This window comes from Arachis hypogaea, chromosome 19, assembly GCF_003086295.3.
Source record: "Arachis hypogaea cultivar Tifrunner chromosome 19, arahy.Tifrunner.gnm2.J5K5, whole genome shotgun sequence".
Classification (NCBI taxonomy): domain Eukaryota; kingdom Viridiplantae; phylum Streptophyta; class Magnoliopsida; order Fabales; family Fabaceae; genus Arachis; species Arachis hypogaea.
In genome coordinates, this window is record NC_092054.1 from 149,371,531 (window position 1) to 149,515,709 (window position 144,179).

A 144,179-nucleotide genomic window follows, 5' to 3' on the forward strand; every position below is an offset into this window, starting at 1 on the left:
TATTTACCAAACTAAATCACTTTTTAAATTATTTGTTATTTCTTGAGTTTCTTCTTATGTTATTATTTATTGGTGTTTGCTATGTTATTCACAGTACAGACATGATGACAAATAGTAGAGGTAGGTCGAGTGGGACACGTGATCGTGATAGAAAACGGACTTCCACTGAATCTCCCAGGGCTGCCCAGTCATCGCCCTCTACCCCGTCGACCCCTGTGATGTCACAGGCAGGTCCATCCGACCAGCAATTTATCATGGTCTTAAACCCGAACTGGGTGCCTCCTTCTGCTACACCCCTTTGCAGATGCAGCGACGACATGTAGTTGTGAGTTTAATTTTTTAAGATTAAGTTTGTTTATCTTAAGATTGTTTATGTTAAATTTGTTTATCTTATGTGTTTGTTAATGTGCGGTTTGTTCTCTGACAGGTTTGCACCGAATCTCAATCCTTGCACACGAGAGATATCCGAGATTATTAAGTCCATGTACGACCATCTGTAGCCGACCTACACGTAGATCCCGATTGAGACCAGAAAGCGCTGGTTTCAGAAGTGGGCGGTAAGAACCAAATTTAGTTAGAATTTATTTACTGTATTTAAACTATATTTGAACTATATTTTATTCCAACTAACTAATGTTGGTGAATCACTTTGTAGATCTAAAATTCATATTGTATTCGGAGCATAATCTCATGATCCGAAAAATCTACGACCACTGGGCAGCCAAACGTTTTTAGCAGATGATGAGCGATGTTCGTCAAGGGAAAGACCACCTGACATCATGGATCCGTCCAAACATCAAAAGTGAACTGGAGGCTCATTTTAGAGATAACGAGGGGTTCAAGTGTCACCGTCTAACGAATATCACCAACAGGACTTCGCCCAGGTCGTCACGGTATACGAGTGGGTCGGCAACCTTCATGAAGACGAAGACGAGACTGGTAAGAATTTTGGCTTTGTTTTATGTTACAGTAGTTACTTGAATTAGTTTTTTAATTTGTTCAATTATTTTATAAGTTACTTGTTCTGTTGATATATACTTATATAGTCTTGTATGAACTGAACTAAGTGAAGCTGATATAGAACTGCTTCATCGGTTTAATTTTTTTATTATCAAGTTACTTAAGTAGTTAGTAGAGTTTAGTTAGTTTAATTTTCAGTTTAGGTAAATTTAGGTGGTTAGGATAGATTAGAATAGGTTAGATTAGGTTCTGAGATTATTAAAAAAATGTTGGATTATTGAACTATTTGCTGATTCCTGCTGTTAAAATTGTTTAAAAAATACATGACTGTGAAAATAATGATGGATATTTTGTCTGGATGGAACCCTTCAAGGGTGGATAAATCTAAATTTCAGGGGAGACTCTTCAAAATTTTTATAAGATTTTTTGTGAAATAAAAAAATTAAAATTATGTTTTGAAATTAGAATTAAGATTTCTTGCTTCATATATATTTGTCTATCATTGTTTAATTTGTTCGTTTATTTTGTTGTTTGGTTAATATATTAATTTGTAGTCTAAGTCGTTGGATCGTGAGGCGGCACTGGCGGAGACCTTCAAGTATACCCACACTTTGAAGACAAATAAGAAGAAATTTATTAACAAGCGGTGGGGGACCATTATGTAAGTTTAAATTATTCCTAAATTTCAACTTTATTTAGTTTAAATTCAATTATTTAACTATTATCCTAATCACAACTAACGTGTATGACGCATGAGGAGTATCAGCAGAGATTGGAGGTTGCAACCCAACAATCTCAGCCGCCTAGTGGAGCCGATGAAGCCGACTCTGAGACCTTAGTCGTGGATCCCGATAGAATTTGGTGCGAGACTGCTTCTGAATCGCCACTTCGGGTTGGGCTCGTTCTTCGCCAGTGGCCTCCGCTCCTCCGCGTTGGCGGCTTCCTCTGCCACCAGCTGATCCCCAGGAAGTTTTTGACATGAGGGAGGAGGTGTAGAAGCTAACACAGGAGCTTCACAAGTAGCAGGAGCAGTCTGAGCAGAGGTATCGATAGATTCTTGCACACGTTGTCGTCAGCTCGGACTTGATGGAGAAGCTAGAGCAGCTCGATTGGTTGCAACAGTAGATAGAAGAGTACAGCCAGCAGATACACGCTGGAGGCAGCGGCGCTACTAGTTCTAGCGGCGACGTTGTTGGTGGGGCACCGACGACAGCATCTACTCTGCTGCCTCAGTAGGGGGATCACGACGCCGACGACGACAACGACGATTATCAGTATCTATAGGGGGTTAGGGTTTTATGCATTTTTGTTTGTTTAGGATACAGTACTCTACTTTTTATGGTATTTTATTGTATTCATACCATTTATTTTTAATAAAATAATTTGTTAATTTCTGTTAATTTAAGATTTCTGGTAACAATTTTGTTAATAAGAGTTTTAATTTGATTTGCCTGTTAGTCGTGACTAAATTGTGCCAAAAAAATAAAATATAAAACGCCTATCGGTGGATGTACCATCGGATTAATCATCAACTTAGACTCGACAATCCATTGAAAACACCAACGGAAAATTTGGTGGTAATTAGTGTCGGACGAATAAAATCCGCTAGTAAAGGATTTCCGACGCGGTTTATATTGTCAACTACAAGACGACGGTAATCAATTTAGTGGGGGACTTATTTGATTAATCCGACGGTAAATCCGATGGTAATCATCATTTTTCTTGTAGTGAGATGGGTATACAAGATGAAGATTCGCTCTGATGATTCTATTGACCGTTATAAAGCACGATTGGTCTCTCAAGGATGTACGTAAAGAGTATGGTATTGATTATAAAGAGACTTTTTCTCCTGTTGCTCGTCTCACATCTGTTCGCAGTCAGAAAATGGTCTCTCAGTTAGATGGATGTGAAAAATGCATTAAGAAATGGTGATTTGAAAAAGAAGGTCTATATGAAACCACCGGTCCTTCTAGCAAAGTCGGTCTCCTTCTTAAGGCACTTTATGGTCTTAAGCAAGCTCCTCGTGAATGGTTTGAAAAGTTAAGCACCACTATATACAATCTCGGGTTCACTTGCAGCCCTCATGAGAATTTTCTCTTTATTCGTAAAAGTGAACATGAAGTTGTTCTTCTACTTTTATATGTTGATGATATGATCATTATTGGAGATGATGTTGATGGTATCTCTGCTCTTAAAGCATCCCTTCACTACACTTTTGAGCTGAAAGATCTTGGTTCTCTTAGCTATTTTTCTGGCCTTGAAGTCATATCCTTAGATGATGGCATCTATCTCTCTCAAGCTAAGTATGCTTCTGATCTTCTTGTTCGAGTCGGAATTACAGATAGTCGTACTGAGTCTACCCTTCTTAAGCCTAATGTTTAATTTACTCCTATGGATGACACTGTTTTAAATAACCCTACTCTTTATCGACAGTTAGTTGGAGGTCTTGTCTACTTGACTGTCACATGACCAGACATTGCCTATCCAGTTCATGTTCTTAGCCAGTTCTTATCAGCTCCTCGTACTACTCATTATGTTGTAGTTCTTTGCATTTTTCGCTACATCAAAGGCAGTGTGTTTCATGGTCTTCATTTTTTTCCCATTCATCCTTAACCCTTTAGGCGTACACAGATGCTGATTGGACTGGTGATCCCACTAATCTTCATTTTACTACTGGTTATTGTTTGTTTCTTAGTGACTCTCTCATTTCCTGACGAGCCAAAAAATAAATGTTCACTACACGATCAAGTACCGAAGCTGAATACTGTGCTCTCGTTGACACCACTAATGAGGTTTTCTCGATTCGTTGGCTTCTCGAAGACTTGGGTGTCCCTCAGTCGTTCCCAACTGATGTTTATTATGACAACCGCAGTGCTATTCAAATTGCTCATACTGATATTTTTCATGAACGCACCAAACACATTGAGATTGATTATCATTTTGTCCAACAACGCCTTCTTATTGATGTTGTTCGTCTCGTAACTGTTGGGACTCTAGATCAAATTGCTGATATCTTTACGAAGGCTCATCATTCTACTCTTTTTCGGACTCTAGTGTCAAAACTCAAGATGGTATCTTTAGCTCCCACTTGAGTTTAAAGAGGAATGCTAGAGTATAATTAGGATCAATTAGATCAATTAGCATTATTTAACATACTTATATATTTATTATAGGATATTACACTTTTATTATTTTGATTATTCTAACACCTATATATACCCTTATACATTATATTATTTAAATGCACTCAATAATACACTATATTTTTTTTTTCAATTTAATCTCATATTTCTAACAATATTATTATTGAACAAATCACTCCTCTACTTATTTTGTAACCATACATTCCGTTTCTCGGGTCCATAGTAAGTTAATAACCATGCATTTTAATTCATATATTTAATCATCAAATATTTAGCAAGCACGCACTTTACAATTATATTATTCTTAGAAAATTCCTTTGGTAAATAATAAGATTAAATTAGACAAAAAATAAATATTATAATTAAATTTTTGAGAAAAACATTATTATACATAATGTCTTTTTTTTTTTTCATTATAAAAAATAACCTTGACTTTTTTTATTAAAAAACATTCTTATTCGTCCGCCACCAATTAATTTTTGGTTTTCCGGGTGGGACCGTGGGAGTACCGTGGAGAAAAAAAAAAAAAAACAGAGTAGTGCTAAATGGGTCTTGAACAAGCTATGGTTATGTGCAGCCACGCATCAAACTTTCGTTTTATTAATGCATATCATTTGATAGATATGGTTGATACAGCAAAATCGGTAATTGCTTGTAGCATCTGGTTGGATAACCTAAATGATCTTAATTAAGCAAACAGCTTTAGGTAAATTAAAAGAGCATTCTGTTTTTTGCCAATTATATACATGAGATAGATAACTAAAATGTTGCATCGATTAATTAATTAATGAAAGCCTCCTCCGGTGATTGCAGCCTTGACGTCCGGCGGCGGAGAGGGCAGTAAGATTATGGACAGTATGCCACTGATTGCAGCCGCTACGGAACCAACCACGAAAGATGGCAGGTTACTGCCACCAAACAATTTGTCCCATGGTCCACTAACAGCAGACATCAACATCTGTATACATATAAGTATACATGTGCATGTGATTAATTAATCAATTATTCACACACATGAAATGAATCATTAATTAGAAAGGAAGAGAAAAAACATATGAATTGAAATTTGATCCTGACCTGTGGTATGACAACTGCAAGATTGAGAACTGCCAGGGATAGACCTGAATATTTAATACAAAAATAAACAAAAAAGTTATGCATTTTAGGATGAGACCATGATCGTTATTAATAGTAGAGGAATGCTAGAGGGCCAGCAACTTTTGGGATTTATAGTCATCAAATAGTCATCAATGAGGCTTTTAATGGTGTGAGATTAATGTGAGATTTCATCCAATGACTCACTCTTCTTTGATAGTTACATGCTGGCCAGAATTTGATAAAACTGCTGCCCCTAGACTTTTCCTTAGTAAATCCCAAATCCCAAATCAATAGTAATTAAAAATTTTCAAATTCAATGATTTAAGTGGTTATGATTATCAAACCTTGTCCTGCTCCTGCGTTGGTGGAGAATATAGATGCCAGAGCAAAGGGTATGCAGTAAGTGATCTGAACACGACCATATAATGAGAGTTAGGTTATTACTACCAAATCTTGCACATGAATCAAGTTCTCAAGAATAGATATTTAACTTGCTAGCATTTCAGTGGTAAACTTAGTCCTTGTACTTTAACCCTTTTTTTAGTTGGAAATAACATAAATTGGTAAATAATGAAGGAATTATAGGAAATAAGATGTAGGAATTAAAAAATTAAAGGAGGACGTAAAAAAAAAAAAGTTATTTCAACAACTTACGAAATGGTTAATCAATAATACTATGTTAAAATATTATAAAAATATGGTCAAACATAAACAACTTTCTAAATTTGTCAATAGTCTATACCTATATTTATGATACTAGAAAAATTTTGGTGCACAATTTTTTTAAAAAAAAAATATTCATTATATATTTATATAAAAAATATATTTTGCAATATTTAACACTTAAAACTCATTATTTTTTAGTTTGAACATATCGGCAATGTTAGGAAAACAGAAAAAAATTCAGAACTAATCTTATTTAACATTCATTAATTGTTGTAATAATGAATAAATAATAAATAAAATAAATTCAGACTATTTTTAACTAATTTTATTTACCAAATATTTAAGAATGAATAGTCATTCGGGCCAATAATTTTTTTTGAAGGACTACGAGGCTACTGATTTATAAAAAATACCCTTTTCGACTTTTGATATTTAACTTTTTGAGACTGGTTAGTCTCTTTGTCAATAATCTCTCTTCAGAATATGCTTATGTGATAGTTAATCATTAATATAACTTTCATTTAATTTTTATAAGCAAAAATAATTTTAAAATGACTAATATTTCTTAGTTTTACACAATAAATTTAGCTAATATATTTTAAAAAAATAATTAAAAAAATTAAACGGTCTTGACAATTATTCTTAAAAGATAGTGAGATTTCTAACAAAAAAATTTGTCAATTTTAGTTAGTTTTTAATAGATAAATTAACAGTTTAACATGTCATGTAGGTTTATTCGAAAAAATATTCACAAAAAGACTACTCAATCTCATAAAAATAAAAATTAAGGACTAAAAAAATATTTTTTTTTGTTAAGGACTTTATATATTATCTTTTGAGGTAATGATCAGAGATCATTTAGAGTTTTTTTTCAATATTTAAATACTCACTTTTTTTAATAACTAACATCATATTTACTACTATATTTATTGCACATATTTAATTAATCAATTATATTAACAACTACCAATATAAAATATATTTTAAAATATAAAATATATATTAATAATAAATTAAATTATATATTTTTTTAATATTTATTTAATATTTTTATTAATCAATACAGTCTATTATATTACAATGAATATTTTTTAATCTTAAGGAGATATTCTTATAATAATATTTTTATATAAAAATAATATTATAAATTATTAAATTATTAAATAATATAATTGGCTAACCAATTTAAAAATTCACAATATGGTGTTTATGAAAATGCCATCATAACCTTATTCCATAAATTTTCTCTCAATTCACATGTTAATATTGTTTCCTTTAAAATGGTTGTTGAAATAGGGCTAATTTTTTTTTATATGGAAGTAGAAGTGATGATATTGTTTAATATTGTAATTTTAAGTGTTTTTTAAAATTGTAAAAAGTGCACAAATCAAACGGTCTGATTTGTGTATTTCTAGAAATCGAACGGTCCAATTATCTCCGATTTCTACTTCTCTAATTAAACGATTTTTTATTTGAGTATAACACCTAACAATCCACATTTTAAAAACACCACTACCACTCCAATATTAAAAATAAAAAGTTCTTGAAATAGCATTTCACGCAAAAAAACAAAATGAAATTAAAAAAATTAGAACGATGGGAAATTTAAGTTTACGTGCCTTCTTTTCATGCATGGCTGGCGCGTGGCGTGCATGACCATGGAAGATGGGAATTGTTACTAATTAAAATTGCAATAACCACTTACAGCAAGAGGAATTCCAAGGACGGCGTAGAGAGTTAAGGCAGCAGCCTTGACGCCACGAGACGGCGGAAGAGGCTCCAGAGATCCGCCAGCACCCACCGCATACCGCCGCAAATGTTTGGCCATCTTGGAGATAGGCACCGTCATGGCCAAACAAACGGCTAGCAAGAAGTTAACAACACCCCATAGCCTCTTCTCGCCACCAAGCCCACGCGCCAACACACCAATCCCCAAGGACGCGCCACCAGACACAATAGAATTCACCATCATCCCGGTGGCACCCTCGCGGACCCCAGTATCATACACACTCTGCTCCTTATCCTTCCCTCCGTACACCTCAACCCCCATCCAGTCAGTGTTGTACTCAAAAAACGGAAACCACGCAATCCAATTGAAACACGTCACCAATAAAAGGATCCGCATCGGCCTCTTAAGCCCCTGCAATGCACCCAATAATTCTCTCATCCCGCCTTTTTCACTTTTCCCAATGGAAACCGTTAACGGTTTTTCCTTCACGTACATCAAGTTGACGGTTACAATAACAACCAATAGCAACACGGAGATCATAAAACACGTTTTCACGTCCGCGCACTCGTCGTGGCATGCTTTCGTCGTTGTGAAAGGCAGGATTCTGTAAAGTCCGCCGGAGGACCCGGCGGCGGAGCCCAGAACGTTTCCGACCGCCATGAAGAGCGTGTAGAGTGCGTACGCGGTTTTCGTTTTGCTTTGATTCCCCGCAGCGAGGTCGGCCAGGAGAGCGCGGCACGGTCCTTGGAGCATGTTGTTGGCGAAGTCAATGATCCAGAAGCCGAGGATGACGAGGCCGATGGTGCGCGGACGGATTTTGTGCTCCTCTCCGGTGGCGACTAGTTCGTCGCCGAGGAGGTGGCCGATGTCGGCAGAGAATGCGATTAAGAAGCCTGCGAAGGCGACGGCTAGGGTTCCGGCGGCGATAAACGGGCGGCGGGGGCCGAAGCGGGAGGTGCAGCGGTCGCTGTGGTAGCCGACGAGGGGCTGGACGAGGATGCCGGAGACAGGGCCGCAGAACCAGATGAAGGAGACCCACATGTGTGGAGTTCCGAGTATTTGGACGTAGGGTGAGAGTAGTGTGAGTTGTAGGGCCCAGCCGAACTGTATGCCGGTGGCGATGGTGGCCACCGCCATGATCTTGCGCAGTGGGGCAGGTTGCATGGTGGCGGTTGCCTCCGCTGCCTGCACTTCAGGAGGAGGCTTGGTGGCTGAAGTGGAAGCAGAGACGACAGGCTCCATTTCTTGCAATCTATGTTAAAGAGAGGGAGCAGTGAAGAGTGTGAATGTGTATTTAATGTGTGGTGGTTGGTGGGTTTTATAGTAGTTTGGGGAGTGGTGGTTTTGTGAATGAAAAGTGAAAAACTGCTGCTCTTGCATTGCATTATGGCTAGTTTAATAATTGGCTGTAAGACCCACTTACAGCAATATTCTCGTCAAGTCGATATTCAAAATTCTTTAAATAATTTGATATTTTACTTTTTAATTGTTAATTTTTTATAAAAATAATTACTACGTTATTTTCCACCTTAATAATTAGACATGAGATAAATACACAGATGAAACAAATTATTTATTTTTATTTTATCTTAGGTTCAGAAAATTAAAGTATGAAAAAGTTAGTTCTCTCTTTGTTTATACTTCTTTGGTGATGAAAGGTCGTGGTCCGTAAGCATGATGATGTTGAGGAAGGGAGGTCATTATTCGTTTGGAAATAAATTAAATAGCTGTAGTGTCATTTTCTGCTATATCAATTATTTGTTTGTTTGTTTGTTTTTTCCTTTTCATACTCTAAAGCTTGTTTGTGATGAAATTTGAATACTACAACATTATATCTACCATGCATGTTAATTGGTTCTTAGCCAGGTACATGCATATATACTTCCAACATATGGGTTAAAATACTCCCCCGGAAGACTTTGAAGTAATTTGCATAATCTCTTCATTTTCACTTAAAATTTTTGAATTTGAATTTCACTCCAACTTTAAAAAAAAAAAAACCGAAGTAATTTAAATTGAAAAAGTATAACGGACCAGCAACTTTTTTAAATTCTGGCCAACATGTAACCAGCAAAGAAAGGTGAGTCATTGGATAAAATCTCAGATCAATCTCACACCATTAAAATCATCATTAATAATTATTTAATGGCTACAACTCACAAAAATTGCTGCCCCTAACACTCCTCATTTAAACTAGGATAAAATATTTTCATCTCTACACTAAAATTATTTCGATATTATCCCTTTTTGAAGTTAGAGGTGTTGCGAAATGAAACAGATATTAAGGTTTTTAAACAAAACTGATAATTGAATTAATAAAATTAGAGAATTAATGATTCAATAGAAATTGAATTGAATATAATAAAAAACTATATTTATATATAAAAATATATATTTTTAAAAAAGATTAATTATTTTATAATTTATTATTTTAAATTAATTAACTGCTAAAAATTTTCATTAATTTACATGATTAATTAATTTGTTTACTAATTTTTTAAATTTTTTATTGGTTCGCTATCAAATAATTTTTATCTTAAATTAAATTGATCTGGTGATATATTTTCAATTAACCTAATTAAACCAGTCAATTCGGACCGGTACTCATCAGGATTCAGGACCATGTTAGATCGATATAGTTTTACGGGACATGTAACATCAGAAAATTCCATTTGAATGTTATTAACGTATGAAACTGTCCTAGTATCTCGGTTGAATGATATGTATTCTGCGTTTGATGTTTACAATGCAATGAATAAAGCAGAAGCATATATATATATATACAGATCCACTGAATACTGATAGATATTCTTGGAGAAAAATTATCATAATCTATCTATCTATCTAATTTTGTTATATAAAAATTAATCTATTTTTATTATATAAAAATTAATATTAATTTTTTATACATTAAATTTAAGTTATATTTTTTTAATAATATCTCATCATCAATTTTAATTATTTAATAAAATTTAAAAATTAATCAATCAATTTTTAGTAAAATATTTTTAAAAAAATAAAGTTAAAATCATAACTCTCATAATAAATTAATTTATTACATATTATTATTTAATAAAAATATAAAATATTAATTACATAGAATAAATATCTGCATTAAAAGTATCATAATAACATTATCATAACAAATTTTAAGTTATAAACTATTCAAATTTCATACTATTTAAAATATATTTACTTTTTTCATTATTTTCTAATACTTTGCATATAATTTTATTTTAAAATTCTTATAATTATACTTATTTCAATATGCTATTTAAATCAAAGAATCAAATTTAATTATTTTTAACATTATTTTAAATTTATATCACTTGAGGTATTGTCTGGCAGAGTGAACTAAAAAATATTAACATATATATATATAGATCCACACAAAAAAAATTCTAAAAATTTACATTCTTATTATTATAGATATCATTGAAAAATAATACACTAGAAGAAAAAGAATAAGTAATTGTAAAAAAAAATCATAAAAAATAGAAAAAATGAAGATTTTGTGCTACAACATAAAAAATCATTAATATGTTATAGATATTTAATATGTTATAGATATTTCACATAATAAATATTCTAAAAAATTTTATTTTTACTATAATAAATGTCTTTAAAAAATGTATGTACTATGAGAAGAAGAATAAGTAGATGTCAAAGAAAAACCACAAAAAATACAAAAAATAAAGTTTTTGTGCTACAATATAAAAAATTATTATAGATTCAAATTATGAAAAATTCTATCAAATTATATCTATCATAAAAAATTCTACCAAATTATAAATTACTAATTCAATAATTATTCTAGATTAAAAATTAAATTAAAGATTTTAGATCAAAGTGCTACAATAATTTTTGTGCTATTTGATAGAGAAGCAAAAAAAATTATTGAACATTATCTCAAAACTAATTACACTCCAAGACAGCAATGATACTAAAGTGCCATTCTAATTGAAAAATTTATACAACCTCATATTTATATTTAAGTCAAAATAAATAATTTTAACTAAAACAGTACACTATTACTAAGACATTTATTCTAACAAAAAATAATGAAACTCAATCCCTATTGTAACAAATAAAATAGGTAATACAACAAAAATTTTATTTATTCAAAACATCATTTTTATTGCTCATTTATATTGTTCATTGATTGATTATAGGAACTAATTTCACCAATACTAATATCATCAGACATAGATGACATACAAATTAAGAAATTAAGAAGAAAAAAATTAAACGAATCTAAGATATATCTTTAGATAAAAGAACATATATACATAGAAGGAATAAAAAAGAACAATAGATAAAAAAATATATACAAATCAACAATTTAAAAACATCATGTCTCTACGAGAATATATGATAGGAAGAAAAAAAAAATAATTCCAACAACAACTAAAAAAAAAAGAAAATAAACACCATATAAAAAGATTAAGTCCGTCAATTATAACAAATAAAAATATAGGTTTGTACAATTTCAATATAAAAAAATTTTTGTATTATAAAATATTTTAAATAAAAAACACATTAAATTTAATATTAGTTTGTATACATTTTAATTAATTTTCAAATAATATAATATTTATTAAAATATACTATATACTATTATTAATTTATCATTTGGTTTATTGTGTAGATCTCACTCTAGTTACTTATAAAAAATGAAGTAAAAAACGAGAAATAATGAAGAGGGATAGAAACAACAATAGTATATATTGATGCATGAAGAAACAAATTGGAATAACGTGTTTGCAAAGAGGCTAGCATGCCTTATACATTTCAGGAAAATAGAGTAATTAAATAAAATTGTTGGAAGGATCTAAGATCTCCATCAAGTTAACGAACGAATCAACGGAAGAATTGACATTTGGTATCCAGTTCTCAGCTGTGGGCGCAGCACATTGTTCTTGTTAAGAGCTAGTAACTAGTAATGTACAAATACCTTGCAAATGAAGAAATTTGAATATAGCAAATACACTAAGTGAGTGATTGACTGATGAGCTATCCCTTGCTGTGATTCTTCCTTAAATTGTCGTCAAGTGATCAAGTGAACATGCATGACACTTTCTCCAATGAAATTTAGACACACAGTGGTTGGAATTTGTATGTAAGAAGAGTATATCCCCTCAATTTTTTTCCTTTATTTGTTGGGTACATCATACAGGATAATGGAGAGATTGAACATGATGTAAATTATAGGATCCAAACAGGGTGGTCAAAATGGCAGATTGCATCTGGTTTTATATGCGATAAAAAAGTGCCTTTAAAACTTAAAGGTAAATTCTATCGCACACTATAAAACCGGCTATGCTTTATGGTACGGAGTGTTGGGCGGCTAAAGGGGAGCACGAACATAAGCTGAGTGTGGCAGAGATGAAAATGTTGAGATGGATGAGTGGTCATACGTGATTGAATAAAATAAAGAATGAAGATATAAGGGAAAGAGTTGGAGTAGCACCCATTGTGGAAAAGATGGTTGAATCGCGTCTTAGGTGGTTTGGACATGTGAGAAGAAGACCGATAGAACATCCAGTCAGGAGGGTGGATGAGATGGAAGATGGACAAGGGGCGAAAGGTAGAGGAAGACCTAAGAAGACCATCCATGAGGTGGTCAAACGAGATCTACATGTAAATGGTCTCTCTGTAGACATGACAGAACACAATGGCGTCGACCCCATTTAGTGGGACAAAGCTTTGTTGTTGTTGTTGTTGGATAAGGTATGATCTTTTAATATTTAATATATTCTGTCACATTTTTTTTTGTCCTACTTAAAGAGAATAAGGTAAGAAATTATATTTTATCAAATAATTAAGAAAAAAAAATTGAAAAGATTCGTTCCTGTATGTAGGTAGGTTTTAGTCTATTTTACAAGGCATAATAGTTTCATATATTGTGACAATAGGTTCTTTTGTCAATTTCCCCCACAAAATACTACTGATAATTCATTCTAGAGACGATGTATATATTATGGTAAAAAAAAAAGAAGAGTTCTCTTTGATAAATAATTAAAGACATATCTAGTAAAATGTATTAATTTTTTTATTAATTTTTTAAGATAGATTATACATTCTTTATTCTTTTCACCCAAAAACCTCTTCATTATAAATTCTGACAAACCTTGCTTCTTAAGAAAGGAAGGAACAAATCAGCATAGCATACACATTCTGTTCCATCAGATATAAATCAAGGAATATTGTTATCCGTTACACATTTGTAGTTTGCAAGTACAAAGTCTAGAAGAATTTATTTGAACTAAATAGCAAACCTTCAACTAATTAAGGGGGGTGTGTGGGAATGAAGGAAATAATAACCCTTTCCTTCTCTTCCTTTTCCTTCAAAATTAACTCACAAAGATACCCTTATGCCGTGTGGTTTATAAGTGCAAGATGAATATGAAGAGAAAACATTGATTTATAATTATTATATGATCATGAAATCTGTACATATACATTTGATTAAGAAAAAAACTTTGACCCCCTCCCCCCTTGTTCCGATCCCATAATCATACACAGCAATCTCAAGAAAGAACATGCCTTGCATCACAATCCCACTCTTGAAATCAACAGAGGCAGCCCCCAACTTTGAACAAGCAATTATAATATTGAAGATCTTAAATTCATTCCAACATTCCCACTACCTCACTTTCTAGGATCAAAGATTTTGCCATGCAACTATGAACTCCTAATTGTATCCAACCTATCAATGACATCCAAGGCCTTCATTCTATCAATGTCAAAGTCAATAAAAGGAATTGAAGGTAGCCTCCTTGTTGAAGTAGAAGAGAATATGTCATTCTTACTACTACTTTCACTTATTGGAGAATGACTACTACTCTTGCTCAGCCTATGGTGCTTGCTCAACCTAGTCTTGGCTATGCCGAATTCCTGACTCTTGCTGATTCCTGGTGTCAGTTTTCTCTTGCCGACGTCTCTAAGCATTTGCTGATCTTCTACTGTTAATATGGGAGAATTGGAGCAGGCTTTCTGTGTAAATAATTGTCCTGTGTTTTGCGTTGGAGAACGAATCGGAGACTTGACTGGAGACCTAACTCCGTTACCAGCTCTGACTTGGCTGACAAGATGATGGAGCCAGACAACAAGTTCAAGAATGTAAGCTTCTGCTTTGTCCTTATCGGCATGGTGTAGTGTCTCGATTCTTAATAAGTCCGTCTGACCCGCAGGTTTACGGTTGACCTCAGACCTAGACAAATTTGATAAGTAAAGAGTTCAGAAACATAATCATGGAGAAAATAAGTCAAAGATTTCTATGCTCACCCTGTATTTGCCCATTCTCCAACCCATCCAAAGCCATGATGAGCTCTGTATAAATCCAATTGAAAGGGGCAATTAGAAACACTAGAAGAGAGTGTAAAAAAGATAATGGTAAATATGGTTAAAGCAAATCTAATATCAAATTGTTAACAATCAAAGAAAACTGAATAGTTCATTTTGAGTAGAATAACATCATAAAGCTAAGCAACTGTATTGTGTTTGCATATTTAAGAATTGTGTTTGCATATTTAAGAATTACTGAGTAAGGCTGGCAAATTTACTTTGTTGTATTGGTAGCAATAGGCACAAGCCACTGCAAAGTTTTCTCCATTTCAGCTTTGATTTGTGGGACTGTAAGCTGCAAGAATGTTTCCTTCATGTCAAATATGGACTTAAAAGTTAAAAATTTGGTCATAATAGACAGGAAATAGAGAACACAATAGGACAAGCACCTCTTCCTTGAGTTGAAATGACTGTAGTCTTGATCGCAATGCCGATTTTACATTAGGTGGTAGCCCTTGATATAAGGCATCCCTTGTATTGGGAGGCACGGAACTCGAACGAGACACCTGAGAAAATTGAAATGTCAGCACAGGTCACAAACATCTTGCAATTATCTTAAGAGACAGCTGTGCTGCTATTGTGAACATGGGTGGCTCTAACAACTGCGAGTAGAATTATTCTTTGAAAATAAACATAGAATTATATTAATCACTGTTACTATTTTACTATTATAAAGATGTTTTCACCTTTCCTAATTGAAACCATTATGCAATAACGAATTTGCTATTCAATAAAATAGATATAAATGCTTCCATTTCCCTGCTTCTCTTTCCCCTTCTCAAGTTTTTGTTACTAAAACAAAGTAAGAAAACACAAGAAACAATAATGGTAAGACCATGTTTCTTAATGTGGGCTAGGATAATTTGAACTTCCAAGACAACTAGAAGTATTATAGACTGCATGATCAAGTAAGACTATGGAACTCACAAGAGTATCAATTTGGGTGATAATATTTGCATAATGCAAAGCAAGACCAGCAGACCCCAACTTCATCGAGTTGCCCGGAGACTCTTCTACTGGCTGATCATTGTCTGCAAGGTCCAAAAGGGCAACAAATATAAAGACATTTATTCAATCTGGCATCTTAACAAAGCAAAAGGTTGATCTTACAGCTTGTCATGAAAGACTAAAGTTGGGACAAGGACAAGAAAAAGTTAAAAATTCTCCCACACCCCATCATCCTTAACCAGGGTACAAAAAATAAATGCATAATTATAAATAAGCTAATCGTAATCAATTATTTGCAGTTCTTGAAAGCATACCAGCACTGCCAAATGCTTCGTGTATCTCCAAATGTAGAAAATGCACAATGTCTACAAGCTTTTCCATTACCTGAAGATACCACAATAAGATTTTATATTTCTACAAAAATAAAACATACTCAATATAAAGTGGTTGAAAAGACTATGGATGATTTTTTTTTAATAGAACATGACAATTATCATAATAGAAATAAGTAAACCACACAACGGGAAGCACCAAGACAAATGAAACTACCAAACAAAATAATACGAAAAGAAGACAGCATAATTCAAAGAATGCAGGACAGTGCAAAACAAATAAATCGTCAATCTCTATTTTAGACTTTAAGCTTCCATCACAATTGAACATAAGAAGCAGGAAATACTAGTTTTCTTACCTCTTCCAAAATCCTGGACCACAGTGATTTTTTCTTCAAATTTCTCACATGCTTCTTTTGACTCTTCAATTCTGCTCTTAAAATTGCAAGGCTGTCTCCTACACATGTGATAAATATTGATAACCTAAAAATAAGAATACTCTCGTAATAGTAACAAATACAACATAGTTATAACATGATTTCTTAAACTGAGAATACTTACTTCATCAGATATTCGGACATCTAGACACATTTATTTAAAGCAGTACAAATTTTCTGTTCACTACAACAAAATGGTTTATGGGGAATAGAAGGAAAACATTTCCTGCTAATTAACACTAGATTTTCTATCCCTATTTTAATGAAAGATCTTTCAGGCTCTTAATGAACAACATTGGTTTGGTAATTGAAGAGAGCAAGGAGTAGAAAACTTAAAACTGGTGTGAGGTTGTGGTGGAGGTTCTCTAGCAAAATCAATAAGTGCAAACTGCTCACATTCTGCAGAATTCATTTTATCATCACTACATTTCTGGAAGAAATGGATTTTGTGACTGAATTTTCAGAGTTCCTCTTTTTCATCAAAGGAATCTGCAGTTATTTTTGTGAGATCAACACATTGTTTTGTGAAGGAAAATTTGAGCACTTACTTACATTTTATTATAGACAAATATTTGGAAGTTTCATATGTGCTTGTAAACAAGAGCTCCAATAGTTCAAAGCAGGATTTTATGTGGGGGTGCTATAGAATTTTTGTAATAGTATTTTGTTTAAAAATAATTTGGTACAGGAAATTCACCTATAGGATGTGTTTCCTTTCCATTCAAAACATGCCATAAATAACAAGGTTCTATACAGAATAACTATTTTTAATACATGATACAAGAACATAGGACCTAATGACTAATGCTTGCATTTACCTCTTTGTGTGGTATTTGAATTGTCCTCTTCTTGAAGCTTGCGCCGGTAATCTTGATCAAATCTGTCCAAGGCATTTGATTCATGATATAACTCCTGCATCCAAAATAACGATATTGGTTTAGCCTTAGAAAGTAGAAACAATCATTTTGCGCAAAGAACTCCCAGCAGATTTTCCAAATGAAGACACATTTTTCTAACAAACATGATGGTTCTATGGAGGGAAAAAAAAACTTCCTCGATACACTTGCCTACAGCTGCTACGGAGTATTAACTCAAACATTAAAGTTGAGAAAGCACGTAAGTGAAAAACAAACTAATGATAAAGCACAAACGAAGGCAAAGCTGGCAAGCCTGTCTACTTCTAGAAATGTTCAAACACAAACAAACAAAAGATATGTCAGTGTTCCAATGTGTTTTCTAAGTTAAAGGTCGAAGATGTGGAATCAACCACTAATGCACTTATCAGGTTAGGTTGCCTACATTACACCCTTTGGGTGCAGCTCTTCTCCGGACCTTGTGTAACATGGGATGCTTGTGCACAGGCTGACCTTTTATCCACAAGGCATCATGATAGAGACTAAAGTAAAAACACCTAAACCTTAAGTGGGTAAACATTTTAGATAAAGAAACACCATTAGACAAACCATAATAATGGGTGTACTCACAGCTGTACATTGAACAAGTGTCATTAGTTGCTGCATCACTATTTCTGCCTCCTCTTTCAATTGCCTTTGTGGTGTAAGCTCTGAACCTAACCTAAACGTCAGAAATTGAAAGCAAACTATAACTAAAACAATGGTAAACATTGCAAAAGTTAAGGTAAGACTAAATAATTTCAGTAAGGATTACATCTCAAAGTAACGATCAAGGTTGTGCCACTGAGGATCTTTGCAACGGTTTCCAAAACGTACAACTTCACCAGAAAAGATTTTCAATTCTTCTCTGCCAAAACATTACAATATAATAGTCACATTTAAGTGTAGATAGCAGCTGAAGAAAGTGAGCTCCAAATCAAAGTTGGAGAGCATCTAAGAGAAGAAACAAACTATTCTTGATAATCTACCTTTTGTCTGTTGCAGCAATTCTTAGGAGTTCATCCATATCTTTGGATATCAAATTTTGCACTCCTTCAGATGGCAGAACAACTTCTTTCAAATGTCTAATGTTCTCTTTTGAAAGAGATTGCATCAGGTTGGCACCCTTAACAATTGTATTTGCGACTTCAAAGGCCAAAATTGAAATTTTATTTCCTTTTGTTGTCATGCCTGATGTAAAACCACTACTGAGATTCAAACTTGTCATACTACTACCTAACGTATCCAAAACTTCTACCGCCTTGCCAAGCCCAGCTGTACCAGCTCTGCCCAAAAGTGAACTCACTTCCGAAACCTGTAACGTAGAAAGAGATAAGGCAAAAGCACAATCTAAAGGGAAGGGCACATATATAATCCATGACATAAAGCAAAACTGATGTAAACACTTCTCTACAAATCAGTTATCTTTAGGCAGAAACTCTATCCTATCGTATTGAATGGTTGTCTCTAATATCATAAACAGAGACTGCTTAATATCTAGAGAACTAACCATATTACATAAATTCAATATTTAAGATCCAAACATGAAAAGCAAAAAGAGGGCAAAGAAAACAAACAAGGAAGATAGAATGTTCCAAAGGCAACAATAATGTTTGGGTATAAGAACCAGGGATTGCAGCCTCCATATCTAATGCAAATCATTTGAGTTAATTCCCATCAAGTATCATAGTTCAAATGCATACAGGTGCCTTAGCATACACTCCATAAACAATTACTAAAATCATGTTCTAATCGACTCCCTTCTGAACCTTGGTTTCTTTCCTTGCTTGATTCCACAGCAAGGCACCCATTTCCATTGGTGTCTATGGAATCATTCAAGCGTCCATGTCATGCCTAGGGGGTTTGTACATTAACAACACCACTTAATAAGATCAATTCAACTAAAGTTGAATCCAGAAATAATAGACATTCTCCTTCTTCAGGGACAGCATTAAAGTTTGCACGTTTTGGTTTTGCTTGATGTTTATACAACATAACCTTTTAGCCAAACACTTGTTCTGGCACTGTGATTATAGTTTGTAAGCTATGAAATACAATATAAACCAATCCAAACACAGAAGAAATAGAGATCAAATATGAGGGCGGTAAGTCAGTGACCTACCTTTGCAGCAGCCTGCTTGGACTTGGCTGATCTGGACTTATGTGATAAAGCTCTAGATAGAGCAGGAATTCCGTCATTGATATCATATGCACCGGACCCATATGATACCTTTTCCATCCCAGAAAAGGAAAATGATTCCCTTTCATGCTTTTCCAACTCATCATCATCAACAAGTGGGGGAACATTTGAATTGCTGCTATCTATACTATTTGCAGGAAGTCCAATAGACTGATAAGTCATTGCAGGCTCATTATTAACATGGCCATTAGCATGTCTCGACGACGAGCCTTCGCTAATAAGAGCATTATTTACAGCTACACCATCCACAGTGGCTTTCCATGACTTTGAGCAAATACCACCCATATGATTTTCAGTTGGTAGAGACTATAGCTTTTACTCTTCTGTACACAATGTCTATACAATAATGCTCTATAACTTAGAACAAGAAAAACCTCACTTCAAAATCTTTCTGAGGAGTTCATATCACAAAGCTGAACTGGACTATATAAGAAGCAACAACTCAAGAAACACGCAGAGCCTTCAATTGACAGGGATGTTATAATCAAGGCGCAAATGTTGATCATACCAATTCTGATCACCTTTACAGGTCCAGTCCATCAACTCTGCTAAGATCACCAAATCTGGATTTTTTTTTTGTCAGACAAAAAAAAAGGAGGTTAAAATTTCACAAATGTTATGCATTTTCATTTGCTTATTATGTTACTTATTTATTTTCTTTTTGAAAAAAAAATGAAAATTTCCGAACAAACCAAAACCCCAATTCAGGATAAACAAAACCAGCAACATCAAGAAGAAAATTAGAGACAACCAATATTTTTTCCCCTTAAAAAAAGGGGGAAAACCCCACATGAACAGAAGTTAGGCTAAACAACACATTAGAGGTTTGGATCGAATATATGGATTTGATGGGGGTAGGGAAGTACCAGCAGCAGAGATCTGGGAGAAGGTGCATGTGTTAATGGCTATGGTGGGTCAAATGGATCGAGAAAGAAGTAAAGTGAAGCACATAAATAGAACAAAGAGAAGAAAAAGGAGGGCACAGTTGAGCTGAGAGAGTGTTATTTATCTCTGTTTTCTCTCAGAGACACGGTGATGCGGTGCCCAGGAACCGCTGCTACACGCAAAAAGCTCAGAACTTCAGAAGATGAAAAATCTCTCTCTCTCTCTCTCTCTCTCTCTTTCGTTTTTTCTAGCTCTTCTTGCTCTTTGTAATTTTTTTCATTTCTTTTTGACTAAAGTAACAAATAAGTCCATGAGAATGTGTATTTTGGATAGAATAGATTTTTAAGATGCATTTGTTTGAGGTAAAAATAGAAAAAAAAAATGAAAGAACTTAGTGTATTTATAATTTGGTTATGGAGTAAAGGGTGGTGTTTTGGATAACAATGGAAGAACTTAGTGTATTTATATTTGGACAGACGTGTCAGATGACTGGTCCAACACGCAGGGGCATGTTAAAGGCACCACGTGGGGGGACGTAGAGGACAAGTGGCGCAGAGTGGTTGGATGAACTACGCAGCACGTGGGGGGTGTGGTGGATCAGCACACAAGGGGCATGCTGCCACGTGGTGACGCGTGATTGGGTGAAGCTTCAAACACGTGGTGGGCGTGGTGAGCACGCGAGGGGGCGTGCTGACACGTGGCAAAGCGTGGTTGGCTGAGGCACATAGCACGTGGGGGCGTGTTGAATGCTCTCTCTATATAAGGTCGAGTTCGATACCACTTTCATTCTGAATGAGATTGTGCTTTGAACATCCTCTGAGTGTGTTGGTAGTATAATGGAGGGTATCGCAAACTTGGCGGTATATCGCAATGGTGAAATAATACGGAATACTCATGAGGGAGTGAGGTTTGTGTACCAGAATCTGTTTTCGTTTGTGAATCCATGCACCATGACGTTTATGGAGTTTCAAAACGGTCTCTGTCAAAGCATGGAGAACAGTATGTTAATGAGAGTGAGAATAATTCTGTAACGGAATCCGGTTGTAGTTTTTGGTGGACTAATACAGTTTGATACCATGCCAATCACTAACGAATCGACTATGTAGAATATGTTTCAAAATCACTGGCAGACTCAGATGCGACAGCCACAGATTGAGCAGTATGTTGAGTTTGAAACCGTAAAGGCAGAAGGGATACAAAATGAATTAGATATAGAGGTTGATAGACATGTAGTGTAGGAAGGAATGAATAGTGACAACGAAGAGAACTTCGAAGCCTCTTATGAAGCTGGCGACGAAGACGAGGATGGTGATGTGGGGGTTGAGATAGCAGCGGAGAATATAGTGGTTCATCCCTCAAACAGTCAACCGATGAATGTGCCGCCTTTTATGCATGAGTTGGATCTCGACGTCATGCATGCACCGAAATTTTCGGAATATGCAAACATAGGTACGTGATGACTGAATAATACGTTTTTGTTAATTTAAACTTTGGATTGATTAATGAACGATGATTTCTGCTTTCGGTAGGCGTTGCTAATCCTGAGGACGGAGAGTTCCGAATTGAAATGAAATACAGTTCTAGAAAGTCGTCGCAGCTATTAGAAGTTACACTATCTTTAGAAGAGTTGACTACAATGTGTATGAGTTTAAGCCACAGACATTCTATGCAAAATGCAAGATGCATGGGCGTGGGTGCGACTGGCTTATCCGAGTCAGTTTGGGGTGTGTTTGAGAAACCCATTGGAAGGGAAGAAGCACGTTTAAATTCTTGAAAGTTTCAACTTTTGGTTTGGCAAATTTTTTTTCTCTTGAACGCAAAAGTGATTTTGCTGCAAAAACCACGTTTACAAGAAGCAACTATTTTTAACTTCTGCGTTTTCTTGACGGCTTTTGGCCATAGATACTAACCATTTATTTACCTTTTTACCAACTTTATCCTTTATATATGTTATTGTATTATTTATAAAATTCTTGTTATTTCTATTTATATGAGCTCTATTTTTTTTATTATTTATTATTTTTATTTTTTTTCAACTGTTTGTTTGACATTATACACTTTTATAATTGTGATTTTTGTGTATTATATTTGTTATCATCTTTTTATAATATGATTTATTGAATCTATTAGATAAAGTAAATTAAATAAAAAATTAACTGTAAATAATAATAATAATAGTAAACAATTATAACATACTAAAAGAGAGTACTAAAAATACTAAAAATATATTATATAAAAAGATCATCAAGAACTTTTAGATTTGTTTCAATCACTATAGAGTAAATATTTATTTATTTTTATTATTTTCAATACTCTCTTTTATAATTGTAATTTTCGTATACTATGTTTTAGTGTAATTTTTATAATATAGATTATGATTCAATTAAAAAAGATAAATTAAATAAAAATCAATCATAGATAATAATAAAATTATAAACGTTGGATTCCAAATTAATATTAAGAATAAGATTATTAAGAATACTAGAATAAGAGTACCATGTAAAAAAATACTAAAGTAACATTTAATATTTAAAAAATGTAACATATTTGATTAAATATTTTTTTATCTAAAATTTATATTTTTTATTTTTATTTAAAAATATATTTTATTTATTTTTATATATTATTTTTATTTTAGTAAGTAAATATTAATTTTATTATAAAATTAACTAATAAGATCTATTTAAATATCTAAATTAAAATAATAGGATAATATAAAAAAAATTTTAAGTTGACGTTTATTTTAGTAATTTTTTATCTAAGAGTGATTTTGAATGGTATAAGCCAAACAACATTTATTTTACTATAATCCATTTTGATACAAAAATTACCAAACATAAATCACTTTAACACAAACTTACTTTTGATCAAAATTAAGTTTGCAAAATCAATTTTATGCAAACTTTTATTTGCAAACTGTAATCCAAACACACACTTGATATGAAAAAAAAGTTGTTGAAAAATACGTATTCAACATTTATAATCCTTGAATTAAAAATTTTTTTTTTAAAGATCTATTTTGATCTAAGTACAAATCTTCATAGACTTAAATTTAATTATCATTTTTTTTGTCTTTTAGCAATGGTCAAAACACTCTACTCATTTAAAGTTTTGACTTTTGACTGTGGTGATGAAAATTACTATATTTCAAAATATATAAGAAAAAATGTATATATAACAATTAATTTAATAACTAATTTCCAATATACATCATTTATAATTTAATGGAAGAATACTAGTTAAATTTTTCAATGATAATAAAAGAGAGTTTCAACTTTCAACGCATTTAAAATGATAGAAGCTTAACAAAATATATTCTTTCTATATTAACCAGCTAAATCTCGATTATTGGTTGTAAATATTCAATTATTTTGTATAAAATGAAAAGCTGTGTCTAATAACATAACCTAAAGAAAATTTACAGAGACAGTCACTTGTGATTAGTTGCAATTATTTAATGCAGACGATACATTAAAGTTCAAAGGTACATTACATGATCAAGATCAACCGAGGAAGATGGTCATAACCGAGACAAAGAGCTGCTACGGTCAACACCTCCACTGGATCTTGTGAAGGTGGTCCACATCGGCGGCGATAACAATTCGATAAAAACAGCCAACTTAACTGGCACACACTCCCTCTTCCTCAAGTTACACTCAACTCTTGTTGTTTTCTACATTTTCAGTTTTTTTTTTTTTTTACAAAATTTTGAAAAAAAAAACTACAATAATTAATAGAATTTAATTTTAATGCGTCTGTATAAAGTAATTTTACAAATGTATTTAATTATGTAACGATATATCAGTAAAAATAATTATATTTTACATTGTCTGTATGAATCCAAGAAAACAAATGTGATTACACAACAATATAAATACATCAAAATTAAACTCTAATTAATAGTTTCTTAAAACATAAAACCAATTCTCTATTTTTAATGAAAATTCATGGCACGCAGATTTGAAAATATGGTCGAGGCACCAAGCAAGTTTTATCGTAAGCTAACACGCTATGCTTTCTTATGCTCAAGTCTGAACACTTTAATTGCTATTGCAAACAAAGTACAGGAAAACTTTGATCCAGTGTTTTCACTCATAACTTAACAAGAGTGAAACTTCATGGAAATTTCTTTTGTATAGGTTAAAAAACAAGACCAAGATACAGGGAGAAAACTATATCTCTGATTCTCTTCAATTATTTGCCTTGAGTATGGTGTGTATCTACCTGATATGATGATAACTATTCCTCCCATGTGAAGTTGCTCTTGTCAGGTTGTTAGTCACAGGGAGCTTCTGATTTTTAAAAATGGGGGAAATGGTTTAGACCCATGTTATGTATGCCATACATTTCCTTGTGTACATGTTTTTTGTCCATATTAAGCCATTTACAACCAACATATCTGCAAGCATCAATTAGATAATCCTTCTTACTTACAAGTAGATATACTTGGCATTCCGGAGAGTTTACTTGGGTCTATAGATTAATGAAATTCTTATGTTCTCCTAGAAATCATTTAATGTGTTATTAAAGAACACAACCACTCATTTTCGTTTATAATATAGGAAAAATTGACTATAAATGTTCTTGAAACGTGCATTAAAATTGCTCAAGAGCATGATTAGATCTTAAAGAATGGTTGTTATTCTTAAGTTGCTATAGACCTATAAGAAGCTTACTAGACGACAAGTCCCATCAGCTAGGAATCTAGGACCTAAAAAGTCAACGGATATATTTAAAGTAGTTGGTCAGTACTAAATGATAACCTACACTTGTAACTATTTAATCAACACTAATGTAAATTGATAGCCAGTTCTGATATATAAACTAACATAGAGAATTTCACCAAAAAAAAGGTCAAGCTAATATAGCAGAGCATGCTATAAGCAGTTGAAATAGTACAGGAAGGTGGAATTCAAACTATTTTAGACATTATGTCCTTGTGTTCCCCATAAATAAATCATGTAGCAAAAAGGATGCCAATGTTAGTTAGATTTTCCCTGCCTGCTATTATACATGAAATCTTGAGAATAACATGAGTTCATTGGAAAGTCATAAATTAGAATGCCAATAGTTTATATTCATCAGCTGCCCGGGAACCCATGCATCGCTGGACTCAAATAGAAAACGGAAGAATTGGAACCTGGCTTCAAAATGATACAAGAGTTTAGCATAGCCCTTGATTCAGCACTGGATTTCCACAACACAAGACAGAAATTCGTCATGGTACCAAAATCATTTTCAAATGAGGATATAATAACTAAAGGGTACAAAAAACTGACATAAAAAGTGTACAAAAGACCAACACATAAAGTATGTACCTCTTCAACTCTCACTGCTGTAGAGAAACAAGGTCTTCTAGTTCATCTATGATAGCTTCATAGCAGAAAACAAACTGATCCTGATATATTGAAGAGAGAATTACCAAAAAGTTCAAAGAAAAAGCATATACAAAGGGGGAGGCCACAGTGCAAAAGTAGTAATGATAATAGTAATATTATTATAGGGGTATGTGGAGGAGGAAAGGGGATTGCATGCCACAACAGAAACTCTTAGGATCCTTAATGTGATGGATTCCAATTTCCAACTGGTTGGTAAATTGAGGCCTCCTGAACTGAAGGACAGAAAAGAAGACTAGAATGTAACCTTCCTAATTTTTTACTTTCCTCTAGTTTACAAAGTTACAAGAAATTCCAGTCTTTGACATTTCATTTGTGACGAGGGTGTATGCATTTAGAAAAGAATAAATTATTCCCAATTTAGCACAATAAAATTCCTCCAAACTTTCAACTTATTACAGCACCATTCCCTAACTTTTTATCCTATTTACTTGCAAGTTGCAGCCAGGGGCAGATGGAGGTGGTCCAAAAGCTAAAGATTTGTATCATCACATGTCACATCATACGTATGCTAAGCTAGAATATGACAAATTTTTATTTTACTTAAAAAAAATGTTGAAAAATACCCTATCAATGTAAAAGTTTTATTCTGTCAAAAAAAATGTAAAAAGTTTTATTGAAAAGACATATATATATATATAGCATTCATTATATAAAAGACTATAAAACATTCTAACATTCTTAAATTTAAGAATACTAATATCCCCAGTTTGGTTGTTTTCTTATCATAAAAAGCTATCCGTTTCTCCTTTCTTATTATAAAAATATATAAATAATATATAAATATAATAATTATGTTATACACATTTAAAATATATATATATACTTGTGGCTAAAATAATTAGAATGCATTCAATTTAACAAATTTATTACAGTAAATATATGACCATTTAATAAGTTATTGTTTAAAATATATGTTATGGTTTTAGGGAAAACAAAACGAAAACGGAGAAGGAACAAAAAAAAAAACATTGAATTATGTGTTAGCGCTAACAGAAGTATATGATAACAAGTAGGCTGAACAAGTGAAGAAATGTTAAATGGTAGAGGGTAACCACATGCTAGGGATTGACACTACTGTCTAGTTTGTGTTACCGTGTTGATTTTTATACATTCAAAAAATTTTTAAATGAATGCAAAGGGAATTCGAAATAATAAGTGACTCTTCCTCTTCTTCTAACAAGCCAACATGTGATCCAACCAAATACATGCCATCTCATGCAATATTAGTTCATTCAATAATGGTAATTAAAAAATTAAAGCAGCAAAGCAAGGTACCTGGGTCTGAACCATTCCAATTCGTTGGGACCTGAACATAGCTATTGTACTTGAGATATCTAAAGCGGACATATCACCAGCAAGTATTCTCTGAATTGTGTTGTGAATTGTGCAGTATGTTCCAGTTCTACCAATGCCTGCACTGGACGATTGAGTTTGTCTCAGACATATATGCATATGATTTATTGCCATTGTCGTCAAAATTACAAATAATTAAAGAAGCAAAGAATGGGATGAACCTGCAGTGCACCACTATTGGGCCAAGGTTTGCCGGTAAATGGTGCAATCTTCTAAAAATCTCACGAACAGCAGATGTATCTCTTGGAACTCCATGGTCTGGCCATTCAGGATACTGAATGTGCAAAACCGATAACGGTGTATCTTCGGCCTGCAACAATATCATCTAAAGTTTAATATGAACCACAATGCTATGCAACTTCATGGTGCAGAGACACCGAGAGACTTCCAAAATTGAGACATTAACTTATGATTTTCTTCTTGAAAATATATTAAGTACAAATATATTATAAGGAAAAAATAGTCTATGTTCCATAAACAAGATTTCATATATCGAGCTCGAGTTGAACGGTATAAGCTGATATTTGTTGATGCAATATGCTTTGCCAGCCTAAAACAAACCAGCCTTTGGTGTTTAGATTCCTTCAAAGACAGTATATAATCAAAACAATTTACAAAAGTAACAACTAGTTTGAATAGAAAGTAAACATTTGGTCACTATTTTGTTTATGTTCTTTTAAAAGGGCATTCCCTCTCAAACATGTTAAGAGATTCGAAATTTACAATTCATTGATGGCTTTTTTCTTGAATCATTCTTCACAGAAGAAGAAGAAGATCAACTCACCTCTTTATGATTTACTTCCAAATGGCGCAACACCAGTGAAGTTTCAGTAGATTTTATCCATTTACTGATAATAGAGATATTACCACATTCTCTAGGTCCATCCTCAGCTTGAAAGTAATCTCCACACTTTATCGTCTATAATAAGAAAATTATACACATCAATTTTCTTTTTTTTTTTTTAAAACAAATGTATATAGACAATAGCAAAAAAGTGATCATGACCATTACGGAATCAAGAACCTTGTAATTGTCGACCAACTTAGTAAGCATCACAATTGCAGGGCAATGATATTGGATTACCATTTCCCAGAAATCCTCATATGTGTGAGGCAACGGCCCTTGTGTGGCTATAAATTGCGACACATTTCCGGGCAAAGAGGCCTGCATTTAAGATGAAAACGAAATGCAATTGTCAGCATCATGAATTTCATCTCCAAAGCTCCTTCCACAGCTTTAATTTTCAGACCATATAATCACAATAAAAGAAATTCAAAATAATAATAATAAGGAAATGCCTACAGATATGCAGCTTGCATTGATATATCCCTGTGCTTCAGGCCTATAATCCGTGCTAGACTTGAGAACAACCCTGTTATTGTCAACTGAACCAAACACAAAAAATTAAACAAATAAATTGCAAAACTCCACAAGATCAAGGTTGTAATTTTAAATAGCAAGTTGCAACTTCAATTTTACTCAAATGATGAACTTCAAGCACAAGATTTAATCTAAGTATGCCATGGAAAGAGAAGATTAATATTTTACATGGCAACACATCAGTATATCGATTTTTGCTCAAATTGACAGCATCCAGAGCCACAGTGCATCTTCTCCTCATCTCACTTGGCGTTATCCTATTTGCCTGAGAAAGATTCAACATCACAGAATACAAGAATAGCGCCAAAAGAGGAAAAAAAAAAAAACAACGTATGAACAATAATCATAAATTAGGAAAAAAAAAGTGAAAACAAAAATTGAAAAGAAAAAGTTGTAACCTAACCTGCAAGCGAGCGAACTCTTGAGCTATCCTCTGAGGAGTGTGGAGCTTCTCCTTGAAGAACGAGAGCGCTTCCGTACAGTGTTTCAGCTGATCGGAGGATAGTGCGATTCGCGCGGGATAATCCGCCGAGAAATTCAATTTCTCGCGAGATAATGCTGCGGATGAGGAAAGGGAGGAGGTCGGCGGATTTCCGGCGGAAGAGGCTGCCATGGCGGACGTCCGACGGGGACGAGAGCGGGCGGAGGCGCGGTTCCCCAGTTGAGTAGAGAGAGCAGCGTGGATTCGATGTTATTGGGAGTCGAATCTTGCGTGCACTCACTATCGCAACGGAGTAATAATACAACATGATCTGTTTCCGGAATTTATTTTTATTTTTTATTTTTATTTTTAATCCTTATTGGGCGGGCTTGACCTTTCAAATTTAGTTAGTACTTAGCACTTACTAATCACTGGTTTATTATGGAAATGAATATTTATGTAATCATTATGCTACTTCTTCATCTTGACTCCACAATAGTAATTGACATTCATTATGGTTTTTGATTCCATGTTACTCTTTTACTACTGCTCCCTACTACAATATATTATTGTGTTTGCTGTAACGAGTTTGGTTGAATGTGCATATCTTTTCTTTAAAAATCATTGGAGCACTACTAAATACTTTTTCATTTTTATCATATTGAATGGTAGTGAAGAATAATTGCAGCCTAACAAGTTGTGTAGTTCAGAATCAGATGAAAAGTGGAATAAAGTATTGTCTTAATAAAAATTCTCTTCAACAACTCCAAAAAGTATCTTAATAAATTAACCTAGAAGTATTACAAAAGATGCTACAATTTTTACAAACTTTATTATTAAGACAAAAAAAGAATTATTCTCAGCAATATTAATGGGTATATTAGGGTAAAGAATACATGATAATTGGTATAAGGATATTACTACTCCAACAGCAAACAATTACACATATAATATTACAAAGTGGTAGAAGAAATCTCATATCATATCACCAAAATCCAGAAAAGAAAGGAATGTTCTTTTCTGAGTTACAAAGAAGAAGACTGGGGGTCATGTTGAAGCTGATGAATCTGCAACATTGGTGTTAATTGCACTAGAAAATCCCATTGTAATGGATTTTGGTGGTGGTGGATTTTCAATATCTGTCACACCTTCTAGCATTTGAACAACCTTGCTCATTGTTGGCCTCATTGATGGCTGCTCCTGAATGCACCAAAAACATGCCATAATCAATCTCTCTACTTCCTCCAACTTCACTTCTTCACAAATCAATCTTTTGTCAATCACACCTCTTATGTTACCTTTCTCAAACTCCTCATAGGCCCATATAGAACATTTCTTTCTGTTTGTTTCTTCTGAAACTTCAAAGTTCCTTCTACCACTCACTATCTCCAACACAACCATACCATAACTATACACATCTGATTTCGAAGTAATTGGAAGGTTTGCCAGCCATTCCGGCGCTAGGTACCCTCTTGTTCCTCTCACACTAGTCAATGTTCTGTGCCGGTGATTCGTGGCACTCGAGAGCTTTGCAAGGCCAAAATCCGAGACTTTTGCGTTGTAGTTCTCGTCTAAGAGAATGTTTTCAGGCTTGATGTCACAATGAACAATGCAGTTTCTACACTCCTCATGAAGGTATGTCATGCCTCTCGCGGCGCCAAGGGCGATGTTGAATCTTTGATCCCAATCCAATAATTTCCCTGATTGTAGTTCATCATCAACAAAGAGGAAATTATCAAGTGATCCATTTTTCATGAACTCGTATACCAAAAGCCGGTGACTCCCTTCCGAACAGAAACCAATCAACCTCACTAGATTCAAATGATGGGTGCTACTTATGGTAGAAACCTCCATCCTAAACTGTTTGTCACCTTGCTCAATTCCCTCAAGTTGCTTCACAGCAACAACAGTTTTATTAGCAAGAGTTCCTTTATAAACAGCACCGAATCCACCATCACCTAGCTTCTCCTTGAAGCCCTTGGTTGACCTTTGAAGTTCCTTGTAAGAGAAATGGATTGGTGCGCCGGATGCATACTCAAGCAGAGCATAATGAGCAGAGAATCCACCGAATCTCGGGATATTCCTAAAACACCACAACCATAAACCACCCTCAAATGCAAGGAAACCTAAAATGCTACTCAAAACTAAAGCTACTACCCAACCATGAAACCTCCAATGCTTCTTAACAACATTCTCCGAAGAGGGAGTTGAGTTTGGAGCTACAGGTGGACAAACCTTAATGAAGGAAGTGCTAGGCAGCGCAGGATTCTGGTATCCACTGATGAAATTCGACGTCTTAATGTAACACCATCCGGTTCCATCCGCCAAGGAAGTGGAAGCAAAACAAGAACTAGCAGCAAGACAATTTCCACTACAAGCTGAAATACCAATGAAAAATATCTCAGGATTAACAACAAAAACAGGAGGGTATGTCAAGAATTTTGCATGATCCAATTGCAACATAGCAACCTTCCCAACACAGTCCTCAAGCTTCACCTTCCTCTGGCACCCTTTCCTACCATCATTAGGATCAACCATCTCAAAATTCTGAGATGGACAGCCACAAAGAGGTTCTGATTTTGAATCATAACTACACACACCATAGTTCCCACAGTAACCAAAAACCTCACATTGATCCTCAACAGCAACCCAATTCACATTCACAACTTCACTACCCTTCAAATAACTATAAACCCTCAAATTCCCATCATCACCAAGCTTTAAAACCCTCAACACATTGTTCCCTCCTTCATTATAGTCACTACTATAGGCAACAACCACAGGAGAAGTCAAATTAGGATCACTTATCTCCAAAATCCCCACAGACTTCAATCCTAATACAGGTGAACTCAAATTCACACCACTCATTGAAAAGTTCAAGCCTTGATCCCAATAAGTAACACTATTATTCCAACTAAGGGTAAGATTCCCAGATTTCTGAAGAAAGAATGAGTACACCCCAGATCTCAGAACCATACCAAGATTGAAACTTTGAGAAGGGACAATTGTATCAGTGGGGTTCTCAAAGCTTGACCAAACAGTGGAAGTTCCATTGGAGAGAACAAAGTTTCCACTTTCAAGAACCGTTGCTGAGGTGACGCCTATGTTGCTGGTGTTGGAGTCCCACAAGGTAGCGCCGGAGCCATTAACCAAGCGAAGGTTTCCAGCTGGAAGGAGGCGGAGGTAGCCGCCGAAGTCCACGGCCGCAGAATTTCCGGCAGACCAGATAATGGGGGCGCCGCCGGAGTGTACGACGGCGGCGATGAAGGAAGATGGGGTGGTTTGGAGAGGGTGGAAGCGTAGGGAAAAGGTGTTGTTGGGAGAAGGCCACGATTGGTTGGTGTTTGAAGCATAGAGAGTTGTTCCCGGTGAGATGATGGTGGTGGCAGTGGTGAAGATAGTGATAGATATGAAGGTGACAAGGGACAGTGACAAAGGTGGTTGTTTTCGGAGTTTCATGTTTCTCTGCAGTAGCACCATGTCTTTTTTTTTTTTTTTTTATGTTTTTAATCTTCTTTCTTATTATTAAAGAAACCGGTTTAGAAGATCATATAGGATGGTATGTACGGGGAGAAAAAGAACAGAAAAGAATTTGACTTTGGACTTTGGACTTTGGACTTTGAAGTGTTGGTGGGGTAGCCATGTGTGTAGTTCTGGACTTCTGGTAGAAAGGGTATGAATGTGTTTTCTTGTTTTCAAACTTAAATGTGACTTATTTTTCAAATAGTGTGGTTTTTCTTTTTCCAATTTTCAATTCCATGGTTTGATTTTGCGAGTATCTTTGCTTTTTAGTCAGTTCCAAGTTTGGATTTGATATTACGGCTAGTCAAGAATGCAAATTTTATTGTGATAAGGTCAAATTAGATGCCATCAATATGGGCGGTTGAATTTTATTTTTAATGCTGAATGAAGTTGAAAAATAAATTTCATACGTCTATAAATAGAGGAGTAATCTCAAGAATATTACACATATATACAAAAGCAATAAAAATTTTCTTTCTATTTATATTATCTATATACAAAATTCTTCCTCTCTTTTTTTCATACGTTAATACATATATAAGTATCATCTCTTTTATATTGAGATAGTATTTGTGTTTAATATTGTTATCTAATTATATTTCTATTTGTTACCTCTTCCTTATTTATTTATTTAGTTATTTTATAACACGTTATCAGCACGAAACTCTAACAAAATTTTAGGAAGACTCCAGGTAACAAATTTTTATTATGTCAAAACTCTATCATCTTGAATATAATGCTCTTGATATATTTGAAAACAATTATTTATCATGGATACTAGATGCTAAAATCCATCTTGATTCAATGGATCTTGGAGATATCATTGAAGCTGTAAATAATACATCCCAAAAGGATAAAGCCAAAGATATGATTTTCCTTCGTCGTCATTTTGACGTATGATTGAAAAATGAATATTCCACATTAAAAGATCCTGTAGATCTGTGGAAAGACCTTGAAAAAAGGTACAATCATCAAAAGACGGTGATACTTCCTCAAGCCCGATATGTTAGAGAAAACTTTCTTGACCTTCCATGCCTCGAATGTGCTCCTGCAGCAGCAGTATCGAGAAAAAGGATTTAAAATTTTTTTGGAGCTAATTTCTTGCTTTCTTGTTGTTGAACGCAACAATGAGTTGCTCTTAAGAAATCATGAAGCGCGCACAGCTGGCGCCGCCCCATTTCCTGAAGCAAATGCGGCAAATTATAACACCAGAAGAGGTAAATGGCAAGATTTTGATAACAAGAAAAATTATGGAAGGAAAAGAAATTATATTCATAAGAAAGGATCTCACTAAAAGTGGGATAAAGAAAGAAACAATGGGTAAAGTAAATCAATTAAGGATAAATGCTTCCGTTGTGGTGGAAAGGGCCATTGGTCACGTACCTGTCGTACCCCAAGGCACCTAAGTGATTTTTATAAAGCATCCTTGAAAAAGGATGACAAAGGAAGGAAACAAATTTTGTTTCAAATGATAAAAATTTCACCATTCATTATGATGTATCTAATTTCTTTGAGGATTCTGAAGGAAATATTGGCTATTTGATCAATGATGGAATAGTTTGATATATGTATGTATTTGTTAAGTATTCATGTGAATAATTTTGACTGTGCATGTACTTCTACTCATTTTATAATTATCATTTATTTTTGAAGAAAAATGGCAAGGACATATTCTGAAGATATTTGCCTTGCGGATAGTGCAAGTTCGCACATTATTCTTAAAAGTGATATATATTTTACCCATCTTGTGCCAAAAGAAGAGTATGTTAATACTATTATTGACTCGGGCAATGTGATAGAAGACTCCGGAAGATCTATAATTTTGTTTTCTGGAGGAACAAAATTTGTAATAAATAATGCACTATTATCTACCAAGGCTCTGAGGAACTTGTTGAGTTTCAAAGATATTCGCCGAAATGGATATCATATTGAGACTATGAATGAGGAAAATCATGAGTACTTATGTATCACAACTCATGATTCAAATAAGAAAGTTATATTAGAAAAATTACCCTCACTTTCATCTGGGTTATATTATACCAAGATTAGTGCAATTGAATCACATGCCATTGTAAACCAGAAGTTTACTATCCCAAATGAATTCATAACTTGGCATGATAGATTGGGTCATCCGGAAACAACCATGATGAGGAGAATTATTGAAAACTCTCATGGACATTCACTAAAGAACCAAAAGATTCTTAAATCTAGTGAATTTTGTTGTGCTGCATGTTCTCAAGGGAAGTTAATTTTAAGGCCATCACCAGTAAAGATTGGATTTGAGTCCCCTGAATTCCTAATAAGGATACAAGGTGATATATGTGGACCTATTCATCTACCATGTGGATCTTTTAGATATTTTATGGTCCTGATAGACGCATCTTCGAGATGGTCACATGTGTGCTTATTATCTTCTCGCAACCTGGCGTTTGCGAGATTACTGGCTCAAATTATTCAATTAAAAGCACAATTTTCAGAAAATCCAATCAAAGCAATTCGTCTTGATAATGCTGGTGAATTTACTTTCCAAGCTTTTGATGCATATTGTATGGCTAATGGAATAAGTGTTGAACATCCAGTAGCTTATGTTCACACACAAAATGGGTTAGTAGAATCACTTATTAAGCGCCTCCAATTAATTGCTAGACCCTTACTTATGAGAACAAATATCCCAACCTCAGTTTGGGGCATGCTATTTTACATACTGCAGCACTTATTCGTTTGAGGCCAACGAGTTACCATCAGTTCTCTCCTATGTAATTAGCTTTTTGGCTGGCAGCCAAATGTTTCCCATTTAAGAATATTTGGGTGTGCGATATATGTTCTCATTGCACCACCTAATCACATCAAAATGGGACCCCAAAGAAAATTTGGAATATATGTTGGATATGATTCTCCCTCTATAGTGAGGTATCTTGAGATACAAACTGGAGATGTATTTAAAGCCCGGTTTGCGGATTGTCATTTTGATGAATCAAAATTTCCAACATTAGGAGGAGAGAATAAGCTTCTTGAAAATGAACTTAATTGGAATGCATCATTGTTGATGCATTTAGATCCTCGATCAGGGCAATGTGAATTAGAAGTTCAAAAGATTATACATTTGCAAAGAATAGAAAATGAATTGCCTGATGCATTTTCTGATACAAAGAGGATAACCAAATCTTATATACCAGAGAAAAATGCTCCAATTCGAATTGATGTCCCAGTAGGACAAGTAGTCACTGAAGCAAATTCATGCCAGAAGTGTGGCAGGGCAGAAAATGCCCCAATTCGAATTGGTGTCCCAGTAGGACAAATAGCCACTAAAACAAATACACGCCAGAAGCGTGGCAGGCCTGTCGGTTCCAAAGATAAAAATTCTCGAAAGAGAAAAGAGGTAAATATTATTCCTGTTGAAAAAGACATAGTAAAGACACCTGTAGTTGTCCAAAATTTTAATATAGTTTTAACGCCAAAAGACGTTCAGGTACCTGAAAATTGTGAAAATGATGAGATCTCGATAAATTATGTCTTTACAGGAGAGAAATGGGACCGAAATAAGACAATTGTCAATGAAATATTTGCATATAATGTGGCATTAAATATCATGCATGAAAGTAAGGATCTTGAGCCAAGATCAGTCGAAGAATGTCGACAAAGGAATGATTGGCCAAAATGAAAAGAAGTCATGAAGGCTGAATTAGACTCACTTGCAAAACGTGAAGTCTTCGGACCTGTAGTCCGTACACCAGAAGATGTAAAACCTGTTGCATACAGGTGGGTATTTGTGAGAAAACGAAATGAGAAAAATGAAGTTGTGCGCTTCAAAGCCCGACTTGTGGCACAAAGTTTTTCACAAAGGCCCGGTATAGATTATGAAGAAACGTATTCCCCTGTAGTGGATGCGATAACATTGCGTTATTTGGTCAGTTTATCTGCATATCATAAATTGCATATGCATTTAATGGATGTGGTAACAGCCTACTTATACGGCTCATTAGATCGTGATATCTATATGAAAGTCCCTGAAGGATTAAAGATATCTAAACCATCCAATGAATATTCACAGGGGTTATACTCAGTCAAATTACAAAGATCTTTATATAGTCTAAAGCAATCTGGACGAATGTGGTATAATCGTCTTACTGAGTATCTGCCCAAAAATGGATTTAAGAATGATGATATTTGCCCATGTGTTTTCATAAAGAAATTTGCATCTGGATTCATTATAATTGCTGTGTACGTTGATGATTTAAATATCATTGGGACTTCTGAAAAGATTCCAACAATTATAAAAACTCTAAAAGAAGAGTTTGAGATGAAAGATCTTGGAAGAACTAAATTTTGTCTCGGCCTGCAGATCGAGCATATAAAAAAAGGGATCTTTATTCATCAAACAACATACACAGAAAAGATCTTGAAGAGATTTTATATGGATAAGTCACATCCATTAAGTACTCCAATGATCGTAAGATCTTTGGATGTGAAAAATGATCAATTCTGTCCTAAAGAAGAAAATGAAGATATCCTTGGTCCAGAAGTACCATATCTTAGTGCCATTGGAGCGCTAATGTATCTTGCTAATAATACACGACCCGATATATCATTTGTTGTGAACCTACTAGCAAGATATAGTTCCTCTTCAACCAGAAGATATTGGAGTGGAATCAAACAAATATTTTGATATCTTCATGGAACGGTTGATATGGGATTGTTTTATCTCTATGGATCCAAGTCACAATTAGTTGGCTATGCAGATGCTGGATACTTGTCTGATCCACATAAAGGGAGATCTTGAACAGGATACATGTTCACATATGGTGGTACAGCTATATCATGGAGGTCCACGAAACAAACGATTGCTGCAACATCCTCTAATCATGCCGAAATACTTGCGATTCATGAAGCTAGTCGCGAGTGCTTTTAGCTGAGGAGTCTGATTCAATATATTCTGTCATCATGTGGACTGATTGATCATAAGATAGCTCCAACTGTCCTGTTTGAAGATAATACAGCATGCATTGCTCAACTTAAAGGCGGATACATTAAAAGTGATAGAACAAAGCATATTTCTCCCAAATTCTTCTTCAATCATGATCTTCAAAATCAAGGGACAATTGATGTCCAACAGATCTGCTCAAGTGACATTTGGTAGATTTATTTACGAAGTCACTCCCAAAATCCTCCTTTGAAAGATTGGTACATGAGATTGGGATGCGCCGATTTCGAGACATCAACTGATGTCGACAAGAGGGGGAGACTGTACTCTGTTTTCCTTGGTCAGGTTTTTTTCCATTGGATTTTTCTTGACAAGGTTTTTAATGAGGCAGTCTCTATCACTAAAGGATATTATACTCTTTTTCCTTCACTAAGGTTTTTTTCCCACTGGGTTTTTCTTTAGTAAGGTTTTGACGAGGCAATAATCCTAAATGGGCATCTAAGGGGGAGTATTGTGATAAGATCAAATTAGATGCCCATTAATATGGGCGGTTGAATTTTATTTCCAATGCTAAATGAAGTTGAAAAGCAAACTTCATACGTTTATAAATAGAGGAGCAATCTCAAGAATATTACACACATATACAGAAGCAATAAAAATTCTCTCTCTATTTATATTATCTATATACAAAACTCTTCCTCTCTTTCTTTCATATGTTAATACATATATAAGTATCATCTCTTTTATATTGAGATAGTAATTGTGTTTAATATTGTTATCTAATTATATTTCTGTTTGTTACCTCTTCCTTATTTATTTATTTAGTTATTTTATAACAAATTTGAATAATGACAAGGAATTGTCGGCCTTTTATTATCATTAATTATTACAATAATAAAATTTTATATCCAAATTATTTAACTAACTAAATTCAATTAAATTGCTATAATTTTTGGTTTTTTTTTTTGTCACGATCTCTCTTAATCTAGTAGGTTAAAAACTAATCTGTCACATTTAAGAGTTTATTGTTGGCCAATAGGTTATTATATCCATAAGGTAAGATTCTAACCTCTGGCGTTTGCTTAAATAGACTAGTGAACTAACTACTAGACTAACCAAACTTAGTTAATTGTTATAACCTAATTTATTTTCATGCGCCACTACCTCTAACAACTATTTGAATTAACGCGCGACTATATATAACTGCCATTTCTATGCGGATTTCGTTTTTTTTTTTTAATTTTCTCAATGTTTTCTACGTTCACTTCCTTCTTTGTGTTCTCTTTGTTCTCTATATTCTCTTCGTTCACAATCAATGCTCTTTGATCTTATTTGAACAGGTATTTCATTTTCGAAGACAATGAATGATGTAAATGCACACTGTCATTTTATTCTCTTTCATTTTCGTTTTCTACTGTCATTTTCTTTTCTTATTCATTTTTTTCTTTTTGTTTTACCTTCTTATTTACTCTCTTAACAAGAAGGAGAAGAAAAAGAAGAAGAAGAACGCACGAACCGTTTCACGCAGTTGGAGCCTGTATGTACGCTCAACTAATGAAACTGATTTTTATTGAACTTGGATCAACTTGGTTGGACTTAGTTATCAAAAAGACTTGAATGTATAATATAAGTGTAATTACAATATTATCCACAACAATAGTCATTTGACTCATTTCCAATCTATTAGTAATATATTAAAACAGAGCTTAAAATAATTTTTAGATGCATTATTAGTCTTTTAGCTTTTTAATATTATGTCACGTCAGTTTAAGTGACTAATTCACATAACGTAAACATAATTTTCTATTTTTGTATTATGTCATAAGATTCTCATTGTATTTTTATTTTCTCATAATAATCTATTTTTATATAATGTTATATGATTCTTTTTTAACCTTAACTTTTCATATTCTCTTATCCTTTATTTTTATATAGATTATACTATTACTTTCAATGCTAATATTAATTATTTTTAATAGGTATAAATTTAATTAAAAATTCATTCTTTCTCTTCTCCTTTTATACTCATTACTTATTTTTATATTTATTATATAAATCAACATTTATTTTACATATTTTCTTTACCTCCTCTCACATAATCTCATACATTTTTCTCCTTCTCCCTCTCAGTTCTTGCTATTCTTTTTTGCACAATTAGAATTTGATTGATGACCATAGTTTTTATTTTTATTTTTTTTAATTTGCTAAACATATGTATTAGGTCATTGTGTGATTGTATTTATTAATTTTTCTATTTCTTTGTAATTGTATTCATGAGTTATATATTGTCTGTCACTTATATATCACTTCTTTTTCTTTTCAACAATTTATATTTTTTAATATCAATTAGTTGTAATAATATCATTAAAAATACATGTTATCCTGATTCATGAAAAGTAAAATTAGAAAAATTAAATATTATTTTTAATTATCAAAATATTAATAATATTCTTACTTGTATTTTATCTAATAATTTTATCATTGTACTATAGTATTTAAATATAACCTTAAAAAGATAAAAAATAAATAAATAAATAAAACTAACTATTTAAAAGTAAAAAAAAATTATATGAAATTAGGTGAATAAAATTTAATTAAATTTTTTTATTACTTATTATAATATATTAAAAGAGAGCACAAGATAATTTTACAATCATTTTTAGACATTTGATTTCACTCTATGTTGTCACATAAAATTTTTTTAGGTGGCATAATCTTCTATCTTTGCATTATACCATGAGATTTTTATGGTACTTTTATCTCTTCATAATAACATATCTTTCTATAATATTATAAAATTATTTTTAAATCTTAATTTTTTATATTTTTTATCCTTTATTTTTATGTAGATTACACTATCGTTGTCAATGTTAATGTTAATTCTTTGCTAAACGTATGTGTTACGGATCCGGCCCACGACTTCCACACCCGGAACCGTCTCCAAACCCGGTTACCCGGATCCAAACTACTTCACCCTTCTGGAAGGCCTGAAACCGGCCCATGGAAGCTCCTAACCAACTTTCAAATCCAAACGTCTCCCTTATCTTAGCCAGATAAGATAAGATAAGATAACTACCATTGCCTATAAATAGAGGACCCAGGTCCCTCCAAGTATTCATTCATTCCACACACCCTCTACCTCTTAGATCCATTCTGACTTGAGCATTGGAGTGTCTTTGCAGGTACCACCCCCCGTTGCTCCAGTCAAATAATCCGGCATCCGCCTCGACCTGCAAGTTCCCGATCCATCTCTCAACCCGTACCGGAGGCATCCAGTACATTGGCGCCGTCTGTGGGAAACTTGCACCGATTAAGTCGGAATGGCGGACGAACTCGAAGAGCATTCCGTTAGCCACCAAGATAACTCCCGAACAAGGAACCCTACTCCTGAACACCAAGAAGTTGTACCCCACAGAAGGATAGCAAGCGCCATCCGCCAAACTACTCCAGTGCATAACAAAGAGAACGGCCCCGTTATCATCGAAGCACGACATCCCGAAGACCTAGGAGACAAAGCAGCCCAAATAATCAAAGACCTCTGCCTCCGAGTACAGGAACTCGAGGGCCGAGTTGCTACTAAGGAAAAACACAAACGCCGAAAACGGAAGTCACGCAACCTCCAGATCAAGATCTCGCCACGGCAGATCGCCAGAACGACGACATACCAAGAAGCACAATCGAAGCATCTCGCGTGACCCGAGACACGGCAAATCGCCAGAACGGCGACACAGCAAAAGGTATGACTGCAGTGTCTCCCGCGATCCAGTTCACACAAACGTCACCGACGGCACCGAGAGACCAAACGCACGAGAAACGACCACGTGATAATGGGAGCCACTCCCTTCACCGAGAGAATCTTCAAAGCAAAACTCCCTAAAGGCTTTGATAAACCCACGAACATGAAGTACGACGGAACCAAAGATCCCCAGGAGCACTTAACGGCCTTCGAGGCCAGGATGAACCTAGAAGGCGCTGCCGACGTCGTCCGATGCAGAGCCTTCCCAGTAACCCTAGCTGGGCCAGCGATCAACTGGTTCAATGCCCTTCCCAACGGATCCATAACCAGATTTCACGACATCTCATGGAAGTTCATGGCCCAATTCACCACCAGAATCACCAAAGCCAAACACCCCATCAGCCTATTGAGAGTCATGCAGAAACAAGACGAGTCCACAAGGAAGTACCTCAACCGATTCAACGACGAGTGCCTGACAGTCGACGGACTCACAGACTCGGTCGCAAGCCTTTGCCTTACAAACGGACTCATGAACGAGGACTTCCAAAAACACCTTACTACCAAACCAGTATGGACTATGCACGAAATAAAAAGCATCGCAAAGGAGTACATAAACGACGAAGAAGTAAGCCAAGTCGTAGCCGCCAACAAACGGCAGCATGGCAGCACACAACACGGCTTATCGGCACCGCGGCATAACCCCTCCCCCAGAGAGAATCAGAAAGAACACCACAAGCCAATGAACACAAACCGACCCCCCAGAGTCAGAAAATTCTCCAACTACACACCACTGACAGCACCGATCACCGAAATATACCACCAAATAGCAGACCGCGGCATCCTCTCGAAGGCCCGACAGCTAAAAGAGAGAACAGGCGGCAACAAGACCTTCTACTGCGACTACCACCGAGGATACGGACATAGGACACAGGACTGCTTTGATCTAAAAGACGCCCTTGAACAAGCTATACGAGATGGCAAACTCCCCGAGTTTGCCAAAATTATCAGGGAACCAAGACGCGCGGAAAAGGAACGATCACTAGAAAGAGAAGGACATAACCCGAGAGCACAAAGACAAGGCCCCAGAGAAAGGCCGGAAGCCGACCCAACCATTATGGTGAATGTCATCACAGGCAAAGATGTCCCGGGGAAATCAAAATCGGCACTAAAAAAGGACCTCAAAGTAATTTCAGTCAGACAACAAAATTCAACCACCACCGATAAAGCAATAACGTTCTCCCCCGAGGATTGTCAGCACGGTACCTCGGCAGAAGATGCCCCCTTCGTCATCTCGGCAAAGATCGGAACTGGACTAGTCAGAAGAATACTAGTCGACACGGGAGCAGACTCCAACATCCTTTTCAGAGGGGCTTTCGACAAACTCGGACTCCGCAACGACAACCTCCAAACACACCTCAATGGAGTAACCGGGCTGGGGGATAACTTCCTCAAACTGGATGGCTCCATTATCCTCCCCCTTACCATAAGGGAGACCACAGGAAGACAATTCTGTCCGAATTCGTAGCCCTCAAAGACTCCACCGCCTATAATGTCATCCTTGGAAGGAAAACAATAAATGACCTCTCCGCCGTCATCTTCACCAAATACCTCCAATGAAGTTCACAACAGAAGATGGCTCCGTCAGGACTATCCACGGAGACTGGGAAACGGCGGTAGAATGCGACAACACTAGCTTAGCCCTAGGAAAGAGATCTCGGGACGCGGCCGGCATATTCTTAGCCGACCTGGACACCCGACAAGACGGGCAACCTCGACCAGAACCAGAGAGGGACATGGAGAAGCTACAAATAGGCCAAACCAAAGAAGAACACACTTTCATCAATCGGAACCTCCCCTACAACCTCAAGGAGGACCTCTCACGCCTCTTAAAACAGAATAGAGATATGTTCGCAATCACACCCGCCGACATGCCGGGCATAGACCCCGACCTAATATCCCACCGGCTAGCCGTAGATCCAATGGCTAAGCCCGTCACACAAAGGAGACGAAAAATATCCCCCGACCGAGCTGCCGAAGTCAAAAAACAAGTCAAAGCCCTCCTCGAAGCAGGCTTTATCAGGGAACTACCCTATGCGACCTGGCTGGCTAACGTCGTACTAGTAAAAAAGGCTAACGGAAAATGGCGGATGTGCGTCGATTACACGGACTTAAACAAAGTCTATCCAAAAGACGCCTTCCCCCTACCAAACATTGATGGACTAGTAGACGCCGCATCCAGCCACCAATACCTCAGCTTCATGGACGCATACTCTGGGTACAACCAGATACCCATGCACCCGTCCGACGCGGAAAAAATGGCCTTCATCACCCCCGACGGCACATACTGTTACAAAGTCATGCCCTTCGGTCTAAAAAACGCCGGAGCCACCTACCAAAGACTCGTTAACAAAATATTCCAAGACCTGTCCGGGACCAAGCTAGAAGTCTATATAGACGACATGCTTGTGAAGACCAAATCTAGCGAACAACTCATCAGCGACCTCGAGCTCATAATGAATACCTTAAGGAAACATCGAATGCGCCTCAACCCAACCAAATGTGCATTTGGGATGGAAGCAGGAAAGTTCCTCGGTTTCATGATCACACAACACGGGGTAGAGGCAAGCCCCGAAAAATACAGAGCCATCCTTGAAATGGCAAGCCCAAAAAACCTCAAAGACATCCAGAAACTCACTGGCCGGCTAACCGCATTATCCCGTTTTCTCGGCGCGTCGGCTCAAAAGGCGATCTCTTTCTTCAAACTCATGAAAAAGGGAACCCCCTTCAAATGGGAAGCAAAATGTGAAAAGGCGTTCCAACATTTCAAGAAAGTCCTAGTGGAACCCCCGGTTCTCGCTAAACCCCAAACAGGAGAGATCCTTTACCTGTACTTATCTATAACAGAAGAAGCCCTCACAGCAGCACTCATCTGAGAAGACGAGAATAAAGCCCAACGGCCCATTTACTTCATAAGCAAAGTCTTACAAGACACAGAATCACGCTACTCACGCCTCGAGAAACTCGCCTTCGCGCTCCTCACGGCATCCCGTCGTCTCTGACAATACTTCCAAGCCCATCCCATTACGGTCCGAACCGACCTAGCGGGGAGGATGCTAGCATGGTCCATCGAACTATCCCAATTCCAAATAAAATTCGAACCTTGGAATGCAATCAAAGCGCAGGCCATGGAAGACTTCATCGCCGAGATGACACCAGGAAATCCCATCCCCAAAACTTGGAAATTACACGTAGACGGCTCATCTAATACCACCTCCGGCGGAGCCGGAGTCATACTCGAAAGTCAAAACGGGATCGCAATCGAACAATCCGTTCGATACGAGTTCCCGGTATCCAATAACCAAGCAGAATAAGAAGCTCTCTTAGCCGGCTTAACTCTATCCAAAGAAGTCGGGGCAAAAATTTTGGAGGTATGCATCGACTCGCAGGTAGTCAGCTCCCAAGTTAACAGAAACTACCAAACAAGAGACCCCCTGCTCCAACAATACCTCACCAAAGTAAACAAGCTAAAGGAAGAATTCGATCATGTAACCATACAGCACGTCCCCAGAGAACAAAATGCCAGGGCAGACCTCCTATCGAAACTGGCCAGCACCAAGCCAAGACAAGGTAACCGGTCGCTAATCCAGGAAGTTGCCAGGACGCCATCCGTATCGGCGACGCCCGGCACCGTCCTACCAGTTTCCAACCAGGAATCATGGACCTTTCATATCCTACAATACCTCCTTGATGGAATACTACCCGAGGACCCTAAAGAAGCAAATCGGATAAAAAGAGAACCCGCCAATTACACTGTCATAACAGGACAACTATACAAACGAGGATTTTCGCAACCCCTACTCAAATGCATCGAGCCCGGGGACACAGAGTACATACTTCGCGAAGTCCACAAAGGATGCTGCGGCCACCACATCAGAGACAAAACTTTGGCCCAAAAGATCGTCCGAGCTGGATACTTCTGGCCCACAATCATTAAAGACTCCATACAAACAGTCAAAAACTGCGACAAATGCCAAAGGCATTCAGACTACCACAAAGCCGCCCCACACCGACTCAACATTATAACGGTGGATCGGCCATTCGGAACGTGGGGCGTCGACCTCGTTGGCCCCTTTCCAACGGCCCCAGGACAACTCCGGTATATCATAGTCGCAGTAGACTATTATACCAAATGGGTCAAAGCCGAACCCCTAGCCTCTATCACGGCAGCCCAATGTCGCAAGTTCCTCTGGAGAAATATTATAACCCGTTTTGGCATCCCGGAAGTCATAATCTCGGACAACAGAACCCAGTTCACCGACAAAAAGTTCAGGGAGTTCCTGGAAGGACTACATATATCCCAACACTTCAGCTCGGTAGAACACCCCCAGACAAACGGACAAGTCAAATCTGCAAACAAAATAATAGTAAAAGGACTCAAAAAATGACTTGACGAAGCCAAAGGACTCTGAGCCGACGAGCTCGGATCGGTACTCTGGTCATATCGGACCACCCCCCAAAGCTCCACCGGGGAGACCCCCTTCTGCCTCACATACGGGATAGAGGCCATCATCCCCGTCGAGGTCAGGGACCCTAGTCCGCGAAGAACCATCGGGGGCAGTGACGAGGACACCGAGCGAGACTTCACAGAAGAAATCAGGTCCATAGCTCACATGCGAGAACTAGCCTTAAAACAAAAAATCAAGACAAGGTACAATCACGGCGTAATACGGAGAGACTTCTCACCCGATGACTTGGTCTTACGATGAAACGACATCGGAGCCCCCACGCTAGGAGAAGGAAAGCTCACCCCCAATTAGGAAGGCCCATACCGAGTCAAAGGAGTAATCGGAAAGGGGGCCTACAAGCTTGAAAAGCTCAACGGAACTGAGATCCCGAGAACCTGGAACACCGCCAGCTTACGGCGATATTACACGTAGGCATACATCAAACCCTCAAAATTTGTGTTTTACTTATTTTTATTTTATGATTCATTATCAATTGTTCCCGGGTACTCTTTCCCCACGAGGGTTTTAACGAGGCTCAACTTAATAAAATTCCATCTATATTCACATAATTGCCTCGCATCTCTCCCCCAAACCCCACATTAAAATGGCATAAAACACGCGGCCACCACTAGGAAACTGATCATCCCCAAGGCCTAATAAACGGATATCCACGAAATAACGATTACACGACCCCGCGACGGTCGGCCCCTCCCAACTAAACCGGGAACGCAAGAAGAGTCACAATACACGGCTCAAAAACACTTAAAACAAACATGCCAAATTTACGGCCTAAACATGCCTAAAAAGTTCAGAGTCATAACTTACGGCCACACGGCCAAAATATCGACAAAGTTACAAAGTTCTAAACATAATCAAAAGAAAAAAGAAGTCTACTCAAGGTCAACGATCTGGCCATCACGGACAGTCTTGAACGCCCCCATCACGGACACATCCATATCCGGCACAAGGACTAAAGCCTGGGCCCTCATCGTCTCCTCAGTAGCAGCAATAGCCTCCTTCACATCCGCAAGCAACACGACCTTTTCCTCCTTCAGACTCTCAACCTCAGCCTTTAAGCTCGCCACGTCAGTCTTCAGGCCGCCCATCTCGGAGAGAAGCACGGCAGCTCGGGACTCGGCGTCTGAGGCCTTCCTCCGCTCTTCCCCAAGCTGAGATAAGAGCGAAGTCTCAACCTCGGACAGACGAAGGATCTCGGCACCGGACTCCTTGGACGCCTTCACCGCCCTCTCCCTCGCCAATTCGGCAACCGCAAGCTGCTCCTTCAACTTTGTAACTTCGGCCTGAGACTGGCGCAGTTTCTTATCCAGAAGACCCACCTGGGCCATCACAGGCTCAGCCTTTCGCACAATTACGGCAGAACGGAGGAGAGAACGATAAAGTGACTTTGCTTGAAAAGCCACATCACACTCACGAAAAAACTCCTCCGTGCCAGGCAAGAGGTGCTCATCTATAAAAGCAGGGGCATCAAAATGGCGATCCATCACCGACGGGACCACGGTATCCCCCTCCACCAAGTTCTCACTATCAGCATCCTCCAACCGCCTCCGCTTCCGGGAAGCACTCTTCGGCGAGACGACAACAACCTTGTCGTCAACATCCACTCCCAAACCATGACCCGACCCCTGGGCACCACCCTCAGTCAAGATGAGTTCCTCAGAAGCAGCCCTCGTGTCATCGGCGGGACGGGAGGTAGGAGTGGATGGAGAACCGCCAGAAGGAGTCCCCTGGGACAGCTGAGCCTTCAGCCTAGCAAGAGTCGTCAGACCACCAGCCATTTCAACTTAAAAAGAAGGCAAAGGAAAAAAGCATAAGTATCCAACTCAAAAAAAAAGAGAGAGAGAGACAGTACACACCGACATAAGCCTGGCAAGCCACCGAATCACCCATCACATCCCTAGGGTTAAAAGGACGTTCACAAACAACTGCCAAAGGACAAGGGCCACGTCCCGATCCTCCGAAGACAAAAACTCCTAAGTTACCCGCGTCAAAATAGAAGGCCCCGCACCGAAATTCCAATACGTAGGAAATCGGTGCTCCCCCTCCAGCGTTAGCCAGAAAGGGTGACGCCCCCTAGCAGGGCGAACCTTGAAGTATCCACTCTTAAAACCATGGAAGGAGTCCTCGTATAAACCGAAGACACGACGGTGAGGCTGAGCCCTAAAAGACATATACCCCTTCTTGTGCTTCCCCTCTTTGGTCGGTAAAGTGCACAAGAAAAGGAAAAGAAAGACATTCACCGAAGCCGGGAGTTCAAGAAACTCACAAACAAGCTCAAAAGACCGTATAGCCACCCAGCTATTTGGATGCAGCTGGGACGGCACAACGGAGCACCGGCTCAAGAGTTGCTGCACGAATGGAGAAAATGGATGCCACACACTAAGCCGGGTGAACATCGCCTCGTATACCCACATCCAATCGGGGACGGTCGACGAGTCAAGGTTAGTGTAACAAACCCTCTCGTCCACCCCCAGTAGGGCTAGCTCATACTCACGCTCGGCATCACCCCCTCCGCAAACAGCCCCTTGTTCACGGAGCCGCTGAAGGTCCGCCTCCGTAACCCGAGACGGCGTTCCCCACACATTACTGGTTACCCAGGAATAAAGGGAAGGAACGCCACCGGCGGGAGCCACCGGAACTCGCGTACCCTCAGTCCTCCACCGAGCCATACCTAAAATAAAGGCGAGCACCACCGTCAGTCCAAAAACCGTACGCCATAAACTAGGGAGAAAGTCAAAACACACACCACTACCTACCGCCAACAACACAGTGGTGCTCACCCCCCTTAAAAACTCACTACCCCAGAAAAACAAAGAACTATCATACCAAAGCCAAATACAGCCCTAACCCACACTAAACCAAAAAACACAAAACAGAGGCGTACGAAGTAAAGTAGGAGCACAATCATCAGGCAATGCAGATTAGGAGGATAAAAAAGAGAAGAACACCAACCTGAAAGTGCGAATGTAAACTTGGAGTAGCAGGAAAGCAAAAACGCAACAAAGAAGCAGGAACTATCACCAAAAATACGAAAGGAGAGAAAGAGGCATCCACAAAAGAAGAAGAATAACCAGGAAATGAAACGAACGAAGGAAGAAAATGCAAAAACCAAAACGGTTTTTGAAAAAGATAAAAGGACGTAAATAACCCCAACTACAACTTAACACAGTAAGGGCGAAAATGGAATTACAATCCAAACGTCCCCTCGTAATAAATGCTCCCTTGGGAACATAAAACGGTAAGCGCGCCTCAGAAGATGAAACGGACGCGGCGGATCAGAGAAGCCGTGCCAATCGAACGGTCTTCAGACTCCAGGGAAGACGAACCCCCACTGAACCGCGAAGTCCGAAGCCCAACGCGCCGACCTACCACCAGAAAAGGGCCACCAAACAGCCAAAAACCATATCCTCCAGCGGTAAAGGCCGACCTCGCTCACCCTCCCGCTGCGGGGGCAACTGTTACGGATCCGGCTCGCGACTTCCACACCCGGAACCGTCTCCAAACCCGGTTACCCGGATCCAAACTACTTCACCCTTCTAGAAGGCCCGAAACCGGCACATGGAAGCTCCTAACCAACTTTCAAATCCAAACGTCTCCTTATCTTAGCCAAATAAGATAAGATAAGATAACTACCATTGCCTATAAATAGAGGACCCAGGTCCCTCCAGGTATTCATTCATTCCACACACCCTCTACCTCTTAGATCCATTCTGCGTCGGAGTGTCTTTGCAGGTACCACCCCCCGTTGCTCCAGTCAAATAATCCAGCATCCGCCTCGACCTGCAAGTTCTCGATCCATCTCTCAACCCGTACCGGAGGCATCCAGTATAGTATGTATTAGATGATTGTGTGATTGTATTCATTAATTTTTTATATTTCTTTGTGTAATTAACTAATTATATTCATAAGTTGTATAGTGTCTTTGTCACATATATTATATCACTTCTTTTTTCTTTTAACAATTTATATTTTTTATTATTATTTAATTATAACAATATTGTTAAAAATACATGCTGTCATGATTCATAAAAATAAAATTAGAAAATTGATGAATGTCATTTTTAATTATCAAAAAATCAATAATATTTATACTTATATTTTATCTTATAGTTTTATCACTATATCATAGTATTTAAATATAACCTAAAAAAAATAAAAAAATAAAAAAAGTGACTATTTAAAAAAAATTATATGAAATCAGATGAATAAACTTTAATTAAATATTTTTATTACTTATAATTTAATTTATGTATAATTTTATTTTTATAATTATAAATTTTATTTTAAATTGTTATTTAACATCAACCATTATAAAATTTAAATCAACCATTATAAAATTTAAATTAATTTTAATATGCTGTCAGACAAAATTTTAAACTTCTTAATTAATTAAATTTAATTCATATTATTATTCAATTAAATTATAAAATAACAGTTAAACATAATTATTATCTATATTAAAATGATATATTTTTCTTTGTATATCTTTTTTTGTTGAATAATAATATTATTGAATCATATATAAATTGTCAAATTAAATTAATATAATCAATATTTTTTACAAATTAGTTATTAAATTTATTATTAATTTATTATTATCTAATATATTTCTAAGTAATATATATAATATTTTAAATTTATATTATAGTTAATTTAGTTCTGGCCTTAATCTAGTAATAAATTATTTTCATGCTTGAAATTGATCCTTAAGAGGGATCTCTTAAAAGGGACAGCTCAACAGCTTCAATTGCTAGGTTTTCATTAATGCTAGCATAGTAGTAGTATTAACATCCTAGTGATAATGGAAAACTAATTAATTAATGCATGCAGGGTCTGTCTGTATCAGAGTAATAACATCCTATGAATCCTTTAATTTCCCAGCTAATCTAGTTTGGATTGAAGTCCCTCTAAGCATCTCATTCAGTTAGTTGATGTTGTCATTCAACAGTTTCAATTTCAATTTCCAACTCTTTGTGGTGCTCCTCTCACAGATATTGTTCACGGTAAAGTGAAAACTAAACACAAGTAGTTATAATCCAATTATTTTTATTTGTTTAACGTTTAAATAAAATTATTATAATATAAATTTTTGCTAATACGTCTTTAGTTCCACTCTAAATAACCAGGTTTGTGAAATGTGAACACGTTCATGGAGTATGTTTCCTTCTTGGATTCAATCATTACATCTATCAACTCGATTTTTGGGTTGAAAAAGGATTGAAATTAACACTGTTAGAAAATTATTTTAATTTTTTAATTTGTTCGTGAGCAATACATATATTAATTATAATTACAAATTATGCTATTTCAAATTAAATGAATTATATAATGATAATGTCAATTATTGTTATAAATGTTAAATTGAATAAGTCATCATTATTTTTGATTTGGAATTAAATGAGAATAAAATCAGATATTATTTTTTGTTGTCTAGATAATTATTTTTTGAATTTTAGATATATTATCTTTTGGACTTTAGATACTATTTTATTTGAGTTTTAGGTTTTAATTGGTGCCATGTTCAAATATAAATAGTGCCTTCAGGGTTTCGGTCCCCAATATACCAAAACCGCCTCAGCAATTCTTTCTTCATCAGAGAAGTTGCAATTCAGCCGCCTAAGAATACAGAAGACTTTGGTTGAGAAAGATCGAAAGAACACAAGATCCAAACTTTTCTAATCATGATTCATATTTATGAATTCAGGTATGCTTTCGCATTCGAGTATTTTATTTAATTTCTTAATAATTTAATATGAATAATCTTTGGATTAAGGAATTCAGAAAGAATTCCAACAAGTGATATTATAGCCATCCATAATTTAGTCATAAAAATATAAATTTTTTATTATTCTTTTGGATCGACATCCATGTGTATGTGCGCATCATATATAACTGGTATTGATGTACGAGCACAAGAATTAATTTTTTTTATGCCAATGTCCTGAATGCAATTCTTTATATACATACGCGTATCGTGTATGAACATTTATATATATATATTGTGCGTCTATAACAAGCGTGTTATGATTACCTTTTTTTTTTATATGATATAATGTTCATAATATTTATGTTCGTTGTGACTATATATGGATTTGGCACTTTGTTCTGAAATATATATGTTGCTGTATCCAACTTTTTTTTTATATAATGATAATTGATTTATTCTAATATAAAGTATAGAATATTAATATGATTGTTTTAAATTTAATTATATGTGCTGTTAATTTAGTATACAATTGATTAATAATTCCTTTTAGGATATAAGGATTATTATGTATACGTCACTTATGTAAATATTGATCTACTTAAAGAAAGATCTATATTTGGCCAAATTATGTGTACATATTAATAATATTTGAGTAATAAAAAATAATGTTAATTATTTATGCGAACAATAATCGGTTCAAAGGAAGTTTATTGTTTGGCAAAATAATAAACATTATACATTTTTGTTTATTTTCTATTAATTATGTGGTCAATAATCGGCCTAAAAGAAGGTTATTATTTGGCCAATTAATAGAAAATATTTGCGGTAATAAATAAGTTGCGAAGTTTACGTTTCCATGTGCGCATTAAGTCGGTCCAAAGAAAGGCTTAATGTGTGACAGGAATTTTGACAATATTTGATTACTACAATAAGAGTATCACTTATAGTTAATTTTTCTATCCAAAGATTGAAAATTAATGTTGTTCTAAATATCTCAACATGAAATTTTTCTATTAATTAACTAATATTTACTACATATTTTTTGTTCTAATCTAGAAACTATGACTTCAGCTACCAATATTTCTGCACAAATTAGCAGTATTTCTATGCTGAATGGTTCAAACTTTATGGTTTGGAAGGATACCATGAAAAATGTCCTCAGTTGTATGGATCTGGATATAGTTCTTCGAGAGGAGAAACCCACTTCCATTCCAGAAAATCTCAATGAGGTTAAAATATAGAGGAGTGAGAAATATCCAATCGAATGAGCATTATGATCATGAAGCACTCAATTCCTGAGACATTTCGGGGCTCAATTACTAAGGACAAAGATGCCGAACAGAATGAAAAGGTGGAAGCAAGTAGCCTTTTGAGCAAACTTGTCTCCATGAGGTATAAAGGTGAAGGGAATATAAGGGAGTACATTATGGAAATGTCTCATCTTGCTTCAAAATTGAAAGCACTAAAGTTAGAGTTGTTTGAAGATTTACTCGTATATTTCATTTTGATCTCCCTTCCTGCACACTTTGAGTGGGCAATTCAAAGTGAGTTATAACACTCTGAAGGACACCTGGTCCTTAAACGAGCTTATATATCACTGTGTGCAAGAAGAAGAGAGACTACAGCAAGATAAGACTGAAAGTGCTCACATGGCTTCATCTTTTCAGTATAAAAAAAAGCGTGATACTACTGCGGATGTGCCTTCTCAGCAGAAAAGGGCTAAGAAACAAGATCAAGTTTCAACCTGCTTCTTCTATAAGAAGGTGGGACACATGAAGAAGGATTGTACCAAATATGCCACCTGGCGTGTAAAGAAGGGTATAATTCTTACTTTCGTTTGTTCTGAGACTAGTTTAAGTTATGCAACTGTTGATACTTGGTGGTTAGATTCTGCTGCTACTACTCATGTAAGTGTTACTATACAGGGTTGCCTGTGGAGCCGACCGCCAAGTGATGCTGAAAGATACATCTATGTGGTAGACGGCAATATAGTTGCAATCGAAACTATAGGAACCTTTAGATTATGTTCTACAAGTGGATTTTACTTGGATTTATTAGAGACATTTTATGTACCGTTATTTAGACGAAATTTAGTTTCTGTTTCTCGTTTGGACAAATCAAGTTATTTTTGTTCCTTTCAGAAATAATAAAGTGATAAAGTCAGTCTCTTTTATAATTTGAATAATATTTGCTCTGGTCATTTGGTGGATAATCTATATAGGCTTGATTTGAATTCCTATAATAATGAAATACTGCAAACAGGTACAAAACGAAAACTAAATGAGAATTCGGCATCATTATGGTACAAACGCCTAGGTCTCATCTCTAAACAGAGAATTCAGAAGCTCATGTTGGATGGAGTTCTTGAACCCCTAATTTTGGTAGACTTTGAAGTCTGCATTGAGTGCATAAAGAGAAAAAGGACAAACGAAAGAAAATTAGGTGCCGAGAGAGCTAAAGATATCTAAGAACTGATACAAACTGATATATGTGGCTCATTCCTTACTGTCTCTTGGAATGGACAACGGTATTTTATTACGTTCATAGATGATTACTCTCGTTACGGGTATCTATATTTAATTCATGAAAAGTTCTAAGCCTTTGATGTTTTCAAGTCTTTCAAAGCTGAAGTTGAACTTCAACTTGGGAAAAAAATTAAAGCTGTCAAATCTGATCGTGGTGGTGAATACTACGGAAGATATGACGGTTCAGGTGAGCAACGTCCTGGGCCTTTTGCTCTTTTTCTAAAGGAGTGTGGTATTGTTCTGCAATACACCATGTCAGGCAAACCTAGCATGAATGGTGTTGCAGAGCGAAGGAGCCGAACTCTTAAGGACATGGTGAGAAGTATGATTGATCATTCCACCTTGTCTGAATCACTCTGGAGAGAAGCCTTAAAGACCGCGGTATACATCCTTAATAGGGTGCCAAGCAAAGCAGTTAACAAAACCCCTTATGAAATTTGGACTGGAAAAATGCCCAGTATAAAGCATTTGCATATTTGGGGTTGTCCAGCTGAGGCGCGACCTTATAGGCCGTATGAAAGAAAATTGGACTCAAGGACAATTAGTTGCTACTTTGTTGGTTACGCTGAGCGTTCACGGGGGTACAAGTTTTACAATCCTGCAGCAAGGTCTATTTTTGAAACGGAAAATGCGAAATTTCTTGAGGATGTTGAGTTTGGGGGAAGGAAATATTAGAAATGTTGCTTTTGATGAGGATTCTGTAACTAACAATGATGAGGTCTTTGTGTCTATTATTGTTCAAAATACAGTTATAGTACAAGAGCACAATGAGAATCCTATTGTAGATCCAGTTACAGTACAGGAAAATAATGAGAATTCTCCTCAACCCCAACCCATACAGCAAGCTCAACAACCTCAAGAAGTGTCATTAAGAAGATCCAACAGAGAAAGGAGAAAATCCATTTATGGTCTCAAATAAGCTTCCCGTCAATATAGTATCACAAGTTCATCAAGTCACTACCTCATGGTTTTGAGGTAAATATCATAGATGAATGTGTATATCGCAAGTTCAGTGGGAGTAAATACATCTTTTTTGGGTCTTATATGTTGATGACATTCTACTTGCCAGTAACGATATAGGCTTGTTGCATGAAACTAAGAAATTTCTATCGAACAAATTTGAAATGAAAGATCTTTGTGATGCCTCTTTTGTATTAGGAATCAAGATACTAAGAGATCGCTCTCAAGGTATTATTGGATTATCACAAAAGAACTATATCAAAAATATTTTGAGTAGATATGGCATGGAAAGTTATAGACCAATGGACACACCCGTAGTTAAAGGAGACAAGTTCAGTCTCAAGCAATGCCCTAAAAAATGATATTGAGAAGACAACAATGCATAATAAACCTTATGCATCAGCACCAGGGAGTTTAACGTATGCTCAAGTATGCACACGTCCCGACATATCATTTATAGTGGGAGTGTTGGGTAGATACTTGAACAATTCGGGTATGGATCATTGGATAGCTGTTAAACGCGTAATGTGTTATCTAAAAAGAACAAAGGATTACATGCTTACTTATCGGAGATCAGAAAATTTGGAGATAAAAAAATTTGGAGATTATTGGGTACTCTGATTCTGATTTTATGGCATATGGTTGCGAAACTTTGTCACCAAGCTTCATATAGTAGATAACATTGAAAGGCCATTAAAGATATTTTGTGACAATAAGTCAGCAGTACTATACTCCAATAACAATAAGAGTTTGACAAAATCGAAACATATAGACATCAAACTCTTATTAGTTGTCAAGGAGAATGGTTAAGAAAAACAGATTTCCATAGAACATATAGGAACAGAGTATATGCTAGCAGACTCACTAACCAAGGAATTGATCCATAAAGTCTTTCATGAGCACATTGCTCGGATGGGTGTCAATATTTGTGATGCCTTGATTTAGTGGGAGTTTATTTTATGCTATATGTCCTATGACAGATAATTGAATTATTTTTCTGCAAAATTAAGTTGATGGTTTATTTCATGTTACGTGAAATTTTCATTAATATTTGTTTTGTGTTTGATCTCAATAAAGTTTTAAAGTTGGATCAGCTGCAAATAGACATGCATGAGATCACTTGGCATGTAAATTCCATATTACTCATCCAAATTTGATCTATGTCGTTAAGTATATTAGAATGGTGATTGTCGTGGTTTAGTCACGACATTTAATGTGATAAAAGCTGCGGTAATTTCATATCTAATGTATGAAACGGACTAGATTGTTAAAGTAATAGGGGAAATAGCATTCATATGTGCGCATAAAATTTATAAGATGTGATTATGTCAAGAAAGAATATATGTATAGCCCAAATGGGAGATTATTAGAAAATTATTTTAATTTTCTAATTTGTTTGTGGGCAATACATATATTAATTATAATCATAAATTATGCTATTTCAAATTAAATGACTTATATAATGATGATCTCAATTATTGTTATAAATGCTAAATTGAATAAGTTATCATTACTTTTGATTTGGAATTAAATGAGAATAAAATCAGATATTATCTTTTGTTCTCTAAATAATTATCTTTTGGATTTTAGATATATTATCTTTTGGATTTTAGATATATTATCTTTTGGACGTTAGATACTATTTTATTTAGGTTTTAGGGTTTAATGGGTGACATGCTCAAATATAAATAATGTCTTCAGGTTTCAGTCCTTAATATACCAAAGCTGCTTCAGCAACTCTTTCCCCATCAGAGAAGTTGCAATTCAGCCACCTAGGAATACAGAAAGCTTTGATTGAAAAAAATCGAAAGAACCATAAGATCCAAACTCTTTCAATCATGATTCATATTTATGAATTTAGGTACGTTTCCGCATTCGAGTATTTTATTTCTTAATGATTTAACATAGATAATCTTTAAATTAAGGAATTCTGAGAAAATTCAGACAAACACATCCTGTTTTGCTGGATTAAGGATTTGGATCAAATTTTGGTTTTGACGATGATTTTGTGTGTGAATTTAATTAGGATATAATTTTGATTTTTTAATTTAGTTTAAAATAAAAAAAATTATTATAAAAAACTGTTAAAAAGATTTAATTATTAAAAAATTATTAATATAAAAATTGTCAAAAATTTAATTTTTATATATTTAAAAAAATTAATTTTTTGAAAAAGATAAATATATTTTTAGATAATTTTTTTATTTATTTTTTTTGTAAATATATATTTTTATTTTCCATTATATTCAAATCTTTAATTTTACATCTTCATCTGTAATAATAATTTGTTGTTGTGAATCTCCAATTTACCATTAATAAATTTTTTTATTCGTGTTTTTTTACTTGTTTATCTTTTTTATTTGAAATTATATGATTTAAAAATATAGCACTTATTCATCTTCTTTTTTTTCTAAGTAAGCCTCTACAATCTTTTACATCTTAATAAAAACCACGGATGAGATTTCTTCCGCAAAAAGTTATTTCTCTTAAGCCTTGTAGTTGTATATAACAACAATCATTGGTTTATCGTAAATGCCTGTTCAACATTTTTCCAATTTATAGGGCTGCTTATTTTAAGTTTAGGTCCAATTATATCTATTTATGAAGTTATACATAGAACTGAAGAACAAAACAAAATGTCATCAAATGACCAGTATTTAATTGATGATGTGCAAAAGCTTGCATTATGATTCAATTTTGAATTACAATATAGGTAAAGCATTAATCATGTAATATTAGAATTAAACACTTGAAGAACTATATAATAATATCATGTTCTTTATAATTATTTTTAAAATTAATAATAATAGTTCATCAGTATTTTTGTTTTTCTTGTTTCTTATGTCCTGATTTATATTTTTGCATAGATATGAAGTCTATTATTTTATGGAAAATTTTTTGTTATTCTTATGTTGGAGATAATATTGAGGTTGGACCAAATCAAAATATTATTTATTATGAAAAAAGAACTATATAGAATAACTAATTAAAAAAGGGTGTACGTATTTAAATTTAATGTATAAGATATAACTTCAAACCTAAAAAATATTTAGAACAAATATATTACTTACACAGTCAAATTTAATCAATTTTAACTCATAGTATAGACCTCAATAATACTGATGATATTAATCAGTTGATCACATTCAATGATAATATAGCTCCTTAAGGTAAAAAGGACTAACTATGACTATGGGAGTAGAATTCATGACGACAATAACGACAATCTTCATAATATAGGTATGCCTTCAAAATAATTTTTATTTTTCACAATTTTTTATTATATCAGTAATTAGTGGATTATTATAAAAGTATTTCGACTTTTTTTTTCTATGATCAACACACTATAAAGTAATTCAACTCAAGAAGTCGACGTTTTTAATATTGGCAGTCAAAATTCATTTACACCAATTATTTGTATAACCCAACTTGTCCCTATAACTCATACTATCATTGACTCTAAGTGGTTGGCGTTCCTTCGTAGATATGCGGATTTCACTCCTACACACGAAATTCCACTCTCTTCTGTCTCACTCATGTGAATTGGTTTCGAGAGCATTCCACCAGTTTTTGGCGACTTTCACTTTCAACCCGTTTCACTGCCTACGTGCCCTTTACGCCCAGTCATTTCGAAGAACACTTGCTCCCCTCCCCCGTCTTACCGCGGCTGCTGGCACGGAGTTAGCCGGGGCTTCTTCCTCGAGTCCTGTCATGATCGCGCACTCGACGAAAGAGCTTTACAAGCAGCATTGTCCTTCTTCACTCACGCAATATTGTTGGATCGGGCTTTCGTCCACTGTCCAAGATTAAAGAAGAATGATATATTTTTCAAAGTGCAAGTGAGTTGAGGAGAGCATTATGTGAATATGTTATTACTCACAAATTTACATATAAGTTCTTGAAAAATAGTTCGGATAAAATAATTTGTTTTTGTAATGTTGAAGATTGTCCATGAAAATTATCAACTTATGCTATGAGAGAAAATATTTCGTTTCTTGTAGTGAGACATTTTACCAAAAATTATAAACACTTAAATCAAGATATATTGGAGAGTAATCACTCTTTTAGATTTAATTTAGTGTCTTCTATTATTGTTATGTCGAACAAATTAAGATTAATTTCTGACAAATTATCTAATGACATACGAAATGACATGCTCAAAGAATATAGATTTTCACTAATATATCACTAATAAGTTTAATGAGCTACAAAAGAAAAAGTATTAACTGAAATTAATGATGTATACCTAAAAATTCTTATATGCTAGTTCTTTGGATATATAATCGTATAGTGGAAATTGATCCATAAACAGTTGCAAAGTAAACATACTCTCTTAGCTAGTTATCAATTTAAATTTTTTTTTATTATATATAAATGTTGTGTGACTGCTTTTCTTCGTAGAGCAAAGCATATATATATATATATATATTATTCATCAATGGTTGCTACTTAAGTAGTCCATATAAGGAGACTCTTCTAGGTTTTCATTAATGCTAGCATAATAGTAGTAATAGTAACAGTGATAATAGAAAACCAATTAATGCATGCAGGGTCCGTCTATATCAGGCAAAGGATCTGTAGAGTAATAATATCTTATGAATCCTTTAATTTTCCCAGCTAATCTAATTTGGATTGAAGTCCCTCTAAGCATCTCATTTGATTTGATAAAATTTTTATTTATTAAAAATATTTTATAAAAATTCTTTTAAAGATAGTCTTTTTAAAAGTTATAACATTTATATTTGATAAATTAAATTAAAAATAATTTTTAATAAATGCAAACAATAAATATATTAAATAAAATAATTTTTAAAATTTAAAAATATAAATAAATATTAATATACGAATTAAATTTAGATATTAATTAATGTATGAAGTTGTATTAAATTTTTTTATTTTGATAAGCACAAACTATTTTTGAAAAGCTTCATCTTAAAACTTAATTTGGTAAAATTTTTATTTTTCAAATGTTATTTATAAAAAGTACTTTTTATAAGATAATTTTTTAAAGTTGTAATATCTATGTTTAGTAAATTAAATTAAAAATAATTTTTAAAAATAATTTTATATATTTCTTTGGATCCAATCTTAATCCTACTCCTGGATTAAATTTTTTTACTAAAATTCAACTTTACCTTACTTGTGGGTTGAGAACATGTCATCCCTAATTCTACCCGTTCTCAATCTATGGGTATCTGACTCTGTTTTCAAGTTAGCGAAAAGATGTAATATTATTATATAACCTAATGAGCATGCAAATTAAAAATTTACACAATCATTCCACAAATAATATAATCATCAATTGTTAAAATCTACATAAAAATCTTTACTTAAATTAATAACACAAACACAAATAAAATCATTGTAAGTCTATGAACGTTTCATTTGTTGCAACAACACCATTATTAGTCTATAAACGTGAGCACGATGCTGAACGCGAACACGGGCATGAAGTGCCGGCGAGGGGAGTAGCCAGAGTGGGGAGCGCCAAAGCAGGGAGTACAAATTTTTGGTGGAGAGACGCATAGAGATGGAATCTGGAGATAAAAAATGAGAGCTGGCCGCTAGGTGATGTCAGTGAAGAGGTTAGAGTTGTGTTATAAGTGGGTATTTATATATCACTAAATACAATTAATTTTAGTATTTAATTGTTAAATAATAACCTTGGCTCAGTGGTTAAAGGTTTTTTATCCCAAGGTAAAAGTCTTTTGTTCAACACGCACATGGAACAAATTTTTACATAATATTACATGAGTTACTAGTCAAAATGACCCCTGAAATTAGACCTTCGACTTAATTTAGTTCTTAAATTTTCAATTAACTTAAATTATACTCTGAAATTTTAAGGCGTGACTCAAGTTGGCCGTCCTTCTGTTCATCTCTATTTAATTGACATCTAGACCAATTAGACTATGTCATTTTATTGTTGCTACCTAAACATTTGCAAAGCGGTGCCATGTGACACTACAAAAAGATTAAATCCCAATTCGTTTCCATTCATTACAAAGAATGCAAAGAAGATGAAGAGGCCAAATTTCATATGCAGAGCATGAAGGTGAACCCTTGAGCAATTTCAAATGTGAAAATCATATTAACCGACACATTGATGCTTTGAGTTGCAGATCTGACTTTAGGAAAAAATATCTCACTAGGAACCAACCATAGAAAGTAATCACATTCATGTTGGTGAGCTGCTGGAAGAAAGGAATGATAATGGCCATCACGAACTGAAGCCTATAATGCATCTTCAACAGAGTGGCCCATGGATGTTTCACTGCCATGGATGATTCACTCGCCTCAACAAGGTCATCACGACAGGGATAGCCATGGGGAGAAAGATTCTGCTGATGACGATCATCACGGCAGAGATCCACGAAACGCAAGCCCAGCCTTCACCGTTCTGCATCTTGACGAAGAAATAGTTGAGAACGTTAGCGACAAAGATGTTAATGGTGATGGCCAATTGAAACTCCTTTGTATTTCTAAGGAGCAACCTCTGACACAGAAATTGGAATAGATTGATTGGCACATCCAATTGAGGTTTCTATAATGAATGAATAGTGAATTGGGGTTTAATAGTCACCAGGTGTCAATTAAACATGACACGTCAGTTTTCTAGTGATAGAAATGGACAGAAAAGCCAACTTGAGTCACGTCTTAAAAATTTAGGGTACAAGATCAATTAAAAATTAAAGGGTTAAATTGAGTTGCAAGTCTAATTTGAAGGGCCATTTTGAGTATTAAGTAACTCAACATTACATATACATATACTAGCAGAATACCCGTGCATTGCACAAGTTAAAAATATCTATCAAACAAATCACTTTATTAGATGTAAATTTAATAGAAAATTATGTTTTCGTATTCTTAAAAGTATGTGTAACACACATTGATTCAAAAAAAATAAACAATACATCAACTCCATCATTTTCAGCAAAATACACAGTAAATATAATAGTTAGTATTACTAACAATCTCAACAGTATCCCACATTAAATATAATAATAATAATAATAATAATAATAATAATAATAATAATAATAATAATAGTAGTAGTAGTAGTAGTTTGAGACTTTGAATTGTTTGTACCTTTTAGTATATTGTTGAGTGATGTATTGTATGTGATTTTTATATTAATTTTCAATGAGGTTAAATTATAATCAATTAATCAACTTAGTATATAATTTTAAAAATAATAGTTAATTTATTTTGTGTGTATTTTTTATGTAAAAAAAAAACTTTTAATTTTTTATTTATCAATTATAATATTAAATAAAAAAAATACTAAAAAGCATCTCTCTAAAGTTTGATATGGACAGTTAAATCCAATTATTTCTCTTTTAGGTAATGTTTTAAAATTTTGTCAAAAAGAGTGACGTTGACTTTTAATGAACAGAAAATTAATAGATTAGGGTGTAAATGTTCTTTTTATGTTTGGATGTTATCAATGTTTAAAATATTTATTAAGAGTGAAAATGAATAAAAGAGGAAAAGAACTAAAAAAAAGATAAAAATTTTTTTTATTTTATTTTAGTTTTGCTTAATTTTTGTACTAATTAACTACTCTTTTTGTTTTTCATGAGTATTGTCTAAATCTATGATCAAATCCGATCTTGTTTTTCATTGCAATACTTTCTTTTCTTCAAAGCAGAAAAAGCAACATAGCCTCACCATAATTTAGATAGTTACAAATTTTAATATATTAGAATTATCTAACATGATGAGCAAAAATATAAATGTCAAAAATTTTCATTGATAAATCAAAGAATCTTATAATAATATTGATTTGTTGAAAAATTATAAAGGAGTTACATGATAATAAAAAAAACTAAAAAATGATAAGTAATGTCTCAGTGAACTTTGTCTCAATATATAAAGTAGCAGCAGCTCCCCTATTCCTTAGTACAACTTTTGTGTCTGATCAAAAGGAATAACAATATCCTTTAGAGTCACCCTATCCCCCGTAATAAAAAATCACACATAAACCACAGTTTAATAAATATCAATAGCACGCCAAAATTTCTCCCAAACTAATAAAAATCATCAATGACGATAACATTAGTAATGACAGTTAAAATAATAAACTACTCAAAAATGAAAAAATAAAAATAGGAATTTAACTCCCAAAATACAGTACCTTCTACTCCTATTGCCGTAACCTTAGAACTAATAGTTTTTCTTACCTGCATATTTTTTTCTAATAAAAAATCGCTCGCTAAACCCATCAGAGACATGCGGACAACAACAGTTACAAAGGCTTAAAGCAGAACATAACGCCACTACTATCTTGCTAAATAGACCAACAACTTAAAAAAATCATTATTCAAATTCTACAACAGACACGCCGAATAGCAGCGTTTTTTTGGAGAATTGCGACAGTTTTTAACCATGGCAAAATAGCATACTAGCGGTTCGGTAAACGTTGCCGTTTAGGGCGCGGACATTTATTTTGTGGCGGTTTTGAAGAACCGCCACTAATCAGGTTAATGATTTTGCGACAGTCATAATCGCCACTATTTTTGTAAGCGGATTTAAAAAATAATTTGCGATGGTTACACAATTGTCTATGTGCATTTTTAAAAAATTGCGACGGTTTTGAACCGCCGCAATTTCATACACGAGCTTAAAAAAAAACTAACCAACTACAATAGTTTAAACCATTTTTCTTTACATCATATTTATTAAACTTGAGATATTAACATAAAAGAAAACTAAATAAATAATATTAAACTCATAGATAATTCCAAAAAAAAACACACTTATTTGTAAATTATTTACTCAAAAAATATTGAATAATACAAAACTACTATACTAAAAAAAAATTCTATTAGCTACATCAATTAATTGAAAGCGAGCAGAGAGAAGATCAAACTAGGAAAGAAAAAAGCAAGCAGCAACGAATGTGTTTTCTAATAATCTGATAAAAAAAAAAAGATGAAAGACGCAAGAATTAATTGGCAAATTAAAGCAGATAAATCAAATCTTCCACCATCACTAGCAGGTGGTCCACCTATTGCACTTTTATTAACTGCACTAGTGCAGCTGCCAGTATGATATCTTTATATTTTTTCCAGCTATAACAGGCATAATACCCCAAGTATCATACCATTACAAGTAGCTGTAATAGCTAAACTGCATATAAAGATTACTTCTATTTCCTCATCACATGAATTATTAGCAAAGTATCCATAAGAAATGATAAAACCACAAGAATGTAAACTCTATGTTTTCTCTTTGCTCATGTACGCACACAATATTTATGCCATGATAAAATTAGTAAGCAAGCCCCTTACCAAAGATCTCAACAAAGTATAAACCAAACAAAAATAGTTACCTTTAGCATGACATAACCTTAACTAAAATTTTCAAAGAAAGTAAAGAACATAATATAAAGGTGCTAGATTTATAACAAGAGATTAAATCTATTGCATTTGTACTATTAACAATTTAAAATATGGCTATGCATGGAAATTCTATTACAATAACACTACTTTTACTGAGCCATATATTACTTACCTTTGCTTACATAGCATGGAGTTCATTGTGCCACTTTAATCCATCTTCAATCTATCATTTTAATAATGGTCTTTCCTGGTGGATAGGCAGCAAACACTCGTGTAAAAAGTGGAGGCCTAAGAGAATATTCCATACTGATATTGATTAATCAATGAAAGAGAGAAAGTAAAAAATATCAAATTGGTCTTTGAATGAAATTAGAGCAGCATTTCGAAATAACATGTACTTTTACTAACTCTTTCACGAAATGATTTGTCTTTAATCTCACCAAGGATCTACAGATCATAAGATAAACAAAGCACTAAAAAAACATAACATTAAGAAAAGTGAATCATGTTATAACAAAGCAAAGGAATAAAGATAACATAAATCACATAAGGATATAAATAGACACTAAAAGGAATCTCTATTCAATATAATATGAGAAGATTTTGCATCAATGACATGCTATTTAATTTTATATTCTACAACAAAGTCACCGTACAATAGATGAGATAACAGTACTACAAAGAGAGAAACAATCACATTACTAACTAGTAAGTTTGTTCCTGGTTTAGAATTTGCATTAAGAGAATCATACCCAGATAAGCAAATAATACTAAAAAGAGAGAAATATAATCGAAGCAAGCAATTCTATCAAGGCAAGGGACATTATATCTAATTCCACTGCAACCTCTATTGAAAATTAGATCAGCAAGAAAGAAAGAAAGATTATAGAGAATTAGTTCCAATTCACTAATCATATTCTTGCAATCTTGCTTCCTAACCTCGGCTCCCCTATACTTAGTACACTTTTGGCTAATAAGATTTTTTCTAATAATTTAGCATTAGCAGCAGCTTGCAGTGCGATCTTTGCATACATAATCAAATGAATTGGCAATGCTAACCGTTAAAATATTTGACAAACTCAACTAGATATAATAGGTATATACTAAACTAAAAGAGAATAGAAATGCACTTGAATAGCACAAGAAAAAGAACCACAAACATTTTAGTTTAAGCAACTGAGAAGGATCTGATAGATGAGACCAGAGAGATGGCCCACTTGTCGGAAGCAGCACTGAAGTAGAGGTTAGCATTGTGCTACAACCGCAGAGTCCAAAACAGGAAGTTCGACCTGGTGCTACGACGCGACAGTATCGGTCCGCCAACCCTGGGAGAAGAGAAGCTCTCCCCTAATTGGGAAGGACCCTAGAAGATAAAAGAAGTGCACGGAAAGGGCGCCTACAAATTGAAGCGGTTAGACAAAAAATAGATTCCATGGACTTGGAATGCAACGAACCTTAGGAGATTTTACTCCTAAGGACTTGACGATCTCCCGTCAAACCGGTTATATTTCCTTTCTCTCATGCTCGTTTAACGTCTATACTTTCATTTACCTTCATTCACTTTGTTTTACCAATTTACTTGTATTATTATAAATTGTTAAAGAAGGGGTACTCTTTTCCCTTGCCGTCACGACGGAACGGCGGCAAGGAGTTTTAACGAGGCCCATTGTGGAAAAATGATTGCGTGTTGCGTTTGAGCCTTTTTTTTTGTTTTGATTTATTCATTGTTACCAAGTCATCAAGTCGGCTTCCCGAGAATGATCACCCTAGGAACCTTTACGCAATGATATAAGGATATCCATAGCATTACTGCCTAACAGTCAAACGAAAAAGTGACATAACAGTAAAACGACCAATATAAATTCTAATTATAATATTCAAAACCATTAAAACAGCAGTCCAAAAGGGCATCACATCGGCCCAACAACGACAAGACAACAAGTTCAAAATTACATACAAGAGGCATCACATCGGCCTAATAACGAAAAAGTTCAAAAAACATTACAAGTTCTAAAACACATCACTTCCTCGGAATATCGACAATCCTGCCATCTTGAATCAGTTAATGGCACCAACAGTGGAAGTGTCAAAATCGGGAGCAAAAAGAGAGACCTGAACCTTGATCGCCTCCTCGGTAGCGACAATGACCTCCCAAGCGTCCTTAAGGATCTCTTTGTTCTTCTTCTTCATGCTGGCGGCTTCTTAGAGAGCAGAGTCCGCCGGCTTCACGGCCCCCGCCAGCTTTTTCTCCAGCTCCTTCACTTTACTCTCTACTGCGGTGGCCCGATCTTGAGCTTCATTAAGTTGTTTGGAGAGGGAGAGGTCCCATTCCATGAGGCGATTGATTTCCTCACTTGCCTCCTTCACCTTCTTCTCCTCTTCAGCAAGTCGTGTTTTCAGGACTCCCCCTCAGCCTTCATATTGGCAATATCCCTCTGGGTAGCTTTATGTTTCCCATTCAAGACCTGGCATTGAGCTAAGACGGGTTCCACTTTTCTGGCAATGGTGGCAGCCCAGAGGAGGCTCCGGTACATCCACCTCGCCTGAGCGACTAGATCCTCATCCCAGAAGAATTCCTCAGTGCACGGCAAGAGTTGGGAGTCAATGAAGAACCTTGCATCAAAATTTTTCTCCATCACAGTGAGAACTTGTCCTAAGCTGGAGTTGGTTTTTCTTTTTTCTTTTTTTTTTGGGGGTTGGGGATGACGATCACCTTTACTTTAGGCTCGATCATAACCCCTTTTCCCTGCTCAGCTTTGTCGGGGGCAATGTTCTCGGAAGGTGTCTCGGGAGGAGGGTGCGACTGAGCTTCACCCTCGCCGGCAGGGGGAGCCCCGGGTTCATTGGTAGGGGTATCCGAGCTATCCTCATCACCTTCGGGAAAAAGGTGAGTCATCATAAGGGTCAAAGTAGTATGCCCGGCTGCCATCCCAACTGCAAAAGAAGTAAAAAGCAAAGTTATGAAATCGAAAGCAAAACAATAAGGCACAAGTCGGAAAAGCAAAAGAACGGTAAAGACAGGATCTTACCCACACAATCACGACCGGCCTCCCAGTCACCCGTTAAGAGATGGGATTGAGGTTTTTAGAACAAAAAATTGCCAGTAAGACATCAGCGATCTGTTGGTTCTGTTGACCTAATCCATCGTAGGTCATTTTTATTAAGTAATTGGAGCCGGCACCGAAGCTCTAGTAGGTTGGTATGCGTCTTTCTCCCTCAAGGGTAAGTCAAAAAGGGTGATGACCTCGAACTGACCTTACCTTGAAGAAAGTTTCTTTAAAATCATGGAACGAATCCTCGAAGAGACCGAAGATTCGTCGATTTTGCATAGCTCGAAAGGAAGGGTACCATTTTTTATGCTTACCCTCTCGGGAAGGATTTGTAAATAGAAAAAAGAAGAGAAAAACTTCGATGGATGCCAGGAGTTCTAGGTACTCGCAAACCATCTCGAAGCATCGGATGGCTGCCCAGCTATTTGGATGAAATTGCGAAGGAGCAATGTCACACGAGTTTAAGAGGCCCACGACGAACGGAGAAAAAGGGAGACGAACTCCCAAAACTGTGAACATGGAATTATACACCCACATCCAGTCGGGAACCCTTGGAGCCTCGAGGTTGATTTGGCAAACACGTACTCGGGGGCCCAGCAGAAAAATACTATAGTTGGCTTCCTCGGGACCTCCCCCGCATAACGCTCCCGAGTCGCATAATTCTTGTAACTCCTCCGCGGTCATCCTAAAGGACGTGCTTGTGACGTCGGAGGTACACCACGCGTAACAATTCGTAGGAGACCACTGCGCCATACCTATAGTGAGGGCACCACTTTTGTTAAAATCTCGGGAAGTCGGAAGCTCGGGTTAAGCCAAAACTAAAACTATGTTCTTCTTCGGCGCTATTATCCTATACTACACTATGTTAGGCTTAAAAATTACAAGGAGACCTACCGCATCCCCCTTGGAAACTAAAGCTATTCTAGCCTAAACTACGATGCTAATTGTCAGAACAAGAGGCAACAACAATAGAAGAAGCAAGACAGTAATGGCAGGAAACAAAAGCAGAATAAGCACAAAAAGAGCCACTTACCAGTATGTGAAACAGGAAAGGATGAAATGAAGAATTGTGATATCCCAAGATTCACGAATGGCTTGGAGGCAAACGCAGCAAATTGCAGAACAAGAAGAAGAAGGAATGGCGAATGGGAGGTGACAGTTGTGGAAGAAAGTGAAAAAGCGGGATGAAAGGTGAAAGGGTAATAATGCAAAGAGATAGGTAGCCGTCGGGTAAGGAAGCGCGAAAGGTCAAGGGTAAGGAAGACTTTTTACAAATTTTCAAATCACTCATAAAGAGCATTTAATGCTCTTGGCACAAAAAGCGAAGCAACTTCCCCAAGCAACAGTAAGGGGCAGCTCACATGCATGAGGAAGGTGCTAGAAGTATTCTCTGGGTAACTGATCTCACGATCAAAGGGGAACAGCTGTGCGAGAAGATGACAGGCCGGGATTAATGCTCCGACCGCGATTCTCGCCACTTGCCTCATTAGAGGCATTATTCTGGCCCAACCCAATAAGGATCAGAGGTCCACCCGACCTACTTTCGAACTTGGTGGGTCCCCGACCCGCTTGAACCAACTCACCTCTCGTTAAGTCATCCCCAGTGACAGTCTAGATAGCCGACGATTTGGATAGCTGGTGGATGCTTCTAGACATAGGGGCCCAAACGAAAGGGCCCACTCGATGACTACAGATAAAAGGAGGAAGACCTATCCCTCCCCCAGGTATGTCATCTTTGTACCCCTAATTAACTGTCTCATTGTACGGACACTTACTTTAGTATCAGAGTGTCCTTGTAGGTGGCCCTACCCGCCGACCTCCAACGATCGTGGCTGCATTCCCTCTCGCCAAGCTTGTGCCTAGGTCCAGATACCTTACATTCCACTGTTGCTCACACCTAGCTGCTCAATCGACATTTTATCCCAGCAAGCAATCGAACATATTCAATTATTTTATTAAAATTAATTTGGTAGTACTCATAAATAACCATACGAATATAATAATACAAGTACATTTATTTTTAAAATTATTTGAATAAAATTAGATAAAATAAAAGAAAATAAAAAAAAGCCAACTTAACACGGTCCAAAACATTATATCACTATATAAAGAAGTTTTGCACATATTTTTGATAATTTTAAATTATTAATTTTTTAATTAAAAAAATTAAATTATTCTTTTTTTCAAATCAAATATTTAATTAACCATACGAGTACAATAATATAAGTATGTAATATTATAGTTAAATCGTTACAATAATACATGTATTTCGAATAGGTGAATGTTATGGTGTCTAAAAAGTAGTATCTATTTACTAAAAAATGTTAAAAATTAATATTTAAGTTAAAAGATATAAAAATAAATTATTTTTAATAAATCAAAACTTACCACAAAAATTTAGTTAGGCAAAAGTTAAGCAACAATTGATAGGCATAGAATTAGCCTTTCGAATATTATACCCAAAATTTGTTTATAAATATATATTACCCAATTTATTGTTTTCAACTTTATGTATTATATTCTGGGTATAATATATCTGAGATGTGTCCTTACCTAGCAGTTTTTAGGTATTACATTCGAAGATATAAAGTATTGTATATATAAGTAAATACAATGCAAATTACTTATTCTTATAAATTATTATATTTAAATAATTTAAGTAAATAAAAGGGTTAAGTACTGAAATCGTCCCTAAGGTAAGTGGCGAAAATTAAATTCGTCCTCGACGTTTTTTTGCTATTAAAATCATCCCGAATGTTCAGAAACACTATAAAATCATCCTTCGCTGCTTAAAACAAAAATTTTGGACAGTTTTGCCCTTGTAGCAGTTAAGTGTTTGTTGCAGCTTTTAATGAATAAAATAAATTAATTTGTTTATTTATATATTTATATTAAATGGTTGTTTGGGGAGGGTTGGGTTGGGATTAAATCAGAGCTGTAATCCCTAACCAAAGAAGCAGTGCAGGAGATAGGGCTTGCGGAGGTGAGTGAAGCCATGGCTGCCGAGAGCTCACGGTCGTGTCAGAGTAGATCATCTGCGCCGAAAAGAGAGCTTGTGTGTCGGCATGGGGAGAGACCCGTGCTTAGAGTTTCTGGAACGAGGAACAACCCTGGGCGATGATTTTGGGGGTGTGTCTACTATGAGGTCAGTGATTTAAGTTTCTGTAGGTGGGTGATGGCAATGTGTTGTTCGTTCTGGGCACTGACTCTAGTGGGTTGCTGCAGATCCAGGAGGAGTGTGATTTCTTCCGATGGGCAGACCCAGAAGCAGACAGTGACGATCCTCATGTTGCAAGGATGAAGAGAAAAGTTGCGGCCATGAAAGCAAAAGTGAGGGACGTTGAGTGGAAGTTCAAGGTTGCTGCAGGGTTAGGGATTTTTGGGTGGGCAGTCCTATTTTGCTTCTTGTGGCAGATTTGGTTTAGTCAGAGACAGGGGGTTGCATGTGTGATGCCATTGAAGTATGGTTAATGAAATTAGGGGAGAATTTATGATGCAGTTTGTATTTGTTTGATTGGGTCTGAGTAATGTAAATTGAGTGTTACTGGGTGTTGAATGAACATGTGGGTTTGGTTTAGGGTTTAGGTGATTAACTATGTGAGTGGAATGATGTCCTTGTAATTTGACAATTAATTGGAGAATAATATTTTCATGTTAGTCTGCAATTTTTGATTGATGAGTTGTGTTAATGAACTTTACAGCATATGAACCTAAAGATGGAAATTGATTAAACAGAAGCAGAATAATACTAGCCAGAAGACAATTTTGGGTAATTGATTAATAAGCATAGCAATATAACACCAAAAGGTGGAAACTTCAGTCACCATGATTTCCATTACATGGACACATAACAAAATATAGTCTGTAGGCTAAGGAAACAACAACAAAAGCTGGATTCCTAGGATATCCAGAAACATAGAGCAAGACTGTTGCTCACTAAGAGAGTTCAATCACAAATCATTAAATATAAGTTTCAAACAAACCAAAACAAGTGTCACACACATTGAGGTTGTTTAATCAAAAGTACATTAATAACAGCACAGAACACAAATCTTCACAATAGTCTAAAGTTTTCCCCAAAGTCTTGGAGGAAGTTTTGCCATGAGTCTCAGCTTTCTTGGAGAAACATGAAGTGGGAATTTGTGGCTGAAGGAGACAGTCCTGGCTGCTTGGCTGGAGCAGGCTGCACCCATCTCCTTTGGTGGTGGTGGTTGCTGTGTGTTGCTTCTGGTGGGCTTTGTCTTGGGCCTAGTTGAGGATGATGTGGGCCTGGACCCAGATTGGGTTGAGTTGGGCTTGGATGTTGTAGTGGCTGGTTGGGGCTGAGATGATGATCTAGACCTGGTGGACCTCCTCAGACCTCTACTTTCAGATTGCATAACAGGCTGTGATGAAGCCTTAGAACTGGATGTGGGTCTGCTGGATGAAGCCTTCCTCCCACCTCTGGTTCTCTTCCTAGCAGATTGACTAAGATTTTGGTCCTGAAACACATTAAACAATGCAATTGATGAATAAATGATAATGTAACCCTAACATACATGAAATACACACACTTACATCAAGGGATGGCTTCTTGCATCCTCTCCTCTTGTGTCCAGATTCACCACAGTTTGAGCATCGCTGGATTTGTCCTCTCCTAGACAAGTGGGACTGGCTGCTGTCCCGAGCTTCATCTGGTCCTCTCTTCCTCTTCTTAATTGGTCTGTGGCTAGGCTTTCGGTAGGGAGGGGGCATGACATCATCAAAGTTGGTTTTCTCCCATAAATCTTGGCCATTTAGAGGATGAATCATAGCACTTGACATATGCAGCCTTCTTGTAGCAGTCATCAACAAATGCATCTATGTCAAGGCCCTTAAAATTGATGCAGCTTATAGCATGTGTGCATGGTATACCACTAAGCTGCCACTTCCTACAAGAGCACTCATGAGCAGAAAGGTCAACAGCAAATTTATTCAGTCCATTAACAACCTCATACGTTTGTGCAGCAGACCAGTAAGGCCTCCACTCACCTGCAGATCTGCCTCTCCTCTCTAGTTTCATCCTAATTCGAGGTAGAAGTGTACCATTAAAGTTTTTAATTCTTTCTCTATTAACAGCCCACCTAGTCATCAAATAAACCCTGATGTCCTCCAACATTGTCACTATAGGTTTCTCCCTAGACTCTACTATTGCACCATTAAAGCTCTCACACATGTTGTTTACAAGAATGTCACATTTAGGGTGAAAATTAAACCTGGATCTGCTCCAAAATCTTGGAGGAATAGCATTCAGATGTCTGTGTGCATCCACATTGATGGTCCTGATGATTTGCATCTCTTTCTCCCATTCCTTCCAATGTGTAGCCTTTGCAGACCTCCACATCAGCTGTTTCAAGTGTAGGCCAGGAAATTTCTTCCTGAAGTTGCTGTAAAGATGGCGGACACAGAACCTATGATCTACTCCAGGGATGACTTCATCGAATGCAGGCAAGAGTCCCTAAGATAGCAGGTAAATCCCATTATTTTTCAAACAATGTAATCAATATTCAATGTATTTAGTAACCAATCTAATCAGTCAATCAACTTACATTATTTAGAAGGCAACATATTTAGCAAGCAACATATTTATCAATCAATATATGTAGCAAGCAACATATTTATCAATCAACTTATTTAGCAAGGAACATATTTATCTAATCAAACAATTTATTTATCAATCAATTTACCTTCTGCTGATCAGACATGAAGGTTGTTTTTCCAATGATGTCTACTCCAAAATCATCAATTAACAACCTGAGAAACCACTTCCAGGTGTCTTTGGTCTTTGCCTCCACAACAGCGTACGCTATAGGAAGCATTTGATCATTAGGATCCGACCCAACGGCTGTCAACAACTGCCCTCCTTGAGGTGTCTTTAGAAAACACCCATCCAATCCCAGAAACTTTCTACACTGCAGGAAGCTCTTCTTACAAGCAGCTAGACACACATATACCCTTTGAAAGATGCAATAATTGTTTAACCTCTGCTGCTGGTCCTCAACCTCGAAATCAGGGGACCGCTGGACCTTGAGTGTGACTGATGACCCTGGATTAGCCCGTAGCAGCTCCGAGCAGTAGTCAGCGATCCTTTTATACTGCTCTCGGTAAGCTCCCTGAATCTCCTCCAATGCAGCTTGTCTAGACCTACCTGCCATCGAAGTTGTCACTGTCAAATTCCATTTCCTTTGAGCCTTGTTGACCAGATCCTTTATCTTCACCTTAGGGTTACCTTGCACTTTCTTCCTAAAAACCCTACTCAGCCAACCAGTATGGAGTATCCCTACCCTGTGTGACTGGCCACAGGTATGCTTAAGATTCATTGACCTGAGTTGCCAAGTCTCTTCCTCACTCATTTTTGCTGCGTACAACCAAAACGGACACCCCTCTTGACAAACAGCCCTCACTCTCACCAAGTCCAGCTTTGCATACCTAAGTCCCCTTCTTGTTTGCACTGCATAAGCTGTCACAGTGTCCTTGAATTCCTCCCTTGAAGCATATACAGTTCCAACTTCCCATTTGTAAGTTGTCATGTCTTTCACATCCCTATGTATTGGATACCGACTAGCTTTATGGTTATCATCATCCTCACTGTCCTCTTTCTTCGAACCACCACCAACTTCATATTCCAAATCAACTTCATCACTATTGAACCCTTCATCATCACTGAAATCACCTCTTGCTACCCCTTTTCCTTTATCAACCCGATCACCATCAGTCCCACCTCCTACTTCATCAAATCCACTCTCATCATCGTACTCCTCTTCGCTGTCAGTAAACACAACATCATCTGCACTGTCAACCTCATCAGCAGATGGAATGAAATCCTCATCATCGCTATCCTCGTCACTATTCGATTTGCCCTGCTCCTCAACATACTTATCTCCCTCATCAACCTTCTCCACATTATCCATTTCCCCCTCCTGACCCAGTTCACCCTGAAATATCACCAACTGCTTCTCATTATGTACCTCTTCATCATTGCCCCTCTCCACCTCCTGATTAACTTCACTCTGGCCTCCAACATCAAGAAACCCTACCTCAGGAAATTCTTCAACATCATCAACCTTATGGACCACATATAGCTCAACGTGACCCCTTTTTCCCGCTATTTTACACATCTCAATGGCATCTCTGTCTTCCTCAAATAACTTCAGATCCTTCTCTAACCATTTAGAATTTGGGTCCTTATACCAAAAACCCGCAATGTTCTCCTTTGTGTATCCAAACTGTCCTACCTCAGCATATGCCTCAAAAAGAGACCAGCAATCCATATCGATATCTTCGATCACTGTCCTTTCTCCACCTATATACTCCAATGTACCATTGTCATATCCAAATCTACCACCATGGTACACAGTCAGGTTAAAGGTTCCCATCACCTAAACCCTGCAAACAAAAATCGCACCCAAATCCCATTTGTAAACTAACGAATACCCATGACTGATTATGTAGTCCAAGCTGAAAAAAACCGAAACAAATGCGGCACACATACCTGATTCGAGATGGCTGACACGAGAATGAGCTCCTCTCCCAGTCTTTCCCACGCAATGCAAATGCAGTGACGATTCTACTTCAATGGAGCTATCACACTGTTAGGGCATCATTGAAGGTGAAGGATCAGTTTTCCTTGGGTTAACGTTACTCATAGAAGGAACATCTTTCGCGGGAATATAACCCCATGCGTCAATTGGGCCAGGGGCAAAATTGGAATTAAAATTTTTTTAATGCGCTTCAGGATGATTTTAAAGTGTTTCTGAACGTTCGGGATGATTTTAATAGCAAAAAAACGTTGAGGACGAATTTGATTTTCGCCACTTACCTTAGGGACGATTTCAGTACTTAACCCTAAATAAAAAGTCCAAAAGAAAACTCATGTATTTTTTTTGGATAAGCATCTTAAATTAGATCCTAACAAATTTTATATTAGATAAATTAGTTTTTTCATAAAAAAAATAACAAATTAATTTATGATCTTTTAGAATATTAGATAAATTAATTTTGATAAAATAAAATGACAAAGTCCTTGATATTTTCCTAAATAGATGTGACAAATTTGATCTTGATTTTTCTAAATTATAATATGATTGGGGAATTAAATTATTTAAAATCTTAAAAGATAAAGTCTCGTTTGTATACTTATTTTGTTAAAAATTAATTTTTTTAATATTATAAATAATTAGAAACCAATCTATCAATTTCTTATTAGAAATTAATTTTGTTCAATACAAAATTATTAAAGACCAATTTAGAATTTATTTTTTAGCTTTTAGATAAATCATACCGAACTTTTTCAATAACTCAATTTAATTGAAACCTGAATTCAAGTTTTTTTAAAAAAATTGAATTGAGTAGTTGTTATTTTACAACATAATTGGTGATCATTTGAAAATAAAAATGAGGAAAACAGCCAAGAAAACACTCCAATTGAAAATTAAGTAGAAGATAAGTAGATAAACAAGTTCATAATAAAATAAAATAAAATAAATTAAAATAAAAGAAAGCAGTGAAGCAGTGAATCAGTGATCGGTGGCCCATTTCCTTTTTCATCGTAAAAGCCTCAATCGAATCTTGTCCCACCACCACTCTCTCCTTCCTCTTCTCTGCACTCTCCATTCCAGGTTCGTACCTCCATTCTTCCTCGTTGACCTTTTTCACAATTTCCCTTCTTTTTTATAATTTAGGTTCTCTCTTAATTACTTAATTTCCCTATTTTTTTTTGTTAGATCCCATCATTGTGTGTGATCTTGTCCATTCTGATTTGGTTTTCTAATTTTGCACTTGTTATTCTGATTTTCAAGCTTCCAAGTTGGTTATTTTTTAATGTTTTTATTAAAGTTTCTATTTTTGGGTGTTTGTTGATTGGGTTGTAAATTTGTAATGGTTGACTTGATGTTGGGGATTTGGTTTTCGTGTTTCAGTGGAAAGTTTCAGGTTAGAACTCATATGGTTTCGTGAATTCGAGAGTGGAGAAATAAGTAAATAGTGCCAATTTTCACGAGGAAAATTAGGGTAGGGGATGAAGACTTAAATTGGCTTATAGATATATTGGTTTATTTAGGAAATTTGAAGCATGAAGTGGAAGAATGCAACCTACTATGATTGGGTTCTGATCTGTTTGAGCTTAGGGTTTCATTTGGCTTTTCGAAACTTAAAAATTCATTTTGCAAGCTAGCTCATCAACTTTGGACTAATTTTGGCTTATCATAAAAGTATGCTGAAAATTCATGTTTTCTTGCACACAGTCCTTTGCACATATTGTTAACCGGCTCTTGTCAATGGAAAACTGTATGATAACATGCTGTAATCGGAGTCCGCAGTTGTTAGGCAAGTTTCGACGAAGTTGTTATGCAAGTTATGCTCTGACTTCATAAAAAATGTGATCCTGTAAAGGGAAAAACACTGATATAGATAATCATTGTCTATGAGGCTTCGATATTCATTTGTAAGATGAAAACAATCAGTTTGTTTCTAAATCTATTCCTGATGTTGCAAATAGATGAGTAATGATAAGGTTGCAATTATTGATATTTGCAATTATTACTTCCATAAGTTATACATTTATGATGTGAAATTACATACTTTGATGTTTACTCAAAGAAATGCTTGAGTTGTAGAAGGTAGCTTTTATATATGTATTGCTCTTTTGATGTCTGAGAAACAATCATTTTTACCTTAAAAAAAAACAATCATTTTTGCTTAGAAAGTTGACTCTATTGAGCAAGGTGGTTGAATGGCATGTTTATTTTATGATTTTTACCATGCTACATATACTTCTCTAGGTGCTGAATTAACCGTCCATTGATGCAAAATCATAGTTCATATTGAAAGTTTTAATCAACAGTTGTCTCTGTTTACTAATGTCTTATTTCTAACATTAATAGCAGCTTAACCAGGCCCTGAGAACCACAATGAGTCTGGCATGTCTTGTGTGCCATAGTGTGGAAAACCCATCACCATCACACTCTTTTCGAAGTTCTGTTTCAAATTCAGAAAATGAAGGAAGATGCTATGCTATTGCCAACTGTTTAACAAGGAAATTATCTCTTCCACCCCCAACAATGCACTCTTTTCATCCACCATCATCATCCAAAGTTACCCCACAACCTATTTCCAGTGACAACGAGGTACCTGGTACTCCAAGGCTGGTACGAAGCCGTGCTGTCAGAAGGGACATTGTACAAGACTGGAATTTTGATGAAGTTGTGATGGCTTAGACAACAACATATGGTAGAAGAAGAATAGAAGACCAATGTTGTGTTTGGTAATTGTGACAAGATAAAAATACAGAGATAGAGAGATATACTATCCTGTATTTATGTCACCAACTCCAAATGTGTCTCTATCTCTGTATTTGTATCCTTTCTCACCTACCAAACGCATCCTAAAGGACTTGTGGGATTGGTTGGGAGTAGTTTCCTATGGGATAGTTGATAGTTCAGACTTCAGACCATGATAATGCTGTCTTGCCACTTCAAATTTTGTTACGGGTTCATTCTACTGAACTCACCTTCCACTTTCCTTGTAAAAGCTACGGCATTTGTGACTATATCAAGAAATTTTGATGCAAGACACTTTGTATATTTGTTTGTCCATTTTTTATTCTCTGGTTCTGAACCTCCCAAAATTTATGACTTACGTTCAAAAGGGCCAATTTTTCTAGTTTCGCGGCTTACGTTTGTACTGTTCTATTGCTTCGCTGCCTCATGTCAAGCTTGAGTCATACTCATTTCACCATGAGACTCAACCATGTTTGACCACAATTTTGGGTGGTTAATTACATTAAGACTTATATTTAATACCATATTACCATTTACATAAATAGGAAGGAAAAGTCATTCATGATTTCATGAAATAATCGTCCATGGAATCATGTTTCTTTGACATAGCTGACATCCTTGTTTAGTGAGTCAGGTGTTCAAGAGTTTTTCTATGATATGCATTTTTTTTTTAATCCATTTTTTTTAAATCCATTTTTTTTCTTGTGGATGCATAGCTGGCTGCACATTCTTCTCCACATGCTATCTAGCTAATCTGACCAATATGAGAAGCAGAGAAGAACCAATATCAGATATCCATCTTAAAAAATGAAAAAAAAAATTCCCATCTGCATGAGAAAAACAAGACCCAAAATTAAGTTACCTCGATGTGTGAAAAGATAACCCTTTTTATTTTTAATATTGAAGAAAAAGTGTGTTTTGTGGTATCATGGAAATAAGAAGTGTATCACAAAATTGTAGAAGAGAAGTAAAAGAAGTTAGAGGGTTAGATTTGAAAACAAAAAATTGAGAGTCAGATTTATATATAATTTTTTTATTTTTTTTTATAAAATCTTATCTTTAAACTTTTTATCTTCACTAATAAAAAATATTCAATTTATTCACACCAATAAATAATAGGGCAAAACACCATAATAAGCCACCATCACTTCAAATTTACGTATATCAGCTAAAATGAAAATCGATTCAGCAATAAGCCAAATCGTATTTTAATGTAATTCGAACCAGGCTAGTTCGAACTGCATTTAGGAGTAAATCGAACCAGGCCAGTTCGAATTAGCAAGAAAGAGTTGATGGTAAATCGAACCAAGCTAGTTCGAATTATAGGTAAGTTAGGTCCTCAAGTAATTCGAACCACCCTGGTTCGAATTACTAGTGATTGGGCTATATAAGGAGTTTGAATCAGCCTCATTCGAACCATTCTCACCTTCCCCTACCCCACCAAATCTCAGAGAAAACGACCCAGATTCTCTCCGACAAAGACCTGAACGGAATACTCTGCTGATGGGGGACGATCCGGCACGGTTATATCGCTTGGACGGAGTCGCCCATATAGCTGGGGTCATCAATGAGGAGGTTAGTACGGAAATAACTTTGTTCTACCGGTACATGTGAGTTAGTGGTTTTGCATGCGGGTTAGATGGTGGTTTAGTTGGTGGTTTATGTTAGTGGTTTATGTTAGTGGTTTCTGTTAATGGTTTATGTTAGTGGTTTATGTTAGTGGTTTTGCATGCGGGTTAGATGGTGGTTTAGTTGGTGGTTTATGTTAGTGGTTTATGTTAGTGGTTTCTGTTAATGGTTTATGTTAGTGGTTTATGTATGTGGTTTACGTTAACGGTTTATGTTTGTGGTTTATGTTAGTGGTTTATGTTAGCGGTTTAGTTGTGGTTGTTTAATGTTAGATCTTTAATGTCAGTGGTTTATGCTGGTTTCTTATGTTAGTTGTTTATGCAAGTGGTTCTCGTTCATGGATTTTTAAGCGCTTATATTTAGTACGATTTTTTGGTTTATCAATTATCGTGTTGATTATGTTTGTCACTGGTAATTAAGTTGGTTTTAATAATGCGGTTCATTTCTTCCGCAGCCTCAGCGATGCATCAGGAGCATGTGGCGGCAGCAGGGCATGCTCCTCGATGACAGATACGTTCCGTACCTGCAGATGGCAGGTCTTTACCATCTTGCAAGGCTGAACGATAGATGGTTCCGGTTGGACGAGGCCCTTGTCAGTGCGTTCGTCGAGCGATGGTGTCCGGAGACGCACACGTTTCATATGCCATTCGGAGAGTGCACGATCACACTCCAGGACGTGGCATACCAGCTGGGTTTGCCAGTGGACGGGCGTTACGTCAGCGGCTGCCTATCAGAGTTCCAGATATACATCGAGGGTGGCCATCCAGCCTGGGTTTGGTTCGAGGAGTTGCTTGGAGTGGTACCTCCTCCTAGCCAGGTTCAGAAGTACGCGATCAACTGCAGCTGGTTTCAAGAGACTTTTGGTGAGTGCCCGGAGGGAGCTGATGAGGATACTGTGCGTCGATATGCCCGTGCATACATCATGATGTTGTTGGGCACGCAGCTTTTTGCGGACAAGTCCGGAAACCGCATTCACATCAAATGGCTTCCGTTTGTAGCTAGGCTGGAGGAGATGGGGACCTACAGCTGGGGTTCTGCAGCACTGGCATGGTTGTACCGGTGCATGTACCGAGTGGCGAACAGAAATGTTATCAAGCTAGCGGGCCCACTTCAGCTACTTCAGTCATGGATTTTCTGGTGATTTCCTCGGTTTAGGCCTGCAGGATTTGAGACGTTCAGCTGGCCATTGGCCTCGAGGTACTGTACTAAGCTTTGTCTATTTCAATTTATTATACATAACTACGTGTTCATTTATAATGTATTGGATACCCTAAGCACACATTTAAGTAACGGTAAGACATGTGCATGATGCAGGTGGTCAGGTTACATCCCTTCCAATAGCGAGAAGGGTCCTAGAGTTCAGATGTGGAGGCTCTGGATAGACCGGTTGCAGGATAGAGAGGTCAGTATGTTACTTAATAAGTTTTTTTATTTAACCACGCTTTACGAGTTGGGTTCATGAGTTGCCCTGACACTATATAGTTCTTGGTGCAGTTTATCTGGATGCCGTACAGCAGCCCCGACATACTTCAGGTCGTGCATCCCGAGGTTTTGGAGCCTCGGCATATGGTGCTGTGGCGGTCTGTTACATCGCTTATCTACTTTGCCGTCATAGAGTGGCATCAGATAGATAGGGTTCTTCCGCAATTTGGAGGGGTGCAGCCCCGTCCACATCCCGCCCTGAACATCGACTTTCTGATGTCGAAGGACGGCAGAGGCGGCGATCGATGGTTCCTGTCCCATTTGCAGAAGTGGCATCTCTATTGGGACTCCCGTACGGAGAGCGTGCTGAGGTTCGATGTTGTTGCTGACCCTGGTCCGTCGCATGAGTTCTTGGAGTGGTGGAGTCAGCACAGGAAGAGGTTCTTGTCTCCGGATCCGCAGTTGGGCGATCCGAGAGCCGTTGCTATTCCTGTTGAGGCCTCACAGCGGGGAGCTGGGCGAGTTCCTGAGATGGATCGTCCTGACGACGTGCCGGACAGGAAGAGGTTCTTGTCTCCGGTTCCCATCTGGGCCTCAGCCTCTCTCCCCTTGCGAACAAAGAGTTCCGCAAGCCTTCCATATGTTGCCTTCACCAAAGAGCATACAGGGAGGTTTCTGACACCCTTCAGGATTGAGTTCACACACTCCGAGATATTTGTCGTCATGTGACCGAATCTCCGTCCCTCGTCACGATGCTGAGTCCACAAGGAATAATCAATCCGGTTCGCCCACTCACACATCGCCGGGTCTTCAGACCGAAGAATATCAAACCAGTAATCAAACTCAACCTCGGTCTTGGCATATGCGGCATTCACTAGAAGCCTACGTGCATCTTTGCCCTTGAAGGTAAGGGCAAAATTAGCCGCTACGTGTCGAATGCAGAATGCACGGTATGCAGATGGAGGTAACCAACCTCCGTCCGGAGCCTCAAGCGCAGCCTTGATGCTGTTATGCCTGTCCGATATAACTAGAAGACCGGGCTGCGGTGTCACGTACTGTCTAAGGTGGGAGAGAAAGAATGACCAAGACTCTGCATTCTCACCTTCTACTAGTGCGAATGCAACAGGTAGAATGTTGGAGTTCCCGTCCTGTGCAATTGCGATGAGCAAAGTACCCCCGTACTTCCCACACAGATGGGTGTCGTCAATGCTAACTAGGGGCTTGTAATGGCGAAATGCCTGGATGAGCGGTGGAAACGTCCAGAAAAGTCTGTGGAAAAAAGCTTGAGACTCGTATACTTGTCCACTAACTCGAACGGGGCTCGTCCGTAGGATTGCAACAGTACCGGGTATCGTCAACTGGACTCCCAAAACCCACCTGGGGAGCTCGTTGTATGACTCATCCCAGTCACCGTATACGAGGGCAATTGCCTTCTGCTTCGCCATCCAGACCCTCCTGTAAGTCGGCCTAAACCCGAAGTGTGCTGCCGTGGCATTTAGGAGCACCTTGATGCTGACGGATGCATCAGCCCTAACCATTGGCATAACGAACGCCGAAATCACATGATAATCCAAGCTCCTGTGGTCACTCGAGATGGAGGTCGCAAGACAAGTGTGAGGTCCATTGTACTGTTTGACCTCCCAAATGCCCTTGCGCTTCCGCAGACTCAGTCGAATCAACCATGTGCACCCATTCCCAAACTCAGAACACTTGCCCACATAACGGCGATGATCAGACTCCACAACCTTGTACTGTACCCCTCGCCGGATGCTGTAAGTCTTCACACTTAACAGGACCTCATCTTTATCCTGAAATTGCTGACCAACCTGGAACTCTGTCAAACCAGCAGTCCCTTCAGCATCTCTAGCTCCGAATCCAATAGAGTGCCCTGAAACACCCTCTTGCCTCATGGCATCCAGGTCCAAAGAGGAAAAATGTGGTGGATACTGCTGTGTGCCAGAACTAGAACCACCGACCGCCAATGCAGGCTCAGTCGCTCCAACCTCGTCGCCGCTGTCATCCTCAATCATATCCGGCTTAACGTCATCCTCCTCTACATCACCCAACACTCCGTCTCCGACGCCAACCGGTGGAACTCCCTGTAAAGCGTTCGGCAGAATATCAACTGATCCTACCACGTCGCCTACTCCATCATTGAGATCAATAGCAAAAGACGGGGAGGCGACTGGTTGGACCGCTGGCTCGTACACAGGGACGGACGAAGAAGCAACGGCAGGCCTGGAACTGGAACCGGCTGCCGCGGCTTCAGTGGTGGCATTTCGGTTCGAACCCCCTGAGCTGGATACCACATCAACCAGCTTTGCCAACAACTCTGGTGTCCTTACCTCGGGAAACTGCCTCCGACATAGAAACATGACTTGCAGGTCCTCATCACTACCAATCGTGAAGCAATCATACTTCACGGTATCCTGCAAGACAGTGATTGGAATGCGATAGAAAAACTTCTTCACTCGCTTCGCACCTTCCAGACCAAGTTTCATCAGCACAGATCTAACAAGGTCATCATAGCTTGTCGTTGGTTTCACGACAATACAGAGAGGATCCTTATCTGTAAACTTCACACCGGAGCGAGTTTTCCTCTTAATGGATCCTCTGTGGTGAACCAAAACCACAAAACTCTCCTCACTAGCCATCTTACACCCTCTATGAGAGCAACTCACGTTTACAACCATATATATACTGCACTGTCTACCACTAAATTGAACCGGACTGGTTCGAATTCGGTTTGTGTAATTCGAACCAGCCTGGTTCGAATTACTTGATGCAGCGTCTCCCCATATAATTCGAACCAGCTTGGTTCGAATTACTTGATGCAGCGTCTCCCCATATAATTCGAACCAGCTTGGTTCGAATTATGTGCTGCAGTTTCCTCCCCTGTAATTCGAACCACCCTGGTTCGATTTACTTGAATCAACTTCTCTCTTAGTAATTCGAACCACCCTGGTTCGAATTATTCATGAATGAAGTTCGAACCATGCTGGTTCGAATTATATAAATATAGGATTTGGCTCATTGCTGAAACGAATTTCACTTTGACTCATTTAGGTAATTTGCAACTTCCCTTGGTTTATTCTAGTTTTTTACCCTAAATAATATATTATATTTTCTCATTTAAAAAAAATTAGCCAAAAAAGTATTTTTTTTGTTTTTTATGGCATTTCTCAATTTATTTATTGTAGATTAAGATTTATTTAACGAAATTAATTATTATATATACAAAATAAAATTATTCTAATACTTAATTAAGCAGACTAGTGACTTAACTCAATCAAGTTGGTTAAAAGTTAAAACAAAGATGTACATGAATGATAGATTTCCTCTATTTGTTAGTGTGTTAAAGTGGCATATTTAATGATCAAAACCAACCGGTGAAGTGCTATATTTCGAATTTTGGATTGATTAACGGACTAAAGTAGTGTTATTCGTTTATTATAAGCATTCATAAAAATGGGAAAGCATTGATGAGTGATGAGAGAAAGAGAATCACACTACTGACAGAAGAAAACAACACAAAGCAATGCCTCTGGTTCTGAAGAACAACCATGGCAGCTCCATATCCTCTGCTTCAAAACTCTTCCTTGTCTTCACACTCCTCTCCCTTCTCTCCATCCTTCTCTTCCTCACCTCCTCCTCCCCCTCCACCACTCTCACCGCCACTTCACAGCGCACTCTCTCTCTTCCATCCACCACTTCATTCATCAATGTCATGGTCGCTGACCTCCCCAGATCCCTCAACTACGGCCTCCTCAACAATTATTGGTCCCTCAGCTCCGATTCCCGACTCGGCAGCGACGCGGATCGCGAAATCCGATCGAAACAGCTTCGCGCCAAAACCCTAGACTTCCCACCGTACCCTGAGAACCCACTGATCAAGCAGTACAGTGCCGAGTACTGGATCATGGGGGATCTCATGACGCCCTATGAGAATCGATCCGGGTCCTTTGCAAGACGCGTTTTTGACGCACGTGATGCCGACGTCATCTTCGTCCCCTTCTTCGCCACCATCAGCGCTGAGATGCAGCTTGGGATTGCTAAAGGGTTGTTCAGGAAGAAGGACGTTGCCAATGAGGATTATGGGAGGCAGAGGGAAGTCTTGGATTTTCTTAAAAAAACCGAAGCTTGGAAGCGTTCTGGTGGAAGAGATCACGTGTTTGTGCTCACCGGTATAAAATTTTCCTTTTTTTTTTTTTTTGTCCATTTTTTAAAGTTTGGTTTTTTGTGTTTGCAGTGCAATTGTTACGTTGTAGTATAAGATTTAGGAACTTGTTGCATGTGATGAGTGTGGAGTAGCTAAGAACAGAGCTTTAAGGAAAGAAGGTTCTAGGTGTTTGGTTAATTTGCAGTGTGGCTTTAGTGGAAGCCTGGAATCATTTTTTTTTTTTTGGTAGTAATCTAGATGCTAATCTAATGTACTTAGTGTGTTTAGATAGAGGTACAGACTTCTATCTATTTGCTTTTGATACTTGTTGTGTTCTGAAAATTTATAATGTGATGGTGTTGGTGACAATAGGAGAGGAGAAAGTTCCAGTGTGTGCTGTTACCAGCTTATGATTTAGTCTTTGAATTGTCAGGTTATGTTAAAACTGAAGCATTCTTTGGCAGACCCAGTTGCAATGTGGCATGTTAAGGATGAAATTTCCCCAGCTATTCTCCTTGTGGTGGACTTTGGTGGTTGGTACAGACTTGACTCGAAGTCATCTAATTGTAGCTCGTCTGAAATGATTCAACACACCCAAGTTTCTGTAATTAAAGATGTTATTGTGCCGTACACACATCTACTTCCGAGGTTGCAGCTGTCAGAAAACCAGGAGCGCCATAGCCTTTTGTATTTCAAAGGAGCAAAACATAGGCACCGGGTCTGTAATATTTCCTTTCTGGCCTAACCGTGCTTCATTTATTGTGTTTTGCACATTCTAGCATCTTCCACAATTCATAATTTGATCATCTTACTACTCTGTTCTTATAAGTGATCAAATTTGTTTAGTGATTGTAGTTCTGTTTGTTTAGTTGCACTTGACCTAGTGAGTTATCATCAGTCATGACACAAAAAGGTCTTAAAATATTAATAAAAAGTTTCCCTGGTTGAGGATGAAGACTGTGTAGGCCTAAACTCTAGCAGATGCATATGTTTGATTCTCCAATCAAGCTAATACATTTATGTTTGTTCCATGGTTCCATGCTTATCTGATTTACATATTATTCTATTTGCAGGGTGGCTTAGTTAGAGAGAAGTTATGGGATCTATTGGTTAATGAGCCTGGTGTTATAATAGAGGAAGGCTTCCCGAATGCCACTGGGCGAGAGCAATCAATTAGGGGGATGAGATCATCCGAATTTTGCTTGCATCCAGCTGGGGATACACCCACTTCGTGCCGACTATTTGATGCCATTCAAAGTCTTTGTATACCTGTTATTGTCAGCGACAACATCGAACTCCCATTTGAAGGCACGGTGGATTATACGGAATTTTCAGTTTTCGTGGCGGTTGCCGATGCGCTGAAACCAAGCTGGTTAGTCAATCATCTCAAAAGCTTTTCGAAACAACAGAAAGACAGGTTTCGCCAAAACATGGCTCAGGTACAACCCATTTTTGTCTATGATAATGGTCATCCAGGTGGCATTGGACCAATACCTTTGGACGGTGCAGTGAATCATATCTGGAAGAAAGTTCATGAAAAGCTTCCCATAATTAAGGAAGCTATAATTCGCGAAAAAAGAAAACCTATTGGTGTTCTTGTTCCACGTAGGTGTCAATGTACTTGAATTTAAGTAATTCTTTGTTTCTTCTTTTCTTTTTTTTCCCCCTCAAAGGAACAGAGATGAGTATATTAGAGGTTCTATTGTTTGCTCCATTGAAATTTCAAGAGCAAGAAACAGGATGTTGGTTGTTATCTTTGGTTACCAATGTGAATCTTATAGGAGAAAATAGCTGTCATTATCCATGGGTACCCGTTTTACTTGGTGTTTCATTATTTTTTGTACTTCATTGTCTTCTAGTCCTTACTCATGAATTGCTCCAGGTTGAAATTCTCTATTTATTTTACTCTTCAAAGTGAAATCCTCACCTTCAAGGATCATAATATATTTAATTCTACTTACTCTATATTGTTGAAATGTGATAATAGAGAATTTGATTAGCCATTTTGACTTGTTAAGATTAAAATGTAATGATATATTTGACCCTTATGACTATAATGTAAAAGTGTTGACCATTGACCCTTGCCATACGACCCAACAAGGCAACAATATCCTGGTTTCAGGGATCATTATCTCTTAGTAAAACTGTTTGATAATTTGTGGAATCTCTTCCAAGAGGAACAAATGACAAATCTCTATGGGTGTATGAATTTCAACGTCTAGAGTACAAGGAATCCCTTTGCAGCAAGAAAGGATAACCGATTCCTCTTCTCTTTGAAGGAAACACAACAAATAAGACACTCACTACAAAACCAACCACAAGAGGAACAGTGTTGGTCACCTTTCTAGGCAGTCCCGGATAGTAACACTTAACAACATCAAAGTGTAATCCTGCAAAGGCAAGAAAAGAGACTAGGGATAGTGATGCATGGAAAAGATCACCCCATCTTAGTCTGTAATCCGATGGCACACATGGCTTCTTCCTGCCTCCATTGAAAGTCCAGATCCCTCTAAATGTTGCCACCCCATAGTACAACCGCCCGGTGGCTGTTCTAAAGCTGTCGGTGCATGTGAAGAAGATGCAAGACACTGCCAAGATAGCCAGGAAGATTGCTGTCAACCAGCGGTTCAGCGTGCCGCATTCACCGTCGTCTGTCAGGATAGGTGCAAAAATGCTGAAGGCAAGGATGGTGGCTGTGGGCAAGAGAACATTCAACCTAGCAGTTCCACTTAGTATTGCATTGATAACATAGAAATAGTGAGATTCATCAGTTTCATAATCATCATCAAGATCATAATAATAATCATCCTCACTGTTTTCATAGTGAACAATCATGTCTTGGCTGGTTGAGGTGTTCATCTCCACTAAAACCGGGCTCTGGAAGATGTTTGGGACATGAAGAATGTGAGTCATATACATTTGTAACATGTATATATATATTCAGGCATAGACCCCCCTTTTGTTTATGCTTTCCTTTGGAATGGAAATTCCTGTGGGAATATGTTTTTCCTTTAACAGCAACTTGGATCAGAATTTGCTTTCAACTTGGGCAACGTTAATGCTTTCCCATGTTCATATAAGTAACCCTCTGTTCATGACCAAAAAAAAAGTAACTCTGTCCCACAAGCATCATAGGAAGTATTTCACTTTCACATAGACCTAAATTTTATCCATCAAGTAGTCATCGATGATTCTAGCTGATTCTATGAAAGTTATGTTATTAACTTATTATCACCCTTGTCAAGGTAACAAGTTGATAATTGAAGAAATAGTAATATAATAAGTTGATAATTAAAACCGGATATGAAGCATGCTGGCAACTGCACTTTTTTCATTGACTCAAAGTAAACCTTTACATTTTTCCTTAGGCTTTACAAAAATATACTCTTATCTCATGCTGAGCATGATGGACCCATAGCATGATAACATAATCCCTAGAAATTCTCTAAAAAATGTTGAATATCAGGGCTAAGTTTATATGAACAATATTTGGCTTCCTATATACAGCTACTGGCATTAAAAAAAACACATAAACTCTCAACTTGTATATGAATTCTTGAGAAATTGAATCAAAAGATTTTGGGGTAGAAAAAAAAATTAAAAAAAAAAACATTTTTCACCCTTGTTCTAATTTCCTTGTTGGGGAGGATCATCTTCTCCTGAGCCACAAAGTTTGCAAGGACTTAGTAATTTCTGAGAACACCAGTGATCTGGAACACTCAAAAAATGGGTAGACATGAATTTTCTGAACCTCTTCTTGTATTCCCTTGGAGATATTACGGTTGGCAACACATTCTTCGGCACAACGAGCGAGGATTTCATCCATGTCTCGAGATGCTTGTCCCAGGTATACTGCCTGAGATAATCGATGATGCCGCAAACAAGCACGCGCTTCTGGGAATCCACTCCAACTAGTAAGGAATAATCCATCACGTTGACAGACTGCGTATTGAGCACATAAAGACCTTTATAAGCAAGAAGCCAGGAAAAAGAAATCCAAAACACAAATGGATTTAACCAACACATAAGCACAAGGGTCACAACATGCGTGATATATACTATATATCGAGAATTCAGGGCTCGAAGATTCAAATGATTTTAGTGCAGGGCTTACATTGAGAAAAGTTGTGTCATTCCAAACAGCCCTTTGAAGAAAACGCTTCGCTTTATGACTGACATACAGTGGAGAAGAGTTCATGTCATTCACAAAGTTCTGATCCAAAAGAACATCTCCAGCACCATCAGTAGCAGTATTGAACCGGGCATAAAGAGCACCTTTAAGATCATACTGGCGAGTAATATTGCAATTGTAGGTAAGATTTTCCATCACCATGAGGTCATGCTTAACTTCTTTTCCAGTTTTTACGTTTCTTTTAGTAACCTGCACATAGATTGAAAGGGAAAACGTTCCATGAAACAACACAATTGGAAAAGTTGGTCACAGTGTGAATGTTGCACACTTGCACAGATCAGTACACTAACCTGATATATCCCCATGACCTTTGCGAGACATGTTTGGCTCCCAGACTCAAATGACTCCCTCATGTATTTGAAATACACAGAAGAAAAACCCAAAAATGAATCAAGCTCTGTCTTCTTGATTTCCTTTATGATGAACCTGTCATCAAGTGTCTTTGCGAAAAAGGATTTGCTTTTCCCACCTTTAGCATCCCAATTCCTACAGCGGCTTAAAGAAGCAATATAATCAAGCTCAGATAGGCAACATCTACTCCTAAGTTCACGGAACTGGTTAACGTAATGACAGATCACTGAATATTTTTCCCTCCCTAGTGATTTTGCATATCCCATTGCGATCTCTATGCTATGGTTTTCTGGAGCATGAGAAGTTCTTGACTCTTCCGAAGAAGTGCTTCCTGAAGAGTGCACAGAATCTGCATCTGAAGAACTTCTTGAAAATGTCTGTGGAGAGGGTAAGGCTCCATGGAATGAACTAGGCAAACCATCATCCCCATCATCAACTTCTGTCACCACCGATGGATCTTTCAGAAAGGCCAGAGCACAAGCAATTATACTTGAGGGTTCACCCTCATAGTCAGATACAATAAAATTATCTGTCCTAAGGGGGATGTGCAACCTTGTGCCTTCATCAGCGATTAGTTGATTTGCTGTCGGTAAATTTTCTATGATAGAGCTGCTTACTGGTTCAAATCTTGGCAAGAATCTTTTCTGGAAGTCCCTTATGCCAATCTGCCGAATGTCGGCAAATGGCCTCCAGAACCATTCATTTGAATCCGGCGAGATGGTAACAGGTGAATGCTGTGAATCATCCTTGTTTGATATCCTCGTATCAGCAGCTGGATGACTAATTTGTGTATTATCTGTGGAATCTGGAGAATTTTCATGCACTTGGAGATGATTTGACATAGCAGAGTCTGTTTCATAGAGACTGCTATCTGATAAAGGGAACCGAGTGGGAACATCTACATTCAATTTCAACTTTCGGTCAGAGGGTCTCTCTGACCTAAAATCACTAATAATTGGCATCGACACATTTAGTGGGACATTAGATGCATTAGATAGATCATCCTGTTCATTGCATTCTAGAGGAGGTCCACTTATCGGAATTTCCTTTATAGGGATTTCATTCACTTCCACAGATGTGTCTCGCATCCCATTTATATTGCCACCTTCCGTAGACCCACATTCTTGCATAACTTTCTCAGAGACATCAGACTCAGTTTTTAGATGATCAGGGGAGAGAAGTGAGTTCAGTCGTCGATCCCAAACATAGGCTTCAATCAAAAGATCCCACATCAATCGGTTTAGACAGAGAAGTTTGTACGCAGCCCGATCAAGATCCCCCTTCTTAGCAACAGCATTCTTGATATTTACCTGTTATCATGACACAAGACATAGGAAGAAGACATCAGGATTCATACGAATCACAGAGCCAAGCATTCATTATATATATATATATATATATAGGTTTCCCACATGGTAAACTGCACTAAGATTCAATTAGGTTTGGAAGGAAATCACGTACGTTGAAAGCTAAAGTATACAAGATTAAAAACAGCAAGTGGTAAATGTTTTAAGACCAAAATGGTAGTGTGAAATTGTTTGTGGTTTTGGGGGGTGGAATGTTTTAATACAAATCCCCCCCCCCCCCCTTTTTCCCTCTTTCTTCTCTTTCTTCTCTTTCTCTATGCTCCCCCTTCCAAAAATAAAGCTATGCAAGGCAATATTCACAATGTAAAGAACATTTTCAGTGGCATTTAAGCTTCTAATCAGCACTTTAGCAATAACAATATAGAACCTTAAATATATGCAGTTCTTCATCTATAAAAAATTGTCACTTTCATTAAATGTATCAACATCTTGGTTAAGTCTAATGATGTTATGTCTCTAGAAGAGAAACATGTTCAGTGAGCTAGCGTGTATCAAATTGAACACTTAACATACATATACATATGAACCAAAATTAATAGGTTCTGGCCTAGAAGAGATACTTAGAGCTAGCAAATTTCAAAAGCATGCTCATATTAAAATAAAGCTAACCTCAAACTCTTCTTGCTCTCGCTTTAACATCATCTCAACCTCAGTGAACTCTCTCATTGATCCTCCAAGATTCAATGTTGATCCATTAGAACTTATTGTCTTCAAAAGGTGTGCAACTTCCATAAAGAGTGATATGCCTTTCATGTACACCTTTAATGCATGAAAGCAATGAAAATTAGGAAAATAGAAATCTCTAAGTAAATCTACAACATATGATAAAAATCAAAGAATCATTCACATGAAAATAGCCAGATAGTGAACATACATTCTCAATCTCCTTCGAAAGCCTCTCTTGTTTTATTGAACCACTTAACTCTAGCTTTTGAGGTGGCATGGCAACGTTATAAGTCATGACAGAAGAATATCTGAACATTGCAACCATATGACCTAATCTGCATGATAGGAAAGGGCAATGAGACCCCCAAAAAATACATGCGAAGTGTAAAACTTATGCACAGCAAGGCCTATGGAGATAAGTTTTAGAAGTTGACGGATTTGCATTCAAAAGCAAGATTGAATACATCAAAGTGTAAGTTGAGTAGGATGATCATACCCAAAGAAGTAGAGAAAATCCCTGTCAAGAGAATGGCCACAGCTCAATTTTCCGCTAGAAGTAGAATAGTGAGAAAGGCTAAGCTCCAAAAACTTTCCAAATGATAGACTACGTGCGGTTGCAGATATCAACACTCGCTTTGTGAAGCGGGCCTTGCATTTTCCACAACGGCTCCACATCCAAAGCTTCCCTTCTTCCTCCCCAGGCAAGAACTTTTCCTCAGACAATCGTTTAACTTGTATTGTAAGTTGTTTATTGTGATGAGCATAATAATACAAGTGAGCTTCTGGTAATTCTTGACAGGTGTCACAAAGTCTTGTCTGCGCATGTAACAAAAACAGTTAGAAGTTCGAACATAAACTTTGTCGAAACTCATCTTGCAGAGAATATAGTCAGCAGAAGGGCAATCAAAATTTAAAAACCTATATATAAATGCATAAGTGTGAGCATGTACACGCGCACGTTTTTATTTTTTTTTTGGGGGGGGGGGGGGTGTTTGCATGTACTGTGTATCAAATTATAGTTTCCGAACTTCAACGCCAACATACTTGCTGACAGCAAAGGTGCATTAATGAAAACACCTAGAATAGTATGGTATATTATACTCAAATAGATAAAGAAAAGGAATAAGGACAACAAAGCAATTGAAACCTGATTAAGTAGGTTATCCTTCAGAAACTTTCCAAGGGGAACATCAAAATTCTTGTAGAACATGATATGAGAAAAATGACTTTGCTGGCAGACAGTCCCTCTTAAGGCATTCCGGCTAGACATCAAGACCAAAATACTCTGTGAATCCAGCATTGCATTGATTTCATCTTTATTTTGGATTTTATTTCCATCAATATCACCATCTTTAATTTTGTCTCCATTGGAGTTTAAGTACGCGGCAGAGGACAGGGATTGTCCACCATTAAGTAACTTCTCATCATCAGAATTGCTATTTGCTTCGGTCTTGGTACTGCCATCTGCCTCTGGAGAGTCTAAACCAGAAATTGATACGCTTACCTGATCATCAGGTTTCCTTCCATTGAAGCCAAAATATTCTGAGAGAGACTGATAAGGAGCAGAAGATGTAAACTGAAAACTATCCCCCATAACTTTCTTCAGAGAAGATGAAATGGCTGAGAACCCAGAAAAGACGGCTGGATTATATGGTTCACAAGAAAATGGGAAAAACTCTTGTTGTACGGAACTATTTGCAATTTTTTCATGAAGTCCATTGGAAATTGGAACATCAGTACTAATTATTCCATTTTCAGCAGAATACTCAACAAATGGAATGCTTGTATCAACTGATGCAGAATCAAGGGATTGTTGATTGATTGGCAAGATTCCTGCTTCATTCAAAGAAGGAATGGTAGAAAACATTGCTTTCTGATCAACAAGAAAGGAGGTTTCAAGGATTAAGTGATATGCCATGACAACAGCACACCGCACAATGCATTTGACCCTTTTCAGTTCATCACTAGGTGCTCCTTTCAGCAAAATCTGCAATGTTAGGAAAGAAGAAATCAATAACAAAAACTGTCAAAAATAGAACTGCACAGCCCAAAAAGAGACCTTGACATCTGACACTGACAAATGCAAAGGCCAAAGAAAAAGAAAAAAATCCCACAGGAGCAGCTTCAGAACAAGTGATAACTCATTTTTAACTGACTACTAAGCCGAAAACAATAATACAATTTTGCAGGGTCATAGAAGAATGAGGAAATTACCTCATTAGTCTTGTAGATAAGAGAAAATAAATAAAAGAAAAGAAGGTTCCGAGTTATGAGCATAGGCATACCGTGCATCCCAAACGGGTAGGACAGCCCTCAATGAACATCAAAGTCTTGGTTGGCCGCTTTCCTCCTTCAACCGTACCAGCATGTTCCTCCACAAACTTCTCAAAGTAAATAAAGTCACAGTGTTTCAGCTTTTGACCATTCAAATTATCACATGTTAGAATTGGTGAGCCAGTACAACGTGCAACCCTTTCCAGGCGATGAAGCTTCATATCAAGAACTAGTGTCATCCCCTTTGCCAAAATTGACTCTTGTATATCTCGAGAAACTGTCTTCTCAACTAATATAACATTTGGATGGCACATTTCTATAAGATCCATCTTGGACTTCAGATAGTCTTTCTCCTGTTAAGCAAGCAAATGATCAGCTAGAGAAAAAGCACATAATCCTCGCTCTGTGTTTAAGTAATCTAATTTAAGTTACCTGGTGCATGGAATCAAATGAGGACAGTCCACTATGACCAAGCATGCCACTAATCAGTAACAACCTTGGATGTTTGTATTTAGTTGGCATGTGCTTGTGAGCAGCATGTTTCTTGAAGACAGAACCTCTCACGAGCTGACTGCAATTCCAAAACATTTTCTCTAAGATTTTCTACTAAATATTATGCTCATTTAGCATTGAAATGTTTGTTTATTGCAGAAGAACCACTGCTATGTGTTCAGAAAAGAAGTCATTAAAAAGAAAAGAAGAAAATGCTCTTAAATAGTTAAGGAGGAAAACACTTTTGTAATAACAAAATATGAAGACTCTTAAATTACATAACATGGATCCATAAAATCTTTATACATTATAGACAAAGACAGTGCCATCTGCCAATTATACTATGAGTACATACAAACAATAAATATAAACTCTAACTGAAGACATGAGAGCTAGACTTTTTTCTGTAGGAGGAGGTCAATACTTTATATAGAGAACAATAATATGCATTCTAATTTTATTCTTAGCTAAAAATTTAAACAGAGTCACAATATATAATAAAGCGAAAAAGGAAAAAATTACGAAGAATGACTAGAGAATTATTTTTACCTTTGGCTGCGGGAACCAGCTGCAATGCATTTTACTTTGACATATCCATCAGGATCCATTGTATTAATTCCAATAGCATCAGCCTTCAAAAAAGCAGCAGCTTCCCAGGATAAAGATGTTACTATGTCCACCCAACTCTTATCACCTTCATCAGAAGAGGGAACTCCAACAGATTTAAGAAGCTGGCCCACAAGTGCCTTGAATTTTCCATTCATTACTTCTTCCATTGCTCTCTGTTTTTCCTCTTTGAACCTATTGCATCCACTTACTTCATCCTTGGAACTAAATATAGAGGTAGTAGGATCACCCCAGTTATCCTCGTCTTCATCTTCATCATTATAAGTCACACTGTTGTCCATATCATCCTCTGGATTTTCTGGCTCAGGTGGTTCCCAGGTTTGGATATCCAAGTCATTAGGAAGAGAATATTCGATCTCTTCAGCAGAGGATGCGTCAGGGTTTTCAGAACCATCAAGTTTTGGTTCTTGACAGTTATGGCCTTGCTCAATCTCCACATTTCTCACTATGTAACCCTCATTGTCATTACTGCTTTCTTGGGAATTGTTTTCCATCCCTTTTTGCAATTCCCCGTTCAACTTATGAAGATCTTCTCTAGCACCGCTTACTGTACTTTCTTCTCGACTCATCCTAATAGAAAAAACAAAATAAGTATTTGAGAATAGTTAAGTTAAGCATTATATTCACACCACTGTGTGCACTTTTATACCTGTCGAATGAGTTCACATCAACAGAAAAATCACCTGAAAGATCACATATTGAAGAAAGACTGGGTTACACAAATATCTCTTGGAAATATAATAGTAATAACATCGAGATTCAAAAAAATAAAGACAGCAGCATAGAAATTTACTGCAGGTGGAGACACAGCTACCACTACTTGACAAGGATGAAGTTGGACTAATGTGTGGAGTCGCAAAAGGACTTGTACCATTCAATTTCATATTTTCGCGCTCTAGCTTCTCCCCACAAAACTTACAAGGCTTTGTGGGAACTTTACTATTCAACTTCAAACTACTCTCATGATCCTGTTTCTTCTCATCAACATTTGATCCCATCAAACCAGCACCACAATAATGGCACATACTACACATCCAATATATAACACTGATCCCGAGACGTTATAAAGAAAAGCTTGATTCCTGCTCTGACACAAGAAATAAACTGTCTTAGTATTGAATTACTTTCAAGACTAAATATCCTTCATTCAACTAATTCATGAACAGAACCAATAAAATTCAGTGCAGTAATATCTATTCCTATTTCATTAAAATGTCCTAAGTTCAATTCCAGTTTGCTTCCCTTCTGAGTAATTTAATACTTATCAAATACTATCTATTAAAATGTCGGCATAAAAGAGTTTCGTATAAAGAATGAAATAGTAAAACACAGATGCTCATTAATCAAGAATAATAATAGAATCAAACAATTGTTTTATCATGCTAATTCTTTCATAGAATACAAAAATAACAAGTGCTACCTGTGCTATGCTTTTTCAAGGTTTAACAACATTTTTACAACTAGAGAAGGGAATACAAGAAATATAATATGATACCTTTCATAGACCAAACACAAAAGAAACATTCAATCAAGAGGAGCTCCAAACAAAATGAAAAGGCTTTTGTTTGGTATTATTTAGTAGATTGATGCAACAGATATAGAAAAGATACAGAACAAATCTGCATCAAGTTGAATCAAACAAAGCTAGGGGAACAGAAAACTTAGTCTCCACTAATGGGTAATTTCTTGGGGGTTGTCAATCTCCAAACAAAAATCCAACAAGAGATACAAGATCAAAAGAATGAGTACAAATAACAGGACTAAATCAAATATTAGACCAAGTGCTACAACTGCAGATTCAAGTATTATGTAACAAAAAGGCCAAAACCAAAGTGGAAAAGTGACTTCAGATGCACATTCTGTCATGCAGGCAACATAACAAAAACCCCAGAATTCAGAATCCGTGATTTTGAATTAGAACTATGAAACAGCAAACACTCTCAACAGCTCTTGACATGGATCAGAGCTGAACGAAGAGGGGAAAGAAATTCCAGAAATTATACATTAACAAAGAAAGAAAAAATAATTTGATAAACCCGCACAAGACTGATCCACAAAAATCAGATGAAGCACTCATCAAGTCTTCAGTTTCCCAGGTAGAAAATCAAATAAGACCTTCAACATATTTCCATCTTAGACCAAGATTCATCCAGAAAAGTGCCATTTTCAGCTCCAATAAAGGTTTAAAACAATAAACCATAACTTGAAATTTACAAAAAGAAGAAAAATTGACAAGAAATGTAGACCTTACCGTCAAAGCAAAACCAAGAACAAATACATGGATGTGACCCCAAATCAATCTCAGCTCCCAAGCAAAACGGGTAAAAACCCTCTTCAAGAAAGGGAAAAAAATAAGTCCACTGTTTTCTCAAATAAGCAAAGAATTCGGTGTACGAAGAGTTGCACAAAACCAACCCAACTATAAAAAGTTCGAAACTTTTCGGAGGAAACTAAAATGGGTAAGCATCAGAAAGGCGATATCCGAAGAATAGAAGAATTGTTGAAAGAGGTTCAATGAATGAACACAGAAAAGAAAGAAGAAAATAAAAAGAATAATAACAACAAGAAGAAGAAGGAAAAAACTGACACTGTGTAAAATGTAAATGAGATTATGAAGAAGGAATAAGAAAGCACAAGAAGAAAAAATTGTTGCTGGGGCCCACCCCTTATTTCCTTGCTTTCAAAGCCCCAAAATATCAGAGTTTTCAAAATTTAAAATTTATATAATTATTTTACTTTTAATTTTTTGACTCAATCAAAATATTAATTACTTCATAAAATAAAAATTAAAAAATTGAAAAGAAAGAAAATGTTAAATTGTTTGCTGTTACTTTCTCTGTCGCGTGTGCCCTAGATTTTGGGGGTAATGTTTGTCTACTGTGCTCTATACGCGTCATCAAATGTGAAAGGTTGGATTTTAAATTGGCTTTTTAATTAAGTTTTGGATTTGAAAAATAATGGAAAGTGTTAGCTTATTTTTTTAATTACTATTTTAATTTCTATAAATAAGGAAAGTTTTAATTTTTTTTATATTTTGAAAATAATATATATACTAAAGTTTTATTCATTTAAATATTAGATAATTAAAAGAATAAATTAAAATTTCTAATCACTATTTTTTGTTTTAATTTAAATTTTTTGTTTTGATAAAAATACTTTTTTTAAAAAAAATTGGTCTTGATCTATTGAATATTGACACAGAAAATTAAATGTTGACATAAACTAAAATATTAAACAAATTACATTAATATTTAATTTATCTTGTACTTAATAGATAAAAAAATAAAACAAAAACAAATATTTTATTAAAAAATTTATAAAACATATAAATAAATTAATATCTTTTAAATTTTTAATTCTAAATATTAAATTTTAAATCTAATACAATAATACATCAACGATTACTATTTTGCAACTTAGGGCCACGATGCTTTTGTATCTTTCAAGATTTCATCGCTTTCTTGAGTTCATCAATTCCGCGTAGCAGTAATTAATTAACCCCGATTCCCTAAATCATAAATGGTGCTACATTAACCACTGAAAAATAATAAACTTTAAATTATGAGTGAGGATTTAGATAAGATTACTGATCGAAAAAATTTTAAAACAATACAAAATTTAAATTTTCAATGTATTTATTTTATATATATATATATATATATATATATATATATATATTGAATGAAAAAACTCAACACAATAAGATAGAGCAACAGTAGTTCAAGTAAAAACCCCAACAACCAACACGTCTAAGAACAACTCAAAATAAAAGAATCTCTAGTCATCTTCGGTATTGCCATCAACAACCAAAAAGTTCTCCACCACTCCACTCGTCGGATAGCATAAAGGATCTGTTGATAATTTCTACCACACCTGAGCCTTGATTATTGAAAACTCTGTTATTCCTTTCTAGCCAAATTGTCCATATCACATCAAAGAATCTAATCCACCACCGCTTCCTCTCATTCTTTCTTAGTGAAGCATTTGTCCAACTCTCCAAGTATTACTTTAGGTTACCTGACAGAGCCCATATCCTTCCAAGAGCAAATAGCCAAGCACACCACACCTGCCAAGTGATCTCACAACCAAAAAACAGATGACAAGCAGACTCAATAGACTTACAACATAATACACATATATTATCTTGCACTAACACAAACCAGCCAAATAATTCAACCCTTGGTGGGACGTAACCCCTCCAAATAGCACTAGTGAAGCCATAGCTGGTTACTTCCTCCGGGAGAGCTTCTTCCAGCATCACCTGCACAAATGAGTTTGTTGAATAAATACCAATTTTATCATAATTCCACACCACCCTATCCTCTCTCTCGTTTGTTAGCCTTACTGACTGTAAGACATCATGGAGCTGGGTCAAAAGCTCCAACTCACATTGAAATAACTCTCTCCTCCACTGGAAGCTCCATACTCACTCTAACCCATCTCAAAACCCGCAATCCCCTATAACAGATCCTTTGATGTTTGAAACCGAGAAGAGTCTTGGGAACATCTCTTTTAAGATACCACTAGGTAGCCATTCATCTTCCCAAAACCGGGCTAACCTACCATTCTCTACCTCCATAGCCAAGCCTCTGATAATCTTCTGTCTTATTTGTGGTTCCCTTATTTGAAGCTGACAAATATCCTTCCAAGGATCCCCTTTGGCAAGAATAGGCTGACCACGCAGCATCTCAGAATGGTTCATGTTAGTACAAGAGCACACCACTTTTTTCATAATGGACAATCCTCTTTTGAAAACCTCCACCACCACTTAAACAGAAGGGCTGTATTCCTAACCACTGCATCTCCCACTCCCAACCCACCCAACTTTTTAGGAGCCATCACCATCTCCCATCTCACTAGTGACATCCTAGTCCTCCCATCTTCCTTACTCCACAAGAACCGCCTTTGTAATGATATCAACTTCTCCGCTACTGCCTTCGACATCTTATACAAGCTGAGATAATATATAGGCAAGCTATTGAAAACAGATTTTATGAGAACTAGCTTACCCACCTTATTGAGGGTCTTTGCCTTCCACAGACTCAGCTTTCCTTCCACCTTATCAATCACCAGCTTCTAAGTCTTAACTAATTTTGGATTCGCTCCCAGAGAGATGCCAAGGTACCGGACTGGTAAAGAGGCTTCCTTGCACCTCAACAAATGACACATCTGACGCGTCCAGCGTTGATCACAATTAACCGGAATGAAACTGGACTTCTCAAAATTAATACCCAACCCAGACATCATCTCGAAGCACCGCAGTAAGCACTTGTAATTCCTGATAGTCTCGTCCTCTGGAGGACAGAAAAGTATAGTATCGTCCGCAAACTGTAAGTGTGACAGCTCAATGTGATCTCGCCCAACCAAAAGCGGAGAGATACGCTCATTCCTCACCGCCTCCTATAATTTTTATTAGAATAAATTATTTAAAAATTTTTATTATTAGTAATTTTAATTTGTTTTTTTAAGATATATGTTAGTTAAATTTTACATTATATGATAAACTTATAAGGAAAAAAATACATGACAGTAGAGGTGTTTCCAGTGTAATTTGGTTTAGTTATATAGAAAAAAAAAGTTATATAATTATTTATTAAAATTGTGGTTCAATTTGATTTGATGTTTTTGTCGAAATCATTTAAACCAAATCAAACCAATTAAAATTGGTTTGGTGTGATTCAATTGGTTCGATTTTTTTAATTAATTCAAATAAAAACTTATCATACTATTTCACAAAGTCATAATATTAAAATCATACAATACAATAAATCAATAACTAATAAAGTTTTGACACAATAAAATTCAACAACAAAAGAAATTACAATGACAATTAAGATCATTACAAGTTTAATTAGTCAATACATAAAAGATAAAAATAAAATTTTAACAAAAGATAGCCACATTATAGTGTTCTCTCTAGCAAAATAGTAAAACATCTTTAAATAAATCAACCTGAAATCAAAAGAGGACAACAATGATAATAATATAACATCAGTAAAAAAATATGAGTACATAGCTCATCATAATGATACAATATTAAAAAAAAATCCAGTTATACTTTAAGATTAGAAGTAGGTGCAACTTCTATAAAACATATAAAACAAAGAACAATCATAACAAATAATATTTATAAAAAAATAAATTAATGAAAAATGATTCAATCAATTAATTTGTTCATGATCTTATACTTACGGATTTATTTGGAGGAGCATTACATGTCCACTAGTTTTATCTTCGATTTTACCAATGTTACCACTTATATTATAATTAAACTACAAAAATATTACATATACAACATTAAATATCAATATAACAGTGAATCAAAACCAAAAATAGAATAACAATAAATCACTAAATCAATAACAAGTTAAAAGCAAAAAATAGCAGCAGCCATAAGACCAATAACACAAGTAAACTTGTTCATGGTACCCTTTGCACCATATTCGAATGTTCCAAAAACATATTTAAAACTATTCCACCCATGAAAATTTTCATAATAACAGCGACTATTTATTATCAAACTCATCACATCACCAATTCACCAAAATCACACAAATACCACCAAAATCATATTTGGAGTCTCCACTTTTCAAATTAAAATATTAACAAATTCAAATTAAAATCAATTAGCAACAACAATAATAAGAATAAACAATTAACAATAACAATTAGCAATAGCAGCAGTAATAACAATTAACAATTAATAAATTAAAATCAATAACAATTAACAAATTCAAAAACAAAAACAAATAATAGTAGCAGCAACCAACAAAAATTAAATTTAGGGTTTGGTTACGAAACTGATTCGGTTCCGTTTGCTTAGGGTATTTTATACTAGAATTGAAAATCGAATCGAACCACAGAAAAATTGCAAAACACTTTATTTTCAGTTATTTTGGTTGTCTGTTTTTTTATTTTCAATTTTTTTTAGTTTGATTGATCGATTTTGTTCGTATTAGATCGGTTTTGAACACCTTTAAGTAGTACTATGTAAGGTTGCATTTGTTTACAGGAAAGACACTGAAATACAGACACAGAGATACAATATCGTGTTTGACAAATAAGATATGGACAGAGATATTGTATCCAGAAACACTGAATTAGTGTATTTTGTGTCTATTCTAACAGAAAAGACACAATGACACTAATAAGAGACACAACTTATTTTTTATTTTTTCTTTTATTATTTTTGTTAATTTTTATAATTATATTTTTTATTATTATATTTTTTTCTCAACTTTTTTTAATGAAAAAATAAAAAAAATTATAATTTATTTTATTTTATTATTAAATAAAATATAAAAATATTAAATTTTGTGTCTTTGTCTTATCTATATTCTTGAAAATAAACATAGCCTAATAAATATATAGTAATAAACTAATAATAGATAAGAATATTGATAAAGATGAAAAGAAAATTAATTCTTACCGAACTAGATTTGTTATTTGATTAACATTTTATGTACTGTTTTAAATACTCTCTTATTTAATTTGATTTAGTTTAGTTAATAATTTTATACGTATAAGAAGTTCATTTTCCCCGCATCTATGTACTTATCCAAAACTTTAATTCACTTTTTTTTTCCCCTTTTGTAAATACTTTTCTTTTCATCTTTATCAATATTCGTATCTATTGTTATTATGTATCTATTATTAGGTTGTATTTATTTTTTAAAATACAGAATAAGAAAAAAATACAGAATTTAATGTTTTTATATTTTATTTAATAATAAATTAAAAAAATTTAAAAATTTAATTTATTTTTTTATTTGAAAAATTAAGAAAAAATATATTAATAAAAATATAATTATAAAAAATTAATTTAAAAAATAAAAAATAAATTATATCATTTATTAATATTTTTATATTTTTATTTATATTTTATTTGTCAAATATAATTTTATATTTTAATATCTTATATCTGTAAATGAATGCAACCTTAGTTATTTATTTACTGGGACAACGACATACAATTTAAAGTACGAAACTTGAATTTGATTTAAAAATAAAATAGTAAAGTATTATTTTGTCTCAAACGTTTGAGATTAGTTTTAAAGTTATTTATAACGTTTAAATTGTCCTATTTAAGTTTCTAACGTTTTAAAATTGACTAAATGTTGTCTTGCTGTTAGAAATTTGTTAACAGAATTGACGGCAGGACAAAATTGAGACAATTTTAAAACATTAGGAACTTAAATAGAACGAAAATGTTAGAGATAAAAATGATACATAGAAATAAATTTTAATTTTATCTTTCAATAATATTAATTTTTTACGGTATATAGTTATTCAATTATTTTTTAATCACATTTAAGTAAATTACACTTAATCACATTAATTTATTCTAAATAAATATATTTTTTATAATTTTACTCTTAAATATTTTTACTCATCATAAAATATTTGTAGAATGACTAGTACATAAATTTGTGAAAAAAAATGATATATATATATATAATAAAGTAATGTGATTCTAGTCATTCTACAAATATTTTATGATGAGTAAAAATTTTTAAGAATAAAATTATAAGAAAACAAATTTATTTAGAATGAAAATAATGTGATTAAGTGTAATTTACTTAGATGTTATTAAAAAATAATTGAATAACTATGTATCGTAAAAGATTGATATTATTAAAAGATAAAATTAAAATTTATTTTTATGAATCATTTTTATCCCCAATGTTTTTGTCCTATTTAAGTCCTTACTATTTTAAAATCGTCTCAATTTTGTTCCACCGTTAATTCTGTTAACAGATTTCTAACGGCAGGATAATATTAAGTCAATTTTAAAACGTTAAGAACTTTAAACAAGACGATTTAAATATTAGGAATAACTTTAAATTTTATCCCAAATATTAAAGACAAAAATAAAAAAATCACCAAAAAAAAGACAAAAATAAAATAAAATTGATACACTACAATCATAATTGTTTAAATCATATTGAATTGGATTAAAAAGTCAACTTATATACAATTCAAATGGCAATAAACCATATTAAGAAGAGCGAACACCCCACCGGACCCCTAATAATTATCTCGAAAGGACAATGAGATCCTCAAGAAAAAAAAACACCCAATCTGCTCCCTAATTTTTTTTATGACTGATTAGCCCCTGCGCCAAAAAAAATAACATTAACTTTTTTTGGTACAGGAGCCTTGTTGTCCTTTCGAATTAATTGTTAGGGATCGGGTTGGATTTTTTTGTCAAGAATCTCGTTATCTTTTGAGGTAATTATCAGGAACTGTTTTGGATTTTAACCGTAAAGGAGATTTTCTTTTTTCAGTTGTCGAATGCTCTTCATGTCGGTTTAACCTTTTCTCATAAACATTGTGTATACTGTGTAAACAAGAAAAAAAAATCGTAAAAAAGAATATATCCAACAATGCATATATGCAGGGACGGATCCACTCATGTGGGTATGGGGGCAAGCGCCCCACTACAATTTGAAATTTTATTGAGTAGTATATAATAATAATATTTATTTGCTCCCACTAAATTATTAAATTTAACCCCACAATAATTTTTTATTCAACTTTTGGCACTTGATAGCCAATTTGAAAACTTCATATTAGATGTCCATTATAATGATCAATTTTTAAATTTAAATAAGATTGGTGTTCTTTCTTAGAGATCGACTCGAAAGAATATTATCTATCCATTTGTGTTTTTTCTTTTAAAATTAGCTTTAGTTTTTTTCATAATAACTACACTAATATCATCAAGAGCTAATTTGTATGAAAGTTGAGTTTTAAATGATTATTTAACGACATATACAAAAAAAAGACATTTTAATTATATTGTCAAGATTTTAAAATATGAAATATAAAAAATTAAATTTTAAATTATATGTTATTATTTAAATTACTATTTTAGTATTTTAATTTGTAATTAGATATTTTGAAACCTAATCATATTTTACAATAACAAAATATAATTATAACAACAATTATGCTACGTATACATAAAATAATCACTTGTACAAAATAAATCTTAAAATATAATTTTTGAAATACAAAATACATATTAAAAATAAGTTAAATGATATATGTATTTATACACAAATTTATAATAGATAATTTGATAGCTAATTTTTTATGTAAACGTAATATTTTTATTATAAAAATTATTATAATGTTATATATATTTTGCCCCCACTATCAAAATTTTCTGGATCCGTCATTGCATATATGTAAATATAGTTGTAAAATAAATAAATAAGAGATAATAAAAATAAAATAACAAAGTGTAAATAAAAAATTTAGTATTAGTATTCACCAATATTATTATACTACTATAATAAAAATAATTTGTATATTAATATTATATATGTTGTAACATAAGTATATGAAAAGAGAAAGAGAGAGAAGCAGGGGCGGAGTTAGACTAACTATTTAGGGAGCGGTGTTTAATAATTTACTAAAAATATTTTATATTACTATTTCTATTGATAAAATTAAAAAAAATTAAATATATAATCTCAATCAAAGTAAGACAATAATATATAAAAGTTACCACTTACAGTTTTGTATCATGAAAAGGCTATTCGACGTTTTTTTCTATTTTCAAAATCATCTATAATTGAATTTGTGTCGAAAATAGCTGCTAATTCTTTTTCTATATAGACCAAATTGTCTGCAAGAAATTCATCAGCCATCTTACTTCGGAGTCTTGTCTTAACAATTTTTATTGCTGAAAAAGCTCTTTCTGTTGTTGCTGTAGACACTGGTAGAGTCAAAACAAGACGTATTAATCTATCAACCATGTGATAAGTTCTTGATTTTCCCGTTTCTTGCAATTTGTTGCACAATTCAAAAAGTTTGCCAATGCCTTTCAAATGATTTGGTATATCATGATGATAATGTTTCAACTGAGATTTTAAAATATTTAGCTCATTAGAAGGAAAGTCAAGGGGATAAAATTTCTCTGCTAACTTGCTAATTTCTTCAATATTAAATGATTTGAAATTGTCCTTAGGATCCAAAGCATAACTCAAAGTCAAAAGCTCTATTGTTTGCTCATTAAATCTACTATTCAACTCTTGTATTTGAGAGTCAATTGTTGCCAAGAATACATCTATTCGATAATGATGCTCAACTATCACACTTGGTTGACGAGATCGACCTCTTCCAAAAACATATTGTTCACTCATATTAGGAACTTCAATTTCATACTTTTCACAAAAATCTTTAACATTTGCAAGAAAATTGCACCATCCACCATCTCTTAATTGTTGAAGAAGTAAATTTGATGTAGAAACAATATGCATTGCATTAAGAATTTCTTGAGATTGTTGTTGCAGTGCTTGGCAAAGAACATTAGTGATTCCCATAATCTCTTTCATCAAGTACAAAGTGAAAACAAATTTAAATGACAATAATATTTTACTAACACTATAAGCCTCACCTCTTTGTGCATAAGTTGTCCCGTCTTCAATGATATTATTAAGAATAATATTGGTAGCAGTAAACATTTTTACCAAACTACAAATAGAATTAAAGTGAGAGCTCCATCGAGTATCCCCAACTCTTTGTAAAGTGCTTATTTGATTCGCACCTTTGCCTGTTTCTAATTTATTTTGAGCAACCAAGTTTGCATTTTCAATTGCTTGAACTTCTTGTAATTGATCATGTCTTTTTGAAGAAGCACTAACAATAATGACAATAGAGTTTAATTGAGTAAAAAATTCATGAATTTGAAGTACCTCTCTTGAAGCTGCCACCAATGCTAATTGTAACCTATGAGCAAAACAATGTACATAGTATGCTTGTGGAGAATCTTTAAGAAATAAAGCTTGCAAACCATTCCACTCACCCCGCATGTTGCTAGCACCATCTTACCCTTGACCCCTAATATTTTCAACTTGGAGATTATAATGAGAAAGGACAGAAATCAATTCTTTCTTTAAAGTTGTTGCACAAGTATCAGTGACATGCACAAGATCAAAGAAACTCTCTTTAACAAAATCATCTAGAGTAACAAATCTCAAAACAATGGCCATTTGCTCCTTTTTAGATTCATCTCTAGCTTCATCAATAATAATACAAAATTTGGCATCTCCAATCTCTTCTCTAATTGAATTTCTCACCTTAGTAGCAAGAATATGTAGAATTTCTTTTTGGACATCATTTGAAGTATACTTAGCATTTTTTGGAGCATTTTCCAAAATATTCTTTTTTACTCTTTCATTGTAAGATCCCAAAAATTTAACATTTCTAAAAAGTTACCTCTGTTGCTTGAACTTTGGCTTTCATCATGTCCTCTGTATGCGCAACTTTGAAATGTCAACCATCTAATGCAATCTATAGATGCTCCTAGTCAAATTCGATTCTTTTCAATCTCTTCTGATGTTTACTTATGAAGAAGTCTATCGATATGTTGTGATTGTTTCATCAAATCATCACATGATTTCAGCGCCTTATGATAGAATGAGTTGGGACCTTTGCCAATGTGATTCAAAAGAGCATATTCTTTTCCACTATTTACTTTCTTCCAATTCCTGAAACCATTCTCAATAAAAGCATTTGAACTCGTATTGATTGAAGGTTCCTTAGCAAAAAGAAAGCATGAAAAATAATATATAACATCATCTTCTATAGAACATTCTAACCAAGATGGGAACAATTTAAACCATGAAACTTGAAAGCGAAGATGACTTTTATCACAAAAAAATAGATAATTATCAAGAATTGGTTGATTTGGCCCAACTTTAATATAAACCCGACGGATTTCATCTCTTTTATTTGGAGGAAAATTCCAAATCATTGGTCGCATTCCAGGATCTCTTTCCAAACGAAAAATATCCAGTTGATTTGGAAGAAGTCGTAGACGCTTTAAGCTATTCAATGGAGAACTTGAAGTAATGAAATTTGATGACCCCTCAAGTATTGGAGTAGTAATAGTAGAAGCATTTTCATTCTCTTGATCTTTTCTTTTAAAAAATATATCAATGATTTTGAACTTACTCATAATTCATATGGCCAAATAAATTTCTATAATTAAAAATATATTTCGTAAAAAGTGTAAATTACAATCTAAATCTTTATAAAATATAAAAATTATATTTCAATTCAAAATAAGATATTAAAATTCAGAACAATAATACTAACATTGTAGTATAAATTATATAAAATTGTAATTAAATAGTTAACTAATAAAAAAACTAAATATACAAACTAACATATAATAACATAAACTTAATTAACAAATAATAATAAATTAAGTAAATAACTAAATATATAAAAAAATAAAAAAATTAGACAAGACTAACAGAAAAATAATAAAAAAATATAAAAAACTTACAATGCTAGATTAGATACAATTCATTTGTTCTATTTTTGTATGACTATGTCTCTTTATTATTAGTTCAATAATTTTCTTGAAATAAAAAAGAACAAAAATAGAACCTTTTTTCAGAAAGAGGAGTGAAAACCCACTTGTTGAACTACTATCTTTTTTTAATCTGCAAAAAAAAAAAAAAAAAACAAGAGTCAACGAGGTAAAAGATAAAAAGATTAAAGAGATAAAGAAGAAGAAGAATAAAAAAAGTTGTTACCTGAAATTTTGAAAAGTGAAGGCAGGAAAGAAGGGGGCACTAGGAAATAAAAAAAGGAAGCGGAGAATCAGTAATGGGCTTTTGGGCTGGATTTTTTGTATGAATTAAAAGGGGGCTGGAAAAGTTATGGAACAAAAAGGGAAGGGGCTGGGAAATAAAAAAGGGAGAGGGGGGAGGGGAGGGGACTAGACTATTTTTTTTAAATAAAAATTAAAATTTGGGGGGTGGGCATTGCCCCTTTAGTTGTATGTATTTCCGCCCCTGGAGAGAAGTGTTTTTATATTCGCAGTGTTGTGTTTATTGTCTTTGACGATACTTTCTATTTATATATGTAAGATGCCTTCATTTTCAACCTTTATTAATTTAAATTCATCTTGAAAAGTGATTCCTTCAATGTTAACCGTCTAAGTCATAAATGGGCATCCATGTATTTGTTCTTATCAGAATACTCTCCTTGAATGTCCATTTAGGATTATACCTCATTAAAATCTTATTAAAGAAAAATCCAATAAAAAAAACTTTAGTAAAGAAAAAAGAGCACAATATCCTTTGTGATGGAGACTGCCTCATTAAAAATCTTGTCAAGAAAAATCTAATAGAGAGAAAAATCTGACCAAGAAAAAAATAGTACAATTTTCTCCTCTTGCCGACAGTATTTTATATCTCGAAATCGGCACATCCCCATCTGATATACCAATCTTTCAAAGGATGATTTTGGAAGTGACTTTGTAAATAAATCTGCCAGATTATCTCTTGAGCAGATCTGTTGGACATCAATTATTCCTTGATTTTGAAGGTCATTAGTGAAGAAGAATTTGGGAGAAGTATGTTTTGTTCTATCACCTTTGATGTATCTACCCTTAAGTTGAGAATGCATGTTGTATTATCTTCAAACAGAACAGTTGGAGCTATTTTTCTATCAGTCAGTCCACATGATGATAGAATATATTGGATTAAACTCCTGAGCCAAAAACACTCACGACTAGCTTCATGTATCGCTAGTATTTCAGCATGATTAGAGGATGTTGCTGCAGTCGTCTGTTTCGTGGACCTCCATGATATAATTGTACCACTATATGTAAATAGGTATCCAGTTTGAGATCTTTCTTTGTGTGGATCAGACAAGTATCATATATATGCATAGCCAACTAACTGTGACTTGGATTCATATGAATAGAACATACTGTTTTGTCGATTTTTAGCAAATCGATGGTGGTTCGATATCTAGTGGTCTGGGAGCGAAACCTACTCCTCTTTACAGGTACCAGTTTTCTAAAAGTGCATCAAAGTGTCTTCGATTAGACGTAGATTGGGAATAAAAATAAATTAAAATTTATAATTCAAAAAAAGGAATAAAAAAGTAAAGCTTTCGAAAAGGGAAAATGCTGAAAATAGAAAGGTTTGCATTGAAATTAAAGAAAACAGTAAAGTGCCTTTGAATGAGTCGAAGGGCTTTGACAAGAAAATTTAAAGTGCAGGGATGTAAATCAAACAATGAAGATAAAAAGAATTGAAAGATAAATTTTGCAGAAATTGTAAAGAGAAAGTAAAACATGTAGAAGGAACCCTACAGAAAATTGACTCGAAGCAGAATCAGAAAGTCGCTGGGATATGAGTGTGCGTGAGTAATTTCTGAAGCAAAGTTCCAACCCTAATCCCCTAAGACTTCCTAGTATTTATAGTTTACTTTTGGTAATTGACAATTAATTATAATTAATTACAAATTTACAACTTTAAATGCTTTCTCTTTGGTAACCGTTCCCGCCTTTTGATTTTACACATTTTCCATGATTTTCTCGCGTGATGAAAGCCTTTAACTTCTCCACTATTATAATTATTCGAATCACTTATTCAAATAACTTATTTTGATTGCCTGACTTGAACACCTTATTCGATCCGACTTACGCGCTTTCTCGAAAAACCTTAAGATTGACCTCGTGTCGAAAACCTCCATTTAACACTTGTGCGTGTGTCTTTTCGAAAACTGCTTATACCTTCAACCGCCTTATCACTTCGAATCATCTACCTTTATCGAAAAATATTTTTCGATCAACACATACCCATATCAACTGTTCCATGAAGATATCAAAAAATTTGTTTAATTCCATTCCAATGTCTTCTGGTTGGAAAGGAACTATACCTTACTAGTAAATTCACCACAAATGATATGGCAGTTCGTATATTATTAGCAAGATATATTAGCACTCCAATGGCACTAAGATATGGTACTTCAGGACTAAGGATATCTTCATTTTTTTTCTTTAGGAGGGAATTGATCATTTTTCACATCCAAGGACCTTACGATCATTAAGGTACTTAATAGATGTGATTTATCTATATAAAATCTCTTCAACATTTTTTCTGTGTATGTTGTTTGATGAATAAAGATCCCATATTTTGTATGCTCGATATGCAGGTCGAGACAAAATTTGGTCTTTCCAAAATCTTTCATCTCAAACTCTTCTTTTAGAGCTTTTATAATTGTTAGAATCTCTTCAGAGGTTTCAATGATATTTAAATCATCAACGTACACAACAATTATAATGAATTTGAATGCAGATTTCTTTATGAAAATACATGGGTAGATATCATTATTGTTGAATCCGTTTTTTGCCAGATACTCAATAAGACGATTATACCACTTTTGTCCAGATTGCTTTAAACTATATAAAGATCTTTACAATTTGACTAAGTATAACCCCTTCGAATATTCATTAGATGGTTTAGATATCTTCATCCTTCAGGGACTTTCATATAGATATCATGATCTAATGATTCGTATAAATAGGTTGTTACCACATCCATAAGATGCATATGTAGTTTATGGTATACGGATAAACTAACCAAATAACGCAATGTTATTGCATCCACTATAGGGAAATATGTTTCTTCATAATCTATAATGGATCTTTGTGAAAAACCTTATGTCACAAGTCGAGCTTTGTAACGAACAACTTCATTTTTCTCATGTCGTTTTCTCACAAATACCCAATAGATTTTACATCTTCTAGTGTACAGACTACATGTCCAAAAACTTCACGTTTTGCAAGTGAGTCTAACTCAACCTTCATAGCTTCTTCCCATTTTGCCCAATCATTCATTTGTCGACGTTCTTCGACTGTTCTTGGCTCAAGATCCTTACTTTCATTCATGATATTTAATGCTACATTATATGCAAATATTTCATTGACAATTGTCTTATTTCAGTCCTATTTTTCTCCTGTAAAGACATAATTTATCAAGATCTCGTCATTTTCATAATTTTCAGGTACCTGAACGTCTTCTGACGTCAAAATTATATCAGAATGTTGGACAACTACAGGTGTCTTTACTATGTCTTTATCTTTTTCAATAGAAATAGTATTTACCTCTTTTCTCTTTCGAGAATTTTTGTCTTTGGAACCGACAAACCTACCACGCTTCTGATGTGAATTTATTTCGGTGGTCATTTGTCCGACTGTAACATCAATTTGAATTAGAACATTTTCAGCTGGTATATAGGATTTAGTTATTCTTTTCGTATCAGAAAATGCATCAGGCAATTCATTTGTTATTCTTTACATATGTATAATCTTTTGAATTTCCAGTTCACATTACCCTGATCAAGGATCTAAATACATCAAAGATGATGCATTTCAATTAAGATCCTTTTCAAGAAGCTTATTCTCTCCTCCTAATGTTGTAAATTTTGATTCATCAAAATGACAATCTGCAAATCAGGCTTTAAATACATCTTCAATTTGTATATTAAGATACCTCACTACAGAGGGAGAATCATACCCAACATATATCCCGAATTTTCTTTGGGATCTTATTTTGGTGCGAGAAGGTGGTGCAATGGGAACATATCTCATACATCTGAATATTCTTAAATGGGAAACATTTGGGTGCTGGCCAAAAGCTAATTGCATAGGAGAGAATTGATGGTAACTTGTTGGTCTCAAACGAATAAGTGCTGCAGCATGTAAAATTACATGTCCCAAGCAGTGGTTGGGAGATTTGTTTTCATAAGTAAGGGTCTAACAATTAATTGGAGGCGTTTAATAAGTGATTTTGCTAACCCATTTTGTGTGTGAACATGAGCTACTAGATGTTCAACGCTTATTCCGTTAGCGATACAATAAGCATCAAAGGCTTGGAAAGTAAATTCACCAGCATTATCAAGACGAATTGCATTAATTGAATTTTTTGGGAACTGTGCTTTTAATCGAATAATTTGAGCAAATAATCTTGCAAACGCTAAGTTGTGAGAAGATAATAAGCACACGTGTGACCATCTCAAAGATGCGTCTATTAGGACCATAAAATATCTAAAAGATCCACATGGTGGATGAATAGGTCCACATATATCGTGTTAAATCCTTTTCAGGAATTCAGGAGACTCAAATCCAATCTTTACTGGTGATGACCTTAAAATTAGCTTTTTTTGAGAACATGCAACATAATAAAATTCACTAGACTTAAAAATCTTCTGGTTCTTTAGTGAATGTCCATAGAAATTTTCAATAATTCTCTGCATCATAGTTGTTCCAAAATGACCCAATCGATTATTCCAAATTATAAGTTTATTTAGGCTAGTAAACTTTTGGTTTACAATGGCATGTGATTCAATTGCACTAATTTTAGTATAATATAACTCAGACAAAAGTGAGGGTGACTTTTCTAATATAATCTTTTTATTTGAATTGTGAGTTGTGATATATAAGTACTCATGATTATTCTTATTTATTGTTTCAAAATGATATTCATTTCGGCGAATATCTTTAAAACTCAACAAATTTCTTAGAGACTTAGCAAACAATAGTGTATTATTTACTATAAATTTTTTTCATCTAGAAAACAAAACTATAATTCTTCCGGATCCTTCTATCACATTGCCTGAGCCAATAATAGTATTAACATATTCTTCTTTTGGTACAAGATGTATAAAATATATATTACTTTTGAGAATGGTATGCGAACTTGCACTATCCGCAAGGCAAACATCTTCACTATATGTTCTTGTCATTTTCTTCAAAGACAAATAATAATAATAATAAAATAAATAAAAGTACATCGCAGTAAAATTGTATTCCTGATTGAAATTATTTTTCTAAGAAGTACTGTACATAGTATCATATACTAAAATTTTATTATTATTATTATTATTTTAGAACTTGACACATTTAGTAATTTGGAAATTCATAAACATAAATATTTTATTAAATATTATTTATATACATCACACTTGAAATTTAAATACATAGGAAATAAAACTTAACAAGAAGTTTCTTACATTATTTATTTACATGAGTACTTAACAAATCCACATATTAAACTATTTCATCATTGATCAAATGGGAAATATTTCCTTCAAGATCCTCAAAGAAATCAGATACTTCATAATGAGTGATGTAATTCTCAACAACATTCTTTGAAACAAAATTCGTCTCATTTCCTTTGTCATTCTTTTTCAATAATACTTGATAAAGATCAACTAAGTGTCTCGGGGTACGACAGACATGCGACCAATGACCCTTTCCACAACAACGGAAATATTTATCCTTTATTGAATTATTTTGCTCATTATTTCTTTCTTTATCCCACTTTTGGTGAGATCATTTCTTATGAACATCATTTTTCTTCCTTCCATAATTTTTCTTGTTATCAAAACCTTACCATTTACCTCTTTTGGAGTTATGATTTACCGCATTTGTTTCAAGAAATGAGGTGGCGCCAGCTAGGCACGCTTCATAATTTCTTAAAAGCAATTAATTGTTACGCTCATAATATTTTTAAAATTCTTTTTCTCGATACTGCTACTGCAGGAGCACATTCGAGGCATAGAAGGTTGAGAAAGTTTTCTTTAACATATCATTATCAATTATTTTTTCTCCACATAATTTTATTTGTGAGGTAATTCGAAACATTGTCGAATTATATTCATTTATGGATTTAAAATCCTGTAGACGTAAGTGCGTCCACTCGTATCAGGCTTGAGTATCACTGTCTTTTGATTATTATACCTTTCTTCAAAGTTTTTCTGCAGGATATTTTACTGTGAGATATTTATTTTTCAATCTTTCGTCAAAATGACGACGAAGGAAGATCATGACTTTGGCTTTATTCTTCTAGAATGCATTATTTTTAGCCTTAATGATATCTCCAAGATCCATTGAATTAAGATGGATTTCAATATCTAGTATCCATGATAAGTAGTTATTTCCAGATATATCAAAAGCATTAAATTTAAAATGAGAGAGTTTTGACATAATGAAAATTTATTACCTGAGTCTTCCTAAATTTTGATCAGAGTCTTGTACTAATAACGTGTTGTAAAATAAATAAATAAAAAAGAGGTAATAAAAATAAAATAACAAAATATAAATTTATGACTCTAGTATTAGTATTTACCAATATTATTATTACACTATAATAAAGATAATTCATATATTAATATTGTATATGTTGCCGCATAAGTATATGAAGAGTGAAAGAGAAAGAATTATTTTTATATTCGTATTATTGTGTCTATTGCCTCTGATGATACCTTCTAGTTATATATATAAAATGTCTTTATTGTCAACCTTGACTAATTTAAATTCATTTTAAAAAGTAATTCCTTCCATATTATTAATTACTCAAATCATAAATAAAAATTTATGTATTTATTCTTATTACAACAAATATAAAATTTATTTTTATTTATTTAAGAAAAATTCCCACGTTCATGTAAATATGTAATCATGTGTTACTAATAAAGCTCCTAAGGTTTAATCATTATAATTTCTGAGAAAACACGATCAAAAATATTTTCTAAATTTGTTTTTATTTTAAATAGAGATTACTTCTTTTTTCATTTTATTAAAAATTAGTTCGTTCATTATTCTAAATGATTAATAATAACAAATTTTGCCAAATTTTTATTAGGAATATAATCAATACAGATTTCCGCTTAACATATTTTGATGTATTGTGATAATTAAGTATGAATAGATGGATGTCTATTTAATATATTATGACTTTTTTTACAATATTGGACGGCCAACATTTTTAATAAGAGAAGTTTAATTATTCAAAAAAGATTAAACTTTATGAAGATTGAAAAGGAATATTTTGTATAAGTATAAATAGAAGTGAAAGTTAGAGACATATAACACTAGCAAGCAATAATAATTCTCTCTTTTTTTACTAAGCAATATCTCTCTCTTACCATAATATATATATCTCTCTCACTTTTTATATATATATATATATATATTACTTCATATAATATTAAGTGAACACATATATGAATTATCTTTATTGAACTAATTATATTAATACTAGAATTTTCATTTACACTTTCTTATTTTATATTATATCTTCCTTAATTATTTATTTTACAACACGTTATCAGCACGATACTCTGATCAAATTTTTAGGAAGACTCAGGTAACAAATTTTCATTATGTCGAAACTCTCTCATCTTGAATTCAATGCTCTTGATATATCTGAAAATAATTATTTATCATGGATACTAGATGCTGAAATTTATCTTGATTCAATAGATTTTGGAGATACCATTAAGGCTAAAAATAATGCATCCCAGAAGGATAAAGCCAAAGTCATGATTTTTCTTCGTCATTATCTTGACGAAGGATTGAAAAATTAATATCTCACATTAAAAGATCCTAAAGATCTTTGGAAAGACCTTGAAGAAAGGTACAATTATAAAAAAACGGTGATACTTCCTTAAGCCTGATATGAATGGACGCACTTGCGTCTACAGGATTTTAAATCCATAAATGAATATAATTCTGCAATGTTTCGAATCACCTCACGAATGAAATTATGTGGGAAAAAGATAACTGATCATGATATGTTGGAGAAAACTTTCTCAACCTTCCATGCATTGAATGTGCTCCTACAGCAGCAGTATCGAGAAAAAGGGTTTAAAAAATATTCTGAGTTAATTTTTTACTTTTTTGTTGCTGAACGCAACAATAAATTACTTTTGAAAATCATGAAGCGTGCCCAGCTGGCGCTGCCCCATTTCCTGAAGTAAATGCGGCAAATTACCCCAGAAGAAGTAAATGGCAAGGTTTTAATAACAAGAAAAATTATGGAAGGAAAAGAAATTATATTCAAAAGAGAGGATCTCATCAGAAGTGGGACAAAGAAAGAAATATTGGGCAAAATAAATCAACAGAGGATAAGTGTTTCCGTTGTGGTGGAAAGGGCCATTGGTCGCGTACCTGTCATACTCCAAGGCAACTAGTCGATCTTTATCAAGCATCTTTGAAAAAAGATGACAAAGAAAAGGAGACGAATTTCATTTCAAATGATATTGTTGAAAACTCCACCACTCATGATGATGTATCTGATTTTTTTGAGAACCCTAAAGGAAATATTGGTCATTTGATCAATGATGGAATAGTTTAATATATGGGATTGTTAAGTATCTATGTAAATAAATAATGTAAAGAACTTATTGTTAAGTTTTATTTTCTATGTATTTAAGTTTCAAATGTGATGTATATAAATAATGAAATATTAATGTTTATGAATTTTGAAATCATTAGATGTGTCAAGTTTTAAAATAAAATTTTAGTATATGACATTATTTTTATGTACAGTGTTTCTTAGAAAAATAATTCCGATCAAGTATTCAATTTAACTGTGCATACTACTCATTTTATTATTATTATTTGTCTTTGAAGAAAATGACAAGGATATATAATGAAGATGTATGTCTTGCGGATAGTGCAAGTTCGCACACCATTCTCAAAAGTGATATATATTTTACCCATCTTGTGCCAAAAGAGGAATATGTTAATACTATTATTGGCTCAGGCAATGTGATAGAAGGCTCCGGAAGAGCTATCATTTTGTTTCCTGAAGGAACAAAATTTATAATAAACAATGCATTATTATCTACCAAGTCCCTAAGGAACTTATTGAGTTTCAAAAATATTCGCCGAAATGGATATCATGTTGAGACAATGAATGAAAAAAATCATGAGTATTTATGTATCACAACTCATGATTCAAATAAGAAAGTTATATTAGAAAAATTACCCTCACTTTCATTTAGGTTGTATTATACAAAGATTAGTGCAATTGAATCACATGCCATTGTAAACCAGAAGTTTACTAGCCCAAATGGATTCATAACTTGGCATGATAGATTGGGTCATCCGGGAACAACCATGATGAGGAGAATTATTGAAAACTCCCATGGACATTCACTAAAGAACCAGAAGATTCTTAAAACTAGTGAATTTTGTTGTGCTGCATGTTCTCAAGGGAAGTTAATTTTAAGGCCATCACCAGTAAAGATTGGATTTGAGTCTCCTAAATTCCTAGAAAGGATTCAAGGTGATATATGTGGACCTATTCATCCACCATGTGGATCTTTTAGATATTTTATGGTCTTAATAGACGCATCTTCGAGATGGTCACACGTGTGCTTATTATCTTCTCGCAACCTGGCGTTTGCGAGATTACTGGCTCAAATTATTCGATTAAAAGCACAATTTCCAGAAAATCCAATCAAAGCAATTCGTCTTGATAATGCTGGTGAATTTACTTCTCAAGCTTTTGATGCTTATTGTATGGCTAATGGAATAAGTGTTGAACATCCAGTAGCTTATGTTCACACACAAAATGGGTTAGCATAATCACTTATTAAAAGCCTCCAATTAATTGCTAGACCCTTACTTATGAGAACAAATCTCCCAATCTCGGTTTGGGACATGCTATTTTACATTCCGCAGCACTTATTCGTTTGAGGCCAACGAGTTACCATCAGTTCTCTCCTATGCAATCAGCTTTTGGCCAGCAGCCAAATATTTTCCATTTAAGAATATTTGGGTGTGCGATATATGTTCCCATTGCACCACCTAATTGCACCAAAATGGGACCCCAAAGAAAATTGGGGATATATGTTGGATATGATTCTCCCTCTATAGTGAGGTATCTTGAGATACAAACTGGAGATGTATTTAAAGCCCAGTTTGCGGATTGTCATTTTGATGAATCAAAATTTCCAACATTAGGGGGAGAGAATAAGCTTCCTGAAAAGGAACTAAATTGGAATGCATCATCGTTGATGCATTTAGATCCTCGATTAGGGCAATGTGAACTAGAAGTTCAAAAGATTATACATTTGCAAAGAATAGCAAATGAATTGCCTGATGCATTTTCCGATACAAAGAGGATAACCAAGTCGTATATACCAGCGAAAAATGCCCCAATTCGAATTGATGTCCCAATAGGACAAATAGCCACTGAAACAAATTCACGCCAGAAGCGCAGGCCTGTCGGTTCCAAAGACAAAAATCCTCGAAAGAGAAAAGAGGTAAATACTATCCCTGTTGAAAAAGATATAGTAAAGACACATGCAGTTGTCCAAAATTCTGATATAGTTTTAACGCCAGAAGACGTTCAGGTACCTGAAAATTGTAAAAATAACGAGATCTCGATAAATTATGTCTTTACAGGAGAGAAATGGGACCGAAATAAGACAATTGTCAATGAAATATTTGCATATAATGTGGCATTAAATATCATGCATGAAAGTAAGGATCTTGAGCCAAGATCAGTCGAAGAATGTCGACAAAGAAATGATTGGCCAAAATGGGAAGATGCCATGAAGGTTGAGTTAGACTCACTTGCAAAACGTGAAGTCTTTGGACCTGTAGTCCGTACACTAGAAGATGTAAAACCTGTTGGATACCGATGGGTATTTGTGAGAAAACGAAATAAGGAAAATGAAGTTGTGCGCCACAAAGTCTGACTTGTGGCACAAGGTTTTTTACAAAGGCTCGGTATAGATTATGAAGAAACATATTCCCCTGTAGTGGATGCAATAATATTGCATTATTTGGTCAATTTATCTGCATATCATAAACTGCATATGCATTTAATGGATGTGGTAACAGCCTATTTATACGGCTCATTAGACTGGGATATCTATATGAAAGTCCCTGAAGGACTAAAGATATCTAAACCATCCAATGAATATTCGCAAGGGTTATACTCAGTCAAATTGTAAAGATCTTTATATGGTCTAAAGGAATCTGGACGAATGTGGTATAATTGTCTTACTGAGTATCTGGCAAAAAATGGATTCAAGAATGATGATATCTGGCCATGTGTTTTCATAAAGAAATCTGCATCTAGATTCATTATAATTGCTGTGTACGTTGATAATTTAAATATCATTGGAACTCCTGAAGAGATTCCAACAATTATAAAAACTCTAAAAGAAGAGTTTGAGATTAAAGATCTTGGAAAGACTAAATTTTGTCTCGGCCTGCAGATCGAGCATACAAAAAAGGATCTTTATTCATCAAAAGACATACACAGAAAAGATTTTGAAAAGATTTTATATGGATAAGTCACATCCCTTGAGTACCCAATGATCGTAAGATCTTTGGATGTGGAAAATGATCAATTCTATCCTAAAGAAGAGAATGAAGATATCCTTGGTCGTGAAGTACCATATCTTAGTGCCATTGGAGCGCTAATGTATCTTGCTAATAATACACGACTCGATATATCATTTGCTGTGAATTTATTAGCAATGTATAGTTCCTCTCCAACCAAAAGACATTGGAACGGAATCAAACAAATCTTTCGATATCTTCATGGGACGGTTGATATGGGATTGTTTTATCCCTATGGATCCAAGTCACAACTAGTTGGCTATACAGATGCTGGCTACTTGTCTGATCCACATAAAGGGAGATCTCAAACAGGATACCTGTTTACATATGGTGGAACAGCTATATCATGGAAGTCCACGAAATAGATGATTGCTGCAACATCCTCTAATCATGTCGAAATACTAGCGATTCATGAAGCAAGTCGCGAGTGTTTCTAGCTCCGGAGTTTGATCCAATATATTCTGTCATCATGTGGACTGATTGATCATAAGATAGCTCCAACTATCCTATTTGAAGATAATACAGTATGCATTGCTCAACTTAAAAGTGGATATATCAAAGATGATAGAACAAAGCATATTTTTCCAAATTTTTCTTCACTCATGATCTTCAAAATCAAGGGACAATTGATGTCCAACAGATCCGCTCAAGTGACAATTTAGCATATTTATTCACAAAGTCACTCCCAAAATCCTCCTTTGAAAGATTGGTACATGAGATTGGGATGCACCGATTTTCAGACATTAAATGATATTGATAAGAGGGGGAGACTGTACTCTTTTTTCCTTAATCAGGTTTTTTTTCCATTGAGTTTTTCTTGACAAGGTTTTTAATGAGGCAGTCCTCATCACAAAGGATATTGTACTCTTTTTCCTTCACTAAAGTTTTTTTTCCATTAAATTTTTCTTTAGTAAAGTTTTAATGAGACATATTCCTAAATGGCCATCCAAAGGAGAGTATTGTGATAAATATTAATGGATGTCCATTTAATATATTGTGATTTTCTTCACAATATTAGCGGCCAACATTTTCAATAAAAGAAGTTTAGTTCTTAGAAAGACTAAACTTTATGAAGATTGAAAATGAATATTTTGTACAAATATAAATAGAAGTGAAAGTATGAGACATATGACACAAGCAAGCAATAATAATTCTCTCTCTTTTTTACTGAACAATATCTCTCTTACTATAATATATATATCTCTCACTTTTATATATATATATATATATTATTTCATATAATATTAAGTAAACACATATATAAATTATCTTTATTGAGCTAATTATATTAATACTAGAATTTCTATTTACACTTTTTTTTTATTTTATATTATATCTTCCTAAATTATTTATCTTACAATACGATGTACATATATTTAGACTATCTTTTACATGGATGGTTTTGAAGAAGCATCCATACGAGAAAGGTTGATTAGTTGGAATGACCATCAAAATGCTCAAATAGTTAATCATTATCCGAATTAATTAATACTACCCACAAGATTTAGACACTAAAAAAAATGTTTCTGAAAGAGATTATAATAAAATAATTTTTGAATAATTTAAAAATATAATAAAAATAATAAATAAATATTATATTTTTTATAATAACAAAAAACTTTTATATTAATAAATAATTTATCTATTTAATCTGAATTTTTAAGGTAATATTCGAATAAATATTTAGAATAATGTACACAAAAAACATTCAAAATAAAATTTAATCTCTAAATTTTTATTTTTATTTTTTAAAACAATGTGATCATTCACATTAATTTAAAAAAATTACTTGATATAAAATTAATAAAAAATAAGGATGAAAATAATTTTTAATAATATTTATAAAATTTTGTTTCAAAATTCAATTCTAAAATTATTTTTAGAATATATATTTAATATTTAATTCTTTTTATTGCGTTCTTAAATCTTTTAAAAATTTATTTGACATTATTATAATCTTTTAAAATAGGATAAAGTACTAATTGGTCTTCTACGTTTGGGCATAATCCTATTTTAGTCCTTAAGGTTTAAAGGGTCCTATTTGAATCCAAAAAAGTTTTATTTAACTTTAATATAGTCCCACCGTGAGGTCAAAGTTAAATAAGTAACGAAATGTCTTACATGACAGTAGTATAAGAACAAGGTCAATAATTTGGAGAATAAGTACAAGTTCTAGAGACATAAAATCAACCGTAGATGCATCAATACATTTATTTATCATTCTCTTTAGTTCTATAGAAAATATTTTATTTAAATTGTAAGAAAAATGATAAATAAATGTATTGATACATTTACGGTTGATTTTGTGCCTCTAGAGCTTGTACTTGTTCTCCACATTATCGATCTTGTTCTTGTACTGCTCTCATGTAGGACATTCCGTTAATTATTTAACTTTGACTTCACGGTGTGACTACATTAAAGCTAAATGAAACTTTTTTAGATTTAAATAAGATACTTCAAATCTTAAGGACCAAAACAGAATTACGCCTAAATGTAAGGACTAATTTAGTATTTTATCCTTTAAAATATTTTTTTAGTACTATTTTAACCGTTTACTCATCATTATCCATTAATAAATATACTAGTAGATGAATGAAACCATATACTCCAGATAGCTGAAATATCAACATTAGAAATTTTGTTCTAGAGATACCTATACTTATATATAATGAAATATATGGAAAAAAAAAGCTTGGTACACAATTTATTTTCTCTAAGATTTTCTATAATCCTTGCTAATTAATCTTTGTAAAAAATTTCCTTAACAAATGTCAGTTGATCAATAAGTACAAAAGTGGCACTCTAACAAAAATGATGACATTTTGCTCTTTTGAATGAATTCTATGAATTAAATGTCATATTTGTCCTTTATCAGCTAAGTACAGATATGCATTTATACTTTTATCCATATTAACTAGTTTTCCACCAAAATAAACAATATGTTCTTCTTGCAATTGATGTGTTGTCTTCCTCTCCATCAATAAGTCATTACTCATTAGAGTGTCACCATTAATTACAGCGTTCTCTCATGCTGTATGCATGTGGTTGTTGAATATATCTACTAGATATATAGACATAGTAATACATGTTTATTATTTGTTAATAAAGTACAAATTTTAAAAGGATACACTAATATAAAATGACACAAAATATATATTTATTTTGTCAAAAAATTATAACACGGATAATAAACATAAGACATATTTTTATTAAAACTTTGCCCTTTTAAAATTTTAAAAACTTCACTTTTTATTCTCATCATTTTGATTACTAAGACTGCGTTTGATTTTGAAAACACGATAAAATAAGACACTTAAAAAAAAACACAAATAATAAAAACACAAAATTTTATGTTCTTGTATTCTATTTGATAATAAACTAAAAAAATTATAAAAATCTAATTTATTCTCATTTTTTTTCATTTAAAAAATTTGAGAAGTATATAAAATATAATAATAAACAATATAATTTTAAAAAATTAACAAAAATAATAAAAAATAAATAAAAAATAAGTTGTGTCCCTTGTTAGTGTCTTTATGTGTCATTCCTGTTAGAATAGACACAAAATACACTAATTTAGTGTCTTTGGATATAATGTTGTTGTCCATATCTCATCTGTCAAACATAATTTTATGTTTCTATATCCCTGTCTCACAATATTATATCCCTATAAACAAACGCAGCCTAAAACACTAACAATTTTTTTTATTAGAGATATGAATTTGATTTTTATTTCTAATGACAAATTTATTTATATCTTGTTATTAATATTTTATTAACCAAACAAACTATGTATATTCAACTTTATGCAATAAATAAAATATACGTTGGATCATATAAAATAAACATAGTTAAATACCTTATTCAAAGTTATATCAATACCAGTTCTATTAAAACAGCAAATAAGTCTAAATACAAAATAGAGCTTAAAAAAATGACAAGAAAGAAAGTAAAGGGATATAATTGAATTATTGATACAAAAAGAGTGAACAAAGACACAGAAAATCTTGATCCACAGAAATGAATATGTTTAGAAGAGAAACAGAAGAATGATGCAATGGTGGTGATGTCAACCGTCAAATGACACTCAGGGATCCATCAGACTATTTATATAGAATTGTTAAAATTTGGAGAGATTACTGATAATTTATAATCTTAAAGGGATTAATAAATTTCACTCTTTTGAAATTGATTTTATTAATAAAACCAAAAATCAATCTTGACAAATTGAGATAAAGATGAGAGAATGTAGCTTTGCAAAGTGGTACATGGTGGAGCCAAATGAGAGAGCTGGTGGCTTAGTTTTGGCATGGAAAGAGAGTATGGATGCGGAGATTTTGGAAGCTGAGGAGTTCTTTATAGCAGCGAGAATTAAGGATATCTACCTGGGAGAGAGTTGGTTGTTTATTGGTGTGCACTTCAATCATAACGACCAACTTCGGCATCAATAATTTGAAAAGATTCCAGCGCTGATCACACAAAATAGAAAAAAATTATTATTACAGAGAATTTCAAACGCCAATACCAACCTAAGTGAAAAGGAAGGAGGAGGAGAAAAGTTCTTGGTGACTATGGCAGAATTTAATGGTTTCATTGAAAAAATTTAATGACTGATTTGGATATGATTGGTAGGAAATTCACATTGAGTAATAGGAAGATGGGAGATGAGTTAATTTAAGAGAGACTAAATAGGTATTTAGCGACTGAAGACTGGTTACAATTGTACCTTAATCTGAAGATTATTCACCTATTTGAGATTGGCTCAGATCACGCCCCGTTGCTCATGGATTCCTCTCCCCATTCAGAGAAATCCAAAATGCAGGTTTAAGTTTCAAGATATTTGGTGTGAACTATAGGAAGTTCAGAGTTTAATTGAGGAGGTCTAAAAGACTAGTATAGAAGGTTCGATAATGTATGTAGTGGCTCAAAAGATTAAACTTTGCCACCATAAGTTGGTACAATGGCAGCAATCCAGCAATGCTAACTATAAAAGAGCTATTAATAAGCTTGTTGCGGAAATAAAAGAGTTAAAAAAGAGTGGGATTCAGGGAGGTGTGAAAATGATGAAGCTAGAACAAAGTTGGAGGAAGTAGTGTTTAATGAAAAAAGATACCGAAAAGAAAAATCCAGGATCAAGTAGCTCGAGGAAGGGGATAAAAACACAACTTTCTTTTATAGAAAGTTCAAAGACAGAACCAGGAGGAACAAGATTTGGAGATTGATTGGTCCTACTGAAAATGCAACTTTCACGCACCAAGGTATAGCAATAATTGCGGAGGATTACTTCAGAGAGATTTTTTTCTCTACAAGTCAAGCAGACCTAGGAGCTATTTTTGAGGAATTTGAGTAGAAGGTTACAGCTTTCATGAACCGACAACTACAAAGAACAGTATCTATAGAGGAAGTGAAGCGAGCCACTTTCAGTGTCCATCCCCAGAGTACTTTAGGAGATGATGGTATGACTGCCAGATTTTTTTAGAAGTATTGAAATATTGTAAGATGAGATATTTTCAGGACTGTTCGGAGTTTCTTTGAAGGAAAATTTTTTTTAAGAGTATCATACTCAGATTTGCTTGATCCCAAAGATTACTAATACTAGCAACATGACTTAGGTACGACCAATAAGTATGTCTACAGTTATGTATAAAATTATTTTTAAAATCCTAGTTCATATACAGCAAAAATTCATGCATTTAATGATAAGCCTTAGTCAGAGTATTTTTTAAAAGGAAGGCTTATCTTTAATAATATTCTAATAGCACATGAATGCATGCATTGTCCTGAAAACAAGAAAAGTGATCTGGAGACCGAAATAGCTGTCAAGTTAGATATGAGCAAAGCCTACGACAAAGTCGAATGGAGATTTTTATAGTTCATTATGAACAAACTAGGTTTTGGGGCAAAATTGATTGACTGAATTCGTGAATTTGTGTCAATTGTTTCTTATTCTATTGCTGTAGTAGGTCAACCATTTGACTTCTTCAAACCAGAAAGAGGCATTCGGTAGGGTGCCCCTTTTTCACTATCTTTTTTTTTTTTGTGCAAAAGATTTTTTCTTCTTACTACATAAAACAGACAAGTCCCAGAGATTCAAATTAATCGGCAATGTCCTATTATAAACCATTTGCTATTTGCTAATGACTCTATCCTATTTTTTAAGGTTTTAGAAGAGAATTGTAAAAACATTATGAACTTGCTCAATTCATATGAAGACGTTAGTGGACAACAAGCCAATTTGAATAAATATGCTCTTTTTTTCAGCAACAACACCCCTCCTCAAACTCGGACCCATATAGCTGATCGATTAAATATCACTCATATTAGAGCTCATAATAAGTATTTGGGTTCCCTTCTCTTGTCCAGAAATCCAAGAGAGAAATTTTTAGTGAAATCAAGAAAAAAGTAAGGGAAAAGGTGCATGTATGGCCGTGAAATCTATTGTCAGCTGGAGGTAGGCAAGTTCTCGTAAAGGCTATAGCTAAGGCAATTCCTATATACACTCTATCATGTTTCAGATTACTAGATATTCTTCTATCTGAAATTTATAATATACTGACTAATTTATGGTGAAAACAAAAAGAAGCAGAAAGGCCTATGACGTAGATTAGTTGGGACCCCAAATGACTCGACCAACAAAGCATGGGAGTCTCATGTTTAAAGATCTCTGAGCTCAAAATCTAGTTTTATTAGGCAAACAGTTTTGGAGAATCACAACAAAATCACAAACTATTCTAGTCCAGATATACAGAGGTAAATATTATGTAATATTATGTCTACAGAAGCAGGGAACATACCTTTCTGGGCATGGTACAATATGTTGGAGGGCTAAAAAATAGTTGAAAAGGCCTTCATTGAAGAGTTAGTTCTGGAACTTCAATTTGTATTTTTTTAGACGCATGGTTGCCTTCTCCTTACCCTATGAGTATTCTTCCAATTATGGCTTCCCACATGCAGTCATTTCAAATTGCCTATGTCAAAGATCTGCTACCAGAGAATAGAGAACGAAATCAACACCTCCTATAAGAACTCTATTTCCCTTTTGATATAGACCTAATTAAAACAATCAAATCGGATGAGGGTGAAAATGTCTTAGAATAGGCTTTAAACAAGCCAAAATCATATGATGTTACTTCTAGTTATTATGTTGCATATCAATTTTACCATTCTTACCTAGATGTGAACCTAAACCAAAAATAGAATAATATAGTCTGGAAGGATACCTAGAAACGAAAAATTTCTCACAAAGGCCAAATTTTTATTTGAAGTGTTTGCATGAATGACTATCTGTTCTTTCATACTCCACTGAAGGTTTCCTACAACAAGTCCAATTTGTCAGAGATGCCAAAGAAATAATCAATCATTATATTACTTAATGTCTTGAATCGAAGAAATATTGACAACAAAGCAACTTTGGAATATCAATTTTCACTCACCAGTTCTCAAGATTCCGAGCATAGTGGGAAGCTTCATCAGTGTCCCTACTATAGACCTGCTAAATTGTCTGTGTTGCCATGTATGAAAGGTCAGAAACAAATCCATTTTTAATAATCAAACAAGATCTCTAATTGAAGTGGTTGCTGCTTCGAAGAAACTCATTGAAGAAAGGCACTCGACGATGCCCACCATTTCTAATTGAAGACCTATTCTTACTTTATCTTTTGTATCCTATTCCTTTTATCTCTTTCTATTATTCTTTGTTATTTTATTTAGTTGTTTCGAAGGCTTTTAGTATCATTAGGAGAACTCCCTTTTTTTTTTTACTATGTCTTATAACTTAGACATTTATTAGTAATTTTTTAATGAATAAATGACTATCTTTGGAAAAAAAATATGAGCTCTACTGTAGTATAATTATCCTTTTCTTTAGCAAATAAAAAGTTCTTATTTTTGTTTTTAACATAAACATCACAGGTGGAGGACTGTTGCTGTCGTCAAAAACAACATTTCTTTTTTTCTACTCTTCTCTCCTCTCTTTTCTAGCCTCTCATTTCTTTCCTTCTCCCTCTCTTTTTTTCTGTTTTTTTTTTTGCTATATTATAATCTTGTGATTTTTTTTATTTTTTTTTCTCTTTTATTCTTTTTTTTCATTTTCCAATATCCTCTCTTTCACCTCATTTGTTTTTTTCTCCTCCCTTCTTTTTCTCTTTTTTTAAGGTGTATTTTTATTTTTTTGTATTTTTTTAAATTTAAATTTTAATAATTTTTTAGTGGTTTATATTTCTTTTTTGTGGTGTAATAATTTTTGTTTGTGGTGTAATGATTTTTTTGTGAGTGTTTTGGAATTGATAGTATAAACTTTTTATATCTGGAAAGAGATTTTTTTTAGAAAAGCTTGATGTTCATAAAAAATTTTGTAAATCTAAAAGGAATTTAGATTTATTCCAACAAGAAAAAAAAAGTATTATAATTAATGTGTTACAACATATTTTTGTAATTTTAGAAATTAAAAAGACTCAAATTTATCTCTATTTTTATTTTTTAAAATTATTTGTAACTGAATATTGTGTATTTTTTAAATTTATAGTTTAACATATAAGAAATTTATTTATTTTTTTAGATGTATCATTTTTTTAATATATAAATATATTTTAAAAAATTTTATAAATAAAACTGTTTATACCTGACCCAAAATATATGCAAGACCCAAAAGCACAGAAAAGTCCAAAACACAGCTGCCCATAATCGATCTCTTCGCAGGTCGGACTGAAGCGCTGTATGGTAATTTGTTCACTCCCAAAGGAGTTATAACTAACCCCTAATATCTCTTATCCACTTCTAGAAGAGATATCTCAATCACCCTAAGATAAATGGATGGTTATCCACCACTAGAAGTGGAACTACTCCAACGATGGTTATTGGTTCATTTCCTATAATGATATTCTTCAAGTATACTTAAGTACCAGTACACTTAAACTTGCTAAGATCCTTGCTGACTTAAACATCAGAGTATTTTGTAGGTACCACCCCCACCTTCTCACAAATAACTCGGACGACGGCTACTGGACGTAGACTAAGTCAAAATCTGCTCCATTAAGGATTTGGACCTCACATATAAGTCCCAAAGTAATCTAATTTCAAATAATTCTCGAAACAAAAACTTTGTTTAAGAAAAAAAAAACGAAAATATGAATTTTACCGCTAGACATAAAAATAAGGGATAAGTATTGTTTTGATCCCTCACGTTGAGGGTCGGAATCGAACCCGTCCCCGATCTAATTTTCGATTTAGAATCGTCCTTAACGTTTTTTTTTTGTATTAAAATCGTCCTTTTTAATTTTTATTCCTAAACTACCCTTCCTTTTTAATAAAATTTAAAAAATAAAAAAATAAAAAAACACGGTTGGGGTGGGGGAGGGGAGGGAGAGGCGGGAAGGGGAGACAGGGAGGGGGAGACCGGGGGTGGGGTGGGGAGACCGGGGGTGGGGGTGGGGGTGGTGGGAAGGGGAGACAGGGAGGAGGAGACCGGGGGTGGGGTGGGGGTGGCGGGAAGGGGAGACAGGGAGGGGGAGACCGGGGGTGGGGTGGGGGTGGGGGGTGGATGGTGGTCGGAAGGGGGGACCGGAGGGGTGGGGGAGGGGGGAAGGGGAGACCGGGGGTGGGGGTGGCGGGAAGGGGAGACGGGGAGGGGGAGACCGAGGGTGAGGTGGGGGTGGGGGAAGGGGAGACCGAGGGTGAGGTAGGGGTGGGGGGAAGGGGAGACCGGGGGTAGGGGTGGCGGGAAGGGGAGACGGAGAGGGGGAGACCGAGGGTGAGGTGGGGGTGGGGGGAAGGGGAGACCGAGGTTGGGGGAGGGGGGAAGGGGAGACCGGGGTGGGGGTGGCGGGAAGGGGAGACGAGGAGGGGGAGACCGAGGGTGAGGTGGGGGTGGGGTAGGGAGAGGGAGGAAGGGGAGACCGGAGGGTGGGGGAGGGGGAAAGGGGAGGGTGTTTTATTTTTTTATTTTTTTATTTTTTAAATTTTATTAAAAAAGAAGGGTAGTTTAGAAATAAAAATTAAAAATGACGATTTTAATACGAAAAAAAAAACGTTAAGGACGATTCTAAATCGAAAATTAGATCGGGGACGGGTTCGATTCCGACCCTCAACGTGAGGGACCAAAACAATACTTATCCCTAAAAATAACAATAACAATTAATTTATATGAATTTAAATATTTTAAAATAAAAAATTAGTAAAATAATAAAATAAAAAATTAATCATTATTAATTTTATGATTTTTATAAAATATATTTTATTATTTTAATTTAAAATAATACTTTTTTATTCTATTATTTTATTAATTCTTTTACTTTAAAAGATTTTCATCTGATTTATATGCCCCAGAAAAAACACACATAATATAAGAGCATTGAAATGTGTGTAGCTTATAGTAGTAGTTGATTGGATTGTCAACATCAAACATAGACTAGTCTCCCACGTAGATACGAGCGGCCACTTTTGAATGCCTAAGTCAAAAGTCACATAAGACCATCATTTTGTAATTAAATATTTTTGGTAGTGCATGCCATATAAAGATCTTTTCCCTTTTTTTTAAGGTTGATAAAAAAAATTATATACAATTAATATAGCTAGTCCATACATTTTTTACTTTGAATTCCATTTTACATATCCATTCAAAAAATCTTAAAAAAGAATGTCGTGACTCGATAACTATTTGACCTTTCATAAAATATATTTAGTTATCTGCAACGTGATTAATAATTACTTGTTACAAGAAAAGAAAATCATATAATTAAGAATTTTATTAGTTAAAATTATGAATTTAAATAATATATGTTGAAAAATCAAAGATAATTATATTTTTACATAATACTTGTCTAGTAATTTTTATATGAGTAATCACTTTAAATACTTAAAATTTTTATTCCCTGGTTGATTAATTTTCTACCTACTACGCAGGGAAGTGTAGGTCCTACCTATATCAACATATAATATTAAATTAAATAATAAAATTAATATATATTATTATGTAAGATTGAAGAATATTGGAAGCTACTCCTTTTCTTCTTGTTTCAAATATACACCAAAATGTGAAGCTGATTGAATATGATTGAAGGCCCGATTCAAATTAGTAAATGTGAAAAACTCCCTTCGATGTAAAATGTTAATCATATATACATGATTTTATAATTTTAAGCGTTCATATTCTCTCATTCTCAATATATACATATATGCGATTGATGAAACATTATAATTAATTGATGATGTGAGAGTTTATAAAAATATTTTATTTTTTTCATATACTTATTTATTGTTAAAATTGACCGTCTATATTGCAAAGATACATAAATGGATTGATGGAGAAGTGTGTAAAGGCCAGGATGCATCATATTCAACATTCAATAGGTGGCTGCCGCACAATTATGGTATTGTTTTGGGGTCGAATTTGAAATATGATTTTTACATGGCCTAAAACTGAAAATAGGATTTGATTTGGGGAAAGACGGCGTTGTCTTGTGCTTTTGCTTTGACGAGGTTGCTGGTTCCATATCTGTTTCCTTTTCACCTTTTTGAAAATTAAAAATTCCCTTTTGACTCCCTTTATATATCCAATAAATACAAATATTCCAATATAACAACGCCTGACTTTACTAGAAACTGTTTCATGCGACCAGAATAATTAGCCTGGCCTGCTTTGGTTTTTCTTTTTTTTTTTTCCTAATAATTACAATAATATTTTCTGGTTATGTTCAAAAAAGCAAAACAACGTACACTGAAATTTGGCTAAAAAATGTGTATATATTTTTTAAAAATATAAATTTTCTCAAAATAGGTTATATAAGTTAATTTTAAGAATACAAGTCTAAACTTTTCCGCTTTGATGTAATACTAATAAGAATATTTAATTAGAGCAGTGTAATACACATGTATTGGTTTGACAAGTTGGTTTAAATGAAAATCATGAATCATGATGATTAGTTATTATTACCGTACAAATTAAAATCATGACTAACTATTTCACCTCAAGCAAATAGCAGCTCAAATTCAGGAAAAAAGTTTTAAATCAATAGCGGATTTTTTTTTTATTTATAGATTTTTTTAAATTATAATTTTTACTAATGATTTCTTTTAAAAAAATCAAAATTTTGTTTAAATGAAATTATGAACCACAATTTTTTTTTTTAACACCATTTGCATTAACCACCATATTCACTCAGTTTAATACAACACATCCTCCATATTGGCTATTTTTTTTATATTGTAAAGTAAATGGTGTAATACACCGTTATTATATAAATTTGATATAATGCGTCGATACGAGTTGAGAGTTAAGCTCTACTTTAGTTCCTGAAATTGGCGAGTTGCACTAAATTAGTCCTTGAGATTCCAATTGCACTAAATTAGTCCCCCCAAATTCGAAAAAATGCACCACGTTAGTCCTTCTTCCAATTTTTGTCACCGGAGCACTGACGCCGTCAGTGACGTGGCCAGTTCTTGCCACGCTGGACACAGCAACGGTTAGATGACATGGCAATAAATTTGATTAGCTCCAATTTAGTCCTTGTCCCCTTTTATAACCAAGATTTCTGCCCTAACTTCTTCCTCTTCTTTTTCTACCCACTTTTCTTGGTTCTTCATCTTCTTCCTCACTGTGCAACTTTTTGGGTTTAGGATCATGAGTGCAAGTGGGAGCCAGAGTTTCCTGCGGTCAAACAGAAGGATCTCCAGAGGAACCAGCAGAGCATCGAGTGTTCCAAAGTGGTGTGGGTGTGATTGCCGCCCTGTTCTCCGGTGGTCCACAACAGAGGCTAACCCTAACAAAGTCTCAACTAATAAGAATTATACATAAATAGATATGTAATAAAAGCATTAAATTTTTATGAATAACTACAAAGTGATTTCTATCTAATCCTTGAAGAAATTGCCAAAAGAAATTACCAATAACCCATGAACTTGATAGATTTCATTATCATAGGAAATGGTGGATGATGAAAATTGAAAATACTTGGTATCCATGAGAAAGATGTCCACCATGAGGAAGATCAAGTGCCATGATTCTGTCATGAGGTTTTAGCAATGCAGTATAAACTTAAAAATTTGAAGGAGACTCAGATAGAGGCTGAACGTTCACTGCAGTTTATGGGTAATAACATATGAGAAAAATTGACACCTAAATATTTTAAAAGAATCTACTGAATATCAAGAAAGCTCATGAGCATTCATTTTGAAATTTAACCAGCAAAAAGTCTACAAGAGAATTCAACCTAAATGCTACTTCTGAATTCTGAACAAAAACTCGTGTGACTCAAGTGGTAGAAAAAGAAAGGGGAAAAAAAAAAGATAATCACAAAGAATAGATTATGTCCACCTGCAAGCTTAGAACAATTAGAACAACAGGCCAATGACCAACAAGATGAAATAATGTGCAATCAACAAAGCCAAATAAAAGGGTATACCAATATAGTTATTATGCAGTTACCTCCCCATTTAGCTGGATCCAACCTAAATGTCTTGAGGGCACGTTTCTGACATAGTCTTTCTGCCATATCAATGTACCTTGAGGAAGAAAGGCAACAATTTTTTAATTGGACTAGAAGTAGGAGTCCAATAATAAAATCCAAAATGCTAGCCACTGTATATTATTGTGTTTGTTGAATTATCGAGAGGTGAACGAACACAAAGAAGAAAAGTGAGTGACATACTCATTTCCACCATAATATCTTGCACCAGGATATCCTTCGTTGTACTTGTTAGTCATGACTGAGCCAACAGCTTGCATTACAGAGACTGAAGTGAAATTCTCTGACAGTATCAATTCAAGCCCCTTCACCCCCAAAAAAGTGATATTCAGATAAGTCATTCTAATAAGTATAAGCTACTGAAAAAGGAAAAAAATGAGTTCCAATCCTTATGTAATGTTCTCCCTAGGTGCGGTAATTTTGAACAGAACCACGATTAAAACAGAAATAATTTTGTTGTTCCATGGTCTCTGCAATCACATTGCACGCATCAATTGTAGCTGCATAAATGAAGAGTCTCATGACCAATAACATGTATGTAAATAAATTACCTTCCATTGCCTAGCTTTTTCGAACTCAATTATATCAACAATCTAAAGATCAACAACCTTAAGTGGGGCATTCAATTGCTTTGGCTACTGAAAATCTTAACAATTTGGAATCGAAACCATCATTCTACAACCACAATTAACCTTCTTTTTTTTTCTATAGTAGAGATGAATTGAAGTGATATCTTACTGTAACTCTTGGTCTCTCTTTGTCGTAGACAGCTTCATCAGCATTTGTTGGTTCTGTGATGTTGGGTGATGAAGTGTTATCAGCCAGGGCAGTGGGCTTATTGCCTTCGATGGGTGCTGATTCTTCCACTATTGGAACAAAGCATAAAAAGAAACCCCTAAACACAGTCCCACAAAACATCAAAACAAAATCCTAACACAAAATTAGCTTTAAAACTTGTGAACAGACAATATACAAAACACTTAACCATGATCAACACACATCGCAGCATTCCATTAAATTTGAAAAAAAAAATTCATCCTCACTAACCTCAGTGACAACACAGAAGATCCCTGTAGTGGCAAACGTACTCTTCCGACAACTGCACAGCGAACGTCGTGTTCCAATGGTCTCGAGAAATCCTATTGCAGCCACCTGCTGTTACTTTGGGTCACTCATGGAAGAGAAACATTTTTTTCTCTACACTGATGGAGAAGTAGAAGACGAAGAGTAGAAACAAAAAAAGGGTGCCTAACGTTTTATTTCTCATCACATACAAACGACGTCGTTCAAAGGGGTGTTTAGCGCCAAATTAGAAACGACCTCGTCTCATTCTGTCCAGCGTGGCAAGAACTGGCTACGTCACTGACGGCGTCAGTGCTCCGGTGACGAAAATTGGAAGAAGGACTAACGTGGTGCATTTTTTCGAATATGGGGGACTAATTTAGTGCAATTGGGATATCAAGGACTAATTCAGTGCAACTCGCCAATCTCAGAGACCAAAGTGGGGTTTAACTCTATGAGTTGAATTGGTATCAGAACAAATTGTCATTTACAATTTAAAGAAGGGACAAAAAAATATCACAAAATGTGACCAACGATTTGAAAAAGAACAAGTGACTTATTCCATCAAAATGAGAGTTAAAAGTATTTAATGATCACTATTCAGACAGTTTTTAACTTCTCTTTCAGATTCTTTCTCTTCCATAAAATTGTTAATTACAATTTTATTTAAATTGTATATAACAATTTTATTGTAAACCGTCATTAATTTCATATATGTGTATAACACACTTAAATTCTCATTTTTTCGTATTACGCATATCTAAAGGTTATATTAAAAATAAAAAGCGATCCATATTCAAAGCAAACACACATAACTAAGTGATATTAAAACAAAATGTGTCACTTTTTTTTAGGTTGTAAAAATGATATTTTTATCTTTTTATTTTTATTTTTTGTAAATATACCGTTTTTTGGGACTTATAATTATTTTTTAACTTTTCACAAGTTGCAAAAAAACAAACTAACTTCTATTACTATATATAGCCTCGTCATCCATTTTAGTGTATTACACCAACTAAACAACCATTTGAAAATTAATTTATACAAATTTGCTCATTATGAAACAAACTTTTTAGAGCCCTCCTCCAAATAAGCTCCTTGGTCCAATCTAATTCTGCAAAGTTGTTAGTATTATGTTCTTAAGTAGAGTAATGTCATGTTTTGATATTGGTACTTGAAATTAAATAATACGCACTTCTAACCATCAATATATTATGTTAATCTTCATTGTTAAATCATTCATAGCTAGAGACTTACAATAATAATAATAATATATTTCGTACATAATAAATTTTGTATTTTTTCTTAGTTTTTCACGATATCTTTTAGTTTAGAAGGCCAAACTTTATTTAATAATTTATTTTTTATTAGTAAATTATTGTATTACGATATTTATTTATGCAGACTAATAAATTAATCATTAGACCAATTTAGATTTATTAATAAATTTTGTATTTTAGATCAAAGCTTCTAAAAATTTTATTGTATATGTTCAAGATTTTATTCACGTTTTTAAATTTTGTCTTTTTTAAGCATGAACAAAATTTCAATTAAATATCATCAAATAAAGATTAACCAAGTGTTTTTATTTTTTTTTAATACTAGGTTGGATATGTGTAATATTTGTCAAAACTAGCTTCAAATTAAATATGGTTAATGAACATATATATTTTATTAATTTTATTAAATTAATTGAATTATTTTCTATGAGACAAAATGAGATAGCTGCAAGTTATTGATTAGCAGGAGCTTAGAGGAATTTCAAAATAGAATCAGAAATGAAAACAACAGATACACACGTGGCTAGTCTCAAATGGTCCACGTGTCGTTGTGTGATGCAAGCCGCTGAATGATTCTCTTACTTCAATGATTGGAATCACAGAGCATCGCCTGCGTGGCTCGCCGCGTGGCACAAAAAGACTAAAATATCCTTGCATTATTTTGGGAGAGTTTGTAAAGATAATGGATTTAGATTATGAGATGGATGGATATAAGTGGGTGAAAGGGTTTCCGTGCATTGAATTGAAACCATATCATTGCATGAATAATTGATACTTCGCAATGACCCTTTGGCCACTCCAAGTTTGTCACCTAAATCACCTTGCTTTTTTTCTTCTCAAACCCCATAAAATAATTCACAAATTAAAGGCTTGTGATATGATCCTATATTTTTCTAAATATGGGATGGGATGTCATTACTTTAACAAAAATAAAATATGATGTGAGATTCCATGAAGAACATATGTTTCAAAGTGTTTTTCATTTTAAAATTATTTTATTAAAAAAAAATTAGCTAATATATATCGAAAAGACACAAGTTAAAATTATTATTAATTAAAAAATTTTAAATATTTTATTTTAATAAATGCACCATATTTACATTAAAAAATAAATTTTATATTTTTTATAATAATTTTTTTAATTAGTAATTTTAATATGTGTCCTTAATTAATGCACATTAAGTAAACCCAAAAAATAATTTACTTTTGAAACATTTGATGAGTCTTATATTTATAATAAAGTTATTAATCTTTATGACTATCTTTAACATTTTATAAATCTTTTTTGTTTCGTTTTTAAGAATTCAAATTCCACGTTTAAATTATTATATATTCCAAAAGAGTTAATGAATTTTACTTCCTACAAAAATAATATTAATTTATAATTTGGATTTCTATGAAATTTTTCTTATGTTTTTTACTATTTTTTTTAAGTGGATGACATGATATTATTGATTTCTATTGTTATTCCTATAGTGCACAGGATTACAATAAAAAAGATTAAAGCTTCGATTAATCAATCGGTGGATAGATGATAATTAATAATAAGAGAAAATTCTAATTTTTTTTAAAGATGCTAAAATAATACTTTTCTTTTCTCTATTTGTAAAATATACATTTTCCTTCTTTATAACTTTTAAAAATCTCTTCTTTAATCCATTTTAAATTTATGTTAATTAATGTTAATTTTATCCATTTTTCAAGAAAAATAAATAATTTTTTACAAAAATATCTTTTAGTAAAAATTTTATTCTTTTTGTCATTGAAGTTTGCTTACCAAAATATCCTTTAATAAATTATTTTTTAATAATTAAATATATTTTTACTAAAATATTTTTTTAAAATTAATAATTAATTTTTTTTACGATATCCTTCAATAATTTTTTAATTATTAAATTAAGATTTTACTAAAATTTTTATTAACAATTATTTTTATGTCTTACTATTAATTTTTCGATATCAATATATATTATTTTAACATTAAATAAAATTTTTTTATCATTATTAATATATATTGATATTGAAAAATAATCTTACCAATATTTTCTTATTTAATGTTAAAACAATATATATTGATATTAAAAAATTAATAGTAAAATATAACCATAATTGTTAACAAAAATTTTGGTAAAATTATAATTTAATAATTAAAAATTATTGAAATATATCTTAGAAAAAATTTTAATTATTAATTTTTTTAAAAAAATTTGGTACAAATATAATTTAATTAATAAAAAAATAATTTATTAAAGAGTATTTTGGTAAACAAAATTTAATGACAAAAAAATAAAATTTTTGCTAAAGAGTATTTTTATAAAAAATAATTTATTTTTCTTAAAAAATGGATAAAGTTAACACAAAAAATTTAAAATAAATTAAAGAGAAATTTTTTTAAAAGTTATAAGAGAGAAAAATGTATATTTTATAAATAAAAGAAATAATATTATTTTAACATCTCTCGAGAAAAGGAAGTGAAATTTTCTCTAATAATAATTAGAGAAAATTCCACTCCCCTCCCCTATGAAATGCTAAAATGACACTCTCCTCCCTTCTATTTTATAAATGTACGTTCTCCTCCCTTCTAACTTTTAAAAAATCTCCTCTTTAATTCATTTAAAATTTTTTGTGTTAACTAATATTAATTTTATCCATTTTTAAAGAAAAAATAAATTATTTTTTGAAAAAATATCTATTAACAAAAATTTTATTTTTTATCATAAAATTTTGCTTACCAAAATATCCTTTTTAATAAAATATTTTTTATTGATTAAATTATATTTTTATTAAAATACTTTTAAAAAAATTAATAATTAAATTATTTTTTTCTAAGATACCTACCCTTCAATAATTTTTTAATTATTAAATTATAGTTTTACCAAAATTTTTGTTAACAATTATTTTTATATTTTACTATTAATTTTTTGATATCAATATATATTATTTTAACATTAAATAAAAAATCTTACTACTGTTAATATATATAACAATTAATATATATTAATATTGAAAAATAATCTTACTAAAATTTTTTATTTAATGTTAAAATAATATATATAGATATCGAAAAACTAATAGTAAAATATAAAAAAATTGTTAACGAAAATTTTGGTAAAATTATAATTTAATAATTAAAAAATTATTGAAGGGTATTTTAAAAAAGAATTATGTAATTATTAAATTTTTTAAAAAATACAATTTAAAAGATATTTTAGTAAGAAAAATTTAATGATAAAAATAAAATTTTTATTAATGGGTATTTTTTTCAAAAATAATTTATTTTTTTAAAATGAATAAATTAACATTAGTTAACACAAAAAGTTTAAAATAGATTAAAGATGAGATTTTTTAAAAGTTAGAAGAGAGGGGAATATACATTTATAAAATAGAGGGAAGGGGAGTGTCATTTTAACATTTCGCAGGAGAGGGGAGTGTAATTTTCTCTAATAATTATATATCTTATCATATGGTATAATATATAGTTTGGTGGAAACTCAGGTGCAGTTGACTTCACATAAAGTTGATATTTGAAAACTGTTAAATAATTTGACTAATTTAATTAAATTTTTATTTAACAACTCTCAAGTATCAACTTTACATAAAGTTGACTTCACTTGAGTTTTTACCTCATAGTTTTTCCATAGGTTCCATATATATTATTCTTTATTATATATAGTTTGTATTATTCATTTTTAGATTCTAGATAGTAAAAAGGTAAAGCATGAATCAGGAATAATATGACGGTGCCGCCGCATGCAACATGAGTTCAATAAATTCAATTCTGGAACCTTCCTCCGATCACAAATATTATATTTATATATATGCACCAGCCACCTTCCTCCGCCAACCGTCTGTGTCCATGAATCGACGATGACATTGTGTGGCGGCCATGCCAAATGGCTCCAAATACTTTAACATTACCAAAAGTTGGTCATCCATCAGATTTTTAGAATTGAATTTAATTTCGGAATATCTTTGAACATCATATCGACTTATCTTTATTCCTAATTATTCCTAACACCAATTCTGCAAAATAGTATATATATATAAAATAGATGTACTTATATTTGTGTGACACATTAAATTAGAGATGTACGTACCAACTACTTTTTATAAAAATGTCTTTGTTTATAAAGACAAGACATTAAGATAGAGATATAGAGATATAAAATTATATTTAATAGATGAGATATAAATAGAAATATTGTATAGTAAATTTTATATTTATTTTGACAAAAAATACAGTCACTAATAAAAGATACAATTTTTTTTATTTTTATTAATTTTTTATCTCAAATTTTTTTAATAAAAAAAAATAAAAAAATTTTACTCTCCTCTTCTAAGAGATATTAAAATAACACTCTCCTTCTCTCTATTTGTAAAATATACATTCTCCTCTTTTATAACATTTAAAAAACCTCCTCTTTAATCCATTTTAAATTTTTTGTGTTAACTAATATTAACTTTATCTATTTTTTAAAAAAATATTTTTTTTACAAAAATACTCTTTGACAAAATATTTTTTTTGTCATCAAACTTTTGTTACTAAAATACCATTTAATAAATTATTTTTTATTGATTAAATTATATTTTTACTAAAATATTTTTAAAAAAGTTTAATAATTAAATTATTTTTTTCTAAGATACCCTTCAATAATTTTTTAATTATTAAATTATGATTTTACCAAAATTTTTGTTAACAATTATAGTTATATTTTATTATTAATTTTTCGATATCAATATATATTATTTTACTATTAAATAAAAAAATATTGATAAGATTATTTTTTGATATAAATATATATTAATTGTTATACATATTGACAGTGGTAAGATTTTTTTATTTAATGTTAAAATAATATATATTGATATTAAAAAATTAATAATAAAATATAAAAATAATTTTTAATGACAATTTTGGTAAAGTTACAATTTAATAATAAAAAATTATTGAAGGGTATCTTAGAAAAAAATAATTTAATTATTAAATTAAAAAAAAATTGGTAAAAATACAATTTAATCAATAAAAAATAATTTATTAAAAGATATTTTGGTAAGTAAAATTTAATGACAAAAAAATTAAAATTTTTGTTAAAGGGTATTTTTGTAAGAAATAATTTATTTTTTCTTGAAAAATAAATAAAATTAACATTAGTTAACACAAAATTTAAAATAAATTAGAGAGAAAATTTTTTAAAAATTATAAAGGATGAAAATGTATATTTTATAAAGGGCAATTTACTTAAATAAATAGAATAGAGAAAACGTTTACCTAAATGTGCAAAACTGGTTCTTGTTACCTGCATGTGTAAAAAGCTATTTCTATGTAATCCGTGGCAACCCACCACGGTTTCAAAACGTGCATAAACCGTGGCAGGTCCCAGCGGATTATGGCCAAAAGATATAGAGTGTAAACCGTGGTAGGTCACCACGGTTTACTAAGGAGAGATGGCGTGCATAAACCGTGGAGAGTCACCACGGTTTATGAAGAAACTTGTTTGCACATAAAACCTTGTGGGTCACCACGGTTTATGTGTGGTAAATAATGGCCAGAAAACCTTGTTAATTTTATGTCCAATAGAAAATGAATTTATTAGCACAACAAAAGATAATAATAATAAAATGAGTAGAAGTACATGCACAGTAAAATTATTCACATAAATACTTAACAAACACATACATATATCAAACTATTCCATCATTGATCAAATAGCCAATATTTCCTTCAGAATCCTTAAAGAAATTAGATACATCATAATGAGTGGTGGAATTTTTATAATTTGAAACAAAAATTGTTTCCTTTCCTTTGTCACCCTTTTTCAAGGATACTTGATAAAGATCAACTAGGTGCCTTAGGGTACGACAGGTACGTGACCAATGGCCCTTTCCACCACAACGGAAGCATTTATCCTCAATTGATTTACTTTGCCCATTATTGCTTTCTTTATCCCACTTCTGGTGAGATCTTTTCTTGTGAACATAATTTCTTTTCCTTCCATATTTTTTTTTGTTATCAAAATCTTGCCATTTACCTCTTCTGGGGCTATAATTTTCCGCATTTGCTTCAGGAAATGGGGCGGCGCCATCTGGGCGCGCTTCATGATTTCTTAAGAGCAATTCATTGTTGCGTTCAACAACAAGAAAGCAAGAAATTAGCTCAAAATATTTTTAAATCATTTTTCTCGATACTGCTACTGCAGGAGCACTTTCGAAGCATGGAATGTCGAGAAAATTTTCTCTAACATATCGGGCTTGAGGAAGTATCACATAATTGTACCTTTCTTCAAGGTCTTTCCACAGATTTACAGGATCTTTTAATGTGAGATATTCATTTTTCAATCATACTTCAAGATGACGACGAAGAAAAATTATGGCTTTGGCTATATCCTTCTGGGATGTATTATTTTTAGGCTTAATGGTATCTCTAAGATCCATTGAATCAAGATGGATTTTAACATCTAGTATCCATGATAAATAATTATTTCCAAATATATCAAGAGCATTATATTCAAGATGAAAGGGTTTCAACATAATAAAAATTTGTTACCTGGAATCTTCCTAAAATTTGATCAGAGTCTCGTGTTGATAACGTGTTATAAAATAACTAAATAAATAAATAAAGAAGAGGTAACAGACAAAAATATAATTAGATAACAATATTAAACACAATTACTATCTCAATATAAAAGAGATGATACTTATACATATATATATATATTAACGTATGAAAGAAAGAAAGAGAGAAAAAATTTTCTATATAGACAACGTAAATAAAGAGAGAAAATTTTTACTGATTGTAGTGTGTGAAAATGCATCAAAAGATGCCTTCTATTTATACATGTAAAATATATTCATTTTTAACCTCCATTTAATAAAGTCATCCTTGATAAAGAGAGTTTCATTGAAAATGGACATTCATACCAATACTTATCACAACAATATTATTAAACTTAACAAACACTTATAAAAAATACTTTTTTTTTTAATTAAAAGCGATGAAATTCGAACATAAAATTTTTAGATAAAAATAGAGAAATTATATTATTTAAAATTTTGAATTAGAGTTCGTTGGGATAAGAAAAACGTAGTTACCGACCGGTAATTTATTATAATTTATACCACATGCTCAAGTCAATATCCTATTAATTAATTCTATATAAATTTCAATAACTTTATCTTGACTAGCATCACCACAAACAACTGGCTCTCTGTATGCATTTGAACATTAATTAATTAATCTCAACCAAACATACTCTCGTGAGATGATTATTGTGTAAATGTTCTTTTCGATCTTTAACTATTTGTTAGATAAATTTTTTACTTTTTAAAAAATTTAAATACTTAAATCGATTCTTATTTACTTTGATATACGTACGTTTTAATTCCTATTTACTTTGAGTAAATATCTTTTTTGGTCTCTAATCAGAGACTAAAACATATATATGTCAAAATAAATAGAAACCGATTTAGATGTTTAAATTTCTTAAAAAGTAAAAAGTTCATTGAACAAATTATTAAAGACCAGAAAGAACATTTACTCTTATATTTATTTAAATTTAAATATTAATTAAATCTTTAGCATATGTTATCATTCTCTCAATTATTTTTTTAAATTTTTAATAAATATAATATTTTATCTTATATTTTTTAAATAAAATAAAAAATATATAAAAAAATATTAAACAATAAAAATCATATTTTACCAAATAATTAAAGAAAAAAAAATAGAAGAACCACTCTTCATATAATATATTATTATTAAAATATTACTTTTATCAATTATTTATTTTATTTTTATTAATAATAAAAAATTTATTAATATATTTATTATTAATTAAACATTAATTATTTTATATTTTATCATAAAAAAATTTAATGTTAATGATATAATTATTGATAAATTTTTTTAATAGACATAGAAAATATAAATATATATTTATTATAAAAATATAAATAAAATAAGATATATAATAATTATTATATTATTTTTATGAAACATTTGTCATTAAAAATAATTTTTGTTGTAGTGTATATGTGTGTGTAGGGCTGACAATACATATCTGGTACCTAATTCGGTCCAACCCATTCGAATAGGGTAGGTTATCCATCCGCTATAGATAGGGTAGAGATCACTTCAGATATGTCTGCAAGTAGGGTACGGATTTAAAGTGTACATAACTCTATCCGCACCTCATATATAACACATATTTTATAAAAATTAGGTATATAATGAAAGTTGAATTCACAATCTTTCTCATATAATGACTTATAATAAGTGAGTAATTACTAAATTAATTAATTAATTTAATAATCTAGAATATTAATTTTTTATTTTTTATTTTATTAATACAACAACAACAATAACAAAGCCTTGTCCCACTAAGTGGGGTCGGCTACATGAATCAAACGACGCCATTGTGCTCTGTCATGTATCATGTCTACAGAGAGACCGTTTACAT

The 144,179-nt window shown here is 34.1% G+C and overlaps 11 protein-coding genes and 1 long non-coding RNA gene across 25 annotated transcripts; 4 read left to right on the plus strand and 8 right to left on the minus strand.

Annotated features, from left to right (window-relative positions):
- Positions 1 to 4,670: 4,670 nt before the first annotated feature.
- Positions 4,671 to 9,031, minus strand: LOC112779845 (sucrose transport protein SUC2). Of its 2 annotated transcripts, none has more exons than XR_011878093.1 (4): positions 7,487 to 8,947; positions 5,546 to 5,609; positions 5,181 to 5,224; positions 4,671 to 5,061 (listed from the first exon to the last, which is right to left on the minus strand). XR_011878093.1 is itself a non-coding variant. In XM_025824200.3 (4 exons), exons 1-4 carry the CDS (start codon positions 8,836 to 8,838, stop codon positions 4,888 to 4,890), a joined length of 1,548 nt encoding a protein of 515 aa, XP_025679985.1. In that variant the 5' UTR covers positions 8,839 to 9,031; the 3' UTR covers positions 4,671 to 4,887. The 2 variants fall into 2 exon arrangements, 1 of the variants encoding a protein (XP_025679985.1); XM_025824200.3 differs by having other exon boundaries at positions 7,573 to 9,031.
- Positions 9,032 to 14,002: 4,971 nt separating this feature from the next.
- LOC112775574 (protein PSK SIMULATOR 1) lies at positions 14,003 to 20,950 on the minus strand. 2 transcript variants are annotated; one of them, XM_025819287.3, is made up of 13 exons: positions 20,620 to 20,950; positions 19,676 to 20,316; positions 18,543 to 18,868; positions 18,329 to 18,421; positions 18,145 to 18,235; positions 17,479 to 17,572; positions 16,583 to 16,680; positions 16,206 to 16,275; positions 15,871 to 15,974; positions 15,333 to 15,449; positions 15,162 to 15,238; positions 14,884 to 14,928; positions 14,003 to 14,809 (listed from the first exon to the last, which is right to left on the minus strand). In XM_025819287.3, the coding sequence occupies exons 2-13, from the start codon at positions 20,036 to 20,038 to the stop codon at positions 14,281 to 14,283; spliced, it is 2,007 nt and encodes a 668-aa protein (XP_025675072.1). In that variant the 5' UTR covers positions 20,039 to 20,316; positions 20,620 to 20,950; the 3' UTR covers positions 14,003 to 14,280. The 2 variants fall into 2 exon arrangements, with proteins under 2 accessions (XP_025675072.1, XP_025675071.1); XM_025819286.3 differs by having other exon boundaries at positions 15,162 to 15,253.
- Positions 20,951 to 25,475: 4,525 nt separating this feature from the next.
- LOC112776644 (protein-tyrosine-phosphatase PTP1) lies at positions 25,476 to 29,726 on the minus strand. 8 transcript variants are annotated; one of them, XR_011878095.1, is made up of 9 exons: positions 29,175 to 29,526; positions 28,940 to 29,036; positions 28,694 to 28,776; positions 28,403 to 28,555; positions 28,175 to 28,309; positions 27,552 to 27,700; positions 27,313 to 27,449; positions 25,957 to 26,036; positions 25,476 to 25,778 (listed from the first exon to the last, which is right to left on the minus strand). XR_011878095.1 is itself a non-coding variant. In XM_025820872.3 (9 exons), the coding sequence occupies exons 1-8, from the start codon at positions 29,382 to 29,384 to the stop codon at positions 25,968 to 25,970; spliced, it is 1,026 nt and encodes a 341-aa protein (XP_025676657.1). In that variant the 5' UTR covers positions 29,385 to 29,726; the 3' UTR covers positions 25,476 to 25,778; positions 25,957 to 25,967. The 8 variants fall into 8 exon arrangements, 4 of the variants coding, with proteins under 4 accessions (XP_025676657.1, XP_025676656.1, XP_072084962.1 ...); XR_011878094.1 differs by having other exon boundaries at positions 25,476 to 25,825; XR_011878097.1 differs by having other exon boundaries at positions 28,415 to 28,555; positions 29,175 to 29,520.
- Positions 29,727 to 30,010: 284 nt separating this feature from the next.
- Positions 30,011 to 32,910, minus strand: LOC112776521 (G-type lectin S-receptor-like serine/threonine-protein kinase At1g34300). The gene has a single exon (XM_025820714.3). It carries the CDS (start codon positions 32,670 to 32,672, stop codon positions 30,240 to 30,242), a length of 2,433 nt encoding a protein of 810 aa, XP_025676499.1. The 5' UTR covers positions 32,673 to 32,910; the 3' UTR covers positions 30,011 to 30,239.
- An 8,552-nt stretch (positions 32,911 to 41,462) lies between these two features.
- On the plus strand, positions 41,463 to 42,896 carry LOC112779054 (uncharacterized). The gene has a single exon (XM_025823314.1). The coding sequence runs from the start codon at positions 41,463 to 41,465 to the stop codon at positions 42,894 to 42,896; it is 1,434 nt and encodes a 477-aa protein (XP_025679099.1).
- Positions 42,897 to 75,967: 33,071 nt separating this feature from the next.
- Positions 75,968 to 78,078, plus strand: LOC112777168 (uncharacterized). 2 transcript variants are annotated; one of them, XM_025821470.2, is made up of 2 exons: positions 75,968 to 76,116; positions 77,383 to 78,078. In XM_025821470.2, the coding sequence occupies exon 2, from the start codon at positions 77,407 to 77,409 to the stop codon at positions 77,710 to 77,712; it is 306 nt and encodes a 101-aa protein (XP_025677255.1). In that variant the 5' UTR covers positions 75,968 to 76,116; positions 77,383 to 77,406; the 3' UTR covers positions 77,713 to 78,078. The 2 variants fall into 2 exon arrangements, with proteins under 2 accessions (XP_025677255.1, XP_072083048.1); XM_072226947.1 differs by having other exon boundaries at positions 75,969 to 76,116; positions 77,380 to 78,078.
- A 1,819-nt stretch (positions 78,079 to 79,897) lies between these two features.
- Positions 79,898 to 82,043, plus strand: LOC140182405 (serine/threonine-protein phosphatase 7 long form homolog). The gene is made up of 5 exons (XM_072228600.1): positions 79,898 to 79,996; positions 80,078 to 80,541; positions 80,719 to 80,806; positions 80,899 to 81,405; positions 82,020 to 82,043. The coding sequence occupies exons 1-5, from the start codon at positions 79,898 to 79,900 to the stop codon at positions 82,041 to 82,043; spliced, it is 1,182 nt and encodes a 393-aa protein (XP_072084701.1).
- A 2,141-nt stretch (positions 82,044 to 84,184) lies between these two features.
- On the plus strand, positions 84,185 to 86,950 carry LOC112775482 (probable arabinosyltransferase ARAD1). The gene is made up of 3 exons (XM_025819113.3): positions 84,185 to 85,010; positions 85,450 to 85,703; positions 86,059 to 86,950. Exons 1-3 carry the CDS (start codon positions 84,365 to 84,367, stop codon positions 86,608 to 86,610), a joined length of 1,452 nt encoding a protein of 483 aa, XP_025674898.1. The 5' UTR covers positions 84,185 to 84,364; the 3' UTR covers positions 86,611 to 86,950.
- Positions 86,951 to 87,196: 246 nt separating this feature from the next.
- LOC112779056 (protein DMP2-like) lies at positions 87,197 to 87,898 on the minus strand. Its single transcript, XM_025823317.1, has one exon. It carries the CDS (start codon positions 87,896 to 87,898, stop codon positions 87,197 to 87,199), a length of 702 nt encoding a protein of 233 aa, XP_025679102.1.
- A 391-nt stretch (positions 87,899 to 88,289) lies between these two features.
- On the minus strand, positions 88,290 to 97,654 carry LOC112775479 (putative 1-phosphatidylinositol-3-phosphate 5-kinase FAB1D). 4 transcript variants are annotated; one of them, XM_025819108.3, is made up of 13 exons: positions 97,206 to 97,654; positions 95,748 to 96,036; positions 95,604 to 95,637; positions 94,877 to 95,524; positions 94,268 to 94,406; positions 93,847 to 94,188; positions 92,709 to 93,548; positions 92,058 to 92,377; positions 91,770 to 91,896; positions 91,505 to 91,654; positions 89,468 to 90,838; positions 89,100 to 89,366; positions 88,290 to 88,927 (listed from the first exon to the last, which is right to left on the minus strand). In XM_025819108.3, the coding sequence occupies exons 2-13, from the start codon at positions 95,986 to 95,988 to the stop codon at positions 88,613 to 88,615; spliced, it is 4,794 nt and encodes a 1,597-aa protein (XP_025674893.1). In that variant the 5' UTR covers positions 95,989 to 96,036; positions 97,206 to 97,654; the 3' UTR covers positions 88,290 to 88,612. The 4 variants fall into 4 exon arrangements, with proteins under 4 accessions (XP_025674893.1, XP_025674892.1, XP_025674895.1 ...); XM_025819107.3 differs by having other exon boundaries at positions 95,748 to 96,041; positions 97,206 to 97,591; XM_025819110.3 differs by having other exon boundaries at positions 95,826 to 96,036; positions 97,206 to 97,565.
- A 1,308-nt stretch (positions 97,655 to 98,962) lies between these two features.
- Positions 98,963 to 106,956, minus strand: LOC140182406 (uncharacterized). The gene is made up of 7 exons (XM_072228601.1): positions 106,796 to 106,956; positions 105,583 to 106,693; positions 101,147 to 101,226; positions 100,186 to 100,248; positions 99,749 to 99,908; positions 99,115 to 99,215; positions 98,963 to 99,020 (listed from the first exon to the last, which is right to left on the minus strand). The coding sequence occupies exons 1-7, from the start codon at positions 106,954 to 106,956 to the stop codon at positions 98,963 to 98,965; spliced, it is 1,734 nt and encodes a 577-aa protein (XP_072084702.1).
- Positions 106,957 to 132,868: 25,912 nt separating this feature from the next.
- LOC112779057 (uncharacterized) lies at positions 132,869 to 133,690 on the minus strand. The gene is made up of 3 exons (XR_011877671.1): positions 133,565 to 133,690; positions 133,342 to 133,418; positions 132,869 to 132,992 (listed from the first exon to the last, which is right to left on the minus strand). It is a non-coding gene; the product is annotated as an uncharacterized lncRNA (long non-coding RNA).
- Between the last annotated feature and the right edge of the window lie 10,489 nt (positions 133,691 to 144,179).

Bases quoted from the DNA above. Each gene is read 5' to 3' on its own strand.
- LOC112779845 (XM_025824200.3), bottom strand. From the start codon at position 8,838: ATGGAGCCTGTCGTCTCTGCTTCCACTTCAGCCACCAAGCCTCCTCCT. The intron at 5,225-5,545 runs GTTTGATAATCA...TTAAATATTCAG, and splicing joins CAACGCAGGAGCAGGACAAG to GTCTATCCCTGGCAGTTCTC. The intron at 5,062-5,180 runs GTCAGGATCAAA...ATATGTATACAG, and splicing joins TTGCAGTTGTCATACCACAG to ATGTTGATGTCTGCTGTTAG.
- LOC112775574 (XM_025819286.3), bottom strand. From the start codon at position 20,038: ATGGGTGGTATTTGCTCAAAGTCATGGAAAGCCACTGTGGATGGTGTA. The intron at 18,236-18,328 runs GTAATCCTTACT...TCTGACGTTTAG, and splicing joins CTTGATCGTTACTTTGAGAT to GTTAGGTTCAGAGCTTACAC. The intron at 16,276-16,582 runs GTAAGAAAACTA...TGGTATCTTCAG, and splicing joins GGTCCAGGATTTTGGAAGAG to GTAATGGAAAAGCTTGTAGA.
- LOC112776644 (XM_072228861.1), bottom strand. From the start codon at position 29,384: ATGGCAGCCTCTTCCGCCGGAAATCCGCCGACCTCCTCCCTTTCCTCA. The intron at 29,037-29,174 runs GTTAGGTTACAA...AATCTTTCTCAG, and splicing joins AAGAGTTCGCTCGCTTGCAG to GCAAATAGGATAACGCCAAG. The intron at 27,455-27,551 runs GTTCATCCCATT...TCAATCGTCCAG, and splicing joins CCAATAGTGGTGCACTGCAG to TGCAGGCATTGGTAGAACTG.
- LOC112776521 (XM_025820714.3), bottom strand. From the start codon at position 32,672: ATGGTGCTACTGCAGAGAAACATGAAACTCCGAAAACAACCACCTTTG.
- LOC112779054 (XM_025823314.1), top strand. From the start codon at position 41,463: ATGGGAGCCACTCCCTTCACCGAGAGAATCTTCAAAGCAAAACTCCCT.
- LOC112777168 (XM_025821470.2), top strand. From the start codon at position 77,407: ATGAGTCTGGCATGTCTTGTGTGCCATAGTGTGGAAAACCCATCACCA.
- LOC140182405 (XM_072228600.1), top strand. From the start codon at position 79,898: ATGCTCCTCGATGACAGATACGTTCCGTACCTGCAGATGGCAGGTCTT. The intron at 79,997-80,077 runs GTCAGTGCGTTC...ATCACACTCCAG, and splicing joins TCCGGTTGGACGAGGCCCTT to GACGTGGCATACCAGCTGGG. The intron at 80,542-80,718 runs GTGATTTCCTCG...TGCATGATGCAG, and splicing joins CTTCAGTCATGGATTTTCTG to GTGGTCAGGTTACATCCCTT.
- LOC112775482 (XM_025819113.3), top strand. From the start codon at position 84,365: ATGCCTCTGGTTCTGAAGAACAACCATGGCAGCTCCATATCCTCTGCT. The intron at 85,011-85,449 runs GTATAAAATTTT...ATTCTTTGGCAG, and splicing joins TCACGTGTTTGTGCTCACCG to ACCCAGTTGCAATGTGGCAT. The intron at 85,704-86,058 runs GTCTGTAATATT...TTCTATTTGCAG, and splicing joins GAGCAAAACATAGGCACCGG to GGTGGCTTAGTTAGAGAGAA.
- LOC112779056 (XM_025823317.1), bottom strand. From the start codon at position 87,898: ATGACTCACATTCTTCATGTCCCAAACATCTTCCAGAGCCCGGTTTTA.
- LOC112775479 (XM_025819108.3), bottom strand. From the start codon at position 95,988: ATGTGTAGTATGTGCCATTATTGTGGTGCTGGTTTGATGGGATCAAAT. The intron at 91,655-91,769 runs GTATGTTCACTA...CATGCATTAAAG, and splicing joins TTTCGAAGGAGATTGAGAAT to GTGTACATGAAAGGCATATC. The intron at 88,928-89,099 runs GTAAGCCCTGCA...CTCAATACGCAG, and splicing joins ATGACACAACTTTTCTCAAT to TCTGTCAACGTGATGGATTA.
- LOC140182406 (XM_072228601.1), bottom strand. From the start codon at position 106,956: ATGGCCATTGTTTTGAGATTTGTTACTCTAGATGATTTTGTTAAAGAG. The intron at 101,227-105,582 runs GTCTATATAGAA...ATATTTTTGTAG, and splicing joins AATTTCTTGCAGACAATTTG to TTTAATTATAATATAAGTGG. The intron at 99,909-100,185 runs GTATTAATTTTG...ATATTATCTCAG, and splicing joins CGAGATGATGTCTGGGTTGG to CTTGTATAAGATGTCGAAGG.